At 36.9% G+C, this 123699-nt stretch overlaps 1 protein-coding gene across 8 annotated transcripts; it reads left to right on the forward strand.

Moving 5' to 3' along the window:
- The first annotated feature begins 2217 nt into the window (after positions 1 to 2217).
- On the forward strand, positions 2218 to 118182 carry EML5 (EMAP like 5). Of its 8 annotated transcripts, none has more exons than XM_065063716.1 (42): positions 2222 to 2700; positions 25643 to 25802; positions 29444 to 29542; positions 30118 to 30186; positions 32763 to 32948; positions 40539 to 40674; positions 44626 to 44827; positions 45909 to 46046; positions 46606 to 46862; positions 49507 to 49719; positions 51488 to 51655; positions 53421 to 53527; positions 53917 to 54035; positions 60495 to 60681; positions 62554 to 62659; positions 63835 to 63928; positions 65754 to 65854; positions 68251 to 68453; positions 69541 to 69652; positions 70676 to 70803; positions 71548 to 71689; positions 73614 to 73766; positions 74599 to 74730; positions 75702 to 75790; positions 76613 to 76789; positions 77699 to 77900; positions 79493 to 79619; positions 95129 to 95207; positions 96268 to 96397; positions 97080 to 97178; positions 99254 to 99274; positions 102054 to 102227; positions 103666 to 103874; positions 105762 to 105919; positions 108233 to 108347; positions 108769 to 108957; positions 109143 to 109312; positions 110531 to 110693; positions 111480 to 111583; positions 113262 to 113415; positions 114221 to 114321; positions 114644 to 118182. In XM_065063716.1, exons 1-42 carry the CDS (start codon positions 2504 to 2506, stop codon positions 114678 to 114680), a joined length of 5907 nt encoding a protein of 1968 aa, XP_064919788.1. In that variant the 5' UTR covers positions 2222 to 2503; the 3' UTR covers positions 114681 to 118182. The 8 variants fall into 8 exon arrangements, 5 of the variants coding, with proteins under 5 accessions (XP_064919791.1, XP_064919788.1, XP_064919790.1 ...); XM_065063718.1 differs by having other exon boundaries at positions 68251 to 68369; positions 109140 to 109312; XM_065063715.1 differs by having other exon boundaries at positions 2223 to 2700; positions 109140 to 109312.
- Positions 118183 to 123699: the final 5517 nt, after the last annotated feature.

The following is a 123699-nucleotide window of genomic DNA, read 5'->3' on the forward strand; positions in this document are numbered from 1 at the left end:
CCATAATTACGTGTTTAAATATGCAATAAATGTGCAGTAAAGAGAAAATTAATATATTCTTAACTTATACCACAAAATACTCCCACTTTTGAATAAACTTTTACAACAGCAGAAATCAAATATGTATCAAATTCTTATGTCTGCTGACAATCAATCCAATTAATATTTAAAAGCTTGAAACAAGTTACTTTAGTCATCATGTCCATTCAGTATTTTTGAACCTACTTTCTCCTAAGCTTTGGTTTATGAAGGCAACAGTCTTGCAGTTGTGATATATTATTTCTAGCCTAAATATATTTTTAACTTTATGAAACTGTACAAAATCTTACTAGCAGTTTGATTAAAAGTATATCAACTTTCAAAACATTCTGTGGAAGGGGAAGCAATGCAGGAATGCTTTTTTTTTTGTTGTTTTCTTTTTCAAAAGGAAGGCAGTATTGATTTATTTTCTGTATTATTTCCTGAGTGAGACTAAACATCATTGTTATAGACTTTTTCTGTAACCGCCTTTCCCATGAAAAGAGCTCGGTTAGCAACACAGAACAGCTGTGCAGAGTTAACGTCAGATTAGAACGAACAACACATTCTGTACTTCTAAGACAAGCTAGTTGGGAATTTTCGAGTCTGTTTACCTGGCCAGTCTCCCATCTTGGGAATTCCTGAGAAACTGTGACTACCCAAGTTACAAAGTGCTCTGGCTATTTAGGAAGCAAAGAGAAGGGAAAAAGACTGCTTATGATTTTTGTGGAAGTAATATTTGCTTTACCTGTTGATGGATATATATGACTTTTCCTCCTGATTAGGGATAAAAGCCCCTTTCTTTCTTAATTTATTTTTTTTTTTTCTTTTTTTAATGGAAGGGAAAGTTTCCTTGGCTGTCTATTTGAGTCAAGTGTCAGGCCGAATGAATATCTCTGCAGATTTGTTATGTGCCTTGTGTTGTTTTCAACAAATGCGTGGGACTGAGAGTTGCGTCTGATCCTAGTGTCAAGAAAATCCTCATTGTCAGAGCTTGATAAAAATATCATCTCTCAGTGTTACAAACTGTGAAAATATGTTGTGATAAAGCTAATTGACTAGAATGCTTAAATGCATGTTTTGACCAAAGAATTATTTTTCTAAAACCATGAAAGGAATAATATAGTATTAAGTTACTCAAGAAAGATTTAAGAGGTAAAACACCCACTAATTAAAACAAAAATAGAGTAGCATGGTAAAATGTCTCCAACATTAAGTAAATAGTTAGAAGTTGATGTTTTCTGGAAGATATGTCCAAATGACTAACAAAACCGTAGAAGGGAAATAAAGAAATTAGAGATTTTAAAATAGATCCTAACAAAATACATACTCTTGAAAAGCCAAATCTGTGCTGAAAGTAATAGGAAAATTATTGATTTTTAATTGTCAAACCAGGCTAGTTATCCAGGAGCTTTTAGTACAAGCATTCGAGTTTATAGTACAAATCTGTTTGCATGATCATGTAATGCACATTTATTTAGCCAGTGAGGTACTCTATAGAGTGGCAAAACTGGGAAGGAACGTGTTCTCCTGATCAAAATTTTGGATGTGGAGGGGGCGAAGGGGGGTGTCCCCCTGCAGTGCTGCTTCATGCAGCACAGAGAAGTTGCTTTCCCCTCTGTGAGCCGGGAAAATGGTGACTTTTCCTTGCAAAACGCTTTGAGATCTAAGGATGAACTTGGAGTTGTGCCGTGGGGAAACGAAGGCAGGGATGGGGAAGTGACTTTTGTGTGCTGTGTGTGGCAGGTGGGGGGTGGTGCAGGGTTAAATATCAGTCATTAAAAATTACAGCTGACATTTTCTTCTAGGATGAAACGGAGCTGGCGTGCCGCTGGGTGCCCGGGGGACCGGGGCGGGGGGGTTGCCACAGACCGCTGTGGGGGCTCGAAGCGCCCCAGCGGCTGCCTAGAGCCGGGCGGCTGTGGCTCGACGGAAAGTCAAGGAACCGGTATGTCCCCCGGAGGGGCAGTAAAAATATAAACCTGAATTTGGGAGAGGGGGAGAATACACAGCCTCGCTCAAAAAGAAAACAAAACCAAAGACCTCCCCACATAACTATAAGTAAAAAGCCCCCCCACCCCGAGCGGGTGCCATGGTGCAGCCGGTCACCTGCCCCCTCCCCGCGCCGCCTCGGCCCGCGCCCGCCGACGCGCGCTCCCGCCTGGCCGCCTGGCGGCGCTGCCCTCGGCGCAGGCGCAGAGCGGGGCGCGCGGGGGGGGCAGGAGCGGCGCCGCGCCCTCGCTCCGCGTCCCGGGCGGTGTCTCAGCGCAGCCATGTCTGGCGGCGCGAGGCGGCGGGGTGGGCTCGGGCGGCGGCGCCCTCTGTGAGGCGGCGGACGAGCGGCGGCGGCGGGCATTCATGTCGGCGGCCAGGGATTAGCGCAGCGGGCACTGAGCCGAGCGGAGGGGGCGGCCGACGCGTCGCCCCCTTCCCGCGGGGTCTCCGGCGGGAGGGAGCCGTACCCGGTTGGCGGGGGCGGGGGGACATGGCTGACCGGAGCGCGCCGAGCTGCCACCTGCGGCTGGAGTGGGTCTACGGTTACCGGGGTCACCAGTGCCGCAACAACCTCTACTACACGGCGGCCAAGGAGATCGTCTACTTCGTGGCGGGGGTCGGCGTGGTTTACAGCCCCCGGGAGCACCGGCAGAAATTCTACCTGGGGCACCAGGACGACATCATCAGGTACCGCTGCCGCGGGCTGCCGGGCCGCGTCCCGCCGCCGGCCGCGTCCCACCGCGGGCCTCGGCCCCTTCAGGCGCCCCGGCCCCACAGCCCGGCTCGTCCCCCGGCCCGCTTCTCCCGCCCCCCTGTAGCGGAACGCGGGCATCCCGCCGCCGCCCGCCCCTGGTGCCGTCCCGGGCCGCGCTGGCCTCCCGCAGCCAGTCCGCGCTGTGGGGATCCGGGGAGCGGATCGAAATAGATCAAGGACTGTCAGCGCTCCCTCGCCCCCTCCGCCCCCCGGCCCGGGCTTCGCCGTGGGTAGAAACAGCCGGGAAATGGCTTTTGGCTGTCGGGTTGAAGGGGCTGTGGCGTGTGCGCCCCGCCACCGGTGCGCCGTGCTGAAACTTGTGCGGGCGCTTGTGCGCCCGGCGACGGCCCCAGGGTCGCTGCGAGGTCGCGGCCGCCGCTGAATGTCAGAGAGCCGGCGGGAGAAGGGGTAATCTCGTGTGTGCCCTCAAGTACTTGGGCTGCGGAGGAGGTTAATCTGCAGCAGGTAGACCTTTGGCTCACGTTTAAGAGGGGACGATTACATGCGGAATTAGTGGCATGCCCGTAACTCATGCAACTTTTAGGGTAATTTTAACAGATTGGCCTTTCTTGCAAAATTGAGGCTTCTCCTGTGGCTCAATAGCTCACTTGGCAGTGAATGTTATCAGGTGCTGAACTTCCTAAAAGAAATAATTAAAAGCCGATGTTGCAGAAGAAACATGCTGGTGTTATTTCTTAAATGTATTTTCACTCTAAGGATGCTTTTATAAGCCTAGTGGTGTGAGATCAATGAGAGAATTTGGGTATGAAGGGCAGATGTGAGCCTGAGTCATCAATCCTTCAGTTTCCAGTAGGTGTCATTGCGGATGGATTTTAAATTCTGATTTCTTTTGCTCTTTCTATTGGGGTAAGAGCTAGCAGTAGCCAATTTTGTAGGGAACTTGCAGCACAAAATCTGTTGTTATGATGCTTAGTGCTCCAATGCATACCTTCTGTATGTGTTACTCACATGAGTAACAGGTATTGCCTGTGTAGAGCAGAATAGATGCTGTGTCTTTCATTTAAGCTTTTAGAGACATTTGAAAACTTGGTCGTGATGGCCACTTTTTTCCTTGTTTAAATCTTCTTGAAGAAATTGAAGTAGATTGCAAGTAACGCTGTGAAAATCCCTTAGAAGGATGCACATCTATAGCATATTTCTTCTTGGTGCTAATAATGTGAAGAAAAAAGTAGGCAGACAGTGTACCATTATAGACCATTGTACTAAGGGTGTTGAATCAGAAGTTTGAATCACTGCTGTTTGCATCATTTAATGCTTTAACATTCTCATTTTAATCCAGGAAAAAAGTGTTTCTTAAGAACTACTAGCCGACTGATAACAGGTACTGCAGGAAACCCAGATCAGCAACTTCCCATCATGCTAAGGAAGTGGTGGCTAATTACTAGTTCTAATCTAAGGTCCAAGGTTGCTGTAGTGTAATATTGCATGTTTAATACCATGTACTCATGAGTGCTTTTGAATGACACTGTTTCATTCAGTAGCACTTCTCACAAAGAAAGAATTACGTAGTTTGTGCTACAGCTGGGAAAGGTGTTTATGTTTTTCTGTGGTAACATTTGTTTGCTCCCTCTCTCTCAGTTTGTTACAGAGTGCTACATTTGGCCAAGATGTGACAGAACTCTTTATTCAGAATAGTGCTAAACCAAAAAAATCCATCAAAATCAGCAAACCAGAGAGAAAGAATATAATGGCCTTATCAGATTTGTATGGGGATGTACTTTGATTTGTATGGTACCATGACCCAGCGTACTGGAGTTTATCCTGCTTTCAATTGTACTGATGTTCAGAGAACATAATTTAAATATGTTAAAGCCCTACAATTTTATGAAGTTAGAATTTTACTTGCTTGTTTGATTAAAAAGATATACAGAAATGTTTCTGTGCTTAAGAAGAATGCTTGACTTAAGAGCAGGATAGCTACTTCTAATAGTAAGATTAAGCTTGCAGTGATCAGTGTTTCACGTTCTGCTTTTTCTAAAAACAACACGGTACCATTTAAATGTCATCATCCTTTAGTTTTCCTGACTAAACTTGGGTACCTAGGCATGTTAGTTCTCAATATTTAACATACTCACAGTAGGAAAATCAAGTATTAAAAAAAATGGATTTTTAAAATACCAGAAAACAGGTGCAAAGTGACATTACATAATACAGTTATCATTGCTATTATTTTTTTTTCTCTGAAGGCAGCAAACTCAACTGTCGTATTGCAAGAAATTTGTATGTTTTGTGTTTTAATAGGCTCAGCAATGCTGAGGCATTTGTGATGCTTTTGTGAAAGCAATGGGAGGATTGAGTGTCTTTTTACAAGTATGGAATCTGATTTGTGAAAGCATGTCTGGTGTCTGAAAATCTTTTAAAGAGTCAAACTTCCATGAGTATGGCTCCATAGCAATGAAGACTAAGCAGTATATACTGCATGCTACATGATGGTATTATTAGTAGTCTTCATTATGAGAACTTGTGTATCATTAGTATGCTTGGATGATGTTCTGATTTTCAGCACGAGTCAGGAAAAGGGGAATTGCAATTTTTAAGTCAGAGATCAGTTCTTTATCTTTAATAACAGAAAATTGCATTATATTAATGGACAGCTAGAAAATATTGTCCTTCCGAATATTTCTTTATAGCACTAGCAGCTAGTTTGTCTTCTGCTGTGAAGTTTTACCTCCTTTTATTAAACAAAACTCTATAAACCTAATGTAAGATATTTTATATGATTAGGTGTTTTAACATAATTTATTTCCAGTATAAATGTCTAATCTCAGTTTCAGTCACAGAGTGTTTGTCTGTGTCATCGTCCCCTCTCTCTAAGTTAACTGTGTACTGAAAATGTGAGAGCTCTCTTTCAGTGTTTTGTCCCTCAGGTCTATTGAACAGTCTTTTGGAATAGAAGAGGGTAATTAGGATCACTTGGGGCATCTTTTGTTAGTCTGTTTTTTTAACTGAATAGTCTCAGTCATTCAGCTCCAATCTGTCTCTAAAAGGACTTTTCCTGCTTTCTGGTGAACTTTTGTTTTTATTTTCTATGTCTTCTGAGAATTACTTACCAGAATTAACCCACTATTCTGGAGGATAGAGAATATAATGTTTTTGATCTTATTTCTCTCACATTTCTTATGCATCTGCCCATTTTTACTGTTCAGGTCTGGAGTGTGTGCAGACACTTGCAAAACATTTCACTTAGATGCGAAAGTGCTTCAGAAATTTACATGTTTTGAGAGTGCTGCTAACTGAGTTTTTTTCCTTGTGTTTTGGGGAGTATATATGGAGATAAATCTCATACATGACATCTCAGGTGACTTGCTTTGGTAGTGCTTTCCATTGCCAGCAGCATATCTTGGAGGTCCTCTGTGTTTGCAGAAGATAAGATCCCCTATCCAGCATGGACTGTGTATATGTAGAAGATACTAATTTTAAATGAACGTATGAATTATTCCTGCAAAGTTGCTGATTTAAAATCTGTGTTCTGTAGGATTTAATACATCACCAAATTAGCTTGTGTGGTGTAAATTGGTTTGCTTTACAGCGAAATGAAGAAATAAACTTAACAGCAGAGTCAATTATACTGCTAAGCAGCATTCTTTTATTGACAGTGCTGGGGAGCTCTGGGGATCATCCTCCATAAGTGCTCCAAAGACTGGATGCTCTTGTGTTGCTTCTATTCACATAATTACTACATATGCATTACAATTTTTGAAAATTTTGACATACAATACATCTATACTAGGAAATAATTGATGATGCTAGTTATAGTTGTTTAGTTTCTTACTTACAATACATCTATTAATTATTAGTTAAGTATAAACTAAGCACTTTGCTTCTAAACGATGTATCACTTAATCTTCTGTCTCCTCTCTCCCTCTTGTCATGCAGAAGGATCTGAAACTTGAAAAATATCCCCTCGTTTTGCAGGTGGTCAGAAAGCATTTACGATGTTGATTGGTTAATGATGGGTACATCTTTTGTAACTTAATCACAGTATACACGGATTTGACAGCTTCTCTTCAACAGTAGAGGAGGAAGAAACAGTGACTTGGTGTCTTCACGTTAGATCTTGCTGCTGTTCTCCTTTCATAATTTTAGCGGTTTAGAGGAGCATGGCTTATTTAATGTAGACTGTCCTTCCCTTGTCTGAGAGACCTTAGGGGGATCATATTTAATTCTGATCTGTATAAAGATTTCAGAAGATGCTCCCTTATAGCATTAACTTGTCATACTGGAAACTGATGCTCATGTTGAGGCTCATTATTTGTCTGGGCTGGCTAAAGTGGGTTTTTGTACCTGCTCTGGTGGAAGGTGGGAATATTGGAAAGCCTGAACTCATCTGCCTTTTTAAATGACTGTCAGCTGGCAAAAGCCTTTAATGTTACTGGGACTGTTCTCTGCTGACATACTCCAAGGAGACTTTTATAATAATTTTTCCCTTTATTAATTTTTTTCCCCCTCCTTTTCTTGATGCTAGCCCTGTGACCATCTTTTATTGTGAGCTTCAGAGTATTGGAATATTATTGAGAATTAACTTTTCACCTGGCATCGATGATGCAGCTGAAAAGCAAAAGCAAAATCTAAGATCAAAACAGTGCATCTTTTTGAGATCCTTTAATAGACTTAGGGAAATGCATATTTTACTTTCCATGACATTTGTTCTTCAGTTAAAACTTTAGCACTTGTTTTTGAGTGTCTCCATGGGCACCATTATCTCTATGCTGGTGCAAAACAGCTGCAGAACCATTCAAGTCAAAGAAAGAAGAGGAACTAAGTATCTCTGTCAAAGGGACACAAATTAGGAAGACTTGTTCTCTCTCTCCTGCTTCTGTAATATCCATCATATGAGTTAGTGGGCAAATAATAGTGCTGTTGTATATTCTTTCTAGAACTTTATTACCAGTTAACTGTGACTACTTGATTGAGATGGCTGTGATACATTTGGGTTTTGTTGCTAAAGGTAGTAACTGACACGTCTTTTGATAGAAAAAAACACTTGCTCTTCTTGTGACGATGGTGCCTCTAGCTCTGCTGTAGACCAGCCATAGGCTGTGTCTAATAAGTTTGTTTCCCTTCTTGTCTAGAAATATGTGTATTTTTCCTTGTTTTAGACTGAGGTGGGGAAAAGAAATAATGCATCATCTGCCCCAGAACTCATGTGGAGTTCTGTTTTTAGGACAGGGATAACTTAAAAAATATTCAGAAAACATTAAAACTCTTTACTATTTGGAGTTCTAGTATCAGAAACTAACAAATCCCCCTCTACAAAGACAGAGGGGAAAGAAATTTGTGCTACCTTCAGTTAAAAACAGCTGGTTCTTTCCCCCTTTCTGCCCCTTTGTATCCAAGACTGTGGAGAGGTAAATTGCATGCTTACAGAAAACAAGGGTATATGCAAGACAGGTAGAAAGAATGACAAAGCATTTCTTTGTGTTCTAACAGAGACAGGATTTGGCCATTTTCAGCAAAATAGTTTACTTGTCTGAATCACACCTTTTGTTAAGATGATTTTTCTTATTTGTTTCTGTGAACTCTGTAGGAATCATCTTAGACTTTGTTTCCTGAGGCAGAAAAATAAGCAGCCAAAACTCTTGCCACTCTGAACTGTGGTCTTTCTGGGTACTTTATTTGAGACTGTCATCTTTTTATGTTTCAGAATTTGTCTCGATCTGCTAGACATTGTCCTGCCTGAGATTCTGTGATCTTGCTCCTGTATTCCAAGGCAAAATAAACCGTTTCTGAGGTTCTAGTGAAAATCAAAATAGCCAAAATCGTGTCTGCTCCCTGGTGATAGTGCTGTCCACCAAATATTAGGAGATTTTTCTACCTATTGTTGCATTTTCAGCATTAGTTTAACCGTTGGCATCTAAGAAATTGTTGAGCTCTGTCTGCTGCTTTCTAAGACTGCTACTAGATAATGCTCTCCAGGAGGCAGGTCCAGGCCCCCTCTGTGTGACTGTCACCTGTGGTTTGCAAACAGAAATTCTAGTAGTGCAATGAATAGTCACGTCCTAGGTTTGCATGATGACTCTGGTCTTTTCCTTGTCCTTTCTTTTTGTTAGCTATGCATTGTTATGACTTTGGATGACTAGCTGCTGGACTTCTTCTGTAAAGGTGCTGTGTATTTCTGCCACCTCATTGTATCACTCTGTCTCTCTTTGTTTCCTTTTCATTAGATCTATGCCATGTTCCCCTAGTAGACCAACACCCTAAGATCAATCCTAGTTCTCAAAAACCTCAACTAATAATTGAAGTAATTGAAAGTTAGGGTATCTGCTGTTAGGTTTATTGTCATGTTCTTCTTTGGAGTAAATGGTGTGTGTCTCTGACCTATACTCCAGATGACAGTCAATCACAAATGTTAATCAGTAGATATTGTACATAGGTACAAAATTTTATCAGATGGAATTGTACTAATTTATTTGGCAGCAGATCTATGAATTTTTACCAGGAATTTCACAATGAGCTGTGTATTTCAGATTCTTAGGAATATAACGGAATAAATACCATGGTTCCACATAAGAAAAAGAAATCTTAATTGTCCATTACACGTGCAACCTCTTCCATCTTTTGAATTAGTAATGTGATAGAGGAAAAACAAGATTCAGCAAGTTCTGGTGAGAAATTCTTTGTATTCCCTTAATTTCTATGCAGTTCAGATATTTCTTTCTGGAAGAGAACCCTGTTGTTTATTTATTTGTGGAAATGTAATCTCCCAAATTATTTCAACACTCATACCCTTTGAAAAAGGCTGGTGATCCTCTGTTGGGTCCTCTAATAACTTTGCTGGAGGAAAACAGTGGTAAAATCCATTTTACACTCATGCCTCAAATATGAAATGGGTCATGTATAGAAACACCTCAAAATGCTGCTTGTGTAATACTTGGGAAACTGTGCATACATTCTGGATTATTTGGGGTAGTCCTTGGAAACCAATCTTTGTTCTTGAGTCCCAAAGAAAGTCTCTGGTAGTAATCGTTCCCCTGTACTCAGCACTGGTGAGGCCACACCTGGAGCACTGTGTCCAGTTCTGGGCTCCCCAGGACAAGAGAGACGTGGTGCTACTAGAGAGAGTTCAACGAAGGGCCACAAAGAAGAACTGGAACATGCCTTCTGAGAAAAGGTTGAGAGAGCTGGGACCATTTAGCCTAGAGAAGGCTCAGAGGGGATCTTATCAATGTATATATTAATAAATACCTGAAGAGGAAGTGTAAAGAAGATGGAGACAGGCTCTTTTCGGTTGTGGCCAGTGACAGGTCAAGTGACTTTCCAAAGAAAAGTCAAAATTGCTGAGCAGTGGGGCTTCTGGAGTTGGAAGTTCAGTTTCAAAGCATCAGGATTTTGATTACGAACATTCATTTGTGATATTCTTCCCACATGTAAATTCAAATAAAAATAATGTCATGTAAGTCTATAGTTAAGGAAATTATTTTTGAAATTATTCTTTCTTGAGGAAAATGAGACATTGAGAGTAAACTGTGGGTTTTTTGATATGTAATGGAATGTTTACTGCGTAACTGTCAAGGTTTGATTGCAAAGGGCAACAATAAACTGTGGCAGATGCTTTATAAAGCCCCTCTTCCCCCTAGTCACCCGTTTTCCCACTAGGGAGAGACAATAGGAGGAAAAGAGAGACAGACTAGCAAGTTGGAAAAAAAAAGTTAAAAATGTTTTACTAATTCTACTAATAAAATAGAGAAAATAATACAAAATATACAAAACAATATTTTGAGGGACTGATTATTTGGTTTTTGGTTTTGTTTTTCCCAAAAGAGTTTGGATTTGCAACTTAAAAATCAAGTATTTTCCTTATCTTGTTTTTAGGCTTATATGGTCCCTTGCTGTCCCATCCCAACAGATGGGATGAGAGATGAGTTAACTCTGAACGTGACATGCGCCCTGACTCAACAGATGAGATCAGGTGTGAGTTAGCTCTGGGTATTTTTGTGCAGTGAAGCTAAGTGAATGACAGACAATCACTCTGGTGGTCCAGTTCAATTATGAATTTACTAAAAATACATGGTGCAGTACAAATTACAGCGATTAGTGACTTGGCAAAAGTATGTTATCATATCACAAAACTTAATACATTGACAACTTATGTTCAAGAAAAAGGAAAAGAGAGAGCGAGAAGGAAAACTAAGATAACAGAGAGAGAGAGAAAGATATCACCACTCCACAGGTACATCGGTCCCGTGACAACCTCTGAAGAGGGGGGACGTGTTGAAGATTTACATGCTGTCACCTCATACCACGCGAGTTTGTTTTATAAACCAGTTTATTTACACGCAAGATAGGAGAGGGCGGTTCATCTCCTCCCTCTGTTTGCTCTTCATGCTAATTAGGAAGACTTCTGGAAATGGGTCTGGGATCTTCAAACTGCGGGAAAGTTCACAGTACTGACCAGAAGCGAGTTGATTTGCCCATCAAGGGTAGCTGTTGGTTCATGGTTTCTTCTGGTAGTTGGTTGTCCATCAGATGGCTCATCTCTCTTATCCCAATTAGGCCATGAGACCTTTCACAGCAACACTTAATTTCCTTTATCTTACGAGGTGTCTGCCTCCATGGCCATAAAACCTTGGGAAAGATAAGATGAGGTGTCATCGATCTTTTCCTCGCAAAGTAACAAAACCCAGATGTTTAAGGCATAACATAGCCCTTTGTTCTGCTAAGGATGGGGGGAATGCTTCAAGGTTGTCACACATGCTTGTTTTGTTTATTCTAGAGCTAAATCTGTCTACTCTCACTATGTCATCTCCAGATATTCTTTAAGGGCATAGTCAGTGTATTAACCTCCATTAAAAAACTCATGACTTAATGGGACTTAAATTCTGTTGTAATTGAACTAATCAGTTCTCCTGTGACCCTCTAGCTCAAGTATCTTTTGACTGTCTATCACTCAAAATGGCATTTCTTACAGCAGAAGCAGTTGCTAGGACAAGAAGTACAATAGTTACTGGCCACTGGATTTTATGCCATGGTTCACAAGGACAAGGTCACAGTTAAGCTCTGTCCAGCTTTTCATGTTAAGCAATCTCGCATTGTCAAATGCTTAACAGTCTGGAGGGAAGACGCGTTCCTATCTTAAATCGATCAGAGGGAGAGAGAATGATCTGCTTTTTTTTGAGGAAAACCAAGTATTCTTGGTAGTTCTAGAGCTGTTCTGGAACATATGCTGTACCAGACATGAGGATGTTCTGCGAGGGATTTATTGTCAAATTTTCATTATTGAGAGCTTTGTGTGTTATCTTTTAAAAATATCTTTTGCTTGGATTTGGTTTGATAAGATGAAAATATTTTAGGAATACAGAAGAAAATATTTCCTGGATTCAGTTTTGAAATTTCACTGGAGTGTGCCAGTTGTTTAGTATGCCTGCATACCACTGAAAACTTTATTTTTTCAAATAAGAACTACATGAATAGAAATACCACAAATATCCAACCAGAACTGAACACCTAAGACATACTGGAAGTTGATTAAAGTAGATCGATACAGCAAGGAGCTACAGGCTTATGAGCTTGCCTTCATGCATCAAGCTTTCCATAGCCAGCAGTCACATCACCTTCTGATGTGATTCTGTCAGCACTTGCAGGGTCAGATCAGGTCAATACTTAAATGGGAAAACATCTTGATGCTGTGGGAAATTCTTCTCTTGATCTGGAACTTGGCTCTTTTTCTCAGAAGTAATGTGACAACATGAGGCTGTAGGACTATGTCAGAGGAGAACAGGAAATATAACAAATGGCTTAATAATATTTGATAATTAAAATTTAAAAAATATTTTATATAGAAATTTTGAGGTCTGCCCTAATCGTTTAGCTTTTCCAAGTTGCAATCAATGCAGTTATGTTTCTGATTACCTATCTTTTCAATATTTTAATTTGTTGGTCATTCTTGTCATATAGATAGCAAAGCAGATTATGTTCCTGGCTGATTTTTAACAGCATTATGAAGTGAACTTATTATTCTGTTTACAATGTTATTATTACAGTGATATGCACTGTCTAGCAGTAGCTTAGCATATTTGAATAAAATAATTCTTTTGAAGGATTTGCCTGAAGTCAAATGTGGTGAGGTTTTTTTAAATTTATTTTTATTTTTTTATTAGATGCAAAATTTAAAGTTTCAGTTAAGACATAAAATAAACTTCAGGGGTTTAAAAGTTAATTATTTAAGAGCTGATTTATTTTTTCCCCTTAAGTGTTTTAGATTGAAAAACATAGTATGCAAGTTCTATCTGACATATCAAAAAATGAGTTTAGATTTTACTGTAATTACTAACATGAGCACTGTAGGCTTTTCAAAAAACATACATTGCTTGAAACAAAACCTGAAATAATTATAAAACCTTCCCCAAACAACAAAAATTATAGGAAGTTATTTCTAGTTTTATGTTATCTACAATTTTGAGTTTTTAAAGTTTAAGCCGACATTGACATAAGGCTAAAAAAGCTGGAGAATTTAGTTTTATGTTTTATAGTATCTGAAGGGTTATTTTTTACTTTAAAGTGTAGTTTACAGAGTTTTTCAAAATATTATTATATCACTTACAGAGTTACACTTGTGATTTAGGACAGCAATTCTGTCTAGCATCAAGGAATTTAAAAGAATAATAATTTATTCCTCAAAAGTGGCAGAACTGTTTAATCCGGACTGATAAGGATCAGTCATATGCTCAATTTAAAATTCATTTTTCTTAAGATAGCCTTAAAATTTTAATGCTGTTATAGTATCATCAAGGAAATTGATTTATTCACAAGATATTTGACTTGGAATAGCGTGTTGCTTTTGGTATTTTCACCTGGTAGACAAAGTTAGTGAGCACTTCAAATAACTTGAGAAGAAAAATGAATTTTCTTGAACTTATGTGGCACAGTGTGAAAGTTCCCCTGGCCATCTTAATAATTCAGTGGAATATTTACCCTAGATGCTATTGAATGTTCTCTTCAAAATACATATGGGCAAGATTTTCTGCACAGTGAGGTTCTGGTGTGAGTGCCGTCTGGTGTAGTGTGGACTTTCCCTGATGCATCAATGAAGCACGTTACAGAATGTTATAGATACATAGAAATCACCTGCATTAGGGCACACATTGCTCTGATTACTCACATGGCTACAAAGGACTTTCATTTCTACAAGAAATAACCAATATCATTATTTGTATTGCTGTTGTAGGTAATGTGGTAGTAAAAGACTTTCAAAATGGACTGCTCGATTTGCAGAGAAGAGGTCAGAAACAGCCAAGTTTGCCTTAACTCTTAGTGACAAAAGAGGTGATTGAGTTTTTAAGCCACATTTACAATACCTATCAGTTATATATTGCAAAAGATAGGAACCACGAACAATTCCATTGTGTGTACCATCTGACAACAAATCCCTGGAACGTTTTTGGGATTGACCACCTTTATTTTAGTTTCAGGTTTTTGTCTTTCTGCTTCAATTTTGGTCATGAAAATGACAAAAATGATGTCAGCATTACTAAGAAAGTGGACAAACTTTGTTATTCTATAGTAGCTGGTATCTGAGTTGAATGAAATCGCTCTTGGAGACATCTTCATCAGCCTGTGAACATGAAGATAATCTGTCCTTTGAAGACCTCATCCTGACATATCTATTATTTTGGTGATAGGTGAGATATTCCACTTCTATGCCGCATTAAAAAAAAATATAGTCTTTGTGTGACCATTTCTGTTAGATAAGTAGTTTTTCTTGTTATTTAACCTAGCTGCTAGCGGATACTGATATTATTAAATCTCTAAAGAAATATTAGATCTCTTCTGCAGAATAATTTTCCTTGGCCTAGTTGAAAAAGACTTTCTTTTAGCTGACAATCCTCATTACCACGGATAGGCTTCCTGGTAGACTCCTTTTCCTTTTGAATAGGATTTGTAAGCTGGTGCCTGATACTTATCCCTCTATGAAAGCCCTGGATATTCAGATGTTACTTCGGAAGATACAGTGGACAATCCTTCCAGCTGTTTTCCAGGGTTTTCTAATTTCATATCACTGCTTGATTTTCTAAGCTTTTTCAGAGGAGTTTTCTGTATTGTGCCTATTTGGCCTGCAGACAGGATGGATCAAGATGTGTATCTGTATGCCCAGATCAGTCTGATTCTTTTGCTTTAAAAACATGCATTGCTTCCTCTCATTTTAGCTGCCCTCTCCATCCCCCATATTTTAATTCCCATCCTAACAGTGATGTCCAACTTCTTTTTGCTTAAATATTCATGGGGTCATCCTTGACAAATATTTTTGGGGCCTCACTTCTTGGGAGGTAGCTTGGTATTGTTTGTGGATTAGCATTGTTTTGCATTGGAATGATGTTCCTGTGCTGAAAAGCAGTGGGTTCATACAAGGGGAGTAATAACTCCTCTTGAGCTGTGAACTGAAATGCCTCTTTTCCTGGGTTGAGGTAAAAGCCAGTTTGTTCACAGGAATTTTTTACTTTAGACCATCCAAATACAAACTGGATTACTAGGTTTTAAGATAGGTGTGTGGGAATAAAATAATCTTAAACATATGCTTTAGATTACTTCCAAGAGGTTTCTCTGTGTTCATTTCAGTTTATGAACTGAACTTTTGCAGGGATGTGTATCCAGTCTCAGAACCAGGGCCCCTTTTCAGGAAATATTCACCCTCACATCCTTTTGGAACAACCTGTGCCTAATCAGTGGCTGGTGGGTAGGAATTGTGGCTGGCACAGGAGGACGCCTGGCCAGACCCTGGCATTTTGTTCACATGCAAACTTCTCTCTTCACAAGGATTGCTGTGACTTCAAGTTTCTTGGGAGGTTGAATTCAGAAGTCAAGAGAAATGTGCTGTAACTTTGGAGAGAATAATGACATTTTGAACAAAGTGATCAGCTTTATAGGTACCACAAGTGGTACTTGTGCTAATGGGTTATCCATATCTGTGGCAGAAGACATGGAGGAAAATTTTTCATTTGCCTTTTACATTATGTTGACTGTAGGATGTATTACAATTTACGGTCTGTGGGCTTCATACTATTTAACATAAAATTAGATATTTAACATAAAATTATAAGTAAATCAAATGCTTGATTCAGGTTAAGAATTCAACTGAACAGAGGAGAAACAAAACTGAGGCAAAGGACCGAAAGTAATAACAAAGCAAATGTTTCCAAGCTGAAGATCATGTTTACGAAGTGCTGCTAGTTTAGTAAAATCATTGTATTCTCTCCTCTAGCTCACACTTGTCACTTCTGATTATGTATTGTATTTTTTTTTCTACCAGAACTGGAGAGTGAAATTTATATATATGACATGATTTTATAAAGATGTTCTAAAGACTAGATGGAAAAGGATCACTTCATTGCTTTGCTTCTTTCTGTTTTGGTGGCACATTTCTTCTGACTAAATGTAGTTGGATATAATGTTAAAAATGACAGCAACCCTTCAATTTTCTGAATTATAGGGTAACTTATTTTAATGCTAAAGCTCCTGAAAATGCCAGACTGTGATATAGGTTCATGCAAACATAATACATACATACAATTGGGAAAAAAAAAAAAACAAAACATACTTAAGGGTAAAAGTCACTTAAAAACATTTACACATTTTAGTTGTTTGAGTGGTGGTGAGATGTCTCCATTTTATCGAGACAGCATGTGCTCAGAATGAGTGGATTAATTCTATGTTTTGGTTAGCTGACAACTGTATAAACCCTCTTCTGACTTTTAGAACTGTGTTAATCCTCGTTCCCTGCTTATAATCCCTCTACAAGAGCAAGCAAGGTGAATGATGCTTTATCTTAGATCAAGACAAAGCATTTGACAGCATCTGGAAATTTCCTGAAGGTTTTTTGTGGTGAGTGTGACATTCTAAGCTAAACAGTCTTCCAGAGTACATAGGGAAATAGGAAAATTTGAAGAACTAGTAAATGTTTGGTTTATTAGTTTTTTTTTTAGGTCGAGGTTGCACTTTAGATGATATTTGCATTTTAGTTATAGGTTTCTCTTTTATTTATTGCTTTACCAAGTGCTGTTTTCTCCACCATAGAAATACCATAAAAATGAATAGCCTCTGGAACATTATTCAGTAATAAATTAATTTACAAATAATTGTAATTTTATCTTTCATAGGTTACAGAATATGCTTACATTAATGAGTGTACGTTACCATACCTCATTGGGAATAGTCAACTGGATCACTATTCTTAAGATAAACATAATGTGAGAACAGAAGAGGTGCATTTTCTTCAAAGTGTTGCTCGTGAATGCTCTTTATACATCTTCTCATTTTTAGTGGATTTTAATAACTAAGTTTGTGAGCCCACATGTGCAACAGCTTTCACTGCCTACCAAATACGCATTGACCTTGGGGTCGCTCTGCTATTCTTAACAGTTCCCCATGCTTCTTTCCTGTTTTGTTTGTGCATCTGGTACATGTGGGGTTTTTGTTTTAGCAGACACTCTTTCATGTAAATAGTTATGTTCTGTGGCCTCCATCACATTTTTTTATTAATAGCTTTTCTAAATGATGGTTTAGATATTGTCTGAACTTTAGGTGGTATCCTGGCTCATTTCACCGTTCAGGGCATGAAGTTACATTCCGGGGTGGTGAATCTGAGACAAGTGTTACAGGTGTCCTTGACTTTCCTTTTCTGTAGGAAAACACTTCTGACTAACACCTGCAAAATACCTGTAGGCTTGGTGTTCTCAAGAGCTCAGAAAGAAACCTAGCTTATCTGCAGTCTCCAGGGGTGGCAAGATAGAAGATTGTCTTGGTGCTCTCTTCTGGTCTAAAACTTCTTGGATGGGTAATGAAATACAATCCATTGAAGCACAGAATATTGTGTTTATCTCAGCTTATTTCACTAGCAGCTCTATCACTGCCATCTTCCCACCACTCCTTATTTTAAGCCAACTGCTAAATTTGTCAGGGTGACCTTACTACATAAAAGAAAAACCTTCCAAAAGCTGTTGCTATTCCATGACTCCACTCTTGAACATTTAGATGATAAGTTCTCATGTATTCAGATGAGTTTTTCGTAATATATCCCACAGGAGAGAAAACTCAATTGGTATTCAAACTACTTGTTCAGAAATATTATAGAAAATTGTATAATCTGTGATTATTTTTTTTTTTGCTATGTAATACCAGAAGTTCTAGTATAAATTTCAAAAATAATAGAAGGAAAATTAATCTGTTAGATAAAAACTGTTGTAAATCTTTTATGGAGAAGAAGCAAACAGTAATGACTGGATGGAGAGTTGTTTGAAGGGTTTTACTGTGATAGTGAAAGATTAGAAACAAGAAATTTTGTACCTCAAGCAGGTTTAATTCATGTGTAAGGTCAGAAACATGCCAAATAATTTCTTCTGGAAATAAATTTTTGAAATTTTCCAAGCTAAAAGATTTGGAGTAAATGCTTCTTTGACCTTAAATAATTTCTAATTCAGGAAATGGTGCAATGAGTTTTTGTGAACTGAAAAATGGGAGTGATTAGAACTATGATAATTTTTGTCATGCAGTTATGTTTCCTAGCCTGTATTCTGCTGAAAACTTTGTTTGAAATGAAATCTGTTCTGATTTTGTAGCCATACTTGTCTGTGTCCACACAATTAAGTGGCTACAGCATGATAACCTGTACTTAAGCAAATTAAGTAGTTTCTTAGCTTGTAAACTGGTTAGAATGGGAAATCAGAAATTCCGCTTTAATTTTGGGCTGCCTCCGTTTTTTAAATCTGTGATCATTTTGTAGGTTTGTACACTTTTCACCACTTGCATTCAGGAGTGAAGAACTGGTTTCTATCTTTGTGACTGACAGGTCCAAACCAAATAATTGAACAGTGTTTGCAGATTCGTTAAGAGATCCCTTTCAGGTCATCAGGTGTAGTGACACAAAGGAGCTGGACTGCCTCCTTCTTCAGTTATTGACAGCTGATTGCAGTACCTTTACTTTGTGCAGATCTTTCTCTTCTGTATTATTTTTCTCCTTTTTTCTTTTCCTGTTGTTGTTGTTAAAGAATGAATCTTAAGACCTTGCAGTGTCTCATGAGGAAAGAAGGAAGTGGGATATTCTTTTCGGTGGGATTCCATTCCTTGGTTACCTTCAGGCTTTAGTATGCCTTGTTATTTTACCATTATAATCAGAATTGCTTCTTTTATGTGAATAGCTAGTGAAAGATAACAGGACTTTTTCTTAGCACATTTCTCTCCAAATCATATTGGCGTATATGAAATTTCTGACTTTTCCGTGAGAAGAGTTTTTTGCTAGGAAAATTCAAGTAAATTTGCTGCCTTCTTTTTTTAAGGGACATGTTAGAAAAGAAACTTTCCTCAAACCTGGTGATGAAAATGTCAAGATCATGTAGAATTTGGAAAAATACCATCACCTGCTGCCCTGTCAAACATGAGTTCTCCTATTGGCACTGGAAGAATCATTTGTATTTGAAAAGAAGGGGAATATTTTAATCTCCTCTAGAGATGGTAACTCTTTTATTAGAATGCTTAAGTCAATCCCTTCCTTAGCAGTGCAGGACATGACTAGGCAAGGCAAAAATAGGCATCTACGTAAACTGTCAAATAGTTCCCAGAATCTTTTTCCTCAGTTTTCATATCTGAATGAGTGGGGAACTTTGCATCAGTGTTACTGTACTCACCCTTTCACCCTCTAACTATTTCATTTTCTTTGAAGTCCATCTGGCCTTTTTTTTTTTTTTTTTTTCCCTTCTACTGGGTTTTGGAACAGATAAGAGCCCAAAGGGATTTTCAGAATTCTCCATATTGCTTATAATGTTTTTAGATTAAAAATAAATGCTTAAGATCTGAGAGGAGAGAATATGGAATGATAATAAGATAAGCTGCGTCTTGGAATAATCTATGTACAGTTTTAGTCCACCCTCCCTGTCTCCAGTTCAGACTTTCTTACTTTGAAGCTGAATGATGTATGATTTAAGGAATCTTCAGAAAGCTGTATTTGACATTGTTGATGCCGTGACAGTAACTATGTGGAAGACCCAGTAGTGATGCTCCGTGATGAGTACTGCTTTGTTTTCTCCCCGGGAAGTAAGCATGTTCTGGCTTGTTCTATTTCAATTTTGATGAGAGGTGTTTGCTGATTACAGCTCTTTCTGCTTTAACAACTTAATATGACAGAAATGGTTTGTAGTTTCCCCAGTCATTTTTTCCAGGGAAATATGTATAAATGAAAGCAAATAAGAAAATATCCACAACTATACATAAAAAGTCTGTAAACATACAATAACAATATTCTTCTGTATTTATTAATAGAAAAAAACCAGTTAAAATTAACTCTTAATTAATACATATCTGAGATGCGGTTATTTTACTGCAGTATTCTTTTGTGCATTTTTACTGGTGCCCTAGATTTGTGAAGCTCAGGAGTAGTCACATGAATATATTCTTGGATTTTCATCCAATATTGTTGCTAAGGAAACATCATCTTTAATACTGTATCCTTGTCTGCAGCTTGTCTGTATTAATCAATGCCTGTTAATGCTCAGCATAAACCAAGTAAAGATAGAAAAATCTTCATTTCTTTTCTAAACCAGTAGTTTATTGTAGACTCTTCTCCTTCAGGATCCCCTGCCACTACAAACCTCACACAAATTGGAAGCTCACGTCCATGTCTCTAGTCTCTTCCCAAAGAGACACAGTATGGACAATTTTTATGCTTGCTTTTTTTCTTTTTCTTTTTTTTTTTTAATAGGCTGCCATTAATATTTAATATCCTTAATCTAACATAGGTACTGTACCGTGCATGGATCTTGTCAAAATGGTGGGAATGCTTATGTGCTACTCTACAAGGGAAAAATAACCTTTTCTGTTTTAAGTATAGAAGAGGAGTTTGAATGCACTAAATTGAGAAACATTCTCCTTTTCAGTATACTGTTAAAACTGTAATACTGTATTTCAGCGTGCTTTGAATATCTATCTAGGAAAAGACCTGCCATTCAGACGTAACAGTGGAAATGTCGGTTCTCTACAGGTACAGATATTTGGTTTTGTTGCAATAGTGGCAGGTAGATTTTTTAGAGGCTTTTTTATAGCCAATTTCAAAATTAATTTGACTTAGCAGTGTGTTAGCCCAATTCCTGCTTTGTTTCATGGTCACGTTTGCTGTTTGGACATTTTCTTTCATATCACAGAATCATAGAATGTTTGGGATTGGAAGGTACCTCAAAAGATCATCTAGTCCAATCCCTCTGCTGGAGCAGGAACACTTAGATGAGGCTACACAGGAATGTGTCCAGGCGGGTTTTTGGGGATGACCTATTAGAGAGCAGCGGAGGGAAAAGGAACCTGGGGGTCCTGGTGAACAGCAGGCAGCAGGTTGAGCATGAGCCAGCACTGTGCCCTTGTGGCCAAGGCCAATGCCATCCTTTGGTGTATTAGAAGCGGGGGGGGGGGGAGGGGGGGGTGGTTAGTAGGTCGAGAGAGGTTCTCCTTCCCCTCTACTCTGCCCTGGTGAGACCACACCTGGAATATTGTGTCCAGTTCTGGGCCCCTCAGTTCCAGAAGCACAGGGAACTGCTGGAGAGAGTCCAGCGCAGGGCAACAAAGATGATTAAGGGAGTGGAACATATCCCTTATCTGATTCTTCAGCGACACTATATTAGTTCTAACATCTGTTCTTGAAGAGCCTGGATCAGAAAGGCCAGAGGCAAGCAAGAGGGCCTGAAGAACTTATCTCATTAGTAATATTTGTTTCCTTTTTTGGACAAGCAGTGATATCTCGTTCATCAGCTTAGTCATCCTTCAAGGAAGAAGAAAGCAGTCAGGGCCAAGGTTACAGTCTAGCTGCGTGGGCTAGATGCAAGCACAGTTTCAGCAGTCTAACCTGGATAGGTCATCCCAGCTTTTGTTACCAGGCCAGTAAAAAGAGCATGAGTTCTCTCCTTCTGAGAGCTTCTCTTTCTACTAAGTAATCTCCCAAGGAGAAAAAATGCAAGAAGATCTGTTTTAGGAAGCATGGAAAGAGTCAAGGGACTGCTATTGCTTTTACCATCACTAAGAAAAGGAACTGCCACACTTATTTACATGATTTTCATATGAACTGAGAATGATACCAAGATGCATTTCCTTAATATTAAAGTCTTGGTTATTATTACACCCATAGGGTACCATGCAGAATTCCAGGTCTGAAATTTTGAGTTCTGATTGAAACTCAAGGATTAGACTCCAGTTACAAGCAATCTGGAGACTCTCTTCAGTTTTTGCTTTGGATTATGAGTGATTAAGCAATCTTTACAGGCATAGCAATTAAAAAATATAGTCTCTTGATCTAACCTCTGGAGTAAAAGCACTGATACAATTAATGTTCTCAGGAACTTTCGTTATTAAAACGGTCCTAAGCAATGCATTGTAAATAGCTTCTTAGTGCAGAAAAAAAAATATAACTAGAACGGGTGCCCCGAAATGGATAACCATAAAGATTTGCTATCCAGGGTCTACATTGATCATGGGCATAATGCAGTTAATGGAATCAAACAATGAGTGCCAGCTGTCTTTGGATACCCTGGGTCAGATCTCCAAGACCCCTCTACAGAGGTGTTACTAGTGTTTTGCTATTGGGGTGGTATTCGCAGTAGTTGCACACTGTCCATTCACTTGGGCCCTGAGGACAGGCAGAAAACCCTAAGTGTGCCTCAGCTCTTAAAACAGCTTCCAAATCTGTTGGTGTGGGCTCTGTGGATAAGCACGCTGCCCCCATCTGTTGTGATAGCCAGTGAGATAAAATACTTGCAAGTAGTACCTTAATCTGTCCCTCACTCTTTGGCCTGGAAGAAATGGTGAGGGAAGGTGTTTTCAGGTAAGTATTTCTATAGCCACTGCCAAAATCTCTGCTGTTCAGTTCTCCACAAATCCCTGCATATAGGCATTTTTTAAAAAAGCTTCCTGTTTTAAAGTATTTATTGTCTATTTATTTTCTTCTCTTCTCCTTTCAATGGCTCTCTGGAAAGGTTGTTCACAATTTACTATAGAAACTGAAGTGATAGGGGAAGGGCATTGGGAACTGTACAGTGTTGTATGTTAAAATACACGCTTTGGATCTTAATTTGTGCTTCGTTATCCCATATCAAGGCAGAATTAGAGCTCAGTTGTTAACACAGTATTTTATATCAATATATAGAAAGAACTAATACTATGATATTTCTATTAGTTATTATTTGGCATTTATTAACTAGAAAAAGAGGAAACATTCTATATTAACCTAATACATTTTGAGTGGAATTAGTTGGCATACTTGGTCTGGGACAATGTTCTCCTGGCCCTTGGCAGTGTCTTTACCATTGTCCTTCCACCTCTGATGTGTTGTGTTTGTCTGGTCGTTAGTTAAAAACACGCTAAGCTAATTTTTGGTTGCTTTATTGTCCATGTGATCTTATCTCTCTCTCTCTGTGGTGTCATTGTAAAAATTAGATCCTTTCAAATGCAGCATCTTGTTTCCTCCAGAGGCTTTTTTCCGTTTTCCCCATGTGTACACCATCTGCCTGTGTGTGCTCTGGGAGATGTGCAGGTGTTGGTCAGGATTAGGTGGCAAAACTGAAGTGAAATGTGAGGTTTTGCCTACTGGATCCTTCCTGCATTGCTTTTTAATTATGAAGTTGCTCTGTCAAATAAAGAAGGAAGGGTAGAACCAGAGAAATAACTCTGGAATTGAAGAGGAGGGAAATGTTTGTTGCTTGATCCTGGTACAGAGGATAATGCAGAGTAGTAAAGAAGAGGAATTCCCACATAAAAGTTGAAAGGTCCAGAGGCTCTTAACCTTTTGTAGAAACTTAGAAGTGAAAGGTTCCTCTCAGTGTTGTGCATTTAGAACTTGTCAAGCAACCAACTGAAATGCTTTATTGAAACAGAAAAAAATATAAAAGCGTATCATGTGGTATAGTATGAGTTTATGAAATATTAAGCAACTTGTAGCATGGTTTTCTCTTGCTCTTTTTGTATATAGAAAATGTATACATCTGTTAATTATCTTGGGCATTTCTTCTATGTTTATAGACTTCCCTTGTCTCTGCCCTTGAAAGTTCATGTATCAAAACCTGTGTACAAATGTAAGATCAGCTTACCATTTCAAAGTACTCAACCTTTCTCATTTCCAAGTGATGTTGAGAAGATAAATACATTTAGTATATGTTGTTAGTGGTTTTGTTCACCAGTCTCTCAAGATGATTCCTCTATGATTAGTTAGGGGAGAAAATGTTTTAGTCAGATAGCCAACTTTTGAAATTTTATCTTCCTGACTCACATGTGTTATTTCTCACATAATTTTGGCCTGCTGTACCTACTCTGTGTAGAATGTCATCAAGAAGCTTGGTTGGTTTTGTATTAGAATATATTCTTCTTTTCTATATTATGAATTATGAATCTTCAGACCTCACGTCCACCTTTGCAGCTTGCTTGCATAAACGAAACAAAACAAAAAACTCGCTTGCTGACTAACATGCTTTCTAGCTTGGTCCCAGATTTGACAGAACAGTTGTGATGATCCGCTATGGACTTTAAAGGACTCTGAAATATGAACTATAAGAAAACTCTCTGCAATGTTAACTGCTGCCTGGCAGAAAGGGATCTGGGGGTGTTGATTGACAGCCAACTGAATATGAGCCAGCAGTGTGCCCAGGTGGCCAAAAAGGCCAACAGCATCCTGGCTTGTATCAGGAATAGTGTGGTCTACAGGACAAGAGAAGTGATTGTCCCCCCTGTACTTGGTGCTGGTGAGGCCTCACCTTGAATCCTGTGTTCAGTTTTGGGCCCCTCATCATAAGAAAGACATTGAGGTGCTGGAGAGAGTGCAGAGGAGGGTGACGAAGCTGTTGAGGGATCTGTAGCACAAGTCTGATGAGGAGCGGCTGAGGGAACTGGGGCTGTTCAGCCTGGAGAAAAGGAGGCTGAGGGGAGACCTTATTGCTGTCTATGATTACCTGAAAGAAGGTTGTAGCATGGAGGGTGTTGGTCTCTTCTCCCAAGTAGCAAGTGATAGGACAAGAGGAAATGGCCTCAAGTGGTGCCCGGGAAGGTTTAGATTGCATATTAGGAAAAAATTCTTCACGGAAGGGGTTGTCAGGCATTGGAACAGGCTGCCCAGGGAAGTGGTGGAGTCACCATCCCTGGAGGTGTTCAAAAGGCGTTTAGATGAGGTTCTTAGGGACATGTTTTAGTGCCAGAGTTAGGTTAGGTTATGTTTGGACTCGATGATCCTGAGGGTCTTCTCCAGCTGAAATGATTCTATGATTCAAAATAAAGTATTCCTAATTGTTTTATATTGAACTTAATACATATAAGATAGTCTTCAGTCTCGCTTCAGTTTAGTCATCTGAAGTCTAGTCATAACATGTAGTCTGCAATAGTCATGCTTTGGCTTGCAGTACCATCAGTGGAGAGAGAGCATCAGAAGGCTGTTCAGTCCTCTTGTAAAAAGGACTTCACACAGCACATGGAATGAAATACTTCTGGAGATGCGTATCTCTCTCCGTTGATGATAGATGTGTAGATAGCTAAACACTAACTTTTGTTGTCTGGTCTGTCCTTTTTGTTTTTAAATGTTAAGAAATAGGGAAAACAGGTATTTTTTTTGTGCATGAAAATCTGACCTAATTTAATAAACTCTGCATTTGGGACAGAGGATTAATGACTGTTCTGCAATTAGTTTAATTGGAGAAGGCTTGAAGATTCAAATTCAAGAAACATGGTGGCATATACTGTATCGAGGGAATTTTAACAGCTATTGTGGCATCTGTGATACAGAATTACTTGTTAATATCTACTATCAATGGGAAAATATTGTAAAATAATTTTTAAGGAAAAATATTAATGCAGCCAGCTAGGCAAATGTAAAAGTTTAATGTAAAAATATTTTATCTTTTTCTTTGGCAGCCTTGCTTTGCATCCTGAACGTGTGTTGGTGGCAACAGGTCAAGTTGGAAAAGAACCATACATCTGCGTGTGGGACTCGTACACTGTGCAAACTGTATCTGTTCTGAAAGATGTTCACACACATGGTATAGCTTGCTTGGCTTTTGATTTAGATGGTCAGGTATGTAATGAATATTCTTTTTTCGAACACTTAAATATATTGGTTTTGTGTCAGAAATCTTGTTATGTAGCTTTTTATTTTTTTAAGCAAGTGTATTCACTCTGGTTTTATTTGCTTATTCTCAAGTTGAGGGGAAAAGAGTTGGCATTAGTAGTAAATGACAAATATTCACATTTGGCAGGAAAAGTATAGCTTCAAAGAGTTTTGAGTGAAACTGAGGTGTTGGAGAGATTGTCGTCTGTGGGATACAGTTCAGGGCTACACCAAGGGGCTGGAGATAGTGGACATCCCTTGTGCAGCGATGTGTCTTGTGCACAAAGTGATGGCAATCCTGCTCTGTTACTGATCTTGACCTCCAAATGTCTCCAGGCAGTATCCCCTTCTCTGTCATGCATTTTGCATGTGTTGGTGGCTCTCCACGTTTTGGTTGTTTGTTCAGACTACTGTATCCTGGATTTAAGAGTAAAAAATAAGGTTTTATTAGATTATAATTTTGTTACTTCAAAACATTCTCTGAGTAATAAGTTGGTTCTCAGAGCTCCTACTTAGAAGAGAGATAATTTTTATCAGACGCCTGCTTCTATGAGTAGAGAGGCTTTCTTCATTGATGTATTAGAAATGCAAAATACAAACTAGGTTACAACTGAAGGTATATTAGCCATGGAAGTCCTCTCTGCCGTTATGCTCTCCTGGTCTTATGCAGCACTTCTTCCCCTCCCACTCAGCCTTGCAATGACATATTCAGATTTAGCTATATTCTCAGTTCCTTTTGCTTGCTAAAAAGGTCAGTGTCTGTTGCTTACTATTGCTTTCTCAAGTGAGGATGTACTGTTGTAGACACCAGTTGCTGTCCTTATTAAGACAGTATCAAATGGAGTTTTGTTGAACACAAATAGAGGAAAGCATAGCTGTAACTTGTTTCTATTAAAACATGCTGTAATTGTTGTAGGGAGGGTTTGAGCTTTTTGGAATGATCTGGAGATTTTACCATTTAGGTTTCTCATTGTTTAGGGAGTCAACTTGCAGAGTCAACTTCTTTCTAGAATATAATTTGTACTTGACAGGAATATCTTTTCTCTGTGTTACTCTTGTAATTTCCTCACTTGAACAGCCTTAATAATTTAAGGTCAAAATGTATCTAATCAGAATTGAAATCCCCTATCTCTTTTTTAGAGTGCAGTTATGCATCCCCAGTGTATATTGAACAGTGTAGATCTGTGGTTTGTTCTAGGGGTACCCAATACTGATTCTTATGTTGAAAGCCATTAATGGTCAGAATTTAGGCTGTCCACTTATCTCAGCATTTCCAGATGATCACCTTTTTTGTGGCATTTGTTATAATTTTTTGGTCTCAAAGGAAAGCCGGATACAGGTTTTTCAAGATCTGCGTATCCAAAATTGTCTCCACATGGAAATACAGTAAAACACAAATTCAGTTTGGAAAGATCTGCAGAATAGGTTTGTTTACATCTCGCCTATGCTTTTAAATCCAGATTTGTCAGAGTGTCTGACCAGGTTATTTTAGAAGGTTTAATGTTTTATGTTAAGTGTATTTATTTGATATCATTTCTGTTATGTGGGTTTTTGATTTAGTACAGTGATACAGCAATATATTGAAATTATAACACAACCAGTTGCAATGCAGAGATGAATCACAAGAAAAAAATGTTTCCTATTACCGGTCTCTATATGATCAGTGTCACAGTGCTGGGCTTCTCCAGTCACTGGGAAGGAATATGTGGATTGCAGTGAGGTCAAGCTCCTTGCCCTCCTCAGAGTGGTGGCGTTTTTGTTTGTTTGTTTGTTTTGTTTTGTTTGTTTGTTTGTTTTTTAAAATTTATTTAATGAGTTGTTCAGTTTTTATCCTTCAGATTGGACTGTGCCACATAACACACTCTCCTCCCCATGCCCAACTGGTCTGGCTAGCTCAGGAAGACATTCTTTATTCTTTGTTTATTATTCTTTGTTATTTATGTTAACATAATGATGATTCCCTGGTGCAGCTGTGTTATCCAACCCCAGGGTTACCCTCCAGTCTACCGGTGTTGAGAGGAGTTCAGCTTGCTTTATGGTACATTCTTCCCTGAGTTTGCTGGGTATTTTTGCTCTTCTCTGAGCTCCACTCCACTGTGGGGTGTGCTGGTTGTTAAAAAGATTTTCTAGTTCTTAGGAGAACATAATCTAATTACCATTTTTGAGAAATCAGTGGATTGGTTTACGTCTGGAAAGGCATCAGCCAAATTTTTTGTGATGGATATGCAGTAGTTGCAAATCTGGTTTGCATTTACGCCTCTCATTCTGCAGTAGGACTAGAATTGAACTGCGTGGAAGTCTAGCTGGAATTGAAACTGATGTTCCTTCTGAGAATGTTTTCAAAGATGCAATAAAAGGTTGGACTTTGCAGTATCTGAAAAATTTAAGTTGGCATTAATAAATAGGGAGCATGGATAGCAATTGTATTTAACTTGTTTCTTTTTCTTCTCATAATCTTGGAACTTTTCAGACAGTAAAGAAATGATGTCGTTTGGAATAGGTTTCTGTCTTTGGGAAGAACTTTACTTATGTTTGGACTTTGCTATTGATTTTAAAAACTCACTTTGATAATCTACACAGAAATTGAAACTAAATTTGTCATTAATGTGTGAAGGTATTAACTGCTGAGTAGTGAAAGAACTTTGTCCTAAAGATTTGCCAAGCTTTCATTTAACAAAATTAAGTTGTCACAATTCATACATAAACTGAACAAAAATACTTATTTAAAAAAAAAAAACAACACAGAACTCAAAATTACTCAAGTCACTTTTCATCCAATCTTTAATGTTCTTAGTCTTTCTGTTGAGAATTCCTATAGGAAAAATAGCCTTTAGACTGGGTACCAGATATAGTAAAAGTGGACTGTTGGCTAATATGGTCAATTGTTTCTGTCAAGAAATCTGTGCAAAATATCTTTACAGTTGAAAACAGGCTGCAGAGCTGCAGAGCATAGGAAGATGTCAGACTTATTTTTCTGTATTTTCTTGGAACAATCTTTTTATCCTTCCTGGTATAATAGTTTAACTGGCTTCAGACTCTTTCTGAATATTGAAGATTTCATGGAATGTGTATGTTCAGAGTTCTGTTGGATTCTGGTTTGAGAAAGGCTTTAGAAAAGAATAGTTACTCATACATATTTTGAAGAATGAAGCAAAAGACTCTTAAAACTTTTAACTGTTTTTAATCTTTCATTTCCAAGAAGATTGAAGAAAATATTTTTTCTTTGTACCTCTTGAACTTGCAAGAGAAATACTTAAGTTCTGCAAGCTATATGTAGTTAAAGGTAAATGTATTTTCATTAACTTCAGTGAGATTATTCCTTTTTGCAAACGTCTTCCAAATGCTGCTTGCCTTGTGTGCTATGTATAATTATATATTAAACATTATAAATCAGAAATACTTTGTTATCTGATAATATCTTCTTTATGATAGTGATGTCATAACTGAAGAGATGCATCTATGGAAGCTTTGGCATAAAATGTATCATTCATTTTCTTCTATGTCAAAATCTAACTATTGCTTCTAACTCAAATATGTTATGAATTTGTTATTACTCAAAATTATGACTAACATACTGAGTTACTTTTACTTGATTTGAACTCTTTTAGCGTTTGGTCTCAGTTGGTTTGGATTCGAAAAACACAGTTTGTGTCTGGGACTGGAGAAAAGGAAAATTGTTATCAATGGCTCCTGGTCATACAGACAGAGTAAGTATAACTAAAGAATTGGATTGTCAGTGTAATTTGAGTATGTTAAACCATGTCTGCTCTATGTTAGATCTATGTTTGAACAAAAAACATTTTACATTTTAGAAAATAGATTTTCATAAAGCTTGAATGTATGTTAAGATATAGGAAGATATTTAAGATACATACATTTATTTCTGAAAGAAAATGTGTAGCTTTCGGTTTATTTGTGTATGCTGCTTTGAGACTGTAAGCACGTTGGTGGGATACAAAATTAATGCACTTCCTGGACCCTAATCCCCATATGAGAAAGAAAAATGCAAATAATCTCTTAAATTTTTCTAGTCTGTAAATGAACCTGTATGTTGTTTTATCAAGCGTTGTAATTATTCTAGGAAAAAAACCCAAAATGAACTAATATGAGCTATTCATTGCAATTTTAGTACTGAATGAGGGGATAAAAAAGTCATGCCAATAGTTCCACTTAAAGCGTTTCAGACTGTCTGTTAACTTACTTCAAGTTTTTACTGTTTTAACTGGCCCATGCTGGAAGCACCATCTCTGGTGACTTTATATTTTTTTTTTTTTAAATGCAGATATTTGATATTTCTTGGGATCTGTACCAGCCAAACAAGCTTGTCAGCTGTGGCGTAAAACACATCAAGGTAATGAAATAAATATTAATTCATAAAATATTTAAGCTGCGGTAATTTATGCTCTAGAAAATATATAAAAATAGAATCTAAAAGGAATATATAATTATAATATGAAATGTCCTCTGTAAGAACATTACTACTTCTTAGGAACTGCAGTCGTGGGTCATACCTGACTACACTAGATGTTTTACAATAGATATAGTTTTACAATATATATAGCTCATGTTCTGACAGAAGGAACGCAGAAAGAATGAAACACTTGTAGCATCGTATGTATTGATTGTAATATAATTTAAAGTTTAGGTTGTCTAAAATACGCTGTTTGAAATCCCAAGTAGCATAAGGCAGAGTGCAAGCATTTAAGGTGAGTACCGGTACTCAAGTTTCTGATTCTTTAACAATTAATGAATTGCTGCACTGCAGAGGTGAAATGAGTTGAAAATTTGTTTCTTACAGTTTGAGAGAATATGCGGATATAGTGGAAGGAGAAAGGAGAAAGCTTTTAAAATTATTTTGTTTTCTCTGCTGTTATTCATACCCTTGTTGTTTTGAGCACTGTACCTGTTACAGGATTTGTAATTTGGGCAGTTCATGTCTTTTTCATATTTTGTTTGACCTTAAGTACCAGCTGCCATGCAGAAGCAGCTTATTTTTGAGGTTTAACTCTGTCAGCAGGGTTGTCAATACTTGACTGCCATAAAATATGTTTCTAAAGTCACTGCCTTCTCCCATGTGTTGTCTTCTGTGTTACCACATACCAGCAGCAGATGGCAGCTTGAAAGTTCCATATTACTCTTATGTGTAGGTTCCTATGGTAGGAAAAATATGTTGCTTTCCACACAGTGAACTTTTAGATAAATATGTATTAATGGTTTATTGGGAAAAGTTTTCAGTGTGTTGGCTAGATTGGATACATCTTCAATTTAGTGTAAAGTTTAGCATGTCATTTGCAGGTTTCCATGACCTTGATCAATAATAATCTTTTTTTTGAGCTTCAGGATTTAGAAGGACCTTTATGCCAATAGTGAGCTGATATTTGCCAGCAGTGAGTTAGGGTATTTAAAGTGGCTTTATGATGTCAAAATATATCTATTTAGATAACCAAAAGTGTATTTGCCAACCATTAAAGCTTTACAAAGCTTTTAAAATAATAAAACCATTTAAAAAAATAATTGGCGTTTCCTTTGAGAAAAGATTGACTAAAAATCTGAATCCTAAAAATGTATAGCCTTTTGGATCAGGCAAGAGTTTATGTGTATTTTTCTTAAACCATCCCTTGTTTTTGTTCTTTCAGATATCATTAATTACTTTTATGTTTGTAATTCTATCATATTTTTTCCTTACATGATATTTTTTACAAATTGTAATACTAGTGAACTGACAAAAGGGAATTACTTTCCTTGGATACGGAACTACTTTGCTTAGATATGTTACCTACTTCTGTATTGGAGCTAGGTGTTTGATTTATGCAGTGATTGTGCAGTTACTTCTCAAGTGACAACATAATCTATGACCTGTGTACTTTGGTTAAATAAATACTAGTTAAGATAGACAGTTTTGTCTAGTCAGTATATGGTTATTTCTCAATTACAGTATTGTTGGTACAAAAATCTGTTCATTGTTACTATTTAGATTATCCTGTATTAATTGAAGTATCTGCTCAGAATTTTGCATAGATTATTGGTAACAGAGAGATTTGCTGTGAAATACAGCTTTGTAAACATGTACAGGGAATTTGCTGAGACAATGTAAGAGTAACCTGTCAGCAGTGATGACATTAATGCCTTCACGTTTTGCTCTGGATTACTCCGGCAGTGTGTTGACTTTCCAGTGCACACTTATATTTGGACAGGAGGGCTTGAAGGGAATGTGCAAGTGTTTCTTGTTTGCAGAGATCTCAGAAACTACAGTGTAGCTGGAGGTTTGTTGGCAAGTATTGTGCACTGACAAGCGACTTTGCATGTCTTTAGTGTAGGAGTCATAGTACATGTTGGATGACTTGGGAGGAAATTCGCTCTCATGTGATTGCTGTGATCAAGTGCTAATGGTTTATTAGAAGGTCCTCAAAATGTCCACGTTAGATGACTGCTTTGCATGATCTGTGTTTCTGATGAGAAGTGGCAAGTCTGTAATAAAACTATCTGCTTTCAAACAGAACAAAAGGTAACCTTATCAGAAATCCACATGCTTAGATTACATCTTTAAATTCCTGAAGTAACATAAAGTACAAATGCAGCATTTGCAAAGTAGAAGTCTTACATCAAAGAAAGGTCAAATAATTCTATTATAAGACACTTTTCAAAGATGACTGAAAATACAACTGACTCACAAACTATAATTTGATAGAATTTCAGTTTGATCTAATACTGATACCCTGATACTCCTTCCCAACCAGTCTGCTATGTTCATTATATGGAAAGATGGATAATAACATAAAACGTTTTTACTAACTGGAGAAATAAAGTCAGAAAAAGAATATGAATGATGCTGTCTTCTGGATGTAAGGTATTTCTCTTTCAGATGTACATATTAAATCATAGGATATTAGAGAAATATAATTTTTTCTAAATCCATTTATCTTGCAGTTCTGGAGCTTGTGTGGCAATTCATTGACACCAAAACGTGGTGTTTTTGGCAAAACTGGTGATCTCCAAACTATATTGTGCCTAGCTTGTGCAAGGGATGAAGTGACGTATTCTGGTGCACTGAATGGAGATATATATGTGTGGAAAGGAATTAACCTTGTACGGACAATACAGGGAGCACATGCTGTAAGTATATCTCTTTGAATTAATATAAAATGTTGAATAGATTTCTGGAGAGCTGGAGAGGGCAGTGCAAGATCCACCCGGTCTGTGTTCCTAAACAATTTCAATAATAGAGACTCAGTATGTCTAATTTGAATATACTTTTTTTTTTTTTTTCCTTTCTGTTGCTTAAGGTTGCTGTCATTGTAGAAAGTGAATGCTAGATTGAGAAATACATTTAGGTGTCTATGTGTGTACTGTCTCCCATTATCATTGGTGGGGAACTGAGCAATCAATAGAGCCTGGAATGCGTTTAAGTTTACCCTTAAGTAGACATCTATTACTACATTCAGTTACCCATGTGTGGGTATATATAGTGACATTTTATATACTGGAGTTGAGTATATAGCTACCTCCCCCAAATAATATGGATCTGCTTTATCTGACTTGCTTCTGTCTGGTTAATCCAAAAGCATCTTGGAGCGCTTGGACTCCTGTATTTAGGCAATTGGTGTTGAAACAAAGAAACAGGTCCCTGGAGATGCTGTGGAGTCTCCAGCCACATCTCTGTCCATTTGGAATACTCACAACATGCCTGGACACAGCCCTGAGCAACCTGCTGGTATCTCACCCTGCTTTCATCAGGGCTTTGGACCAGAACGTCTCCAGACTTCTCCCCAAAGTTCAGCTATTCTGTTGTTCCGTGACTGTAGAGTCCATTGATTGTACGAACTGTAATGCAAGCCTAAACACCCAGCTCGTTTGTAGACATATATGTTCATTCATTTCAGCTTGACTCAGTCACTCTTTCTCATCCTATGTTGCTGCCTTTTACGGCATTAATTCAGCTTTTTAGAACAGTATGTAGCTTAGAAAAGTGAAGACATGTAAGTGAAAGTTTATTAAAATTTTTCAGAAGTGCTTGGTAAGATTCTAATTTACTTTTAATCAAGATTTTAAATGCAGCTATGAAGTTATTATATTTTTGCTATGTAAGTTTTCATTGTATTTATGATTATTCTTTCAAAGCATATGGTAAGTCGTATATGGTAATACAATGCAAGTTTTGATTTCTAACTTGTCCAAGTTTCATTTTTAAAACAAAGCAAATAAATTTCTGGTTGTTTTAACCTACAAGGCATGAAACTGGTAAGGTAACTTAAAGAAGCTATTTTATTTGCTGGTTGAAGGTTGATTTTCATTTCGGAAAGCAATGTACTTTCTAGAAAACAATAGATGTTGTTCCCTTATTAACAATTTAAAATAGTGTGAAAATACAACCATATGAGTTCTGAAATCCTAGATGAAAATCAATAACAGTTAATTATTCTTTCTTACAAGAATGTTTGTTTTAACTGGCAGTACTGGACTGGATGGGATGATGTATGTAACTGAAATATTAAAATCAGTCTTTATGATTTGACCAGGTAGAATGGAGGGGACAAAAAATGGTGGTTGATATGTATGTTGGAGAGTTTGCAGTCAGTATCTAGTAAGGAAACTCTTGGTTTACTGGTGATTTAGAAGTGTACTTTCAGGACGGCTGCAGCTTGTTAAATTAACTAATAATTTAAATTTTACATTCTAATAATTTAAAGGATTGAACTGTGTATTCAGAGAGCTACATAGTGACAGTGTATTTGATATGAACAAAAGTAAAGTTGTGAAGCACATAAGTGTGGGAAACATCTTAGACTATATTTTGCATTTGAGCCTCCTGTATGCATCTATAGTAACAGTAAAAATATTCAAGAATGCCCAAATGAGGAACTAAAAAGTATGAGGGCATATTTTAGCCTTCAGTTATTCCCTGATTCTTACTGTGTAACTTCAGATCTAGTTTTAGTGCTTGTATTTAGTGTTCAATAGTGTTCTACTCTATTATATTATACATGTTCATAAGGTGATGTGGACGTTTACTTTTTAATATTGAAGTTAAGTGAAATTTTTAAAATGCTTAGATTGCATATGCAGACCTGGATTCCCAGAGAAAAGGGTGCGCTTTTCTCCTATCCAAAACTGACCAGGAAAACGCTCTCCCATCCTGTCTGGTGCTGCAGGAGACAGCTGATAAACACAGGATGGTGAGATCTGGTTGCTCCGTTACCTTATGTGCTGTGTGAGTTCTTTGTTGGCCACAAGATCAAATTTGAAGTGCTCTGCTCCTTATCTTCAGTAGTGTCAGTGGATGGAGCTCAGGTGACCTTAGAGTAGGTCTCATCTAGCCTTCTATTTTTGGCTCTGTTCTTTAGGCTCAATGGAACTGAAGTACTGCAGTACTGAAAAATAAGTAGAGGCACTAGTCTCTGGCATTGGAATTCATTTTCACAAGATACTAGAGTCACTACAAATCTAAATTAATTTCTGGGGAAAAAAAACCCAACAATAAACACTCTTCTGGAAGTTTACTTTCCAACAAAATGAAAACTTATTTTTCAATAAAATATTACTTCAAAGGATAATGTCGTCAGACTACTATAAACACAAAATGTAGTGGCATGGAATCAGAGTACCTCTGCAGCCATACTAAACTGTTACCATATTTTACAGTTAATTTGTACTTAACTTTAGAAATCATGTCCTCCTCCTTGTCCATTCTTTTAAAAGAAAATGCAAATGTAAATGATAACATTTGTACCATGCATACATTGTTAAAAGCACAGTGTGTGCATAGTAAAGAAATGGTATAAATTTCCATTCAGTGTGCTAGTGCTGGGAATTGTTGTCCCTGCATGCCTGTTTATCCTCCCGCACCATTGCTCCTCAACAGGCTTGAATTAAACTAAAAATTTATTCAAGGAAAACATGTCTCATTATTTGCATACCATGTATTCTTTCCTTGCCACATGAACAGTAGGTATCTGAGATGCAGGAAAAAAAGTTTATAAGCACATTAGTTGTGTGGGGATATAGTCGATCCAGTTGGCAGTGGTTCTCATTAATATAGAAAATGAATTCTTTTCAAAGTTTGATTGTCTTTGTTGCAGTTACCCAGCTGAAAAGACATTTTTTAATTTTAAGAGTAATTAAATGTGAAAAAGATGCTGTCCCAGTATAAGCAACTGAGGAAACAGCAACTTTAACACTAGCAAGCAAAATAAGAATTCACAGCTAAGCCAGATTATCTGTCTTCTGTCACAGCAATACCAAGAACTGTAGACAGAAGGGTAGAAGAGTTTCCAGCAGATTCCTATCTAAATTAGAGTAGAAATGAAGAATTGAAAGCAAATAGGTTGGGATGACTGGAGAATTAGTTGGAAGAGAACTGTAGTAGGAAAAGATGGAAATGGGCAGGGTTTAAGAGTAAAGGCACAGAGTTCATGTGCAGGGAACACTGGATGACAATAGGAAACTCAAATTCTAGTTTTGCTGATCTCTCTTCAATAATAATACTAATAACAGAAGTTTTAAAAGGGAGAAAGAAAACAGAGCAACCTGAAAGCATATGCAAGTTCATTGGCACTGGTAGTACTTCAGGAGGTTATTTGTAAGCAGTGGATCTGATTCTTGAAAGTTAACATATATATGTATATATATATATAAATATATATATATACACCTTCACTAAAATCAATCAGTCTTTTGTTAGATGTCACGTTTGTGCCAGTGCAAAGAACAGATTATAGATTCTTCTAATTTATTTTATCATCTTGCAAATTCTAAATTCAAATTAATCCATGACTATTAAGATATATATATATGTATACATATATATATATATAAGATGTTACTCAATATTAGAACAGTATGCTTATTTAAAAACACTCTATGTTTTAAAGATTCTTGTGTGCTATGCCTTTGTCTTGCATACTAAATGTACATAAGATGCTTTCTCAGCAAATGAATAATTTATTTTGAGATAGTCTTTCAGAGGGACACATTAAAGTTGTGTGGATTCATGTCAGAAACTGAGGTTAAATAACAGGCTTGAGGTTAAATAACAGGCACCCTGTTAAAACTATTGCACGCCTATATCATTTGGCTGAACGCTAATTAAATATAGATGGAAACAATATAATGAACTTAAATGAATGGTTTTAAGCTGGTATCATGTACCAACACATTAAGTCACACAGTAGTTTTCTCCTACTGCTTAGTCTAGTCATGGATTTGAAAGGTAACTGTCCACAGGTAACCACCACAATGAGTGGTGTATAGACAACTGGTTTTAATTTTTTTACCCTAATATGGCTATTTTTAAACAATTTGATGGAAATTTTTAGATAGGAAGATTGAATTTCTCAATTTCTCTACTGTAGACTTAGTGACACCAGCCTTAAATGTTTGCAACCCAGTTCCTTGCTATGCAGTATATATTGGGAGAGGCAATATCTTAGAGTAAGTGCTCAACATATGTGTTGCTTTACATGTTAGCATCTATGTCCTGAATTGTATCTAGGAATAGAAAGGAGGCTTTGGAGTTCTTATTGAACTGGTGTGATGACGCTCTTCTCCATATTACTCAGTAGTAGTCAGTTGCGTCTGAAGTTTCCATATGATGTTTCAACCTTGGGTCTAGTTATAGCTAAATACAGTCATGTATTTTAGGAATTGCATAGTCAGAGTTAGTGTGGTGGGTTTTATGTAAACAAATGCATTGAGGTAAATTAACACTTGATTTTTGTCCATTGGGGGAAACGTAAGTTCAGCAGCAACAGAAAACCTGAGACTGCCTCACTATTGGAACCTTCTTGGATACAAGCAGTGGCAAAATATTCATGCAGTAGAGACCATCTTTTTCAAGTCCTTCTTATACTTCTCTAACTTTCAATTACAATTTCTGGTAGATCTGGGCATTTATTTCTTTGTTTGCTCTCCCTTTTTTTTTTTTTTTTTTTTCAAATTTGAGGCAAAACAGATGTGATTGTGAGGTCCCTTCCAATCCCTAACATTCTGTGATACCAGCTGGTTACACTGGAAAAATACTAAATATCCTACATTCTGAGAAAACTGGTGGTGAATTTGAGATGTTATTTCCAGAATTTTCCTGTTCATTAGAAAGTGCAAGGAAAATTTGTGATAGAAGAATACAGTCGATATGTCGAATTTTGTAACTTTTAAGATGGAAGACTTCGATCTCCACGTTTTATTTTGATTCAGGGGCACAATCTATCTTTGTTGCTTACATTATTCAATTGGATCAAACAAAGTCAATGCAACTGTTTGCCTCTCATTACTGCTAAAAGGCTCTTGGCCATCAAGAACCAAATTACGTTAAAGATATTTTCAGGATGAAGGATTAAGAGAAGCTTGAATACCCTGAAGTTGATTTGCATTAACAATATTGAGAGTTTCTAAAAGGAAGGATTCAGTGGAAAATTATGACTGGCTGGACTACCAGAGTAAAGAATCTGTCTTTTCTCCAGTAAGTGTGGGTGTAACAATTAAATGATGAGTAGCTAAGCTCAGGTTCTTCTGATACTTACAGTTGCCATTAACAAGGGACCTTTTTTCTAGTTTTCATCCAGTTCTCCTAATCCAATGGCACATGGTCTGAAACGAGGATGTCCTATTGCATTTCAAGAGATTGAACAAGCACAACATCTGCCAAATCTCCTTGACAACGAGTATGTCCTTTTCAACATAAGGATATTCTGTGAAATGGAAAACAGATTAGTCCTGGATCCACTTGATCTTCAGAACATTCAGCCAGCTTCCCACATCACCAAATGTCTGTTTCTGTTTTTAATACTGACTAATTAAATCATGGATTTTGGAAGGAGTTAATTAGAGAAAAGAAAATAATTCTATTATCAAGGTTGCATTCCTAAAAGAGCTTTAAGACTTAAACATGCCAGAACTTGGGCAGAATTTGGTGTATGGTACAAAGTGAGCCAAAAATCCTTTAGCCTTTTATTTTCTCAATGATGCTAAAAGGTTAATGCAGTAAAACAGACAGACAGACACACACACAGAAAGAAACACAATTTGGGTTGTGTTTTTAGAAATCTCTAGGCTCTTAAAGAAACATAAAGAGGATTTTCAGGATGTTGGAGATAATGGGAGTTAGCCTTCTAATCTGCTTATGACTTAAAAATTCCACTACAATTCTGTTTAGGCATGTACTACTCCTGAAAATACAGCTTGTCTTAAAAGTCAGTATCCTGAGGATGGAAGTGACATGTCAAAAAATTTGAGTTCTGTCTTTCTAGTCTTTCGGTTTTGATTGTTGTTTGGCATTCTAGTAATAATAAATTGGTTTGTGTGTGTGAAAGCTGGTGGGTTTTTTTTTGGTTGTTTCTCAACTTGAAAAATTACATCCTTGTTACCTGATGCTGGAGAAGTAAACACAGTTCATATTTCATTATGATCAGTCCATTGTGATATTTTCTTTAATTACAATTTAAGAAGAAAAAGCAGTTGGGTAGGAGAGAATTGTCATTAGTACCTGGGAATTTTCACAAGCCACAATACTAGATGTTAGTTTGTTCTATAAGTGTGCAGCTTTATTTTCCCCCAAAAGTCAATCCTTTGCAAATTGCTTTCACTTTAGGGGTTAACATGCTTCATTGCTGTAAAATCCAGACTCCAAATCAAAGAAACTATTGGAACTTTACTTTTGCTTCTTTGCAAAACTGAAATTTCAGAATAATATTATAGAAGATGTACATATGTTATTCATTGTTCTACTTTCTCTTTGGACAGGACTTACAGAGACAGATTCTTTTTTCCATTGTTTTTAATGCTCTCCTGTTTTCTTTTGTCATAGCTGAATATGAAGTGTTTTCAATAAATACAGAACTTTTTTTTTAACTTTCTCATGGGCTCATTAGACAAAGTTGCCCATTTAAGAGAGTTGGTTACTGAAATGCATGAGCTGCTTTCGAAAATAAGATTAGTGAGTTGTGTAGGTACTTTTTAAAAAAAGTGTGTATGCTATTTAGAGAATATATCATGATTACCTCAAATATAGTGGCTATGTGGTTGCAGTATCTATTTTAATAATAGATATATTATCCTTGCCTCTTTGCTATCCTGAAGAAAACTGAAGTGAGTGAAATGTGTTAGGTTTTGTTTTCCTGTATCTGCCTTAAAGAAAGAGCTTATGTTGTGTATTTTTAAATAGTGTAAAGTGATCACTGTTTTCCTTCTATTTTGCTTCTAAACTTAAACTTTAAATCCATCTTCCTTAGCTTAAAATGTAAAAAAAATTCCAGATGTTTTTTGCCTGGTTGCGTAGAAGCTGAGTAATAGCAACAAAGGCCCTGATCCAGGCCTCGAGGAGCTTGATGGAAGTCTTCTTATTGACGTTTGTGAGAGCTGGACCAGGCCCTGAGGCAAGAGGATGGATATGAAACTAATCTCCTTTTAGGGATAAAAAACAGCATCACTACGATCATCATCATCATCATCATCAGGATGAATGCAGTATTGCAACAATTATCTTACTGTTCATCGCTGAATGTGAATTCTGCTCATTTTGAGTTTACTTCCATTTCTGAATCTTCCATATTTAAAGGTTGTATTAGTTGCATATGTTTGTGCTATTTTCAACAGCACAACAGGTAGGAAGGCAGGAGGACAATCAATACCATCACGGACAAGAGTTTCACTTCCCATACTGGCATCTCGGAACTTTGTGTATTGTTAAAAATAACTTTCTTCTCTCTTTAGGCAGGAATTTTCAGCATGAACGCATGTGAAGAGGGGTTTGCCACTGGTGGCAGGGATGGCTGTGTTCGCTTGTGGGACTTAAATTTCAAACCAATTACTGTGATTGATCTCAGGGAAACAGACCAGGGATATAAAGGTAAAAATAAGTTTGTTATGTTTGATATACCAATAACGTAGGAAATTTACCAGTGTTTGGAACAAGAAAAGACTTTGAAAAACCAAAATGTTTGTTTCATGTATGTTACTGTGAACCATTATCTAGATAAGAAATTTGATCGTGTCCCCTAGTTTGAAGGTAACGTAGTCTTTCAAAGTTATAGTGAAACATACTATGAAGTTGTAGACACTGAGATTTTTTTTCTTTTAAATCAATAAAATGCACATCTTTTTGATAGTGCAGCAGTTTTTAACAAGGAACAGTAATTCTGCAAGAGAACTTGGACGAAACAGTGAAATCTACAATGTAAAACAGCAGAGTACAGGAATTGCATTTGCTAGTTTTCCACATTTTCATCAGAACTATTTGGAAATAATATACAGTTTGGTAGTACGCAGAACCCTGCTTACATATACCTCTGAATTCAATTACAGTCCAATTCATGCTAAAATTTTACATCTAGCAATCTATAGCATGTTTTGTCAGTGTTCTAGAGGTTGTTGCTTTAGTGATTCAGAAAAAGATGACATAGACTAAAACACTGACGTTACTTACAATATTGCTTTTGTTGCAATTTATATTTCTTTGCCCTAAGTAACTTTGTTATTTTCTAATATCTTGCCAAGATCATCTGATGGCAGTCAGGTATTCAGGGTCAATAAATAAGTAATTATGAGTTTAATCTTTGAATTCTGCAACTGACTTGGTGTTCCCACTGAGATTGCGAAATACTGCAACAATATGGCATACGTTGCATTTTAAATGTCCTGGGGTACAGTGAGTCTGTGACTTCAGTCTCAGATCAAGAGTCAGGTAGGTGCATATTTATACTTCTCTTGCTTCACAGGAAGATCATTTTTTTTCTATGCAACACATTTTAAAATCCACTCCTTACCTGAATTTTTGATAATTATTTTGGTTTCTGTCATGTCTAACAGACATTTGAAATTATTAAAACGAACAGAATTCATTATTTCTAAATATAATAATTACTGTTATTCTGTTAAAAGTCTTAATTAATGTTTCACAGTAATGTATTTATAATAAAACTTGTCCCTCTGAATTAGAAAGATTGATCTAGCTTATAATACATCTAATACCTTAATACATTTTTCAATAAAAAATATTTTTGTATTCAACCAAACTTTCTGTCTTTCAGTACTTTATTAACCAATCTAGTGTTCTTACAATCTACTTACCAAACATATTTGGAGTGTCTCCTAAATGAATTTGTACATTATCAAATGCATTTTGAAATGAAACTTTTCTGCTGTTGTGTCTCGTGTTCAGAACGCAACTAATATTGGTGCATCTCTCGTACCTACTATCCATAATTTGTATTTCTTTTTTCGAAAAAATTTACTTGTCAGTGCCTTCCCTGTCCTCCTTATAGTGTTGTATTTAACTGTATCCCCTTGAAGTCTGTAACAGAAATAGACTTTTTTTTTCATTTTAGCAACAAGAACAAATACCTAGTGTAGCAGTGACCATTGTTGTAAAATTGTGGAACACTTGTTATGATATTTTCAGTTTCCTCGTGATTTTTTTTTTTTTTCCTAGCATACAAGTGTGTCTGGCTTCAATGTGACTGGTGGTAAACACAGGCACCTTTGCACTGTTAAAATATCCTGTAATTTGAAGAGCATAGTTGATACCAATAACATGATATTTGCCAAGGAAATTACTCCAAAGAGAAAATGGTGATTTGTCATTGCTCTAAAGATCAGTCCTGATTTGGGAAAGATATAATAGGGGCAGGTGGAAGAGAAAGGGAGACATGTTGGCACATAAATTTTGTCACAAGAAATTTTGACTTGTAGATTTACTCAGCTGCTGTTTCTCAGCTCTGTTGCATGTAGTTGAAAGCTGCCTTTCCTTCCCCATTTCATTATTTCAAACTTCTTCTCCACTCAGATTGTCTCCATTGCTTTTGATGGAACAGACTTGTGCATGAACTCTTTTTTGGTTCTTCTTGATCAGTTATGTAAACTCCATCCTCATCTTTTTGACTTGTCAAATGCCCATGACAGAGCTAATAGCTTTTTAAAAATCCTATCTTTAATAAGTGCAGTTTTCTGAATATTTTCTATTGTCTTTTGCTTCAGTGATTTATTTTTTCTTACTGTATCCTTTTGAGAAATACCTTTATGACCTGTCCTTGTGCCAGTTTTATTAATTGTATTTTCTGTTGCTCCTATGCCTTACCTCTTGGTAATTTTATCTGGGAACATGAACTCAAGTTCTGTGTCCCTGTGAATGGCTCACAGAGCAATTAGTTGACTCTAAATATATCTCCAAATAGTCAAATTGTTTTTCAAAATATGTCACTCCACCACAACAAGTTCCAAATTACTAAAACAGATGTCTTAGTCATCCTGCATCAAAGATTCTGGTTGTTTCTTTCTTTATATTTTTGTCACTGTAGATATAGCCATTCAGTGTTTAGTTTATAGGGCTGAATGGTAAAGGTGATTATATTCACCAGGGAAGCACAATAGGAACAAATCTGTAAAGCAAAGCTGTTGGTGCAGGGGGTTAGAGCAGCACAACGTGAGTGCGCGTGGAGGGGTGTTGGAGAGGCGTTCGCTCTGGTCTGGTTCAGTGGGCTGAGCATTGTGTTGCAGTTGGATGCACTGAGCGCACTCCTGGACCACATCTTCCAGTTCTGTTTCAGATGGAGGGAGGCTGATTTGTGCATTTGAAGCTATCTTGGAAGTTTTTTGAAGCTAGCTTGGAAGCTATTTGTGCATTTGTGCTATCTTGGAAGGCAAAGCATGGTGAGCTTTGCTTGGAAAGCTTGCTTTTTCAGAATTGAAACACTGGTGCAGATGCACCAGGCTGCCCTGCTAACCCACTCTTTCACCGTTTCTCAGTGTTTTGTTTTGTTTTTTTTCCAGTGTAAATTTAATAACATAAAGCTCTTCTCTTTACATAGTTCAAATAAACTCATACCATTAAAATATTCCTTTCTCTCATCTGATAGATATAATTTTGTCTCGCATTGTTTTTTCAAAGGTCAGTCTTGAGCTACTCTTCACAAAAGTCAGTGTTTAGGCAAAGTGAATGAAGTTAAGCATTGCTACGATCTGGTTATCTACATCTTCAATTGGCAAAATTGAGTTGCACTATCAGGATATAATAAATACAACCTGTTTTAAAAGGTGCATTTTCCTAAAATAGAGCACCTAAGGCTGAGCTCTCAGTGTACAACTGTCCTAACTTTGATTTTATGGTTCCCAACCTTATCCAGAAACAAGTGTAGCCTGAGAGTGCTTAACACCACTGTAAGCCTGGGAACTAATTCAGTTGTTAGAAATGCATGTTAAATTCCATCATAAACCCTTTTCAGCTCTTTAGATGTTGTTTCAATTTGATTTATTTTCTGTTTAGTGAAAAAAATAGTTCCAGATACTATTAAGATGTTACAAAGATTTGCTTTAGGGGAGCATCTCAGAAACAAGCTGGGGAGAATGAGGCTCTCTGTCTTACATGTAATGAATGTTCCACTGATGCTTCTGTCACTTATATAATTTAGGTTCGTCTAGCTAGTACTGAGGTTCATGGTTTGATCTGAAACTGTAATTTATATTGTCTGCTACCTTTGTTGTAATTTAAAAATATTAAATGCATAATTTCAGATGCAAATGTCAGTTTGTCAGGAATCTTGCAGTACAAGAATTGGCTACATGTCCTTTATTAAAACAAGGCCCCCATTTTATTTTAGGATGTCTATAATACTAAGCTTGAAAAGTTGATGTTCAAAGGGCAGTGTTTGTTATACAGAATAGATAAAAAGAGTAAATTGAGGAATGAGAGGAGGTAAATGGATATTTCCTGACATTTTCTTGCTTTTGTGTTTTGTCATGTGCTACATTACCTTTGTTTCCTAAATTCTCAGGATGTATCTCTCAGTGACAATCTTTTCCACAGGTCTGTCTGTAAGAAGTGTTTGCTGGAGAGGAGACCATATACTTGTCGGGACACAAGATAGTGAAATTTTTGAAATTGTGGTACATGAGCGTAATAAGCCTTTCCTGATAATGCAGGGGCATTGTGAAGGAGAGCTATGGGCTCTGGCTGTCCATCCTACAAAACCGCTCGCAATGACTGGAAGCGATGATCGATCCGTCAGGTTAAATCTTGCTTGTTTGCTTAACTGTGTACGGTTTTATACAAACAGCTCATTTTGTAGATAATCTAATGATAATATGTATGTTTTAAAGGTATTGAGTTGTGGCATTGAAGTACTTCTGAACCAGTTAAGTTATGAATTAAATTACAGCTCTCCAATAATAAAATATAGTGCAAATGTATATTTCACAAAAAAGAAATTTACAAAATACGAACAAATTTCATTTTAACCTAACATTAAGCACTGATACACAAGTTCCGTGTGTTTCCTTTTCAGGCATTATATTAAGTATTCACAGTATACAATTTAAAAAATTGTAATAAAAACTTGTAATTTTTACTCTTAACATAGTCACTTTTTCATATGCTAAGAATTAACTTTTAGTTTGGCAGTTTCATCAAACAATGCGTGCATAGTAAATAGAATCTGTATTCTGTGAAAATGCAGTAAAATTATTCCCTCTTACCAGTTCTTTTTTTTTTTGACAAAAATACCTTTTCTCGTCTTTCATAGGAGTTAAATGTCTTGGTATTTTTGTTAAATATCTTAAGTGTAACATGGTTGAGCAGAACAGTAGTTGAATTATAAATATTAAAATTCTGCTCTAGAATTCCAGATATATCTTCTAAGTGATAGATACTGTAATGTATCTTGTAGTAAAAACTTACATTTTATAATATTATCTCATTATGTGTAAGGAGTTATGAATAATGACTTCCTAATATGAAAGAATATGTTTACAAAGTTTCTTCTTGGCTAAAATGGGTAAGAAAATTGTGGAATTTTCACAGAGTGGTCTGAAAGTATGTATTGCCATATGTTGTCGTTCTTTTTATATTCAGAAAGTCAAACAAAATTGATCTACCCCTGCATTTTCTCATTAGATATTTTCTCACTATTTTAAATATAAGAATATTCTTTACTGTGTGCAAAACTCTTCTGTTTTAGATTTTCCTTGTGTAAAATTATTTTAAAACATGACACTACCATGTCCATTGTTCTGTGGAAATGGCAGACTTCGTGCTATCTATGACACAGCTCCAAAGCACTCTTTACATTTGTAATTGTTACTTGATTTTAGAATTTGGAGTTTAATAGACCATGCTCTGATTGCCCGCTGTAATATGGAGGAACCCATTCGCTGTGCCGCAGTTAGTACTGATGGGATCCATCTCGCTCTCGGAATGAAGGATGGCTCTTTCACTGTGCTTCGAGTCAGGTATGTTACCAAAATTAAGGATATGTTACTAACTATTTCAAGCATGTTATCTAATTGCTTTTATAAATCATATGTATGTTGACACTGTAGTGACCATACATGAGGAGGTCACTTCCATTTCTGTTTTAAGTTACTGATCTTGAGGTTACTCAGGTTTTCCAAATCCGTATGCTATGATGGAAGAGACTTTCCGTAACAACACATTTGAGAAAGTATATTAGTCTATTTGCAAACAAAGGCAGTGTTCTAGGAAGTGTTTGACTTTAGATTTTAGATCTGGTAATCTGCCTGATTAATCGTTTTTGTGAACCCAGCTTGAACAGTTGCTTTTGTTCCCTGTGCCTTAGCACATTGCAGCACTTTCTTAGGTCACTAGTCCCTTCTCTTTTGTTTTTTTTTTTTGGCCATGCAGCTCTCCCCAGTCCTAAAATAGCGGTGTTGGATTTGCACATAAAGTTCACTTCATCATCTCACAATTTTATCCATTTTTTAAACGTGGGAACATGTCAGTATGATAAGGCTCTTCTGTACTTATGATGTGCTTTCTTTCATACTACAGAGATATGACTGAGGTTGTTCATATCAAAGACAGGAAAGAAGCTATTCATGAACTGAAATATTCACCAGATGGGAATTTCCTAGCCGTTGGTTCTAATGACAGCTCTGTGGATATATATGGTGTTGTTCAGCGATACAAGAAAGTTGGGGAATGTATCGGATCTTTAAGTTTCATCACCCATATGGATTGGTCTTCAGACAGTAAATACTTACAGACCAATGATGGCAATGGGAAGAGACTTTTTTACAGGATGCCAAGTAAGATTCTGAATTGCCTTTATGATATTCGTTACTTAATACAGAAAGAATGTGTAGTAGTTTTGGAAAATAGCCAAATATAGATCCTGGTTCAAGACATTGGGTTATAGGAATTTTTTTTCTAAGTTTGTATAAATATTTGCTATATTTGAATAAGTGCAGCATTTTCTTGCAAAGTTACTTCAATGTTTTACCCTTAGATATTGACTCTTCTTTATAATCATCTTTTCGTGGTAGAGATGCTGGCTTATATTTATTTTATTTCTTAAAACTAAATATTTGCTCCCACTTTTTTAGAAAAAGAGGAATATTGCATTCCAGTTCAATTTTGCAATAGCTTAATAGCTTTGTACTTACTGTGCTTGGATATTAAGTGGATTATCATTTGCTTGTGCTGCATGTTTTCTAAAATGTGTGGAAAAATCAATGTATTGCTTGTCAGAGGAGTCTCAGTTTTGAGAACTATGTTTGCAACAGAACTGAGGAATTCAACATAGAAGAGCTTTTACAGTGATAAATTTGTAATAGATAAGAGGCAATCAGAATGCATATGAATTTGGAAGTATAATGGGATTACGTAACTGTAAACAAAATAAAAGTACCTGATACAGGGATGCCAGAATGTTAGTGATTACTCACTGAAAACAAAAGAAATGTTGAAGCAGTGATACAGAAATGATTCAATCATGCAGCCTTCTGGGCAGTCTACTGATAACACCAGTTCAAATGTGCCTTTTTTATGGCAGGGGAGTATTAAAGAAAACTAGTGCATTACATAATATTAAAATATACTTTTCAGATTCAAAGTTTGTGACAACCCTGGTATTGTAAGTATTTTCAAGACAACACTGCGCTGAAAACTAGACTGAACTGTTGCATAATCTTGAAGCAGTTTCCATCAAGATAATTCCTTCTACAGCGGACATATACATATAGTGCATTTGTTTTAAAGCTTCTAATTTAAGTAGTCCTGATTATAGTATGTCAAGGGCAGCGCTTGTCACAATGTTTGACTTGTTTCTGCTGTGTGTACACATTCTTTACATGACAGCATTCCATATTTTTCCCACTTATTGTATTTATGGTATTATCATCACCACTTAGTATATTGTCCCTTCATTTGTTATGCAATATTTATTGTTTGCATTGTACTTGGGGCTTTTTGTGATTCTCTTTGCTGAAGCATCTGATTCATTCTATGTACAAGTTTGATTTTGTGCATTGAATGAGACTGAAGAACTATAAGAAAATAATTTAATTAGACTGTAACAAATACGTACACACAGGAGGAGCAATGTGAGGTTAGTTAGGCAGCTTTCAGCCTGGAGTTTCTTGGTATATTAGAATGTGAGATTGCGAAAGCTTGTTTATTAAAGAAGTTTAGCAGAGTCAGTGAAGTTAGAGGACTCTCCTAAATATTTTAAAAGAATGATCAGAAGCATATAACACTTGAAATTCTACTATAAATTAGTAAGGAACTTACAGTTGCCTAATACAAGATCTGTAGGACTTAGTCATGGATAAAACCATTATTAGTAGTCATCGTTTACATGGATTAGTGATTGAAAGAGATTACAAGGTAAACCTTCTCAAAGGGTGCAGTTACTTTGTCAGAGCTGAAGGATCTTCAAACAGCCTACTTGAGCATTTGAGTTCTTTTCCAGTTTTTGGAAGGGTATATAGCAGTTAAACTTTGCCTATAGTGTGATGTTTTTTAAGTCTTCGTTTGTGATTGATTTTCAGTTTTGCTTTATCTTTTCTCTGTGGCTGTTCTTTACTCTGTTTATTCCAGTGCACCTGAATTCTCCCTTGCCCTGTCCCTCTGTTGAAAACTGACCTTCTTACAGTTCTGGAGGCTGCTCACCCCTACATCTCATCCCCTCCCACTGCTCAGAATCCTGTAACAATAAGAAAAGAGGGAAAAAAAACCCCTAGCCCAGTTACCTTCGTTGTTGTTACCACTGAAGAGTGAGAGGTGAATTGTTGGCAGCGTCCTGCTCAGGTTCTGCAGCTGCGTTCTCTCTGACTCACAACTTTTACATTTGTTTGCATTCTTCTTTGGCTGCTCCCGCGCTGCTTCTGGCCGTTCCTGAAGACACAGTATTTATTAAATGGACCTTTGCTCTGATTCAGTGCTTAAGCTCTTATATGAAACTTTGTGGGACTGGAACAATCTTATTATAGATAAAACTGATGTGAAATAATGTATCAAGGATCTAAGTGTAAAATTGGTATTTTCAGTAACTTACAGGGGCTGGGTCTAAATGAGTTCTTCATTTTTTGCTCTAAATAATCCAGGTTTCTAGAATAGTTAAGCAAGAGAATTTTTCCAAACTTTATCTTAGAATGACTACATGGGGGTCTTTTATAAACATTTAAAAATTAACACAGCCTCGGGCAGATATCAAGAAATAATAAAAACTGTAAAGTACCAAAACCGTGATTTTTGGTTCAGTAGTCTTGAGAAGCCTTGCTACTGATGCTGTTGGTCATAATGGAAGATATCAAATCAGGACAGTTTTAGTATCTCTATTGTTAATTCTGTCTCAGTTGGATTTGATTTCTGGAGAATTTAAAAAAATTAAACATTCTTTAAAATTGCACAAATGAATATTGTAAAATAGCTTTTTATTTTTGTTCTTAGGTGGAAAAGAAGTAACAAACAAGGAAGAATTAAAAGGCATTCAGTGGGCATCATGGACCTGTGTTTCTGGTGTTGAAGTGAATGGAATCTGGCCCAAATATTCAGATATAAATGACATAAATTCCGTGGATGCAAATTTTATTGGGCAGGTTATGGTTACAGCTGATGATTATGGAATAGTAAAGCTCTTTCGATACCCATGTCTAAGAAAAGGTAGTACCTCTAAGTTCCATTATAAACTTATATTTTTGAATTTTGGTTATTAAAGAAAAAGGTTTTAGAGAACTGGGTGTTTGAAAATTATACAAATGGCCAATATGTATTCTTAAAACTTTAGTTTGAGATCAGAGATGGGAAGCCACAATAGGCTGGTATATTGACAACTGCAATAAGTAACAGTATTTTATTTGCATTTTGAATAGAATAGCCAAAAGTTTTACATATATTTTATTTTTTAAAATATTTTTTTTTTCATATAATTTCATGAGGTGATGGAATATCTACCCTTTTCTGAGATACGTATCTTTAAGTATTTCACAGTATTCTTTAAGTAATTTTCTTCTAAAGGAGATTTGGACCAGGAGCTAGAAAAAATAACTTTATTAAATGATTAGAGACTATAACTAAATGAACAGTAAATTGGTCCTGTAGTTGGAGTATGCTACTGTATGTTACTTGAAGATTAAAGACTTTTCCAACACATTTTTCCTCAAAATTTTACTAGCAACAAGTACAAATCTCATGTGAAATTTTCAAAACTGAAGCATAAAGCAAGGTATATAATTTTCAAGTTCACTGTTGAGGACTGAGTGAAGAGGGGAACATCTTTTTAGGTGAGAAAGACTTCATTTTGTCAGAGCTCTTTGAAGAACTCCTTTCTAGACACCATTCAAGGTTAACTGTAACAAACTGTCAACGGCAGAGATCTCTGTCTTCAAGCTGGTAACATGGTGATCAGAGAAAGCTGTGAAATGTGCCCTGGCTTTTAAGAAGAGTCCTCTTAACCTAAAACTTTGTCGGGGGACTAGGTCAAAAATCTTATGTTTTGAAAGGGGAAACAAAAACTTGCACTGTTGCGTCACTGCAGTTTGCAGCGTTGCATGTTTAATGCTGGCTACAACTGCATGATCTTTGTGATGGGACTTAGGATGTCTCTGAGCAATCATGTTCTTAAAGATTTTTTTGACTGACATTTGTCCATAGTTTTCTCAGTTGTTTTTGTAAAAGGTGATATTAATCCCCACGACACTTCAAACTCTCCAGTTTTATTTTTAAAGTGACAAGCCTGTTATTGCTACCTGAGGTAATCCAAAGATATGTTATTGAAAAGTTTTCTGTCCATTTGAAGAAGACTGAATTTATTCCCTTTTTATTGCCTATTTTATACTAGAATCTGTATAATGGAGTGCTGTTAGGAACTTCTTTTTAGTAACTGATCCAGTGATTGTGTTGTAATTATGTAGTAGTCAGTAAAACATGGAACTCGTAGTTATAGTACTGCTACTAATGGTGTGTCTGTGAATTGCTTGAAGTGCTTAGCACTCAAATTACACAAACAGTGGGAACCAGTGCTATAAGAACACATGTGGCGGTGTTTTCACTGAGCTAAATATACATCACTTAACATTTAAATAAGTGCATCTTCTCCATGCAGAAATAATTGGCAAAATCTCGGCTTGTAAAAAGTAAAATTAATACAATAAAATTTTACAACATCTTCTTTTAGTACACCTCACACAGCACTGTCATATGTCTTTCTTTATGTTTGATTTGCTAAAGATATATCCTGGAATCCAAATTTAAAAATATGTCTTAAAGACAGATTAAAATTTGAGAATGCTGCAAAAGTTGCTGCTTTTAATGAAAATGTCACTACTAGTTAGAGTATCTTAATTAAACTGTTACTTTCTCTCTGGTTTCTAAGGTGCCTTTGGAACATTTATTCCACATATATTGAAAGTTACTTTTATTCTTGTTCTAGGAGCAAAGTTTAAAAAATATCTGGGTCATTCTGCTCACGTGACAAATGTCAGATGGTCACATGATCACCAGTGGGTTGTTTCCATTGGGGGAGCTGATCATTCTGTCTTTCAGTGGAAGTTTGTCCCTGATCGGAAGCTGAAGGATTCTCTTCATATAGCACCCCAAGGTAAGTAAATTTGAAAAAAAAACAAAGGGTAGGAGAAGGGGAGGCTGGAAGAGAAGTAAAATTCTTTTGTCCAGGTATAGAAATAAAAATTCAGAATTGTCAATTGTAGTTCTTTAAACTTTGCAGCTGCCTGAAGTACCTGATAACATTGCCTAATACTTGTCTATACCCTGTATGCTTAGTTTAGCAAGTTTGTGGAAAAAAATTCACCACCGCATTCCTTGTGCCAAGGGAAAATTTGAAAGTTTGGATCGTAGATATGAATTAATGAATTCTGTGCATATCATCCTTTACTAAATTGACCACTACTGGATGCCCAGACATCACTGGAAAAAAAAATACGTACTTGTTTGATTAAGATTTTGAAGTATTGAGGCAATAATTTAAGCTTTTTTTGTGTGTGTTTTGTGTTTGTGGTGTTGTTGTTGCTTTTTAAAGCAGACTATAGGTGTTTAATATTTGGAAAAAAAGTAGATCATGTTTCCACCGGTGACTAATACAGCAATTGTTCTCGTGACTGAGTTTCCCAAAATGAAACAATTAACTGAGTACCTCATTTGGAAATTCGTAAAGGAATTTAGAGAGTCCTTTGGGGAAATAAGTAGATAGAGTTACAATGAAATGGACTGTTTCAGCCTCTATTTGCTAAGATCAGGTGAAGATGTGTCAGTGTGGACTGAGCTAATGGAGAAATGCTGATTCATTGCTGGCCTTTGTGTCAAATGCAGAAAGAAGCAATAGGTTCTCGTTATCTTCTTGATGGAGCCTCCAAAAAGCCTTTAACTGGTTTGATCCTTCATTATATGAATTCATTTTCAACTAATTATTTCCTATGACCCAAATTTCTCATTATCTACTGCTTCCCAAGATAAAATTTCCGTATATTAAGTGTAGTTTAGGTTCCTTGTTCCTGGATACATAACCTTAGTTTTGGCTGTCTAACAGTGTGTGCAACATCCTTTCTTTTTTTTTTGTCAGATTCTTGATAATTATCCTGTTACTGGCTTTTCTAACTCTTTGATCTGCCACGTTTGTCAGTAACAATGTTGTTTTTCTATAGATCACTGATAAAAATGTTAAATACTATAACTCCAAGGATGGCTCTTTATTGCATGTTTCTAGAAACATTTCTTACTGAGGGGTGATTCTGTCTTTGCAATTACATTTTGAGATCTTTCAAAATCCATTTGTGTTCTAGCTTGATTTTGTGTCTGGTTTCTTAATCAAAAAATGTGCAACATTCAGTCATAGGTTGCAGAGAGATCCAAATATGCTACCATTTATCAGCCGGGACATTCTTTTCAGTTTCTGTTGGAATTAAACTCTGTGCTACAACATTGTCTGGCTTTCCTGAGATGTAAAACATAAACATTAAATGATCTACCTTACATCAATGGCTTCTCATTGAAACCCTCTACTTCTCTTGTTAGTTTTCTGCAAGTCTTAGTTTCTCCTTTATGCTTGTTCCTTCATTCTCTTCTTTCTTCCTTTTCTCCTAACATTAATGTTGTTTAAATAATTTTAATGAATGAAAAATAACTTGCTCCCAAAACAAACAAAAAAATATAATATTTCCAATTTGGCTTATTTCTACTGTATCATAAGAATTGATCCTGTCAGCCTGTCAATTATTAGCAGTTTATGTTGTAGTTGATCTAAGCATTGCTTATCAAATTAGAAACATCAAGCAGTTATTATAGTTTAAACACTTCCTGCTCTGTGATTTAGGTTGCTTTATTTTCTGTTTCTGTTTCCTTGGTGGCAGAGAGTCTGGTTGATTCTAATAGTGATGAATCAGATTCTGATCAATCTGATGTTCCAGAGCTGGACTCTGAAATTGAGCAAGAGACCCAGATCACCTATCGTCGACAGGTAAAGGTTTTCATTTGGATGGCGGTTGGAATGCTTCCCAGGGTTTTAGTTGATATTTTATGAAGACCTGTTGAAATCTGGCAACTGGGGAAACTGAGAGCTGAGCAGGAACAGACCCAAACCTTTAGAATTGTTTTTACCAATTATCAAAATATTAAGGTACAGTAGAGGAAAAAAAAAAAGTGATTACATGTGTTCCTAGCAGGTTCTGCTAGAGTCCTGGTTGTAATTTAAAAACCAGTTATACTATACAATAACCAGCTACAATTATTTGAGGGTTTTTTTCAGTGATGTCAGTATAACACTTTTGTGTGTGATAACTGTGGCTGAAATCTGAGAAATGTGCTTTTCTTATGAATCTCTGTTTATAAGTGTGCTCTTTCTTAAAGGTTTACAAAGAAGATCTACCTCAACTCAAAGAGCAATGCAAAGAAAAACGAAAAAGTGCAGCTTCTAAGAGACGAGAACGAGCTCCGGGGAACAGTATAAGATTACATTTTGTTCATGGGTATGAAAAGTAGGATTCTTTAAAATATACAAGCAGGCTGTACGAAATCATATTTTGTTTTGTAGATTGGTGTTTATAATTTAATAATCTGATGAAAGACTTCTAGGTCAGTTGCTTTGTGATTTACTGTTTTATTTGGTTCTGTAAAAATAAATTCACACTAAATTAATAGAAAGCTTTGATGCCATGCTGGACTAATTCTGAACATGAATTCTGAAGTGAATTTGCACTGAAAATTCAGCTGATACTTATTATTGGAATATCACCCATATTTTCCAGTATCTGGAAAGTAATAGTTTTCTTTGGTGCGTTATTTTGGAAGCTATGAGAGAAACTTAGCATAGTTGAAGATGACTGGGTTTGCTACTAAGTGGTGTTGCTATCAGTGTTTTGTTTTAAAAAAAAAAGTATAAGCTCTTTGTTTGTACCTAATCTGAAGTAGTTTACACATTCCTCTGTTAGTTCAGGAATTAAATTTAATTCTTAACAGGTCCAGTAAGTGTGTTAAAATGCAGTTTCATTCTTTTTGGTGGTAATTTGAGTAACAATGATTTTCAGATGCATCCTTGAAATCTTATGATTTCGTCTTTAGGATTGATAGTCTCCCATAACTCTTCATAAGTGAAGACATTTTCATCAGGACAAATGTGTGGAGTTTTAAAGAAATCTGGCAGTAGATGTTAGTACGTTAGAATAATTATCAGAAATATAAATTCCCTTGATAAAAAGTAAAACCAAATCCCTTATTAAGTTAACTGTTGGAAATCAGGTAATACTGTGTTTTCCTTTCAAAAGATGCCTCTTTGCAGAAATACAGCTTCTTTTTAGAGACGACTAAATGCACCGATAAGTTGCTTATACTGTCTGTCTTTATAATGACACAAAGAGTTTTAGAAGGCCTCCACTTGGAGTGCATAATTTGGCTAGGAACAGTTAATCATTCAACTCAGCAATTTTGTCTGTAGAAGACATGGAGTCTGATGAATAGCTTTGGAAATAATGGCAGCTGGGAAACTAGCTAGAGAGTTGGGTTTTTTTTATATTTCTATTTTTGGCTCTCCAGAATTTTCAGTTGAAGATTTTTATATCTGTGTAGAAATGCATTAAGGTGGCTAGCTGTATATAGTCTTTAAAATTTGGTCTAAGAATCAAACCAAATGATCCTGAAGAAGATATAGCACAAGCAAGGGCCCTGGATCTTTGGGATTATTGTTATTTCCTTCACAACAGAAGTGAAGCTTGACCAGAATATCCAGGAATGACCAGAAGTAGAATGTCCAGTTGAGTTCTGTCTGGTTACCCAATGGGCATCAAGGAAACTAATGAAGAATCCATGCTGAACAACAGATTTTTCTCAATGTCCAGGCTGTTAACTTTAAAGTGATCCACATCCAAGTGAGTAATAGGCATATTCTCTGATTCAGGAAGTCTGCTTTGCTTCATCTTTCTTTAGCTGCAATGGAAATGTCTTGGATGTTCCTTGGAAGTGTGAAAAGTGGTGCTTTTTTGAACTAGGGGAGTAGGAAGCTCTTTTCCCTTTCTTTGTTTTTGAGCATGTTGGATTTGTGTTTTGAATTTGTCACCTGCCTTGAAAGATGAGCTTCTAAAAATCCTGCAAGAAATCTTTTAAACCTCTGGCTAATTTCTGTTTTGGAAGGGAATAAAAAAATAATGCCGAGTATGTGAGCCAGCCACTGACTAATATGAATGAGAAGGCAACTTGTATTAGCAGGTTGATCTTTAAGTGGATCTTTCTCTGAGATCTGATGCAATCATGGTCAGAAATATATTAAAGTGCTGTGCTAGCTTGGCCTCTTTTTGACTCTTCCTGTATTTTCTTTCTGCCTTGTCTTTGACAGTGGTGGTGGTTCAGAAACGTAAAAAAGAGATATCTTTTGAGATATTCAGAGGAACTGCTTTCTCAGACTCAGTGCTTGTAAGACTTTCTTTTTGCTGGCAGGGAATAAGGGTGCAAATATAATATTTATATCTTGTATTCTCTCAAATCTATGCTGCTGAAATCACAATGATGATATTTTTTAAAATATTAAAAGGATTTAAGCAAAATGTAGTTTGAGATTCAGGATATTCATTGAACCGACCTTATCATAAGATGAAATTTGATTATAGTTTCAAGATGACATAGGATTTCACATGTTCTTAAATGAGAGTCTTGTGACACCTTGCATGGATTCCTACCACAGGGCTACAAATACCATCTGAAGCGAGCAGGCTATGAGTGGACCCTGTTGAGAAAACACTATTGCCATATGGAAATAAAAAAACAAAACAAAACAAAAACAAGACAAAAAAAAAAATCACTGCCTTTGTGCTAAAGACTCTGACCTCAACCATGTTTATTTTGACATGGATTCTTCTGGAGGTTTTTGTAGTAGGGTTGCACTACATTCAGAAATTTCCCATATATACTTTGAAGAGTAACATAAACATTTTGAAACCCTTACAGCATCAAACAAACTATGGACATTGACTCTTTTCCCAGAGAGGACACTGCTTGTGAAGTTACCTCTTAGTTGGCTATGGATGTGTAGCTTGCAACTGTGGGTAGGATCAAGGTTTGGGTTAAAGAATTTACAATTGTGCGCCTAAAAGTAGGTGGTTTTATGTGTGTATCTAAACTTCTGTCACAGTCAGTGGCGATTGAGCCAGTAGTCAGTGGAGCATAAGGAGTGATTTGGCTCAAGTAAAATTCAGTTCTGACTGGCTGCTTGACTGAGTAACCCTGCGGATTCCATTGACTGTCTTGACCAGAACACTGTTGATTAAAATATAGATGTTAATGTATCTGACACACACGTGAACGCCTATGTTTACATGTCTTATTCTCAAAGTAAATCCAGTCTCTGCTCTTCATGACCTTCGTCATGGCAAAATTGTTTTCCTACATAGCATTGAACTAGCTATCTTCTTCAAGTTACTGTCATATTAACTTGAATCAGTCCTGGATAGATGATTTGAATACCTGTTGCTGAAGACCACTTGAAAAAATCAAATACTGCTGAGTGCAGTGTTATGTTTATTGTGCCGCCTTATATATTATCCAGTAACTATGATGCAGAGCTTGCTTGCATTAGCATTCAGTTTCTAGTTGCTAATCAAGATGCCTTGTTTCTTTTTGTGTTTTTTTTTTTTTGTTTTTTTTTTTCTTCTGAGATTAGCTAATAACTTCAGTTCTCAATTGGTTTAATAATATGGGCATGTAAATATTTTGGAACTGTGTAGCATATTCTCAGGGAATGATCTTTTACACTGAAACATGCTTCTCTTCATTTTTGCTTGGACTGTCTAAGCCCATCACTTTATCCTTCTGGTGAAACACACCTATGTAGTCAAGGAGTTAATAAACTGGCACGTGGGAAAGACCAGATGTGTTTAACTGGGTTACAAAATATCTTTGTTTGCACTGCTTGATACTTTGCAAAACAAGTTTTATTTTAATTGTAAAACACTGATTGTACACCCTTTTTTTTTTTTTCCATAACTGGAGGAAGTGAACTAAAATCCAAACTGTGATATATGGCATTAACATATTCAGTTTCACGATGCTTAACCTAGGGTATATAGGTAATTGTTACAAGAACTGGGAAAATCCTCAGTTTCTGGGTTTCAGGTGGAAGGATCTGAGACCTTTTTGTTGTCTTAGTGCTTTTTACAAGTGACTGCTAAGCTTCTAAGAAATTGACCAATGTCCAGTATTTCTACAGCATTATTTCTTTCATCGTATGTATTTTCATAGCCGCTTTTCAAAATATTATCATTTAGAGAGAATATTGAGCGTTTTTATATTATTCTACCCTCACAAAAGAAATCCAGTCATTTTAAAGGAGCATAGTGCCGAGTGAAGCACAGAAGTACGATACCTGTGCCACGATAGTCCAGATATCTTCTTTGGCACCTGTACAGTCCCTGCCCCTCACAGAATGTTGTCGTGCCTTTGAACTGTTGATGTGCCATACTGTGATAGGTTATTTTTGTTTTATTTCTTCATAGTTACCGTAGGTCATTTTATATTATGTCCCTTTTACAACTAGTGGCTGGACATCAAAGAAGGAAGCAGCCAGGCAGGGCAAGCAGGCTGCACCTTGGGTCAGGCAGAAATCGGCTTCAAAACATGCATATGTGTTGCTGCAGGGGGAAGGGTATGGGTGGAGGAAGAGCGAAGCATGGTTGAAGAGTATGGACCTCGGTTGTGAGTGTACATTGTTGGCCACTTTGAGAAGAGCAGGGAGCAGACATATAGCTGAGCCTCAGACCTAATGCAAATAGAGGTATTTTTCTAGAGACCTTGAAGGGACAGTAATTCAGGAGATGCTGAAAAGTTTCTGGACTGGGGTCAAACCTGAATTTAAGAACCTGCCTATGAGTACCAGTCGAAACAGCAGGTAGGAGGGAGACTTGCATGCAAGCCTTTATTTCTGTGCTGTCACACTTTTGCTGTTTACTTTGAAGTTTACTTTGCTTGTTCGTATCTAATGAGACCCAACTTTGGACTTCACAGTATCACGGACAGTACAAAACTGGGAACAGTAGGGTGCACCAGGTGGCTGTACTGCCCTCGAGAGGGACCTGGGCAGGGAGGAATCTCAAAACTTCAGAAAGGGGAAATGCAGCGCTTTGCATCTGGGGAGGGATGGACCTGGACCATCTGATGGTCTGTTTAAAAACTTTTTGAGATGATTTTAGCAATTTTTCTCTAATCACATATGATCTGAAAGAAGTACCTTTGCACATAGTTTAGATGAGCCAACAGAAGCACAGCGTGTTCAAACCTGCTTCAGGTTTGTGCCGTGATATTTACCAGTAATGCATAGGTCTAGTATTTGTGAACATACATCCATGGCTGGAGTTTTCAGAATAGTATCCATTATGGTAAAGTTGATCAGCTGTCTTAAAGATTCATTGCTTGACCAGTGGAAATGGTTGCACTGTGTACATAAGGAAAGCTATATATAATTTTATGAAAAAGTTTTCTACCTGGACTGCATAATTTCTGTGTCATTTAAACCTTTGAAGTGTCTCATATGCAGTAATTGTCTTAATGCTATCCCATTTATTTTGTGTATGACAATTATTGATATTTGTACAGATGCATCTTTGTCTTGGTGATAAAGACCTGCACTGTTGCAAAAAGATCCTGCTTTGGTTTTCTGCTTAAAACTAATATCATTTGTTCTGATGATACATGCTTTTTATTAAGTAAATAAATTAATATCGTAACAGACATTGGAGGTTTCTGTTAGCTTGCAGTTGCTGATGATGAAAGCTTAGTTATTCTGTTTGCCAAGAATGACTGGCTGATCATCTTCAGGGCTTCTTTTCAACTACTTCAATCAGAAGTTGGGTGCAAAAATACTTAAGTAGAGTGTTATGATCCCTAAATAAAGATAACTCATGGCCAATTCAAATGTATTCAAGTGTCATTCCCTTCCTATAAATTTAGCTATATATTTAGAAATATAACCAGACTTTGTCTGCATCTTTGTAAAATAATTACAAAGTTGATGTAATGAAGATCAGTAAGAACAAGGAACAGAAAAGGGTTAGCCAAGGAATTAATACCACATAAACGGGATATATCAGGAGTATATAGAGTGTTGTTTATATCAGAAGAAAGGAAGGAATTAATTTAAGTTAGGCACTTCTAAGTGTTACCTCCATTGACTGCTAAGGATAGCATTATGAAAACACTAATTTAAAACTTGCTTGTTTGTTTAATTTTTTTTAGGTTTCTTGGCCTCTTAAATTATTTCTGAGAGTAGCACCTTGCCTTTTTGAAAATGCCACCGTTGCTTTTTATGGTTTCCTGAATCTTAATCACAGCTGGGAAGAAAGGTGTATGCTGTGATAGTGCAGACAGGCCTCAGCTGGGAATTGACCTACTCATGCCAGTTGCTGTACCAGTACAGAAAGGAGACAGGTTTTCCTTCAAAGAGAAACTGATCTGGAAGAAAACTTGTGCATTTGTTTTCTGTTAGCAAGTTTCCAGAAACTTTCAGTTTTATTACATAATATCTGTGTTGTCCACATTCTTGTGGAAACATTTGCTGCCTGAGTTTTGAGCACTGAGAAATAGAAAATGTCCAAAGTGTTTGTTTTGACTGTTTCATTTAATTACATGTTGCATGCCCAAATTCTCCATGTGATCTGGAAAAATTACTAGCTATTACTTCCTCTTCTAAACTATTTGTGGAGAGTAAACTATTAAATAGCAGCCACTTTCAAACTAATGCTAATAGTACTGATGTTTGAATAGTAAATGAAATTGGTAAATTGGTGTTTCTTTGGGAAAATATGTTAATAATCTTAAACCACCAAAACAGTAGTTGGTAGGTCATCTGAGTTCTTACGTGTGCTACATGTGTCTTGCATAATTTTATCTCAAAGTTTCAGTTCATATCCTTATGACCTTGATGAACAAACTTCGTTTTCTTTAATTAGTTACAGAGGTTACGACTGTCGAAGCAATTTATTTTACACTCAGACGGGTGAAATTGTATACCATGTCGCAGCAGTGGGAGTGGTGTACAATCGACAGCAGAACACACAGCGCTTTTATCTAGGTCATGATGATGACATTCTTTGCCTTGCTATCCATCCCTTAAAGGACTATGTGGCAACAGGCCAGGTAGGTTGTGTGTTTATCTGCAATAAGAATCTGAAGTTGTTACTGCTGAATTTAGAAAAACCTGTTTTGGAGGAAGGAAGTCCAGCCTTTTATTCGGGTGAAGGACTGCATTTCTGTTGCAGATGGAATCTTGTTAAAAACGCCCAATATACATGTTTTTTCCAGTTCTTTATATTAATTCTGATGAGTCTTTAATTGATAGGTTTTTTTGAACCTATTTTTTATTTAAGAATAGATTAATATTTTTTATTCATCATTATGTTGCTTCTTCATAACAAGTAGAGAAAATGCACAATTAAAATGCATTTTTTTAGTATTTTAGTTGTGAAGTTAGATATGTTACTATTACATTAATGTATTAAATGTAACATGGAATTAATTGTTACTACATTCTGGCATTTCAGTTTCATGCATTATGGTTTTGGTTATTGCCTATGGCCAAACTATTTACTGTTTGTACGTGCAACATGGATATGGACCTTGCTGAAATATTTAAAATAGTTCATTTTATCTTTCACCAGACAGAATTTTTAGGTAAATTTTATTTCACTCCTGATTTCTGACAAAAATATTTTTCCATTAATGTTTATATACCAGGACTTGGAAGATTTGAATTGATGTTTCAAGGGTTTAAAATTATTATTTATGTTATTATTATTAATAATGATAAGAATCATCATCATTATTATTGTTGTTATATAATAAAATGGAGAACATGTGAACTGCAATTTCTAACAGAAATAAACTTCTGCTTCTAATGCCCTTAATTTGTGTAAAATTGTTTGAGATTAACATAAATCTGCAGGTCAGTTTAGAGATTAAATATCTAAATTTAGGAATTGATTCTATTTGATTTTGGAGTAGTAAAGGCTATGAATAAAAATGTGTCTGGATTTACCATATTGTAAAATAGCTTATGCTATCAACAGAAAGGTGCACTCCACTATATACTGGTTTATATATACATATATATATATTTATATATATATATATATACACTATGTTTCGATGTATACTGCATTACCTGCAGAAATTAGGTAATGCAGTAATCAAATAGCCCGTTCAACACTGGTTCAGATTATCATAATAGTGGATGATACCAAAAGCAAATGTCACCTTTAAAGTTTATGGGGGAAAAAAAAAAGACATTGATGCTCATTTTCTTCAGTCCTGCCCATGGTCTTAAACACAAGACAATGTTCTTGTGGTTTTGCAGCCTCTTCTTGTATAGTGAGGTGCAAAACCTTTGGAATAGCAAATAATATTGTAAGTATTGGCTAATAATACTTGTACATAGCTAAAAAGAATAAGCTATATTTGATTTCTTACCAAGTTCTAGTTACCTGGATTAGTGCCATTCTAGTGGAGATGACTCCACCGGTGTCAGTGACTTAGAATCTGACATGTGGGCATTTGAAATGACGCCAGAGAGCAACAGAAGCCACCTTGATTTCTCAAACGTTAAAGTAGCTTACATACTAGCAATAAAAATAACATTTTATTTTTAGACAGGGAATGATTGATAGAGAATTGATGAAATAAATTTGCCACAGTGCAATCAATGAAGGTTGTTGTTGTTTTGTTGTGTTGGTTTTCTTTTTTCTTGTTAGAGAACTCTATTGTAGTGTTAGTTAATTGTCATTAATGTCCCTAAGTTCTCTGGGGGGAAGAATGAGCCAGCTGGGGAATGGTATTTGTAAAGCAGGCAAAGGAATAATATGTTGCTAGTCAAACAGGTAATACTAGGAAAATTTTATCACTGTAAATTTTTTCAAATACTTCTTAAAGTGTTTGCCAATATTTTACTTTAAAATAACTGTGTGAAGTAACTGAGACGTGAAGAAAAATGGTTATAAATATGTGTACTTTCAGGTTGGTCGAGATTCCTCAATACACATTTGGGATACAGAAACAATAAAACCACTCTCAGTATTAAAGGGCTATCACCAATACGGTGTTTGCGCTGTTGATTTTTCAGGTAATAAGTATTTATTTGTTTATTTATATACAATTTTGCTTTTATGTATGAAAATACAAGCCAATTTGGAATTCCTTTACACTGAAGATTTTGTATTGAAAATATTCTCCAATGATCAATGTCAAATGAGACTGTCTTAAAGCAATTGTTCACTAAAAAGAGCTGTGGAGTCCTGAACATCAGGAAAGGTGCGAACAGTTTCTGTGCCATTTAGTAGCCGAGCTGATCACTTTGGAATTTCATTTGGTTGTATGAGGCAGGTGAACACATCGTGAGTGGTGTGTCTGCATTTACAACTGTGTTAGCAAATTTTTGAGCAAACTGCTTAGGTGTGTGCTTTTTGGTTTTTGTTTTAAGCAAGCCAGGTGGGTAGCACACTAATACATTCAGAAAGTCCCATTATGGAGTTCTAGGCAGAAAATCAGCCTCTCTCTCCACCTTATACTAAGATAACAGACTGTCAGTTAAATCTTTTTGCATCCCAAGCATTGAATTCTTGTACCAGTTTTACATTTCCTCTTCTCCACTGGCTTCTATTCATTCTTTAATGGTTTGGATTTACTACATAGGATCTCTAACCTCACAGTGAAGATGCATGACCACAAAGATGAGTAGTTTGGGGTCTTTGATGCTTCTTACCTTCTTTTGGTTCTCCTTTTTCAAGACAGGGATCTCAGTTCCCAAATTCTGGCATGGATGCGTAGCAATTTCAAAGGCGGGTACATGTCAGAAAGTTGTTGATCATGAGTGAACACAAATAACTTGGAGGTTACAGTGGGATACATGTCAAAACTCACACTATTACTAAGTTTAAGGGTATCTCATAAACTTCCTCGTATTGCTTAAGTGCTTTCCTGTTTAGAAATGGACAGGGATTTTCAGTGTGAACAGAAAATTCTGAGAATAGAACCAGGGATGGAGGTTTTTGTGCATCTGTGCCAATTCAGCAACTAGCTGAACAAAGGATTTGATACAAATCTAAGTGCAGTTTTCAGATGGAGTGACTTGAAGTCCTAAATTCCATCCACCACTCAAGTTTAAAAGCAAACAGATGACAGATGTCCCTCTAACATTCTAGTCACTTTGCCAGGGTCTGATACTCTTTAATATGGTTTCTTATTATTGTAACATAATATTATCTATCTATTCTCTTAATCATACATTTGTTTTTCTAGCGGATGGGAAACGATTGGCTTCTGTTGGAATAGATGACAGTCACACTATTGTACTCTGGGATTGGAAGAAAGGAGAGAAGCTTTCAGCAGTAAGGTAGGAATTTAACTTTGTTGTGAAATTTGTATCTGGATTTACTCTCAAATGACAGTATGCAAAACATATTCATTAAAGAACAATAGTTCTCTAATAAATAAGTAGTTTCAATCACTTAAGTGATAGAAGCGATAACATTTAGCACAACCTTAAAACTTTCTTTGGAAGAAAATAAATGAAGTTCTAAAAGAATCAACAAGAATTGTTACAGTGACAGCTCAACAGGTGAAGAAAGAAGACACAGAAGTCAAAGTTTATTTACATTTATTTGATGTATTCTGAAATAATTGCTTTAACACTCCCTCCATGCACTTCTGTTGGCCCTCCCAGAGGTGCTGATGCATGCTCTGCTTTTCCAATCTTTTTTCATCAGAGTTCATCTCTTTTTTGGGATGGTAGTTTGCAGTTCTTTTTCACAGTTCTCTTTTCTTTAAGGTTCTTTCCTTTTCCTTTCTGAGTCCTGAGCAGCCTGATCTAACTTTGAATTCATCTCTGCTTTGAACAGGAAGTTGGACTAAATAACCTCCAAAGGTTAAATATTTTGGAAGTTTCTTTGACTCTGCACAGATTATTTCATATATGTTTATTAAATAGAGTTTTAATCTACAAGATAGAATCTCATTTCTGATGTTGAGTAATATTTTGAAACCTTTGATTTTGTTGTTTCTAAGGATCTATTGCTCTAAATAGGACACTAATTTGAGTGGGTTTCTCCCCCACTCTGTCTGGATTCAGTATGTATACTCTAAATATCGTTCTAAATAGTTTTGAAAGGGATTTATTATTCTTTGCAGATAAAATTTTAGAAGTATCAATTTCCTTTTTATCCAGTAAGTTCTTTATTGCTCTTCAATGACATTTACTCTCATGCTCCTTTTAAACGTGCTTTGAGTTTCTTATTCACTGAGGAATGAAAATCCTCTGTAGATCATGTAGGTAAAGAGATGTACTCCGTTCCCAGTTATTTTTCAGAAGCCTGGTTAGCTTGACTTCTCTGAAAATATTGGTTTGTGCCTCTCATTTTTTGACTTCATGTTTGCTTGTTTGTTTTTTCCCCTCCTTTTTGCTACTTGTTCATTTAGTGGTCTGAAAATGACAGAAGGTAAAAGATTATTGCCACTCCCGAACAGGAAGCAAAAATTAGGCATTAGAGGCTCTTCTGCATTTTAAAGAAAAAATACTAGTAAGCATTTCTTTCCTTGCATAGATAGCACATGTAGTTGAAAGCTGTTTTTCAGACTATAGGACTGAAGCAAGGCATTGGTTTTATAGAAGCATAGTAAGCAATCTACAGCACACAACAGGTTTTAATATTTTTAGAAATAAGTAAAATTTCCATTTAAAATTGATGTAGCAGCATATGTTTTATTCTAACAAGAAAAACAGAAAAATCAGTTGCAAGGTGGGTGAGAACGACAGTTTATTGTCAAATGAGAGACTTATTTAAAAAATATACAGCTTCACACCTTTTAAGTTTCATGCTGAGCTGTCAGAGATCTCGATGCTGTATACCCAGACTCAATAGACATCTATGTTCTTTTGTGAAGAAACCTCCACCAGTGGATTTCTGAAGTAACGGAATCAACTGCTTTGGAAACCGAAGAGTGATGAAACTAGAGGAGGGCTCAGGATGTTAGTTCTTTGGCTTTCTTTCTCCTCATAATAAATTCTTGTTAATGATTTGTAATAAGTTATTGTTAATGAATTGGAAGTAAATGTTAGCAAGGTAGAGAAGGTATATGTTAGCAAAAAAACCCAACCCAAAATTCATTTAAAAATATGAATAGTTATATTTTTATTTAAAATATTTTGCTTTACATTTCAGGGGAAGCAAAGATAAGATTTTTGTTGTTAAAATTAATCCTTATATACCTGATAAGCTGATCACAGTTGGAATTAAACACATGAAATTCTGGCGTAGAGCAGGTAAGGAAACTTTTCAGAATTACAGCATTTTCTGTTACTTAAAGTACAAATACTGTATCTTACTGTGTCAGTTTCATGCATCAAAGGCAAATGTTTCTCTATCTAAGTTAGCTTTGCCTTGGTAGAAATAACATTACTTGGCATTATGACAGTAGTGGGAATTCTATTAGAGTTTGCCATGGAGCTGGAGCTACTCAAGTAAAAAGGACCCTGGATTTCCTACTGTCAGTTTTTATATCTTATAATCATATAGCACAGCTGAAAATGTTACAGAGCTGCTCTAAAATCGTAGAAGAGTTTTTGGAAGAAAGACCTTTACAACATGTATGTTATGAAGAGACACGTGCCAGTTCACAGAATCACAGAATGTTAGGGATTGGAAGGAACTTCAAAAGATCATCTAGTCCAACCTCCCTGGCGGAGCAGGAACACCCAGATGAGGTTACACAGTTATGTGTCCAGGCGGGTTTTGAATGTCTCCAGAGTAGGAGACTCCACAACCCCCCTGGGCAGCCTGTTCCAGTGTTCTGATACCCTTACTGAGAAGAAGTTTCTTCTCAAATTTAAGTGGAACCTCTTGTGTTCCAATTTGAACCCATTGCCCCTTTGTCCTATCATTGGTTGTCACCAAGAAGAGCCTGGCTCCATCCTCATGACACTCACCCTTTACATATTTGTAAACGTTAATGAGGTCACCCCTCAGTCTCCTCCAAGCTAAAGAGCCCCAGCTCCCTCAGCCTTTCCTCGTAAGGGAGATGCTCCACTCCCGTAATCATCTTTGTTGCCCTGCACTGGACTCTCTCCAGCAGTTCCCAGTCCTTCTTGAACTGAGGGGCCCAGAACTGGACACAATATTCCAGGTGTGGTCTCACCAGGGCAGAGTAGAGGGGAAGGAGAACCTCTCTCGACCTACTAACCACCCCCCTTCTAATACATCCAGTTGAGACCTGTTTATTTAGATACCTCTGAAGTTGACAATTAAAACCCAAGATAAGCATCTTGCTTTATCTGAAAAATTTTTGAAGAGTGAAAAATACATTTCCTGATATTAGTGTAAACTTCAATGTTTCAGCCCTCAAAATGTATATAAAAACATACGTGTTAAGGAAGACTAGCTTATCTGCTAAGAATGATCTAATTATTCATGCAGAATTTATTCCATCAACTCAGATGAGTCCCTCATGAAAGACTATGAAAAGTCTGTGACCAAAAAACGATGCTAGTTTTCTCAGTTCTGACTCCAATAGAAATTAATCAAGATTGTCTGAGAGCAAGCTGTTGGATCATATATAAATTATTAATTTTAACAATTGTGCTTGCTGTCTATAGAAAGAACAAAGTGTGTCACAATACTTACTGAATAAACTACTATAGTTTTTTTAGAAAGAAGATGGTGATTTTGAATACAGAAAGGAAATTGTTTAAAATGCTTCTTTTCCCTGTGGCATTGCTTAGTCAGCATGAGTGAGATTTCTCTGATGTTACAACCCATATGTGTGAACCTGCCCTGGCGCCCTGGCCAGGCAGCCGCAGTGTCAGTGTGAGGAGCAGAGTGTCTGTGCACCTGAACAAATGCCAGGGCTCTGAAATCTGCACCGGAGCAGGTGCACTTGATGTGAGAAGTGACACCAAAGTATGTGCTTGGGACCAAATTTTCATCTGTGCCAAGCGATGGCAGGCAGGTTCAGAGGCCTTGCCTCTGTAAGTACAAGAACAGGATGCTGTGTTGGATCTTCAGGGGCTTCTGTGTTATATCACGTGAAGTTTCTCTTGAGGATTGTGAAAATAAGAATATTTCTTTCTAGTAAGAAGTTACTATGTGTTATACCTGTCAAATTATTTTAGATACGGTATATTGAAGAATTCTTAAGTGTATATAGCTGTAATATTTCTATTATACAGAGGCCAATATAGCAAAACTGTAAAATAAAATTACCACCACTGTCACTAGAAACATATGAAAATGATGGGATGTCAAGAATTAAACAAGTTAATTTCAGTAAGATTTTCTACGAACTATGTGGTAGATGTTAAGTTTCTTGTTTAGATGCAAGTTTACAAATGCACTTTCTCTTTGTTTTATGTCCATGTGGGTATATGTACATATTCAAATCCAGGTTCAAGTAGTAAGTTATAAGTAAGGAGTTTTGTTTTTGTTTTTGTTTTTTTTTTGGGGGGGGGGGTGGGTTTTTTTGTTTGTTTTTGTTTTTTTTTTTTTTCTTGAAAGATGCCAAATAGTACAAACATTTTATTTTGTGAGAACTCTTCTCAGGCTCAGTTTTTTGGGGAGTGTGGGTAAACCAGAAGAAAAGAACTTGTTCCTCTGAGTAAGGTTATATAGGTTTTGGAAAATAATTCTAAGCAAGCATCTGTTGACTTGTTTTTGGTTGAAACAGGTGGAGGACTAATTGGGAGAAAGGGCTGCATAGGTGCATTGGGAAGAACCGATACAATGATGTGTGCAGTGTATGGCTGGACTGAAGAGATGGCGTTCTCTGGGACTTCCACGGGGGATGTGTGTATTTGGAGAGATGTGTTTCTCATAAAAACTGTCAAAGCACATGATGGTCCTGTGTTCAGCATGCACGCATTGGAAAAAGTAAATAAACTGCACATTGTTTTTTGATGACTGGACAAAAAAGTCTTTGAAGTCAGACCTTTCCCAAACTCAGGAATTCGTGATGTTATTTCTGTTATAGAAAAGCCTTTTGAGGTCCAGATTGAAAATAGTGTTTTGTGCATGTCTCTATTTCTTGTTATGTAGCATGCTGTTTCTCAAAACCTTGTGGTCCAATGGCATCTTATGCAGTAATTTTCATGACCTCTTACTAAAGAAGCAATAGTAATTCATGATAAGTAAAAGTACATTTTGATTTAAGCATCCATAACTTTAATGGATTATGTGAGCTTGTGAGAGAGGAAAGATGATGATACTCTCACTCTTTTGTGCTGTATTTGCCATCTACTTGTAGGAGCATTCACTCTGTAGATCTCCAAATACTCTGTCCGGATTCTCAACTTCTTTTGACTCAGGAAGGCCTTTAAAGCATGTGCTTAAATGGGAAAGGATGTTCCAGTTAGATATTTGAAGTTATGTATATGTTTGTGTTTTGCTGGGTCAGACCAAGTTACTCCACCTGAGTTTCAGTATAGTAGCTTTGGACAAAGCATGTGTGATTCACGTTGCACAAAGCAACTTTTCCAAAGGAAACTACTAATGATTTCAATAATAAGTATACTTGTTGCTTCATTAAATAGCTGTAAGTAATTTTTAGAAGACAGAATGGCACAAATATGCCTACATTTGAACAATTTAAGCAGTAACCAAATTATTGTGAGTGGTACTAAGTTTGGCTTGGAGTAATGGGGTGAAATGCCAAAGGGATATTGAGGCTAAATATCAGGAAAAAATATTTCAGTATGTCAGTTAAATTATCTTTCTAATATTGTAGAAGCATATAGGTTAGAACTTTTAAATCCAGCCTGTGTACATGGACTGTGCTGCCTTTGTCAGGAGGAGAATTCAGTCACTTTATTGCTCCTGATCTTTTCATCTCTAACATCTGTAGTTCTGTGCATTACAGTGTTGTATACAATCCATTTTTCAGTATTGCCAGAAATCACTGAAAAATTAAGGAAGTATAATAATGGATTATGACTTTTTGTTTGTTTGTTTGCTTTTCAAGGGATTTGTCACTGGAGGAAAGGATGGGGTAGTAGCTCTCTGGGACGATACCTTTGAACGTTGTCTCAAAACCTACGCTATCAAAAGGGCTGCTTTGGCCCCTGGGTCTAAAGGTAATGCAGACTTTGTCCTATTTTTTAATTTTGTTTAAAATACTTTCTTTAGAAAACTTTTCCTGTGGAATTGCTTTACCCAATAGGAGGAGGTCCACATCAGACATAACCAATAGGAATAATGACTTTTTTTTAAGCTTTATTGATTCTAAATAAGTCATTTTTCCATCAGGAGGGGAATGGTATGTTGTAGTGTCTGTTAGCACATTTGGTGGGTGCAGATCATATTTACCCTTTTATCTGCCTGAATTAATTTATTTAACCTTGAGTCTCTTACCACCGAGATGTTATGTTGTTGTTTGATTTGTGGTTTGTTTTTTTGTTTTTTGGTTTTTGGTTTGTTGGTTTCTTTGTTTGTTGAGTGTCAACTAAAGGATGGCAGGGATCCATCATCTGTGACAGTTACTTGACAAATGCCATCAACTCGGAACATCCCCCACTTCCTTCTTCTTCCTCCAAAATATATATTGAGTGTGATGTCATATTGTATGGAATATCCCTTTGGGCAGTGTGGCTCAGCTGTCCTGGCTGTGCGTCCCCCAGCTTCTGGTGAACGTGGCACAGCATAAGAAGCTGAAAAGTCATTTACTACTTAGCAGCAACTAAAACATCAGTGTTTTACCAACATTTTTCTCATACTAATTCCAAAACACAGCACTACACCAACGACCAGGAAGAAAATTAACTCTATGCCAGCCAAAAGCAGGACAACCATAAATGCCAGCAATATAGTAGTATATTTGATACTTCCCATGCACATTTTTTCACCAAGATTGACAATGACTCAGGCTAGTTAAACTTCAAAGATACTTGGTTGAGAAGAAAGATTAGTGTCAGCTGGGTAATTGCTAAATACTCCCAAATGAATCCAAACATGTAAGTTCTTCCATGCAGGAATATGTTTCTATTTGTTTACTACTGAGTATCTTTTCCTACAGTGAGAATGTAGTGTGCATATGTATGAAAAATCCTCTCTAAGGCATCTTTGAGAATCTTCTTTCTTCTAACATTTTAACGTTCTAGGTCTTCTCTTAGAAGATAATCCTTCTATACGTGCCATATCTTTAGGACATGGTCATATTTTAGTGGGCACCAAGAATGGTGAAATACTGGAGGTGGATAAAAGTGGACCAATAACTCTGCTGGTTCAGGTACATCTTTAAAAACTGTCAGATATTCCATACCACAAACACTATTTTATTCTTCAAGTAAAGACTGTTGTGAAATAACAGTCGCTTTAATGACTAGTGAAGAAATTACTCTCATATCATAGATTTTTAATGCTACAGTAGACCATTATGACTCTTGAGAAAAACATATCACAGATTTTGATGTACTAATTTGTTCAGCAAGTTCATCTTTTCAAACAGACAGAGATCTCGCTTCCGTTTAGGAAAATAAAAGGGTGTGAAACAGTGGATCCTCCACCAAATTCCTGATTAACTTTTTTGGGGTATTAATTACTCTTTTTATGAAACAGACTCCGTTTCTTAAGCTTGACCACAAAACAGGTTTTTTACATCATATCATCTTATGTTTTTCTTTTATATAACACTTAAATAAAATCTGTGGATCTTTAATTCACACTTCAGAGTGGCCAGTGCAATGTGTAAAGAACTAGATGTTTTTAAAGAACATTTTAGAACGTAAGGTAAAGGAACAGATCTAGATGTGCATGAGGATTATTTCTCAGGGAAAATATTTCTCTGGTACTAACTACTGTAAATTGCACTTATACTGTAAGTCTCAGGGTGAGGTTTTCTCCTGATGGTCTACATTTCAATTAATATATTTCTTTACATGCATGTTCTCAGGTTTTTTTTAACTTTCTTAAATGTATTATTTTATATTTCAGTTTAAAATACAAAGTCATCTGATTTGTTGTGTTTTTTCAGGGTCACATGGAGGGGGAAGTTTGGGGTCTAGCTACTCATCCTCATTTGCCTATTTGTGCCACTGTAAGTGATGACAAAACCTTAAGAATATGGGATTTATCTCCCAGCCATTGTATGTTAGCTGTTCGCAAATTGAAGAAGGGTAAGATGCTTAGTATAACAAAAAGATTTAACCGAATTCAGTTGACATTTACTAACACTATGAATCTTTCAAAATCAAGACTGGATGAATTCCATTGTTTGTACAAATTATTTATTGATGCTATGTTCATGAGTTACGTAGCCCTTAAAGTAATGACCCTGTATGAAAGATTTCTATGTAACACTGTTCTTAAGGTTATATGCAGTTGTAACATATTTAAGCCAGTGAATTTAAAATAAAATTTGAGCCAATTCCCATGTTGCTTATAGCATTGCAAACTTTTTTGAACAGCAGAGGACTTCAAATCTAGAAATTTTTGGAAGAAATCTTAGACGTAATTATGAATTCATCCTCTTTGTGAACGTTAGAAGAAGAATCTGAAATGTCAAGGAAAGAACAGTAATCAAATTCTTACTCATTCTGTACTATACAAATAAATTCTATTTTGACAGATGGAAGAACTGTTATGACATCATATGAGGAGATTTTTTTTTTAAGGTTAAACCAGAATGGCCTTAACAAGCTTTTAGTGATATATTTGCTTTGCTGGACAGAGGAGTGCAATAGGCTTCATCTGTTTGGCGTTCAGCAAGGCATTTTGATCCAAACCTCATAGGAAGTTTAGCTGAATCACACAGAATCACAGAATGTTAGCGATTGGAAGGGACCTCAAAAGATCATCTAGTCCAATCCCCCTGCCAGAGCAGGAACACCTAGATGAGGTTACACAGGAAGGTGTCCAGGCGGGTTTTGAATGTCTCCAGAGTAGGAGACTAGACAACCCCCATGCAGGAAGACTCATGAGCTGGCACTAGCAGGGATTAAACAAAGTTTCAAGTTGATGAAATCCTCTCAAGTCTTAAAGCTGATATTTCTTAATATTTGTAAGAGTAGTTTTGGCAGTAAAATAAGGTCGGTGATGACTTAATTTGCTGATGAGACACATTTGGAGATGCTTTGGTGATCTTAAAAATCAGCTGTGTACTGTACAGAAAGAGCTGGGTACTTCTACAGACTGCAGTAATGGAAATGAGATAATACTTGGTAATTAAAAAAGGCAAGACTTGATGACCATAAGAAAAATGTCTGTGTAGCCTGAGGAGCATAAGGCTCAGCATGTTCTGTTTGATTGCACAATGAGAATCAGGTGCGATAGTGAAGTATTTTTTCCCAGGACATATTGAAATATTCATGTAATTTACAAGAGACTAATGAGAATATTTGTGGTGTACACTTCTTATCTGTGTTCAGCTGAACAAAATGAAACTGAAAGTTGAGTGTGGAGAAAGAGGAGCTACAGGACAATGAATAAGAAGCTTTGTGATGGAGTCAGCTAAATAAAGGATTACTCTCCACAAGTTGATCAGAAGAAGAAATAGTAGGGAAAATATTTACACTAATGGAAAAATCTGCCATGGAAACAAATCTATATAAGCTGACCATAAATAAATTTAGATTAGATATTTAACTGGTTTTCAAATGAAACTTGACATGTTCATTAAAGGGATTATATGACATAGTGACCATGATAGCAAACAACTGAATACATTGAGTCCAGAAGGTCTTTTACAGCCATGTTCTCCTTACCAGACCAAATGGTAACAAACAGTTGGCACCAGATACTAAGCAGGAGAGCAGATTTAAAATTTATAAACAATAGCGATTAATCTAAGTTACTAATTTAGGACAAATGTCAATTAATATGCAACTAAATGCAGTCTAAGATTCTGGGATTGTGTACTTGTTGATTTGCCAGTAGCTTCTCTGTGCTATCACAGGTTTTGGAAATTATCTTGGTAGCATCTAAAAAATTTCATGAGACTATAAACTATAAGAACAGCTTTCCTTTACTACTGAAAACATAAATAAAAGAGAGATTATACACTGTAAATGTACCTGAATGCCGTTTTTGTATTCCTCATAGGAGGTAGATGTTGCTGCTTTTCTCCTGATGGAAAAGCATTAGCAGTTGGTCTGAACGATGGAAGTTTTTTGATAGTTAATGCAGATACCCTGGAGGATCTAGTCTCTTTCCAGCACAGGAAAGACGTTATTTCAGAGATCCGATTTTCTCCTGGTAAGTGATTTAAAATGAAGATTTTCATATCAAGGGTTTTGAAGCCAGCTATATAACCTTTAAAAGAGAAAAGAAGTAAAGATTTGTAGTACTCTTTCATGTGTAACGAATAAGTCAGCAAGATTCATATTAACATTTTGAAAGACACTGGGTGTGAAGCCCTACGTTGCTCATTTAAGGATGAGATTATTGGAATAGGTTTGTTCACAGTAACCTCATGAATGCAAAATTTGAAATCATGAACATCCAGCAGCCTCCCAGGGTCCCTCAGGTTCCACTTTGTGAGCTGCATAAGTTTGGCTCCTCTCTGAGGTTACTGTGAGCTGATAAGAATGCTTGAAACTGATGTGTCAGAAAGTTCTGCTGTTGTCTTTTTTTTTCTTTTCCCCTCTATGGTTCTTAGCACTCCTAGTGAGGCTGGTTTATTTCAAACAATACAGCTCTTATTTAGGAACTCAGATGTGTGGCCTAAACTAAGAATACTACTTCAGTGAAAATACTCTTCTATAGGAGAAATTTCGTGCAAATAACTGATACCAGGTCTCATCCAACATTACCTAAGCCTTACCACTCTCTGAGTGCAATAAATGTTTAAAGTTTCATCAAATAGTTTTTATTGTTTGAGAATGTAACGATGTAATGGTTGTGTATTTCATACTGATTCTGATTGTACGATAGGAACATTAGTCTGTTGGGGACTATGTATAAATTAGCAAGCTCATTTCAAAGAAATCTGAGTTGCCTATAGCTAAATTCCAGAATGTACTTATGTTTTATACACAGAGCAGTACAGATTTTGAAAATGTCTTGTGTTTCTACTAATGTGGTTTAGGGGCTGGAAAATACTTAGCTGTGGCATCCTGTGACAACTTTGTAGATATTTACAATGTAATGAGCAGTAAACGAGTAGGAATCTGCAAGGGAGCCTCCAGCTATATCACACATATGGACTGGGATGTAAGAGGTAAGTAGCATTCATCCTAGAATTCTACTGGAAGACTGATTACATTATAGACTAAATACAGTACATCTACAGTATGAATTTGTAGTATTACTGACAGATTTGTTTCTTCGGCTTATGAATATGGTCACATCATCTGAATAAATACAAACCCATGATTTTTACTGCTATTTATGTATTTAGAAGTTGTGCAATTTGAAGTAAAGTAGGTTGTCTCTATAGATTAGTTTGTTTGGGGTATTTTGTACATCTTCTGTGTTTATTCTTTGACTTCTACTTCTTGAATAATGTACTGAATAATGCAGTTGCATCTGCAGCTCAGGAATATATATCCTTGTTGTCAAAAATAGCAGAAAGACTGGATTTCCTGGGTCTTAGTAAGTGATCAGTTTGAATACAAACTTTAGTCTGGTTTCATACAAAAGCAAGACAGTGCATGTGTGCAATCCGTCAGATTCTGCTCTTATTCCTCTATATAATCTCTTTTGAAACTGTCCGATTTAACATTAATTTGCAGGAGTGTTGTAAGTTGGTTTCCTTAAAGAATTCTGAAAACAGGGAAAAGCCAGAAGCATGCATGAGGATTTCCCTCACAAAAGAAGTACGGGCAAGCGGAAGTCAGCTGCTTGGAAGCAGCTGTTGACCAGGCAGCCTATGGGCTTCTCTGTCCCAAGAGCAGGTGCATACTGGTCAGCCAGTTGTCACAAGCAGGCTCTGAGTTAGAGCCAGTATGCAATGCATTATGACAGTTTTTGAAGAGAGGAGGAAGGACTGTGGATATAAGGGGTCAAAGGCCTCAGATTTCAGAAGGCCATACTTCCAGATCCACTGGTTATATAGGCTTCTTTCTCCAATGGAAACAAATAATTTGCGTAAGAAAACTTTAATTTTTTTTTTTTTTTTTTTTTTTTTTTTTTTTGTAAAGTGGAATATTCTGTTTAATGTTAATATACAATATGTAATGTGTTTTATAGGGAAGCTCTTGCAAGTCAACACTGGTGCTAAAGAACAGTTGTTTTTTGAAGCTCCTCGTGGGAAAAAACAAACAATTCCTACTTTGGAGGTGAGGCAATAATGTGCCTTCTGAACTTGTTTGCAAATTAGAGTTATGATACAACCCTCTATACCACATAAGAGGGAATTATATATAAGGTTATAATTTTAACTGGTCTATTGAAGAAGCTTCTGTTTGGCCATTTGCTGTCCTTCATATTTTTTGCAGCCTGTTCAATTAGGTAATGTGATCAGAATGAGAAAATATGGAAGAGATACTGCATTTGTCTCTTTTGTTAAGAAATGGACATTGAGCTGACTTAAGCACTCATAAAAATCTCACTGGGCTTCTGTATGCCCCTTCTGGTACCTAAACACTTTGAAAACCTATTGCAAATTACTTAGCCCTAACCTTGCTGTGGAAGATGTCATGTCTATCTTTAGATACCAATACAATACAGTATACATAGGCAAGTGTAGTATATTCCAGCTATGATATTGTTTTGTTCTCTCCAGTTGTAGAGCATTGTCATAGGGCAGAGGAGGAAAATGGATACTTTAAAAATCATATTTTCAGTGAGATTGAAAGGCAGTGTTGAAAAATGAAATTTATTTTCTGTAGCCTGAAAGGGCAGGTAAGATCAAAATTTTTTAAATATTTCCAGAGATTTTAGAACTGGAAGCTAATAGAGATAAAATTAAGGGTCTTGAATGAAATCCTGAATAGTCAGAAAAAAAGTGGTTAATATGTTAAAATGTTGGTTAATATGTTAAAATACTTTCTTTTAGATGTGGTGTGTCTTTCAGTACAAGGTGTTTTTCTTGAAATCAGATATGGGACAAAACTGACTGGGAAGAAGCATGCTCTGTCTCAAACAGGTTGTTTTTGTAGGTAGAGAAAATTGGCTGGGCATCATGGACAAGTGTTTTGGGCTCTTGCTGCGAAGGAATCTGGCCAATAATTGGTGAAGTCACAGATGTAACCGCTTCTTGCCTCACTAGTGATAGTAAAGTATTAGCCACAGGAGATGATTTTGGATTTGTGAAGCTATTTCGATACCCTGCCAAAGTAAGTAATTTTCAGCTGTTCATTTAGATGATTGGTTAATAAATCTGCCTTTTCAAAACTAAAAGTTAAGTATTCAGAAGAAAATAGTGCTTTTATACTTTTGTCCTCATGATCAAAGAAGGCATTCAATATTACACTGCAATTTGCAATGCATTAAACTTTCAGTTAATAAGAGTGATCATCCCAGGTCAGACTAAAGTGCCATCTCAGGTACTGTTCTATCACTGACTGTGGAAAATGCTTGGGAATGGGACAGGCACTGTCTAATAATACCTTAGGCATTAATACCTTCAGTGTGGTTTTAATCAATGTTGTTTTTAGCTACTTAAGCTCTTGTTTTGGAAGACAGTGAACATTTCTTCCTCAACTCATTTAATTCATGATTTTATAGACCTTCAATGTCTCCAACCTCAGTCATTTTTCTCTAAGACAAAGAACTTTAATGTTATTTAATCATGCATCACAGAAAAGCCATTCGAAAAGCACTTTATATTTTTACTGCTCTTCTAGAACATTTGTAGTTTTCCTGCGTGTTTATCAGTAAATATTTTGAATATTTTACCATGCTAGGGATAGTAACAATGCAGAAGTATTGATTCAAAATATTGTATGTGCATTTGATTCTTAATCTGTTAGATTATTTTCTCTTTTAGGAAAAATGATTCTGTGTTTGTTGCTGCAATCTGTTCATAAGGAAATTCTTGCATGCTTGGTGTGGAAATATGGTTAACATTTCATGAAGTTGCTATAGGAGAGGAACTTGGCAAATCATGTGATGCAGAGAAATGCAAAACAGCTAAAGTGTAAACTGTAAAAAAGTTAAGAACATGTTGTTGTGCACTGGCAACTTATTTCACTTTTATCTAGTTGCCTGGTTAAATTTGATCTGTGTCTTTTCTCCTCTCTTAGGGAAAGTTTGGAAAATTTAAGAGGTATGTTGCTCACAGTACCCATGTAACAAATGTCCGTTGGACCTATGATGACAGTCTGTTGGTCACTGTTGGAGGAGCAGACACCTCTTTAATGCTGTGGACTTATGAGATGGAAGGACATCGGGACAGCAGGCAGTGCGACAGTGAAGAGTCTGATCTAGATTCTGAAGAAGATGGAGGTCAGTAATAATTTATAAAACTAGATGTATTGTGCCATCTCAAGAAGACTTTATTAACGGAAAGCTGATAATTTAGAAATAATCAGGTTTTAGATATGATTGTTTTAGTAAAATTTCTTTTTGCAGAAGGGACCGATAAACTGTTGTGAAGGAAATGATCATGAAGTGTTTGACTTGCTGCTTTGAGTCAGAGTGTATAAAAACACTCTTGACATCTTTTAAGTGAAAAAAATTAAGTGGCAATTATAGGTAACTTTCAAAAATCTATATAGAAAAATACATTCTTCACAATTTACATTTGGGCACTAATTCTAATGGAATTATGTCAAAATCTGTATAGTGTGAGATCATAGTTATCTTGATGTTACAGCATCTGTTTCCATAACATGCAAGCATAGTAGACTGAAGCAGACTGATATTCATATATGGAACAATCTCTTGCAAGATCATAATATCAGTAGTTATAAAGTGTTAATTACATTTCATAGAATTAATTTCTGTTGGTTTTACCATACTTAATATTTTCCTTTTCATGTTATAATTCCAAAGGCCCCCAAACTTGCTGTCTCTGCTCTCAAGTGCAATTTTTCCTCCATGTTAATTAATTTTTCAACTGTCACTGCTACTCTTTAAATAGTTCTTTGTAATAAATTAACTTTAGTTTTCACTAAAATCTGCTAAATGACCAAAGAGATGCTTTAGATTTTAGAGGCATATTAAATATTCATTGGAGAAGAAGTTTTATGCACTTACTGCTGAAAAGTATTGAAGATTGCATCTGCTAAGTAATTTAATTGCCTGCAGGAGGACTTGGTCAACTTTAGCTTTTGGAATCAAAAATAGCAATCTTCAGACATGTTGGCACATCTTTGCCCAATAACCTTCCTTAGGCTCTGGTGCTTTACACAGGACCCTCTTAAGCTATGTGTTCAAAAATTCTCTGAAAGAAAGAGATGTCTGTTAAGCTTTAGAAGAAAAGACATTGACATATTTTTCCACAGAAGTTTCTCTTCATCAATCCTATTAATTTCATCTAGAGTTAAGAACTATTTATAAAGTTGGCATGAGTAGTCTCAGTCTTTGAAAAAAGGTTGAAGGTAGGTAACAACCCTGCCACTATTTAGCCTTTTTGGCATGTTGACTATAGTAAACGTCATCTTGATGTGTCTGACTGTTCCTAAGCATTGTGTAGGAAGCCTGTGCAGACCTATGGATTCCATCCTAATTGATGGATCCTGAAATTGAGAACAACCTGGTGCTACATCTTCCAGAACTCAACAGCAGGCCCTTTGTTAGTGACCCTGAGTTAAGGCCAGCCAGGCAGAAATGGGGTAGCTTTGAATGTCCCTTGAATCTTTGTTAATAATTTTTTCCACAGAGTTCCTGCAGAGAATTTTTTTCTTAAAATGTCTTTTATTAAGAGTGTTCATTATTCCCAGTTGCTTTCTTTCTGTTTTCTATTGATGTTACTAATAATACATGGTATAATTGCTCTTGTACTCCAGTACAGTGTTGAAAGCTGCACAAATTATGATTTAACTTTTTTTCTGCTATCTTTCTTTTTTTTTGGTACTGTTTACTCATTTTGTTAGGTTATGACAGTGATGTGACAAGGGAAAATGAAATTAATTACACCATCAAAGCCTTATCAACAAACATTAGACCAATGTTTGGAATTAAGCCTCATCTGCAACAAAAGGAGCCAACTTTAGATGAAAGGTAATTGCTAAATTACAGTCCTAGCCAAGAAAGCAATCTGAAAAGATGATTAATAGTAAGACATAATTATATTGGAATGTATGTGTAAAAAGAGTGGCAATATTTATTCGGGAAAAACAAGCAAACAAACCTAAGTCTTACCTAAGGACTAGGCTTTACCTCTTTTTCAGAGACCACAAAAACTCTGAATGACTTATGTATGTGAGTATGTTTGGGGAACTTCTTGATGTAATTGAGTTCCTTGCTGTTGTTTGATAATATATTCTTTTTGAAACTTAAATACTGAGTCATGTCTAGTTGTGTCATTATAGGCATGAACGTGTACAATTGTTTTGTTGGAAGACAGCTCTCAATTATTTGCTTCTGCTAACAAGCTAATCTGACTAATTCATCTGTAAATGCTCCTTGCATTGTTTCTGCCTCCAGATAACTTATACCTTTCTTTGAAAAAATCTGTCCACAGTGGTTTTGCAGTTTCTATTAATGAGTGTTAGAAAATGAGGTTGATTGCTTTGCAGTGTTAGTTGTATTGCTTGGTTCACTGTCATATGCTTTCAAAGAGAAGAGGATGGGGAATAAAGTAGAATAAGACCAGCTGGTAAAGTAGATGTGAAATAAGAAAAAGAATTTATAACCACTAGAACATAATCTGTTGCAGAATCTGCAACTGAGCACGGGATCCTGGAAGTTGTTGTTTGTTGTCAGCAAAATCCATGTGGACAGTGTAGGTGAGAGAAAAGGGAAGAGGGATTCCTAACACAATCCGTGGCAGTTGTAGAACACTGGTACTAAAGAGCAGGAAGACAGGAAAACACAACATAGTATAGTCAGGAGTAAGGATATAGAGAAATAGCAGATTGGAAACTTCCTGCAGAGATGTGAGTAATTCTGTTACAATGCACATGCCTCTTTCTGCAGCCAAGCTGGCAAATCTGTGATGCCCTTATTCAGAAGTGCAGCCTGACCTTTGTGGTAGTTTTGGTGTTGTCTTTTGGTTTTAGGCTGTGGTGCTGAAGGAGAGAATGGATGCCTGCAGATAAAGCTATGGCTCCTTATCTTGCATTTAAATGAGAAATGGTCTTTCTACTTAATAATTAAATGTATTAAATGGAAATCAAAGATAAATTATATGCATGGTATCAACAGTTTGGATTTATATTTACTCTTGTTAATGAAAACTGTGATTAAAGATTTTTTTTAATTCAATTCTAAACCTCTTTTATTTCTTTCAGTATTTTTTTCTGAATCAGAGTGATTTGTTTTTCAATTTCAAATAAAATATTCAAGTAAGGTAACTAGATTCTGATTCAAAATACATAAAATTCAGGAAAATATTTCATTGCCTGCATTGTTTAGAGGTTTGGGGCCTTAAAACTTTCAAGAAAACCTTTTATGAAGAATGAGAACAGAAAATGGTATGCATTTTAGCTTCTGTTCTGCCCAAGTTAATATTGTATAAGTTTGGTAAATGTTTTAGTAGTTCTACTTTAATAGATACTAATTTTTATTTTAATTTTATTTCCCTTTTGCTTCATATGAAGGCAGGGGGTAGTGAGGTAAGTTCATTTACACCACATCCAGATCAAACACATTTTAATAACTTAAGCTGCTTGGGAAGGTAGTTGTATTTTGAAATAGGAGTGAAATCTTTAAGTCTTTTCTATTAAATAGTAGTTTGTTAATGGGTACAAAAGGGATAAACGACAAAGAGTAAGCCCTGTTCTCAGTCTCAGTAGACATGAGTGAGTCCTAAATAGAGTATTTGGGAGGAGGTGATAAAATCTCATCCTCTTTTCCTCAATAATTTGAAATGGCTAAGGAACAGCTTGACTTAAGTAGCTATAGTCATAGAGCTTGCCTAACTTCTTGTGAACTTCTTTAAGACTATATCTGAGTGTTGGCATAGAGGTTCAACATGGAATGAAAAGTGCAGAGGGGCCATTGCAGAGATGCCTGAAGTGGCTATACGAGCAGTACCACCACGTCTGTGCCACTGTGCTTGAGCTAATGAAGTTTCAGGAACAAGAGGACCGTAATCGACTTGACAGCAGCATTTTACCAACACACCTGTACTACTTAAGGAGCTGAGCTGCGAGGTCCGCAGAGCATTGATATGACATGCAGAGTAGCTAGCTCAGGTGCCTGCATTAGATTTTGCACATACTCTATTTAGAATATATGCCATACTCAACACCATGCTCTTACGTTTGTGGCACAGCACATCCTCAGGCTGCAGGCCACCCTTTAGACTTGTAGACTGAGCTACCAGGTCACTTGGACCTACACTGGTTAAGAAAGAGAACTTCTCTTCCACCTACCTGGACCCTGTTTCCGTTGTGATGGCAGGTGGTAGAATTGTGTTATCTCCTTGTATCCTCATGCAGACAACTTGACGTAATCAAGAAAGCCACATCTTCATCTAACTTTTAGGTCATACCACTAGCAACCTTTATAAAATTAATTCTGGTTCTGGGCTTTTAAAAAAATGTGTATCTGTAAAGTCAGTGTTTGTGTATAAGTTATATAGAGCATGTATAACTTATACAGACTTTTCTTCTGTGTTTGTTCATTTACAGGTGTTTGGTTGTACTGCTCAAAGTGTGGGTAGTACATCTGTGTCATTCTGTGTTATGCATAGGCTTGTTATAGTGACTGACAAACATTAGAAGAGATACATTTCTTGTATTAATAGGAACTTTATTGGAGTTCGTGTATTCTCAGGATCACGGGTACACACCAGGGTAGAATGTGGTTCTGAGAATGTCTTTCAATTTTGACTTTGTTTATCAAGGATATTCCTTACCAGAAAGTATCTGAACATCTTTTACTGTTGAACGTAGGAAGTTTAATTCTCTGTGGGAGAAGATGGAGATATTAATAAAAGCTACCACATAACTGAACTCTAAGGCTATGTATAAAGGCCTTAAAGACCACATCTAAAACATAGTTGTTACTAAGGATTGTTGTACCTGGCAGTTGAAGTGGAATTCATAAACCCTAGCTGACTAGTGAGGTTCCCTCTATATAGAAGGAATATGATTTTTTGGTATCCAGAGTATTACATAGGATAAGCAATAGAACACTAAAGGAAGAAGCATATCTGAAATCTCATCTGTTTTGTACTTCTGTCTCACAGAAGCTCCTCTATGAGGCCAGGAGTTGTATTCTGAGACTGTGGCCTGGATATAAAGTCAGAAATTACTCAACTACATACCAGAAATTGATTCACTAGAATTATTTTGATTCTAATATTATCAGAAAGGTTAAGTTGATCTCACCTTTTATGTTTTAAATATTAAGATGTTGTAGGAAATAATAGTTTTTAGCCACTTAATATATCAAAAATTCAAATACACATCAAATACACGGGTGGGTCAAAACAAGCACCACTCTTTTCTACTAAAGCAGAAAGGAATGAAAGGATCCATAGCGTCAGAAAGGGAGAATAAACAAAAGAAGGTGCAAAACACTGCAATCTGGTGGCTTCTTTGTGAAGTATGGAACATGAAATTCTGCTTTTGGTGTAGCATAATAATTTCCTTCCAGTGACCCTTAATTCAGAATGTAAATGCAATTCCCAGAACAAGAATCTGAACAAAGGACTATTATTGCTCTCTGACAGAGGTAGTGTCCTCCTCTCAGTTTTCTGGTTTTGCTCATAAATTACTTTTTTTCCTTGCAACAGCAGAACTTAAAGAAAAAAAAGGTTCTCCCCTTCACAATAGCACAGTTTTACTAGGAGCAGTGGACATTTCTGTGCCTTAATAATTTTCATGTCTAACACATTAACTTGAGATGTGAGTTGCATCAATTCATATTTGTAGGCAGCACTGCCTTTATTTTTTTCCTTCAGGATAAACATCATTTTCCCTACTTTTTCTATGACCTTTTTAAAAAATTATTATTTCTGTAACAATCTCAGTAATTCAGTATTCAAAAGAAAATAATACGGTAAACATTTTTTAAACCTGAAATATTTAGGTCTGTTTTATCTACTGCTTGAGTCAGTTGAAGAAGAGAACAATACATGTTGTAAAACAAGGATTTAGAAATGGATGGAAGAAATAGTTTGCTGCACACCAAACCCCAACTTCCAGGCATAACCATTTGCAGTTTTATTGCATGGTTCCTATAATGAAAAAGCAACTGGATTAGTGTGCTCTAGTACTAGAGAGCATACCTGACCAGATGATGCAAGCTATAAAAGGATACAGCTGGCAGTAAGCTCATTCTAATATGGCCCATTGATGCTGCAAATGAAGAAAAATGTTAGCATTGCAGTGGTAGTTGTTCAGTCTTTGTTTTAGGGCAGAAAGGAAAAATGGAGATGGAAGACCTACAAGACTGCATTAGCTTCAAAGCTGTTTCAGCTTGCTTTTGATTGTATATTGAAAACAATTATTTTTATTTGCTCTTGTAGGTTCCTGTACAAGAATTTTTGCTTTATTAGAAGTTTTAAAATTAAGAGAGATGGCTTTAGAGACTTTATTTTTAAGTCTTAAATCAGCATTACTTCAACTTATTATATCATGTAATGAAAGAATCAGCAGGCAGTTGATTAGAGTTAATAAGTCTGAATGTTACTTCTAGCTTTCTTTTAGAAGTTAGTGAGATGGGAATTTTTTGAAAATAAGACATACTAGTGCTGTAAAAGTCGATATGCTGAACAAAAATATGTTGAAGCCTTAAATTTCAGGCATGATTTTTTGAAAAACTTATGGATACTAGAACTCAAGATTTTGTTCAGATTCAGTTGTTTTAAGGTGTCCTTGCAGTGTAGTTTAAGGCCACCTCTACTAATGATACACCATTCTCTAGTAGTAAAATTACCATAACATATCTTTGTTATTGGAATACTTACTTCCATTTGTATTGAAAACACAAAATGACATTGTCTGAGGCAGCACTTAGTCTATAATTTGAAGTATTTATAATTTCTGAATAGTGATATTAAAAGACAATATTTTTATGTGAAAAAATGTCTACTCTGTGTCTGATGTGAGTGCGTAATAGCTTTATGGATATTCAGCAGCAAATGATAAATTGGAAAACTGTTTTATCCTTTACTGAAAGTTCTTTCCTAGTATGTTTTTGTGCTAGGTAAATTGCTCGGAAGAAAAATCCATCATGGATTTTGAAAACAGTTCTGGCTCAGCTACTCTCTGAACTGCAAATCACTAGAGGTTGGGAGAAGAATCTGGAGAATATCACTCCATTCTTATTCTGTTCTTACACTCCCTGAAGAGCTCACTGTTTGTCACTGTCAAAGGGAGGATGCTGTGATTAACGTACTTTAGATAAGAACAACTGTACCAAGAGATCTCATAACTAAACAGCTAGGAATTCTGGTTTAATTTTTCACCATAAATTTGCCATACTAAAGATTTGCAAGCAACTAAGAACTCTGAAAGAGTCTGTCTCGGACTCATCACTATCCTCTTTATATATACCATTACTCAGTCTACATGCTGAGATCTCTTGTATGACTTCCCAGTGTTGTATATCTTTTGAAAATTCTTTAGATGCTCAGCATGCACTCCCAGATGCAATTCAAAACCAGGCATCATGGAAAAATTACTTCAAATATATATATATATGTGTGTGTGTGTGTATATGTATATATGTATTTTGTCTTGAGGATTTCTTTGTGTGTGTGTAAGGACATACGCAAAAGTGCATAACCTGCTTTAGATTCTTGTGTATTCATAATGGGAAGGGAACTAACAGACTATTTACAAACTAGTGCTTTACTGATCCAGAAGTGAAGAATTTTTTCTACTTGATACAGACAGTAAATAAATGTAAATTGTACTTCCAGGGGGGTCAGGGAGGCAGGAAGCTGCTGGAATGAGCTTTCCTTTTTCTGAACCTCGCACTAATCACCTTGTCATTGGCACTGAAATGTAGAGATTTTATACAAATATCCTACATATGTTTTGCATAAATGGATGGAATGCAATTAGATTTTTCTCCTTGCCAGTGTCATGACTTGTGATGTGAACGTGTAAATAGCAGAAATTCCAAAGTTGTTTTAGTAGAAGATCAGCTTTATCTTCTCCTTTCACTCTGTCAACTTGTGTGATTTGGGAGAGGGGAGAAGCCAGGAATCAAACTGAAAAATTACAGCAAGAGAGTTTCTGTTAGCAGCTCCTTCTCTCTGTTCATGCTGTTTGCAGAATAAATCAGGTTACAGGAAAGTTTAAATTTTAAGTTAACTATTTTTTAAACAGTTTTAGAAAGAAAGCAGGGCTTTTTGAAGTTAACCTTTCTGTGAATCAGTTTCTGCACATGGGAATGTACATCAGTGCAGGATATTAACCTTGAGATTGAAATCCCCCAAAAGTTCTGGAGATTTCATTCTTCACAAGCAAGAATTTAGTTATCGTCATTTACGTGTATTACTGTCTCTGAGCCCCAGTGATTGACTAGAACAACATTATGGAAAGGAATGGTCTCCCTTTACCAGTTTAAGGTAATTATTTTTTCCTCCCATAGCTGACCTGACTCATGTCTTTGAGGAAATCAAAAAGCCAGTTACCGAACTATCAAGGTTTACCAAATAATCTCTAGTTTTGAATGCAAGGAAAAAACCTGTTCATTTTGCAACTAAAATAATCAGATGTGGTCAGGAAACAAATATCTAGAGGAGCAATTGCATGGCCCAGGGATGCAGGTTGGAAGATTTGTATTTGGGTTATGATCTGTGTAGAATGACTTCATCAACGGAAGGTAAGAAGTTATATGAACCGTATGCATTTATCAAAGGCCCCCAAGAAAAGGATAACTGAAACACAGGCATATTGCGAGATAGGTTGAATATAGAATCATAGAATCATTTAGGTTGGAAAAGACTTCTAAGGTCATTGAGTCCAAGCATTAACCTAACACTACCAAGTTCACCTCTAAACCATGTCCCTAAGAACCTCATCTACACATCTTGTAGACACCTCCAGGGGTGGTGACTCCACCACTTCCCTGGGCAGCCTGTTCCAATGCTTGACAAACCGTTCCATGCAGAAATTTTCCCTAATATCCAATCTAAACCTCCCCTGGTGCAACTCGAGGCCGTTTCCTCTTGTCCCTTTGCTTGTGACTTGGGAGAAGAGACCAACACCCTCCATGCTACAACCTCCTTTCAGGTAGTTGTAGGCAGTGATAAGGTCTTCCCTCAGCCTCCTGTTCTCCAGGCTAAACAACCCCAGTTCCAAATAAGTCTTGTATACCTCAGTGATGAAGTTGACACAAAAGCCTTTAATGCAGTCTGCCTTGTACAAATTGTGCGTCCTATCATATCTCCATATCTGTAAATATTTACTGGCTAAAAATTAGCTATGTCACATGTCACCCATGTGGAAAATCTTGTTCCATACTAAAGTCATGAGATTGAAAAGTAGACTTGGAGATTAAAGAATTGAAACTGCCGAATAAAAGCTAAAAACTTTCCTCTGACTATATGAACATTTGGTTCAGTGTACTCCGGAAAATTATAAGGGAAATCTGTGCTCCATTCCTGGAGAAACTCTTGTCTTTCCTGCATAGTGCCTATTCTGAAAAGTATCTGAAGATATTTGAATTCTGTGGTACTTGAAGAATTGCATGTTATTGACTGTAAACCTTTTCAAGATGCATTTGAATTTTATTGGAAGAAAAGGCATAGTTGTTTCCTGTATGAAGAAACAGTGCATCAGTCATGCATTGCAGAATAAAGTTGGAACTAATTAGAAGAGGTTCCGTAAAACAGATTCTTTTCAATAGAGGAAAAAAAATCCATTTTTAAGTTAGCAACACTATTTTCTTAATTTTTTGGAAAGTTTTCCCTAACAGATGAGAGAAAAATTATTTTTGCTTCACCTATAAGACTGATAACTGGTGTCTATGCTGCAGTGGAATTGCTTGCTAGTTCTTAAAAGAAAAGCAAATTTTAAAAAAAGACAGTGTACCTGCTAATTAGCTTAAGTGCCCATGCATAGTACAAGTATTAGGAAATAATGCAAGTGCCCATGTTTTCCAATGGATAATAATGATTTTTTGCTAGTCAAAGTATAGGAGTATGCATCACATCTGACTGAGAAAACCCATCCAGTGCAACACATTTGTGAAACAGATGCCCAAATATCATCAGTCAACATAAATTGAATTAAATAATAATGAAAAACCAGTATATATCAGCAGTGCTCAGTACCCTGCACATTTTGACTGGCCAAGATAATTTATTTTAGTATAACTGAATGTAGTTATGAGTCAACATCTGTCTTTAATAGTGAGTTGACTGTTATACTCATCAGCTCATTTCAGGCACTTAAACCTGCACAACATTTCTTTGAGTAGTTCAGGTGTTGTGTTTGCCAACTCTTTAAACATTTTACATACTTCAGAGGTTTTTGGTCTGATTCCGCTTTCTTTCTCTCTTTACAGTAGGAGTCGTTCCTAAGAATTAGATTCTCATGCCAATGCAGGTTCATTGTTCCTGTTAAATGAATAGGAGTTTTCTGTACATAGACAATAGATTTACATAATATGTGAAGTTGTGAGTAATCCCTTTGTTGTAAAAAGAAGTAAGCCAATCAAAAAGTCAATAATAATTCTATCTATTAAAAATTTACTGACACCTAGCTTTCAGCAAAACTTGTATAAGTAATCCTTTTCTCTTTCCCACCTGCTGCTGAAAAGAGGTTCCAGGTAATGCTTTTTTTTTGCTATCTAGTCCATGTTTTACTGTCATCTCCCATTTTTCTTAAGAAGCCATCTGTCATGTTGGGTGCTATACCGTGCACCTATTACTCTTCAGACTATTGCTGTATTACAAATTTTAAATTTATATGTATTCATTGTAGTTCCATTCTATACAATAAGCTAGATATTTATTTACCTACCAATAGAAAGTTAGCTACATGGACCATTAAACTTCCCTATGTTTTACAAATAATATTTTTCAATAATATGTATTAAAGTATAGAGATGAGCGTTCTCTTCAGTCCCTACTGGACAGCTATCCACCTCAAAGGTGTATTGTTTAACATTTGATGGGACAGTCTTGCCTGAGATGTCAAGGTGTACATGTTACTAAATTATTTAAGTATTAGATTACCTATGACCTAGATTACACACATTGGTGTGTACAAAATGGCACTTACTGCTCATAGGACATATGAAAATAATTATGACTAATCATTCTCAAGAAGCAGTATTTAAAAACTGCCAGGTTTCATTATCTTCTAATGGAAATCAGACCTCTACAGTTTCACAAGTGACTTTGAAAATCTTACAAAGAGTGAATGGAGAGAACTCCTGCTTACTTTTTTATTGAATTCTCTACTTCATGCTTGACAGCGCCTTATGGGGAGGGCATTGAAAGTCACTTCATGCTGAAAGCTGGTACAAAATCATCTGCTGCGTTCTCTGTAAGCCACCCAAAGTTTGGGTTGCAGCTGTAGGGACCCTCACAGGAAGGGACTTTTGTACCAACAGCTATAATTTGCTTTGTGAAATCATGCCCGAAATAACACTTGGGTTTTTAAAACAGAATAAATATTGTCATTTACATTGTTATGAGTTACCATGGAACTAAAAGAATTGATCAATAATAAAAATAGAGAGTTAAATACAACAGCATCATACAAGACAACGTGGGTAACAGTATCAATAATATTGAAACTATGTCTAAAAGCATAAACACAAACTGCTTCAAAATGTTCGAATTCTATTTGCATGTTGAAAATAAAGTGCCAATAGTAAGGTATTTATTTCCCCTATGATAGATGGCTGGAACTCTCCTTCCACATGTTCAAACTGACCCCATCCATTTGTGTATTCATCCCAAAATGTTATTCATACTCTTTTTCCCATCTTTTTCACACAGTGGTTTTTATGCATGCAGGTATATGACCACTGGGTGTTGTATATGCCATTAGTCACTTTTCTGCACTTTAAATAGCAAATGGAAAATATATTCAGCTTTAAAAAAAACCACTTGGAAAATGTATTCTGATGTACATCAACATTCCTGCTTTTAAATGCACAAGTTGTCATTTGAAACTTACTTAAGGAAAAATACATACATGCTTGTAATTTGTATTTCAGTTCCACTGCTCTGAATCAATATAGAGTTAGTCTTTCATAGGTGGGTACTTGTATAAATTATTTAGGTGACCTGTGAGATAATAACAGCTGAGTATAAATTGTCAAGTCAGGTTTTATTGACCAATGTACATTCACTTTGTTCTTTCTCATGGCAATGTACAAATGTAAATGTACTGTGATGATTGGCTAAGGATGAATATGAACCTGTATTTGTGTTTGTTTATCTGTGCAACCATTAGGTATAATGGTCTTTTCAAGTGGTTGTGTAATATGAGATTGTTTTACCTCTTCTCCCATTCTATCACAAGGGATCAGCAGGCAGCAAATATTATAAAAATGCCACATTCTAGGTCCAAGCAGCAGAGGAATCTTCACTTCCAGTCAGTTCAGCTCCAGGAACATAAACCTGTGCCAGAACCATGTCCTTTCAGTTTTTACTGCTTTTGTTCAACTTTTGATAGGCTTTTCTATTTAATTTTTGTGCTTTTTTTTTTTTTTTTTAACTCACTTTTTCCTCTCTCATTCCTGTACATAAATGAAATAAGAGGTGGAGGGGAAAGGGAGAGAAACAAGCTTGAGTGCTCTGTGTCACATGTGACGGTGACAAGTGGAAGAAGGGCTCCTTATGCTGTGTTCTTTCCATTTCTAGAGCAACAATAATGAGCCTGTTGCTAGATTGTCCATGACAATTGAGGAATTAAAAATATAACATATCTGGTAACAAGTAATTACGGGGATTTCCTCTTCTGTTTTAGATGTATCCTTTTTATTTCCTTGAATCTGCCTTGACCTACGCAGTCCTTCCTCTGTCTCTGTTTTTAATAAATCTTTTGCAACAGCAGTCAAACAGCACTACTCTCTGACAACTGATAAACATACAAAATAACGCTTCTGAGAATGCCTTTTTTCTTCTGAGAAGCATGAAAATATTTTTATGGATAGATTGTTAGGAATTGTCTTTAGAATTGGACTTGGTTCCCTACAGTTTGGACTTTATGCTTCATGCTTCATGGGGTGTTTTTGATGGTAATCAATAGTAGTCTTCTGTCTTTGATCCAAAATTTTCATTTGCTCTCGTGCTACTTTTCATAAGCTTTTTTTTTTTTTTTAAGAGTAGCCTTAGTTACTCATATGCTTGTTAGTCTGCTGTTCAGAGTAACAGAAATTTATGCCAGCTTACTAGATCTGGAACCTGACGTTCTTGTTCCTTGTGCTCGCTGCAATGTAATCTAAAGGAAGCAACATTTAAAGATTTCTTGCTGTCTGTAAAGCATCAGAAATTACGCCTCTCAGCTAGGAAGTCTCTCTGGAACTGTGTATCTTTTTCTACTCTCCTTTTTTCAAGGAGGTTTGGATTTTTCTCTGCTGGTGTGTGTGAAGGCTGGCAATCATATCTTGGGTGTTGATGCTTCACAATTGAGTAAGGTGGCATTGTGATTTTTCTTTGTAGCTGTCAAGATGTCATTGACAGCTGGATTTCTTTTTCTCCAGAAGCCTTTTTGAGTTCTACAACATGCCAGTAGAAGCAGCATGTGAAACAACCAGCATGCCAGTCTCACATTTCTGCAATACTCCCTTGCTGTTTGATTTTACAGCTGCTGCATGGGATGAGAGAAGAGGTAACACAACAGTGGAAAACTAGTGAATGTTGATACTATTTTTTCTAGGTTCTTCATTTTTTTCCCCACTTTCTGATTTTTGGGGAGATTAATGGTTGGGACAAACAGAACCAGCAGTTATACACTCTTGTAATTTTCAGGATTTCAGCATTATTCCTGATTTCCATTTTTAAAAAGAGAAAGGTACATGTTGTGTTTGCTTAATTTAAAAAAGGATTTAAAGTCAACATTTTGTAAGTGGTTTTCAGGGAACCGCTTTTGTCTAAGTGTTTTTTAAGGACCTTCTTGCGTTCGTAAGTGTGCTTCTAATTACCTTATAGATGAGCAGTAATTATGGAGGTGTCAAAGTAATTAAGGAACTACAATTATAATTCAGAGTAATAAGCTGTAGGTAGGAAAAAAAATTGGTTAGCAACTCTTAATATCATTAACATGTTACACAAATCAGGTGTTAGATATATTTCAATAACTGTAATTCTTTGCCATAAAATGATAGGGTATGTATTATCACGGATATGTTCAATTCATTTAACTTGTTAACCCTGTTCATTCTTCAAAGACTTGATTGCACAGGCAGATAAGTGGTTATTATTTTTCCATTTAACTCCAGAGATTGGAAGCACTAGGATTTGTTCAGTTTTAAACACTACTTATATGCAGAAAAAACAAACACTGCTTCAAAACCCAAACAAAACTTTGTTTGCTAATGTTTTGAAAGGTCAGTGTGACCATTCCAAAAATTATATTGGAAAAAAAAGTTGTTTTTACCAGAGAAGAGGGAATCTCAATGTTAATTTACCACAGATGCTTGTTGAAGCTGATTCCATGCTTGCCTCCCCAGCAAATTTTAATTGAACCTGGGCTGTGTTCGTTTCTCTCTTTCTCTGTCTCTTCATTTACTTGAATGAGTAAAGGAGGCTTTTTATTCTCTGTGTCACTTGAAGTACTTTTAGAAAGCAAATTCCTGATACCAAATCTGTGCCTTTCAATTTTTGTTCGTGCATTTCTGTAGTTTTACTTGATTGGATTTAATCAATTTGAGTAGCACACAGTGGTAGAAAGGATTCTATAGCACTGAGAGAAATCTGTTACCTCTTGAACAGTGAATTTGTAACTGAAATTGTTCATCTGCTGTGAAGGTGGGGGAAGATATGGTGAAAGACTTTCTTCCTCTGCAAAACTTTAGATGGCCTCTCTCCATATATACTTAATATGATAAACATTGTGACCTATTGGGAGTGTTTTGTGTTGAGAATTCAGAAACTTCTAAATAAGAGTGTAGTTTCTTTATTTCTTAAAATTAAAACCCGAGCATTTTAATCATACTTGGCAATACCATTGTAATATGATGGGGTAGATGAGGAGATGCTAGGAGTCAGTGGTGGCAGGACAGAAGAGAAGACCTGGAAAATAGCTGGGCAGGCTAGGAATTTTGCAGCAAGTAGGAGACCTGGAAGGTTGGTTGAGAGACATTAGTGGTTCAAGAATGGTCATGAAATGGGATGCTGGGATTGCTGATGGAAATCAGATATATTCCTTGCTTCCTATGCTGGTCAACATGCTTCCATAGGCGATGCGGGCAGCCCAGACCATGCTCGGTTTGTTTTTCCTTCTCTTTTTTCCAAAAGTCAGGAGAACACTGTTTCATGCTCACAGACTAAGGGAGAGGATGCTGTGGCTGTGAGCTCGGTCCAAGCTGTAACTGAAAAAACACCCCAAAATGTTAAAATGCCTTGCTTTTCTGTCTTGAGGTGTATGTGAATTCCTTCTAAGCAGAGACCTCAGAGAGAAAAAAGAGACCTGTAACTGAGGACCTTTGAGAATTAAGTCTGGGGATACATTCCCACCAGACCAATTTCAAGCAGGACTGAAAGAGTGTATTTAAATGTTGCGATCTTTCAATATTTGTTTCTAAGCAAGGAGACTTTTAGTGCATGCCTACACTGGACTCCTTTTCTGACCTGGATTGCTATGTACGATAGGTGTCCCCAGATTTTTCTTGTACTTCCAGTCTATTAGAAGTCTGTTTTCCAATAGCAAGAATTTTGTAGTAGCAAAAAAAGTGTTAGACTACAGTTCTTTGTGAAATGTAAACATCTTTCTCCATACTTCAGTTAGTGTTCTCTGTTTTAATTTGCAGTTATTTATGAATTATTATTAAATATGAGCCTTAGTTATTTTCCTTCGTGCCTTGAATTTTCTTTTGAACTTTAAATTATTATTTCATACTTTGATCTGGTAAGAATTTGTTTAATACAGCTCATATTGCCTCCCTGTGAAAAGACTAATTGTGTTACCTGATGTAAAGTAGCAATATTTCTTCTTAGATCTGGATTTGGATTTTCTAGTGTAAAGATTTTACATTTCATAAAATCTAGATTTCTGATGCTGAATTAAATATTTCAAGTACCTTCCTCTGGCCCTGTCTAACACAGTAGTCAGCTTTAATAAACGTGATCGTGTTTGGGTGATCCAGGCATTCGACAGGCTTCTTTACCAGGTAGAAATTTTTCATCATCTGTTTTTCTTTTGTATTTTTTTTCTGTAGGTACTTTAGAGGCTTCTAAGCATAGGGAAGGCAACAGGGGTATCTCAGAACACAGTTCAGAGTTTGCATAATAATACATACAAATCTTTTGACTGGAGATATGACATGAACCTATAAATTGTACTAAAAACAGGCAGGGAAAACAGACGAATAAAGCTCAGAAAGGTATTTTATTAGAATAACTGAAAAAAACCTTTTCAAATGTAGTTCAAAATATACACTGTGCAGACAAATCATAGTCTATTGTTCTTAGAAAAGAGACAGTGATTATTTTCCATCAAAGTCATTATTCAAGATATGGAATTAAAGTACTTTGTACTAGAAAGGGAACATGAAAGAGAACTGACCTGTTGCTCTATGTGTCATATTAGTTTGTTACACTGCCTGCTGCATAAAATCAGGTAGGCTTTATTGAATCTACACATGGAATTTATTTTTAAATTAAGTGTTCCTCTTGAGGGTCAAACTTAAGGGTTTCTTTTCGTGGCCACATATGCTGTATATATAGAATCAATAACTAATGCTCCTGAAGGTTACTAGAAATAATTGCACAGTTTTGATAAATAATATGTATTTGTTTGTATGCTTCTTTGTATATGAACAGTTGAACATCATCTGGAAGATATGTTACAGATATTTATCAAACTTATCTAGTTGAGATTTCTTAATTAAATCTGGACTATTCAGATCAGTGGAACATAACTTATGGCTGATTTTCATGCATTTGCATGGTGATGGGTTTACTTCCAACAAGGTGTTGATCGATAACGTGCTTCTGTTGATGTGAATGTGTGGGTGTACCTGGAGTTCCTTACAAACCATTACAAAAGTAAGAAAAGTTAGGGCCTCCTGAAGGCATGTGGGAACAGGAATTATTATCTCAAGTGTTTAGATTAATCAGGTAAGCCTTTAAAGTTTATCCAATAAAAATTGCTGCAAGGAAGGTGGAGTTACCTTAACAATAAAGCATGAAAGAGCTAAGAATATTCTGTTAGTGGTCATTCATTTTAGAACAAGCTTTTGCATGAACCTCATGGATTGTTGAAGAATTGTCAGAAAACCTAGCATGCTAAACAAAGGTGTGTTGGGTTTTTTTTTTTTTCTTCCTTTGACAGAGGTATTTCTTTTAAAGATGAAAACAAATATCAGTTAAACAGGATGGGGCTATAAGTTTTCCATATGCAGTAGCAGGTTGGAAGGTACTGTGTTAGTATGGAATGGGTGACGGACAGCCTTCTCTTATTCACAGTTCTTTATTTCAGACCATCAGTTAGTAGGGCATTGCCACAGCCTGAGAAACTTCAGACGAATAACGTTGGGAAAAAAAAGAGACCTATAGAGGTAAGAAAAAAACCTGATCATCTCTTCCTTTCCTTTTAGGATGGGTTTGGTTTTGTTTTGCCGTAAATTGACACATTTGCGGACATACTAAACATAAATGTATCAAAGATGGGAATATTGAATAGTGACTAAATAGCAAAAAAGTGAGCGTTGTTTTTTTTTTTTTTGTAAATCCAAAAAAGCCTGATATTACTTTTTCCTGCAGAGGAAATGGAGCACAACTTTGTTCTTAGTAACAATGAAACCTTTTAAATGTGGTGTTTAGAAAGCAATATGTCCCTTTTAGATAACTGGATTGTTAACACGTGTATTATCACTATATAACTAAGCATCTTTTACTGCAAATTTAAAAAAATAAATTTTAAGACTTTGTTTAAAATTCATTATTGTGAACAGTTTTAAAAAATATTTTTGTAGAATTTATTAATGATATGTTTAGTGGCCACCTGTTTTGTTTTTGTTTTTGCTGGCCAAAGCAAATAAATATACTCACTTTTGCCTAATCCAAAGTGGAAATTTCATCTAACCTCGAAAAATGCATATACTTCATATCAGCTGAAGTATCTTCTATGATATGAAACAAAGTGTTTGGTGTAGCATAATAAACAGCCCTTTGTCATCAGTGTTCTAGAAGTTTTAGGTTGCAATTCAGCTTTCTTAATTGCCAGCTGAAATAAAATTATGAATCAATGGTTGTCATCCTTTGCTTTTTAGTATCTTCTTCATCAAGAAAGAGCTGTGTTCTTCTTGGCTCACTGTGATATATTTGTTTAGATGCATGTGTCTATTGTTTTCCATGTATAGATACATGTGTGTAAATATTCTCCAGCATCCACCAAACAGAGGTGAAGGGTGACATGACTGTGTATGGCAAGACTGAGCAGCAATGGCAGCTGGCAGGGAAGGCAGGATCTCAGCTTCTGTTGCTTTGGGACATCATTAAACTCTTTTCCTTTACTGCATAAGGAGATATTTGAAAAAAAAAATCCTGGAAAAGACTGTGAAGTTCATAATTGCTTTAAGGCTTTGAGTATCTAATAGGTGTAAATGTCTTTTTTAGGACTTAATTTTGGAGCTGGTATTTGGATACCGAGGCAAGGACTGCAGAAACAATGTGCACTATTTGAATGACGGTGCTGATGTAATATATCATACTGCGTCTATTGGGATCTTGTATAATGTGGCAACAGGTAGGAGAAAACCCACTTGAGGAGAAATGTTTCTTTACACACATGGAGTTACACTTTATGAAGTACCTGGTATGATTTAAATCTTACAAAAGTATGTGGGAAAATTATTAGCTGAAAATTCAGTCTGTAGAGGTGATTTGTAATAGCTGCATAAGCAAACTAAATATATCGAAATGTTTCTGGTCATTGAATTTTGAAGGAAGTAAAAATTTGATTGCTTTTCTATTAGCTTTCTGAAATTTGCTTGTTAAAATGATCAGAAACTGTTAAAACATCTGAACAGTGGGGTCATTATAGTTCTTTAATGTTTTTTCTAAGACTAAGTTTTGGGGTTTTTTTTATTTGGTTTTCTTTTCAGTCCACCATATCACATACATTCATTCCCAACAACCAATTTAGTTTAGATTACTTAGACCTTTTAAGGAGCTACACAATGCCATTTGTTTCTATGATGTTTACGGAACTTGACATAGAAAACTTGACAGAGTAGTTTGGAGTTATTCAGTGCTCTGTGTTAAAATCAAGGTAAAAAATTAGGACTTTCTGTTTTCTGGTTTTGAGCTCCAAACTGCAACATCATCATAACACTGTTTTCTAACAAATATTATAAAATTTTCAAACATTAACCATGTCTGTATCTGTATAAATGTTTTAATTGAAGTTGGACTTTTGGTTTTTTTAGGCTCTCAGTCTTTTTACCAGGAACACAATGATGATATTTTGTGCCTCACTGTAAATCAGCACCCCAAGTTTACCAACATAGTGGCAACTGGCCAAGTAGGTATGTTTGTATTTTTGTAAAAAGAAATTAACATAAGAGCATGCAATTAGGGCCTTGTGAGTTCACGATAAATCACAAAAATATTTGATTATGCTATCTCCGTTTGTATGAGTGTTACTCAGTTACCTGTCCTCTTTATTTGTTTCTTTGAGTGTAATTTAATAAAGTTGAAAAAAAACCATTAAGGCATGAAAGATGTTTAAGCTTATCTTTTGTTTGGAGTGTTATCAAAAGTATTTTTGTAGAAATCTTAAGCCCCATGAAATTAGTCTGGTTTTATTTAACTATTAGCTTGTGTTAGGCCTTCCAAAGAAGCTTAATTGAGCTGTTCTTCGCTTCTATATGGACTGACCTCAGAATTCTTAAAATAGATGTCAATTTATGTAGGTTTTATCATTAGACAGATGCGTAGTATCTGCTTGGTGCTTTGATAATAAATAGTCATAATATTCTAGGCAGAACTAAAACTCTAATTGTGTTTTCCTACAGATAAATTTAGATTTAGGGGGGAAATATATAGGTTTCATAGTAATATTAAAATTGATCTATGAATTAATGAGGTTTTAAAAAAAAGACAATAAAATTTAAAAGATCCACTGTACATCTGCATAGCTGAACTAATACTGCTGTTCCTAAATTTTGCAGAACAGTGTAATTTTCGTACTCCTATAACCCAATTGCACTTTTCATACCTTCAGCAGGTTCAAATCCCCATTTTTTCCTTAAAGTATAGAATACCAAAAAACTTTGTATACTTTAGCCAGAATAGACTGTTTTTTTTCCCCACTGTAGGTTTGGTTTGGATGTTTCATTTAAATACGGTCAGTTTTTCAGAGTTTATTATCTGCTCCCCTGTGTCTTTTGGATATTTAGATACATGTCTTATAAACATTGACTCATTGATAGTAGTAACCGTTTAGCTAAAATAGCATTATTTCTTGGTGAATTTCTTGTCTCACAACAATTTAAAGAAATCATTGATGGAAATTATTTAAATTGAAAAAATTATCAGCAGATTTTTGCCTATAGTGTGATTGAAAAGAACATTTGCAGGAATTACAGACCTTTCATTGTCTTTAGGAAATTGCTTTTTCAGTGTATTTCTTAATACGCTGTTAAGCCTGTTTGCCTTTCCATATGATAGAATATATAGGAGGAATGTAGGCATAATGTGAAAAATTGTTCTTTGCGTGGATTTTCTTCAGTGTTCATCTTACCTGAGAAGAAATACACGACCCTTAATGCTTTTTAATTTTATAGTCATTTCTACATCAACTAGCAGTAGAACAATTGTAAGTGTTTTGTAACACGTATTAAGGCATACAAATCAGGAGCAGATGACACTTAAACTGCAAAACATAGTTTTAAGGAGAGAATTAAATCTGAAAAATGAGCCGTAAACAAAGTATCTTCAAACTACACTTATTTTTAGATTCTGAACAGATGTTAAGGAGTACATTCTCCATAAAGAACATACTTAACTGCTGCTACTTTTCCTACTGATATGACTGGCACAAACATGGCTTCACCATTGTGATTTAAATCTTCAAGAGATTTACAGAAACGTTATTTCAAGTATTTTTAAACTGTAATGCTGTTGTGCAGAGTCCCGGTACCTGAAACTTTATAATCCTGGTTTCTCAATGCTCCTATAGAAGAACATTGGTTTTATTTGCCATTTGTCAAGATCAGACCCAAGCATTCTCCTTCTTAGGAGAACAACAATGAGCATTTTTTTTTTTCAGTTCGTTTGTTAAAATATCAGTAGCAGGTAAAATGTGGGTTTTATTTAGTTTGGCAGAGAGAGACCTAACATACACCAAAACTAGACTTTTGTGTTGTAACTCAAAATGGAAATCAAAATAAATTCATTCTGTGAATTTTTATTTCTGGTGTGACCACCTTTTATCAGTAATTGTTCATCTTTAACACTAAAAGCAGTATTGGTGGTGCTGCAATGCAGAGAGATGACATCAAGGTGTATGTTAAGGAATTACACTAAATGTGCCGTATATTTTCTTTAGCACTTATCTTACTTCTGGTCTAATTATTTTTCTGCTGCTTTTCCATTACAGGAGACTCAGCAGATATGTCAGGTAAGGGAAATAAAATTTTAACATCTTCAGGTGTAGTTAGCTTATCTAGTAGCTGTCTACAGCTTTATAGGACGTAAATTCATTTTTAGTTTATTAAAACCCTGTATCAGTGATATTACCGTCAGCACTGAATATAAACCACAGCAGCTCAGCAAATTGTAAATATAGAAACAATTAAAATGTTAGAACACACTTAAAAACTACTTTCATTGTAACATATTCCCTTCTTGTTGCCCAGTGATTAGTGAGTTCTAATCCATACTGCTACTGTAGATTCCTATGTGCTCTTGCAGGTTTTATAGACATGTTGGGGCTGACAATTAACATTTCTTTTAGACACTCAATTGAATATAATTTTTAATATGCATTTCTAAAGTAAATTTCATTGAGGAGGCCTAGGTGACTGAGTGAAAAAAACAATCACCTTTCACGTTTATGTATGATTGTCATGCAGTTATTACCACTGATTCAAAATGCTTGGTATGACATCAATTTAATTTTTTCTGCATCATTCTGGGTCTTTGACAGTTTGACAGTCTTGACTGAACTATTTCTTATTAATATGTTGTTTTTTCAACTGTAGTCTTAAAAATTCATCACCATCATGTATGAGTGAGTTCATTGTTGAGTAGTCATAATTGTCCTGTGACACATCTTCAGAGATGCATAAATGTGTGTTCATTTGTACCTAGAAAGTATAATAATCTTCATGAGGATCTAAAGCTTGTTCTGTGAAGAACAAATGTACTATGGCATTTTTAATGTGTGTCGACTTCTTTTAAATTTGCCAAATTGTGCTTGCTCTAAGGATGGGAGGAAGAATATAGGTACATTTTCCCACAATTTTAAACCGTATGAAAGAAGGAATGATGATATGGTTGTTTATATCAAAGAAGATCTCTAGTCCTGCATATAATGCCTGGAGACTTTCCCTCTCTCACTTGCCTTCTTCCTACTGCAACTTCAGTTTGAGCTTGTGTATATTACTAAATTCTGTTGCCACTGCCTGAAACCAGCACTTTAGTTTTTTCTTCTTCTTTATGGAACCAAGAGTCTGGAATCCAAGCTGCTGCCTGCCTTCATTAGAAAGTTGCGTAGTTTCAGTTAAAATTTATCTGTGGCTATTTGGCACCTTTCTTACTGACAACTTTTGCTTTTCTAGTTTCAGTTTTCTGTTGCCTACAGTGATGTAGGGGGTTCTTGAAACAGTAATGTTTGTAACAGGCTGGAAGGGCAAATTAAGTTTGATAATGACTTGGTTTAGACTTTCTTCACATTACTGAAGCTATTTTTTGTCTGGCTAGCCTATGTTAGCTTTATCTAACTTCTCCCAGAAGGAGATGACATCTTAAAAAATCCCTCATGTGAGAGTGGATGTTGAGCAGCTGGAATACTTCACAGGAAGACTTTTAGAGGGAAACCATCAAGTAGGAGGACTCGAGAGTCCACATTCTCCATCCTGCAAATCTGAAAGATTTTGTCAGTTCTTATTCATGGAATCTAGATGACAGTTTCTGTTTGCCATCCAAAATAAAAATTTTGGCCCAGGTTATAGAGGAGGTGCACAGGAAAAACCTGTTCAGAGCCATAATAAAGCTTTCTCTTTCCTCAACTTTCCATAAGGACAGCAAGGTGTTTACTTAGAATCTTGAGACATGCCAGTTGTTGCCAACCTCTCCCCTCTCCCCTCTCCTCATTTTAATGGCAGGTCTAATGGTGCCATGAGAGGAAATTCCAATGAGAAACAGAAGAAATTAGGAAGATTGTTCTAAAGACTGTTTTGGAACAGTTCTGAAATTGTGCACAAAAACTTAGTTTAATGTGTCTAAAATTTTACCTAGGTCCCTGTGCCTACTTTTTCCAGTCATGTGTGCCTTTGAGGGACTGGATTGATCTGATTAGTAACACAAAGCATGGACCTGAAGTAGATTTTAGTTTATGTGAATCTGGGTCTATGACAGTAACCAGTAATTGCCAGAGTTTACATTCAGATTTACTAGAGATCAGAAGTAAAGAAACTTGAGAGAGAATCTTAATGTCCTGGAAATGGCCCAGGTGCTATTCAGAGATTGCAAAGTGGACATGGATGCCATATCTTTGGAGAAGGCATTGCATTTGGAAAAAAAAAAAAAAAGCTGTCATCATAACAGAAATAATCACGTGTATTAGTAGCATGGAAAGACGGTTCTTACTGAACAAACTTGCAGTCTAGACAATGCAAACTAAATTAAATACCTTAGTTCCTCTGCATCAGTAAGCAAGCTGATTATTCAGCTGATGTTCTAAGAGAGCATGCATTTCAGACAGATGGCCATTTTGTAAAAAAGGAGATTTTGGTCTTGCACTGTAAACTAATTTCTCTGTTGCTGTCAGTTGTCCAAGAGCCTCTGTAGAAATTACTTTCTTGATGATCTACTCAATATCTATGAAGGTTTTTGAGTTAGCATGCTGAGCTGAGTTTTACTAGGAGAAAAACAGGAGAAGACAACTTGCTTTCAGAGCTTCTGCTATGCTTCAGAAACCCGCTAACAGGTTAAGCAAAGTTTTCATCTTCAGTAGTGTAATGACGCTAACTTCTTAGTCCTGCTCAGTGATCCCGTTTGCTGTAAATTGGTTTCCAAAGGGAGGCCAAAATCTCCTTTCTTTTTTATTTTTCTTTTTTTTTTCTGTCTGACCAGAACACTTTTTTGTCTTACTAAAAAATATTAACTGCTTCAATAAGCAAACCATTAGACATTTTCAAAGCATATGCTAATTACATGTTTTTGTATTTGTGTAGCTACAGCTCCTTCTATTCATGTGTGGGATGCAATGAACAAACAGACGCTGTCGGTGCTGCGGTGCTACCACTCCAAGGGCGTTTGCTCAGTTAGTTTCAGTGCCACTGGCAAACTGCTACTCTCCGTCGGGCTGGACCCCGAACACACCATTACCATTTGGAAGTGGCAGGAAGGTAGGAAAGCGATTGGTTTTGAAGGATGTGTTTATATTGTATAGAGTTATGTTGGCTTGAGTCAAGAGCAATTGTAACATAAAAATATCAGAAGATCAAAAATGATTACAATAAATGCTGAGCACTATGCACTATACAAAAGGAGGTAAACTAAATGTGCTTACCCGTTCTAGTAACTACTAAATATACCTCCTTTGGAACTGTTGTGTGAAGATCAAGATAGTTCACTGATTTCCAGTTAGAATAATTAAAGAATATTGTAGTCTTCATCCTTTGTTTTTTTCAGTCATTTCTTTGCTTCTTGGTAAAACTTTTTATAAGAACTTTTTTGCTCCCATAAGAAATGTTCTGTTCTTCTCTGTTCTTATTCTTCTTTAAAGTCTCATTACTGACTAGGTGGTTGCACTTCTAAAATTATCCCCCCAAAATTGCAAATTGTAGAAATGTGATGAGTACAGTTCCTCTATGCAGCTATGTAATTGGTGTCCTAAGCTGTACTACATGTTTTCAGATTGGCTTTGATCTGAGTTCAGGATTTAGGCTAAAGCGACTCAGTCTGCTCCCTTCCTCACCTCCTTTCCATTTGGCAAAGCCATGCCCAGGTTATGAAACTGATTCTCTAGCCTTAAGGGTTTATTTCCTCTCCCTTTGGAGTTTTCCATTGATCAACTAGTATAAGTCGGAAGTTTAAAGATCAGCTATAAGGTTAATAAAAAGTTGATCCTTCACAGCTTGTCTGCTAGATCCTGTGGAGCTGGATGTGATGTCAACGGTGCATTTGTACAGTCTTGGGCAGGATGAAGGGTGTGTGGGAAGAGCCCAGGCAGCAATTCACTGCTGTGTCAGGCAGAACGTGCCTGTGCTCGTTCCTAAGAGTTGATACAGATTCAATACGGCAGCCACAGGTCCAGATCAAGGAATCTTCATATGGGTCAAAATGTCTGATTTTAACACCTCTGAAGCGACTGGAAAAGCATTACCTGTGAATCTAAGACCGTATGTAGCAAAGTCAGTTTCTGCATTTTCTGCAGAAAAAATTAAGTTTTCTAACTGGAGAAAATTTGCAGAGAAGTCATTCATTAGTCTCTTGTAATTTGTCCAGAGTTTGGGATTTTCAGAGGAGTCATAGGAATTTAAGAGGAAATGGAAATTTACTTGGATCTGAGATCCTAACTCTTTTATACTTCTGAGGAAGTTGGAAATTATAAGTAGATGGCACCTTCATTAGGTACTACACTTTGCTACTGGGTCTTATTAAATGATCTGTTTTTTTGAATGTCATCTTAGTTTAGTTTTAATTTAGGAGCAGTCTGTGCTTTTCTTCTTGATCTGTGTGGTCTTGGATCACTCGTCGTTCTCCATAATTTTCATTTATTTTTTTAACCATAAATGTCTGTTTTTCTCAGTGAATTCAAAATGTCCGTTTTTTTTCTGCCAGGTGCCAAAATTGCCAGCCGAGCTGGTCATAACCAGCGTATATTTGTAGCAGAATTCAGACCAGATTCAGATACCCAGTTTGTTTCTGTGGGAGTAAAACACGTGAGGTTCTGGACACTGGCTGGAAGGGCTCTTCTCAGTAAAAAAGGGCTGCTGAGCTCCATAGAAGATGCTCGAATGCAAACGATGCTGTCTGTAGCTTTTGGAGCGGTATGTACCTTAATAAACTATTTTAAAATGCATACAAACAAAATTGTTCTTACTCTTCTGCCTTTGTTCAGTTCAGTCAGACTTTTCCAACATGCTAATGAGTATGCCAGGTTTTTTATTAAACTCAGTTTAGCATTTCTGATATATGCCTGCTAGTTAGAACTAGTAGCAGCTTTCTTTAGAACAAAAAATTAAAAATAATATGGATTTGTATGCTTTAAAAAGAAACAAACGTAGGTGCTTTGGAGTGATAATACGCTGCTTGGTATTTAATATAGGTAAAACAAAGCTGACTCCAGACCGCAGGAACCAGACAGTAGAAATGAGTCTAATCTTACACCCACCTGGGAGTGATTTTATTATAATTGGTATGCATTACTTCTGAGTGATCTGAAAGCAGCGTTGTCCTGGGGCATTCATGAACATCTATGACTTAGACGACCACAGTAGGGTTTTGTTTTGCATTGGGTTTTGTTTGACAGATGCAGACTTTGTTGCTAAGTTCCACGGCTTTGCCATTTCGGGAGTTGCTCTGTATGAGCAGCTAGCCACAGATTTCTCTGACGAAGTGGTGTCTCTTTCCTATTGCGTGCATCACTGTCCTGCTTGCTGATCTGCCTGTTGAGTTCAGACTGAACTTACACTATTGATTTTGATTTTTGAAACTGTAACTGGCCTGGGGTATCATTTTTCATTAGACCATCTCTTTTCAAGAGTGGTGTCTCTCTCTCAGGTGCATCTGATTTAAGAGGAAGTCCTACAAAGCAACAAGATACCTTACCCGATGCTGACTGTCAGAGATGCACAGCCCAGGCATGAGCCTGGTTTGAGAAACCTCTGTGAACTTTCTTGTGGATAGACAGATTCTTAGCGCGAGAGTGAGAGTGTAGGCTGAATGTCCTGGAGGATGGAATGGGGTTGTTTGAGGATGCAGAGCTTGCAGAGGTTTTGGAAAAAGCTGTGTAAACTGGATAAAGATGAACCTGACGTGTTCCCTGTACTTCTTGTAGGGAGCATTTCTGGGAGTGCTTTTCTTCCTTTATTTTGACTCAGAAGAAGCCAGTTGAGATGCTCCTAAACAAGAATTACAAACAGCCCAACAGCTGTGATCTGCTCCCAAGTTCCAGTCCTCTTTTATTTACTCATTTATTAGGCCATCCTCTTCACACACCCCTTTAAAAAAAGGATGTAGAACATCAACCCACCTCAATCAAGGAGAGTGTTCTTGCCAAATCTATGCATGAGTACTGGTACTCTAAAATGCTACAGATGATTCTGAATTTTAGGATTGTTCACAGAAGTTACTAAACCAGTTTTGCTCAATAACCAGTTCCTGCTGCTTTTAAGTATATCCTAATAAATTGCCCTTAAATTTCAGAGGTAATTTAATTTATTTTTATTACCTTTCAAAAACAAGCAGAAGTAAAGAACAACAGGCGGCTCTTAGTTTCTTCATGAACTTAGTTTTCTTCATGAACTAATAGTGTAGTCAAGTGAGTATGTTCAGCTAGCAACAAAATGGCTGCGGGCATGATGTACATAGCAAGAGAGTGCGAATTGTCTGTTTATGTGAAATGGCTGAAACCATAGATAAACTTATGGCTGAAACCATAGATAAACTTATGGCTGAAGCTTACGTCATTGCATTTGTTTTTGGCATGCAAAGCCTATTAGCTACAAGAACGCACATTTCAGACTTCCAGAGACAATAGTAGCTCATTGTTCTGTCCCTACAGGTTCTTATTATCGCTTCCACAATTTCCTCTTCTACAACAGCAAATAAAAGCAATCTAGCCTAAATGCAAATGGTGATGATCTTTATTTCTGAATGTTTTTCTGCCTGCCTCACTCGGAATCAGATGATGAGCTTATTTTTCCCCTTTTCAGAATAACTTGACATTTACAGGTACTATCAGTGGAGATGTTTGTGTTTGGAAAGATCACGTGTTGGTACGAATTGTTGCCAAAGCTCACAACGGACCTGTTTTCACAATGTATACCACATTGAGAGATGGTTTGATCGTTACAGGAGGCAAAGAAAGACCGTGAGTCTTCTTTTTTCCTTTTTCTGCATGCACATGTTTTCATTAAAAATGGTTTGGATTCATGCCATCTAACACCTAGGCCGTTGAGACATCAAAGCCAGAAGAGCAGTTGTTATTGGATCCCTAAGTAGGTGGTAGGAAAAAAAGTAGACACCACCTCCAAAGTGCAGGTAAGCCCCCATGAGCTTCAAGTACCTATTTTTTTTCCATTGATTGATTGTAAGAGAAAACCTACAGTTGCTTGAATCCTGGCCTGTGTGCCTTGCTTAAGTACCTAAAGTCAAGGGAGATGAATCAGAATCTAAATGCTGTACAAGTAGTTCTTCATAATTATAACTTCTAGACTACAGTCATCGTTCTAAATCACACGTGCAAGCTTCTTCAGGCATTTTATGGTGACTTTATATTATTTTGGTTAAAAATAATAGACAAGTCTAAAGTAATTTATGTGAATGGATTATCAATTAAATTGCGTTATAAGTTATGCAGCATATTACATCATACAGGTAATGTTCTTCAGGTACAAATACACAGTTATCCAAGAGCTGATACAGTTCTCTCTCCTTAATCTGAAAAGGGCTGAAGTGTTGTAGTCAAAAGTAGTTTGAACTCACATTATTGTGTTACTAAATGGTTCAGTGGTATTTATCACTACAGTAATATTTTGAGAGAAGGCAAAAACATTTAGTTTGAAATATAACTAAGCATTAAAAAGTTACCTCATCCGGATTACTTCCTTTTCTGAAGTTGAACTGAGGTTGCTAATGTAAGTAATTTGCACAATTGTGACTAGATAAATGGATGATAAGTAACATAACAGCAGAATGCACAGCTTCTTTTAAAGTAAGGATCTGTTTAGTTATGATGGCAGAGGCAAACTGTCTTCTCTCAAATCTAAGGTGTAGCAAAATCCTCTGTTTCTGGGCTTGTAAACAAAATATCTCTTCAAGCATTTTAATTTTTTTCTTACAGCCTTGCTAATGATAAAAAAAAAAAATCATGCTTCAGCTGCAATCTGAATCTGCAATCTATCTGTTGGCATGATAGTGCCCCATTTTGCAGGACACAGGCCACTTACCTCCTTTTCCTTAAACAGTCCTTAAAGATCCTGGTTGATATAAAGATCCAGCTGAAAACTTATGAATTCCTGTGCTTGAAAAATTTTCTTCTACTATTTATAAAACATCACGGTGATTTTATTGGCAGAAAGTTCTCCATACCATTTAGCTTCAGAGCCTCTTAACAATTAGTGTTTGACATGAAAGGCATAGTAGTGAGTAACAGTAAGAAACAAGAATTCATCTTTTGTGGGAAAATGGCAGTATTGAAAGTATACAAAATGAGTTCTCCATTTAGGAAAATTGCATGTTTGCTTCTGTTTGGCATTCTTAATTGCAGTTCAATGCCTCTTTTGATAAAATGTTTTTGCTGAGTATGAAGACCAATCATATGTCAAACAGTGCTATTGGGAAGCAAAGAATAGTGCATTGGAAGGACTGGAAATTTATAATTCATTACAGTTCTTTTAGTAATAATAGTACAAAAGCAGTAATTGTGTTTAAACTTTATGGAGTTCGTTGTCAGGGTTTGTTCAGTAATCAAAGTTGTAACACTGGCAGGTCAGTATTGTGGGATGTGATATTCTATTTTGGGGGAGATTCTTTTCTCTTTTAAGACAGTAAAAACACGTCCCAGCTCAACTAGAAATACCAGTTTTATTTATAACTGTTTCATTAAACATTATCTCCTTTTTAGAAACTTCTTTCATTTCAATGTGCTCTTTACTGAAGTACCAGCTCTCTTGAAAGTGGGAAAAGGGAAACATTTAGTGCTTTCATGATTATTACTTATTAGTTGGGTATTTTGTGCAATTAGCATTGTGTGATTTTTTTCCTGTATCTTTGTCATTTATTTCACAGTAGTAAAATACATCTTTCCTGTTTCCCTCAACTATATTTTGATAATCTCTGCCTGTTTTTATAGTCAGATGGCAGTTTGTTCACACACTTAAGTGTTCCTTTGACTAGACAAATTGCCTAAGAGCTCCTAATTCAGAATAAGCTTAGCAGTGACCCTCTTTCAACTGGTTCTGTAAAGCAGTACAATGAGGACTTTGAATCAGTATTTCTTGCTTAGTTTGGAGACTCAGCATATTAACATCACCTGTTCAGTAAAAACAAATTGAAACTAATGATTTAAAATATACTATAGTATCTCCTTTACATTACATTAAATAATATAGTCCTTTCATACATTAATTGTCTTTTTTTGTGCCAGCCATTATACTCATGGTTTTTCCTGATTTCTTCATAGTTCAAAGGAAGGAGGAGCAGTTAAACTTTGGGATCAAGAGCTGAAACGATGTCGTGCCTTCAGACTAGAGACAGGACAAATGACGGACTGTGTTCGCTCTGTTTGTAGAGGCAAGGTAAAGCAATCATGTCTTTAAAATAAATCTTATAATTTGTGGGTTGATCTATAGCATTAAATATATGACAAATTGCTTCCTCTTTCTCTTATACAGCAGAAAAAAAATCTACTTTGTGAGATCGTTATCTTACTTAAGACAATATCTATGTATTTTTTTGTTAAAGACTAAGGATTTCTATTTTCACACTTCAAATATCTGACTTACAAGCAATAACTCAACTAGCATAATGATTTATATCCAGCTTTGTACTTCAATAAATCATAGAGGAGTTTAAAAATAAATTATCTTGGATTATTTGACTACTTGAGCTCAGCAAACCTTCTTCACAGAACTATAGCTTTGGATTATATCTTCATTGCTGTTCATCACAAGTAGTTAATGTATTATATCAGAGATAATTCTTTCACTGTTGTTCAAGGGGAAAATTCTCGTTGGGACAAGAAATGCCGAAATAATTGAAGTTGGAGAGAAAAATGCTGCATGTAACATTCTAATTAATGGTCATATGGATGGACCAATCTGGGGCCTCGCAACACATCCTTCCAGAGACTTTTTCCTTTCTGCTGCAGAGGATGGCACAGTGAGACTCTGGGATATTGCTGAAAAGGTAAGTGTTGGAGAAAAGTTGTTGTTTAGGAATAGGATGGAGTGGTGTTGAGGACTTGAAAATTGTTTTTTAATGTGTTTGGAGACTAATGCATCAGATGGTGGCAAACTGTTAGCATAAGGTAGTTTTGAAATACAGACAAATAGAAACATTTACTCTTCTGGGTTTTTATTTCTTCACAGAAGATGCTGAACAAAGTCAGCTTAGGCCACGCAGCTCGTACTGTTTGTTACAGCCCAGAAGGTGACATGGTAGCTATTGGCATGAGAAATGGAGAATTTATTATCTTGCTCGTGACGTCTTTAAAAATTTGGGGGAAAAAAAGGGACAGAAGATCAGCGATTCAAGATATCAGGTCAGAAAATACAATACCTTTGTCTCTTATAGTATTCTTTTGATGTTTAAAAATACAATTTTATGTTCTGAGGAGCATTGCAATGGTATTTTAGGGAGCTGGAATCAATGAGTGAATTCCCACTCTGATAGTAGGAATAAAAAGGAAGGAGGTACATGAAGATGAGCGACAGCAATCAGTCAAAAAACAGGCGGTACCATAGGGGGAGCATCAGATGCTATTGCCAGGGATTTGTTAAAAATGCAGGGTGAGTGGAGAAATAAATGGACAATAGGGAGAGACCATCGGGATCAGGGGGACAATGAGAAGGTGTGAAAAGGAGCAGGGTGAGATGCTGTGTAGGAGGTAAAATGAGATCAGAACTTTATAGGTGAAGACCAGATTGTGAGAGATGGTGGAAATGTCTGACTGACAGTTTGCCCTTTGTTGGGTTTTGCTAGAAAGGAGTTAGCAGAAGTAAAATTTTGTTTCTTCTCAGTGGAGGACAAGACTGTTCCTTCCAAGAGATAGATCGATGGTGATGGGCCAAGGGAAGCTTCAGGAAAGCAAAGTGGAATGAGTGGGAGGAATATGAGCAGACAGGGACCTTGCTGCAGGAAGGCAGGAGAGCCCTGCTAGCAGTTGGAGGGTTGCTGGAATCAGAAAGCTGTTGCACAATATGTCTCAGAGATAACTGAAATAAAGAGACTTTTCTAGTAACACAAAAAGGGCTGCGAGGAATCTGTTCAGCTCAGGAAGCTACTAACCAGAAAGGAGAACTGGAGGAAAGAAACCACTGTGCAAAGATACATTGGGCAGATGAAGGCTTTGATTTAACATCTTTTTATTGATTACATTTCATCTAGAAGGTCTGGCTTTTCTTCATTTACAGCATTTTATTTTTCTAGTTTGTAGCCTTGTAAGTACACTGTAAGAGAGTCGAAGTTGTTGGGCTGTTGAGGTGATAATGAGATCAGATAATGAACAGAGTTATTCCAGAGACGTTCCCAGTTCACTTATATGTGACAGCTGTACCAAAATTATTGCCGCCTTCTACTATATATCCATTCCCTGAAATTTTTGTTTCAAAAGGTATTTTCCATAGCAGACAAAGTACTATGCCTCCTTCTTTAGTTCTGGATAGCAGATAACTTGAAATTCAAATTTATCTGTGCTCCTCAAATATTAGAATCTATTGTAATTGCCAGCATGTATTCATAAACACTTTTACCTGTTCAGGTTTAGCCCAGATTCTCGTTACTTAGCAGTCGGCTCCAGTGAGAATGCAGTGGATTTTTATGATCTGACGTTGGGTCCCACACTGAATCGAGTCAGCTATTGCAAAGATATCCCAAGTTTTGTGATCCAGATGGACTTCTCTGCAGATAGCTCTTATCTCCAGGTATCAGTCATTAATTGTTCAAGATTCGGAATGGAAGATGCACTCGTGACAGATACTCTGCACGTACTCTCCTTTGGCAACTGATAAATTTTGTAAGGAAATGTTGCAGTAGTACGTTACTGTCACTAGACCGTGACTTTGTTGTAGTGAGAAGTGGTTGATGAAAATGGTTATTCTGGGTACTAAACACAATAAATAAGCATAGAAATGAGAAACAGTTTTCAAAATCACTGTAATGTGTCTCCCTGCGTTTTAACCTCTGTGATGCTGATGGGCCATGTTAAAGAGTGCAGACTGTCATTCTGTTGGCCCCAGGGACCTGTGAGTTCTTCACATCCCTGACCAGAAGGGCAGCATCACACCTCGTTTCGGTGACAGCCTTTGTGGAGCAGCACCAAAATCGTGGTGTTACACCTCCCGGCCACAGGTCTCAAGACATTTCTTAAAATCAAAATAGAGTAGGCATACTTCTATTTCTATATTTTGTTCACATCTGAGAGGAGGAGTAAGCTTCTTTCACTGTCAAATCAACATCTACAGGCTGAGATAAATACATTTGTTTCATCTTTTTAAAATATAAGATTTCTTACTCTATCTCACTGTTGCTTTATGTTTCTATGTATTTTTGAGAATTTTCAACTCATTGAGCAAGTTTTATTAATAGTTAAGTTACTTGTAGACTAGAAGATAAGGATCAAGAAAGTGCTTTTCAAAGCACTTTAGAATTGTATTTTCACCTTTTCAAACAAGTTCATGTATTTTAAATTCTCTGTGGTCACCTTGAAGGTCTCTACTGGGTCTTACAAAAGGCAAGTCTATGAAGTGCCTTCAGGAAAACAGCTTGTGGACCAGGCTGTGATCGACAGAATAACATGGGCTACTTGGACAAGGTAAATGATTCACACATTTACACCTGTTAAAACACTTGTAACTTCCAGGAGAAGCACCTACTGTGTAAAAGCATATTTCTTCCCTTCATTCAGACAGATATGTTTGCTTTTAACATACTCACCTGCTCTGGCAACAGATCAGGTAAGTACGGTACAGCAAAAGAAAGCGCATAGCAGATTCCCTCAGTGGAACATGAGCTGGTTGACCGGTGAGGACATCTGATAAAAACTGATGTCTCTGATGTGTGCCTTTCTATCCATCATGGATCTCTGGTTTCATATCTCTTACAACCTCTGTTGTTTTCATTGTGCTGCACAATTTACCTGGAATACTGCACTGTTTACTTCAAAATAGCAATTTGGGGATAAGAGTACATGGAAAATTAACACATAGCAAAATAGTAAAATACAACACAAGAGTGTGGTAATACAAATTTTATTTACAGTATTAGGCTAATGGTATCTGTGTATTAAAGTTGTTATTAACATTTGCATATTAAAAGGTATACAAAAGTACTTTTAAATACCTTAAAGTTATTATTATGTTTCATTCAAAACAGTCTTAGAAATTACATGAAGAATGATACCATATTTTATTTTTATTTCATGTTTAAATAATGTATTTTATATTCTATGCAAATCTTATTTTCTGTGCCTTATTTCGGGCCACTTTGCCTGCTTTCAATTTTTGTCCTCTGAATAGCACCCTTGGACAAAAAATGAGAATAAATACATGAAAATTTTCCACATATGAACCACTTTAACCAGTAATAATTGTGACTGTTTGCTGCAGGACACACTAAAACTAGAAACTTTTCAGAGCGCTCTGAAAAACGTGTTTTGCTAGCATTCTGTTTTCTGTTTGGGTAATGCATTTTTTTCACCTCTTTGATATGAAAACAAGAAACTTGTGTTTTCTGACCCCATTCAGTATATCTGAAACAAATCATTCCTTTTTGAATGTAGTGTACTGTGCTCTGATTTGGGGGGAAAGAATCACATAAAAATTCCCAAATAATTCACCTACTAACAAATGAGAAAGTGCTTGTTTCTGTGCATTCTTGGAAGTATGCATTTACATTTTAAGCAGAGCTGAATAAAAAGCAACTTTTCACAAAGATTTCCAAAGGAATTTTCTTATAAATGTTTTGTTTGAAATCTTAGGATAATTATTTTCTCTGTTTAGGACAATTTCTCTCTATCTGATTATAGTGAAGAATCTTCACCGGGCTCAAGGAAACTTTTAATCTAACTGATATGAAAATGTTACAGGATCAACAAAACATAGTTATAATAAGAATGTACATGTTTTAATTTTCCAAAAGCTGGGATGTACTCATGTAATGCTTATGCTATGATATTCAGTTTTTTATTGTCCTTTCTTTATTCAATTTTTGGCAAGTGCCTTACTGGACAATATAAGGACTATTGATTTCACCTCTGCTTCTTAGTGTTGTCCTGGGCCAAGTTATTGTGGGAATTACGTCACTGAATCAGTGTCAGAGGCACTTATGGAATGATACAAAACTTGAATACAGAATAAAACCTATATGAGATGCATATGTGCAAGAATAAAATGTAAAAATTACGTTTCTATAAAACTGGTTACAATATGAGGGCTGCAGAGTATTGCCTTACTCTATTGTTTTTTCAAGAGTCTCTCGCTGTTCTGTTTCAGTGTTCTAGGGGACGAAGTTATTGGAATCTGGTCCAGGCATGCTGAAAAAGCTGACGTGAACTGTGCCTGTGTCTCTCACTCGGGAATCAATCTTGTAACAGGCGATGATTTTGGAATGGTCAAACTGTTTGACTTTCCGTGTCCTGAAAAATTTGTAAGAACTCGTTTTTGCATCGTTACAAGTAGTGTTGATATTATGTTCTTGAATTCTATTTCTAGAAGACATAGGATGAAAATATTTCCTTCTCTATATTTGTAGCTTTTAATGAGTCTGTGTAACTTTAGCTCTGTAGTCTGATAAGTGTGCGTCGCCTCAGAGTTTTCCTACCTTTTTGTGCAATAGCTCCCACTGTATGGTTCTGTAGATAATACTGTCTGCCAGTATGAATTTGCATAGTGCCTTCATACTGAAAATCTCAAAGCCCTTAGTTTTATTTGTCCACATCTCCAATCTCCATTTGACAGGTGAGGAACACAGCTGGCAATTTTAGTCCCATCTGTGTGTTTCCATGGATGAAGAGTTTACAGATTTTTCACTAACACTAGCACTGTTAATTTTCAAGATTTGAGACTGCTTACAGACTTGTAATGACAATAATTTTTGCAGTGTTAGGAAATCTACACAACATGCAGGAGTTATTCATGTGGCAAGACATATTTCATTTTATTGCGTTAGCTTGAGTATTGTTCCAAATTTGCAGGTGCCGTCTCATTTGGTGACAATTTATTCTGCATTGCAGCTTAATAGTAGTTCCCCTTCAGGAGATCTTGCATGTTTGAAAAACCTGTCTAATATTCTGAATGATATAAATAAGTGATGCAATAAAAAGGTAGATAAAGACACGCATGCCCTGTTTGATTTACGAGGACACAGAGTATTTCGACTCTCATTTTATTGTTGTTTTGGCTTTGTTTTGTTTCATTTTTGCTTTGTTTAATTTTTTGTTTATTTTTTTCAGGCAAAACACAAACGATTTTTAGGTCACTCTGCCCACTTAACTAACATTCGATTTACAAGTGGAGATAGATACGTGGTCAGTGCTGGAGGGGATGACTGCAGGTATGTATCCTTTCCATTACTGTCAAAAAGTACACAGCAGCGGACAGTCCATAACAGTATAAATATAAAGCCCAGGTTCAGAGTCTTCAACTTCTGTGTGCTTGCTTTTCTGTTTGTATAGAAAGAAATGGATATCTGCAATAAAATAAATAGCCCAGATATTAACATGAGCAGTTAAGGTTTAAAAAATTAGAATATGTTTACATCTGTATTCAGAGCATCTTATTTGTAACTGATTTTTTCTTTTGACTGTATTAGCCATTTCTTTTAACAACATTGTAGTCTTTCATATCTCACATTTAATATCTTTCTGAAAACACAGCTTATTTGTTTGGAAATGTGTGCATATGCCTCATTGAGAGAGACATGGAGATTTGCGAAGGGGACACTGCATGAAGTACCAGGCATGGAATACCCAGGACTGCAACGTGACATTCTGCTGTGCCCTGCATGCGTAAGGAATGGTGCTGATCCCAGAGACAGAGCAACCTGTCTCTGAACGACAAGTACCTGGAGCCTGTCTGGAGGATGGACTGCAACAAATACAATGAGGCCGTTAGGGTTGCCTCAGTATCGGATAATCCGGGTTTGTATTTCACTCACTGCCAGATGTTGAAAATGAAATACGCAGATAAAAGAAAGAAGTGAATTGTTAATCAGTGTACAGTTTCACGGTAAGATCCTAGGGTTTTAATCAAAAGATGCTATTTCTGACTTAGTGCTGTACATTGATCTATTTTCAGCATGAATGTTTCTCCTTTAAGTTTTGGGGTCTCAGTATCACTGAAAAAAAAAAAAAAGAGTATTCCATATTTTACTACTGAAAGAAATCATATATATTAACACTTAAATATATAGTATTTTAATAAATCTTTAATTATTCTAATGGAAATTTCTATGGTCAAAAGGAACCATCATCTGGTGAAGCAGAAGATAAGAGAGCTGATTCCTTAGGACTTCGATATTTCTGTATTTAGAGGCCTGGGTCACAGTCATGTCTGGTGAAAGCTGTTTGATATGCATGATCTTCATGGCTAATTTAGTGTTTTTGTTGCACTTAAACATTAAATTAGTTCTGTGAGCAAAAATAGATTTGCTCTCTTTGCGAGTGCCTTGCCCACAACCTAGAAGTCTAACTCCAATTTTTGCCTTGTGAATAAAAGTATTCTCAGTGGAAGAGAGATCATTGCTGTGCTACTTGACTGGGCGGTTAGCCTCTGTGCTGGAAATGTGGACTAGGGTGAGGACTTTTTGGTCTTCATAATCGATAAAGCTTGGGATGCCACCAGTTGCAAAAATAGAATTTCATAGCAATATGAGTTGATTTTATTTTCTCAGCATCACAGGGGGGATTCAGAGAGAATATAAACTTTCCAAACATTATATTTTGTACATTTGAACTTTTTAACAGAGTTAGGACTAGCTGGGAGAGGTCTCTATTCAGTTTTATGTCACTATTGTAAAAAAACAGCCAACCATATGCTTCTTTAAATGGACCTGCTGTCACCTCTAGTGTAAGTGCATTTATTCTATCCTGCAACATAACTGAGGCTCTAAGTTGAAAAATCATTTCAGTGATAATGAAAACCTGAACAAAGCTGTGTTTGGGGTACAAGTGAGGAAGATTTCATCAGCTGTTTGTCTAAATCGTGTAATAGGGATGCATTGCAGACTGAACCTGGTTTTTAATCAGTGCCGTTAATTTTCATGCAACATAGAAGGGAACAGAAGTCACTAATTATCAGCATTACTCTCATAATGACATTCTGCTGTGAATGTTAAGATTGTTTTCTCCATGCAAGCCAGCACTGCTTTAACAATTGCATTTGTTTAGGCCCCTCAGTAGGCTTTGATATTATTCTACCCTTGCATTCTCTTATGCTAGATAAAACTAAAACAGAAATAAATCTCATCTCTTCTTGTAAGCATCTTGTGTACATGCTGGTTATAGAGGGAATGGAAGGGCTTCTGTGTAGAAAAGGGGTAGAAAAGTTAATGAGCCAGACTGCCGTGCTCTCTAGGTGCAAAAATGCTTGCTATATGCTATACAGAGCTAGTTACCCAATGGTCTTAGATAATATATTTTATATATAAAGGTCTAACAAATGTTTATTTTAAAGAAGCTGACGAACTAAAAGATTATGATGTTTCTCAGGGTGATGGTTCTTAGCAAAGTCTTGCCAGTCACGCAGCTGCTGTTTGACAGGGGCACAGGCTCCGTGGATTTGCTCATGAGCGTATGGGGAGATCTTGCTGGTAACATTTTTTACTTTAGGGGAATTGCAGTTGAGAATTGAGACTAGACCTGATCTGTCTCATAACCTTGTTGCCTGCCTACCTGTTTTATATGAAAATTAGTATCTGCCATTTAAATCTCATCTATGCCAGCAGAATCAGTTGCCGAACACTATTCCATAGCTGTGGTTCTATCCCTTATTAAACACATCTGTGCAGAACTTCTTGACTTGAAGTAATACTTGTCCTGCCTCTATTTTAAAGTTGCCTTTTGTTGGTGTAAGTTGGGTGGCTTTTAAGAGCTCCCTCATAGTCCTTCCTACTCAGATTGCCAGGTCAAAGTCCAAGTTTTTCTGCCTCTTTGAGTTTTCCCCTCAAAATCCCAGTCTTGGCGTCTCCCAGCCTGATAACCTCCTGTAGACCTTCCCCCAGTGAAAGAGCTGTGTGGACTATTATGAGGTTTGTTCCTCGGATCCCTGTCTCTGGCCATGTCCTCCTCTCCTGCCATCCCTTCGTTAACGCTGTGCCTCTCCATGGATAATTAGTCCATTGGTGCTTTTGCCCCGAGGAGCCCGAAGTCCGCGCCAGCGGGGCCGTCCCAGCGGGAGCTGCGGTGGGGCTGCCGGGGGGCGCGGGGCTGGTGGCAGCAGCAGGACACTCTGAGCATCCAGCTGCTCCCCCAACCCCTCCCCTGCTGTGAGGTGTGGGGATGGCAGCTGGAAGCTGAGGAGCTCTTGCAGAACAGAACTACCAGCCTTGTTCCTCCTACAGCAGCCAGCACTCGTAGCGTTTTCCCTGGCAAACTGCTCGGTGGTTTGCCAGGTAAATGGGGTCAGCCAGCTGGGAATGGTCATGGATGCTGGGCAGTGAGTGGAGCCTCAGGTGCCGCTTGCTTCCTGAGGACAGTTTGTAGCACATTTTGTAGGACAAGCTGCACTTCTGTCCTGAAGAGAACAGCTGGCTGTAAGCATGGTTAACAACGGCAGCTTTTTGGTCTTTTGGTCTTTATGCATGCGATGGTGCTTGGTACTGTGCCTCATTTGCTGTTTACACAAAATGCTACTGTAGTCATTTCCTAATTGTTGCCACCCGTGCTTGAAGCACGTGTAGATGGAACAGGCTGCCGGTTTCTGTAGGCGGTGGGAGCTGGTGGCTGGTTGCTCAGCAGAGAAGTCAGGATGACAACCCTGTAGGACAGGTCAGGGAAGAAGCTGGAATGTGGAGGGACTGGTGACAGCCTTTTGTTTGGAAGAATCAGAGAGAAGAAAGGTGGGCAGGAGGACTCTGAAGCTGGAGAAAGCCTTTTCTGTGGTTATATAGGCCCAAGGAAGGGGAAGCAAAAGTTCTTTGTATAATTTCATCACTCATAGTGAATGATTTCATTCTCTAGCTTTATTTTCTCTCTAACTATTCCTGGCTAGCAACAAACATACATTTAAGCTTTTTAAAGTCAGCGACATTTTTTGTAATAAAAGAAATAAACCAGAGAACCAGTTCAATAAAAGCAAAATGACATTTTGCCTGAAAAAAAAAAAAAAGCCCCCTTGAAAGCTGTTTATGTCTGCTTAGAAAAAAGAGAATGAGAGAAGGAAAATCCAGCTCCTAGGAGTGAACAAATATTAAAAATGAACACATTTAGAACTGAAAATTGCCATAGTGTAGGAACTGAGGAACACAGTTGAGATTAGGACAGACAGAACAAATTAGCCAAACATATTGAATCATCGAGACTTGAAGTCTTAGTTTTTCTCATTCTTAAGGAGGCAGTCGTTATAAATGACTTTCTGATCTTGATAGGGAAGGCAAGAGATGGTGTAAAACTAAAGATTAGGAAAGCATTTTAGAAAATTAAGGCTACTTCATCACTTCTGTTGACAGCTGAAGGAAAGCACACATTCCAAGTAATTTCTGACTTTGCTCAGTATCAGCATTTCAATATTAGCAAGATTTATTTCAGAATAACTCTCGACTTCGTACAGGTCAGGTTGATGCTGACCTGGAATTGTACCATCAGAAAGCAGACATATTGCAGACAACATTGCAGATTTGGGAACTAGATCGAAATAAAGGACGTGAGTGCCCAGAGCGGGACTGTGGTGGTGTTGGGGAGCGGTCGGGTTTAAGCCCGTGGCGCACGGCTCTCAGCTGCTGCCCGGGCCGCTGTGGGACCTGCGGGACTGCGGGGCAGACGGTGCCGTCCCTGCCGCAGCCCCTGGGGCTGGAGGCTGCACCTGCCCCGCGCTGCAGCCCCGCACCGGCCCTGCTGTGTGACCAGCGGGGGATCTCTTCAAATACAATCCCTACTCATTTCCTTCTTTCATTAGCAGTGTCACAGATGTGACAAGCCTTAATCTTTAAAGGTTTTGTCTTTAAATTCTATTAGCGTAAGCTATAGACAAATGTCAGTGTTTTGGACAAAGGGAATCATCCTGTAGACTCTGCAGACAGGGAAATAAGATGGCAAGTCACAAAATAAATTGCCACATCAGTGATTTTAACATCATTAGCTGCATTGCAATTGCGTACTCTTTTGTTCTCACAGTTTTCTTATGCCTCCTTGCCACCTTCTCTGTTTTCCCCACGTTCATAGCACCATTCAGTTTTTGCTCCTGTGGACAGATCCGCGATCTTGCTGAAGTCTGCTGTGCTTTCTTCACACCAGTCCCTGGGGTGTGTGACACCAAGCCTGTCCCCTTGGTTGTCTCCAGCTTCTGCTCTTCAGTTAGCTTTGATTTCAGACTCTGCATATCTCATTTCAGAAAAAAAGAAATAGTTGTAGGTGTATAATATGCATAAAAGCCACAATAGGTTTCTTTGCCAAAATAATTAATAAGTAACTAAAAATTAGTAGGTGGGTAGAACAGGTGATCACTTAACCATCCCCTTCTGAGATCAGCAACAGCACACAGTCATAACCTTCATCTGGTCTTTTGGTAACAGATAAACCAGCAATCCACTTTTTCTTTGGGACAAAGAAAAAACAAAAGGCATGGAACAAGTGTTCTCTTTTCCCCGCTGGTGTAAAACAAAACAGCAGAAACTGTGAGGTCTGAGCACGGTGAAATAGGCAACTCTCATAAGTTCCACTTCTTTTTGAAAGGATGGAACACAGGATGGAGGAAACAGTAACAGGAAACCTGTAAATATAACTTGGAGAAAAGGAGGAAGAAAGGAGAACAGAGGAAAAGAGAGGAAGGAAAGCTCCTCACTGGGCAAAGGCAGGACCAGAAACCAGCGGGGTGCTGGGTGGGGGGTCCATACTGGCAGACACTGTGTTCCCATGGGCCATGCTCGAGGAGAGGTTGAGGAGAGGAGAGGAGAGGAGAGGAGAGGAGAGGAGAGGAGAGGAGAGGAGAGGAGAGGAGAGGTTGAGGGGAGGAGAGGAGAGGTTGAGGGGAGGAGAGGAGAGGTTGAGGAGAGGAGAGGGAGAGGAGAGGAGAGGAGAGGAGAGGTTGAGGAGAGGAGAGGTTGAGGAGAGGAGAGGTTGAGGAGAGGAGAGGAGAGGAGAGGAGAGGTTGAGGAGAGGAGAGGAGAGGTTGAGGAGAGGAGAGGTTGAGGAGAGGAGAGGTTGAGGAGAGGAGAGGTTGAGGAGAGGAGAGGTTGAGGAGAGGAGAGGAGAGGTTGAGGAGAGGAGAGGAGAGGTTGAGGAGAGGAGAGGAGAGGTTGAGGAGAGGAGAGGTTGAGGAGAGGAGAGGCTGAGGAGAGGAGAGGAGAGGTTGAGGAGAGGAGAGGTTGAGGAGAGGAGAGGTTGAGGAGAGGAGAGGTTGAGGAGAGGTTGAGGAGAGGAGAGGAGAGGTTGAGAGGAGAGGAGAGGTTGAGAGGAGAGGTAGAGGAGAGGTTGAGAGGAGAGGAGAGGTTGAGAGGAGAGGAGAGGTTGAGGAGAGGAGAGGTTGAGGAGAGGAGAGGTTGAGGAGAGGTTGAGGAGAGGAGAGGAGAGGTTGAGGAGAGGAGAGGTTGAGAGGAGAGGAGAGGTTGAGAGGAGAGGTAGAGGAGAGGTTGAGAGGAGAGGAGAGGTTGAGAGGAGAGGAGAGGTTGAGAGGAGAGGAGAGGTTGAGAGGAGAGGAGAGGTTGAGAGGAGAGGAGAGGTTGAGAGGAGAGGAGAGGTTGAGAGGAGAGGAGAGGTTGAGAGGAGAGGAGAGGTTGAGAAGAGGAGAGGTTGAGGAGAGGAGAGGAGAGGTTGAGAAGAGGAGAGGTTGAGGCTTGCTCTGGGAAGGTGCAGCTGCTCCTGTTGGGTGTTCCTCCCAGTCCGGTACCCACCAGACAGCAGGTAACACCGAGATCCGCTGCTGCAGCACATGCGTGTCGGTAACAAGGGAAACACTGTAAATATAAAAATGCTATGTGGTACTGAGAGGTCAGGTAAAGTTTAAGGATGTATTTTAAAATGCTACTCATCTTTCCCACATAAGCCAAACATGGATTTTTTTTTTAATAAGCCTCTTCTGATTTATCCATATTTCAGCTTCCTGTGCAACTGGGCCTAAATGTGTTCTTTAAACAAAAAATATTAAACCAAAGAAATACTCTACTTCAGGAAACTCTGCATAACCAAGCAGTATCAATTACTGCCTCTTGCATTTCTTTCCTTCTGAAACATTATTCACCAGTTCTTCCCAAATGTGCTCAGCATTTAAAATGACAGACGTTAAAGCTTTGGCCTGTATTTGTTCCGTTTAACTGGAGGTGTGATGGACACAGGTATCTGCAGAGGGAATTCAGATAAGACGTGAGAAGGATTTTCCTTCCTTGCTTCCTTCCCTTAGGCCTCCAAATGTGGGTGTAGTAAAGTCAGGGATGGTGGATGTAACGTAAGCCTATGACTTTGTATGAGTAGAAATAAATTAGTGAAGTTCTTGATTTTATCCCCTAATAAACAAGTACAAAATAAGGAAATAATTGACTTAACGTAAACTTTACGTTAAAAAATTCCCAGCTCATTACAGATGCTGCTCAGACCACTGAACCAGGCTTTTATCTGTAGTAATTCTTGGTAAGAAACAAAATCTGTGCAGAAATAGCTGGACTGATGCTTCTCCACCTGCCAGAGGACAGCAGAGTTTGGGACATGAGGGACTGTGTGTTCCTGTCACTCGATGTGTTTGGATTTCTCTTCTAAAAGCCAGAATATGAGTTTCCTGAGTTTCTGTTGCTTGTTGTGGGACAACCACAAGACCCTACAAAGTGATTTTGCCCTTACTAGTATGTCTTGCTCACCTTGAGCACAGATGTCATTTGAGAGCTCATTTAAAAACAAACAAATAAAAATCCCAAACCAACCAAGCTCAAACTTTTTTTGTTCATTTAAAGATATCCCCAGAATTATTGCCATATTTGTTCCAGTGACGTACAGTTGTGTCTGACCCACACCACTCTGCATCTTTCAAAGCAAGCCGGTTGTACCTGTTTAACTGTTAGTGGTCACCCCCAGAACAGGTGTTTTAAACTACAGGATTAACGTTATTTGCGCTTTACCCATGTTTCGCAAGAGGAATTCTGCTTTCACAGGGGACAACCGCTGCTGTCCCAGCCCTGCAGGAGCTGCGGCTTTCGGAGAGCCGGTGCCATCCTTGGCTGGGCTCAGCGGGGCCGGGCCAGGAGGCGAGTGCTTCAGGGAAAAAAATGTGGATTATTGAAGCAAGGGTTGTGTTGGTGGGTTCTCAGAAGGAGAGGTGGTAGGTCTGGTTTAGTTTCAGTCCTCTGCAGGTGTATAAGCCTTTGAGGGGGGTGGAAATCATGTAATACCCTCCAGTTATTCATTCGTTAGCTTGTACCATTACTCTTTTCTTCCCACAGAAGCCCTTAACCCAACTCCCCCCCTCCAAAATAAGTATCTTTTCAAATGTAGTAGCTGTGGGAGCTCAGCCAACTTCAACCACAGCCTCACTGTCACTACAGTGACTTCAATACGAAACCAAAACGTTGCTGAAAATGGATTTCCTACTAACTTAGTTGCAGACTCTTGAGACTGGGGAAGGGGAGGGATCTGTCCATGCCCAGCAGGTAAAAGTCGGGTGTTTATTCTTCCCAAGCAGCAAAGCAGTTAAATACCTTTTTCCAGCACTTAAAATCCGAGTATATGCGATGTTCAGCTCTGGAGCTGTAAAAGGCTCTTCCACAACTCCATGAATATTCTTTGGGAATTTAATGAATATACTTTCAAACAAAACTCCAAGCATGAACACAGGCACAAATTGCATGGAAAATTGTTTTCTGTACTTTTGTGAAATATAGGTGCTATTGGCGAGTACTTTCCACATTGCTGGTCTATTTTTCCTTTACTTGCAACTATTTATCATTGTGTTGTGCTTTTAGGTGCAAAATAGCTTTTTTTTTGGTTTTGTCTTAGAGCAGTATCTGGTAACTATAAGCTTGTTTATGCTTTTTAGTTCAGGTGTGCATATACAGCATATTACGTTCAGTAATGGAAAAGCTGCATTACCAATTTGTGAGGAAAGATAATGCATTTTTAATGTAAAATTTCACATCATACACTCAAGACCACAATGATCACTTAAAATAATGTAACAATCTAAGTAATGCATTAGAACCATTCCCTTTAAAACACATGCACTTTTAGCTTCGTGGCTTGGTTTATTCACTTTTTTCTTTAGCGGAGAAAAAGCAGCAGCTTGCCTTGTGCTCAGCATTGTACAGCAGGCTCTAGAACATCAAAGCTGTTGGAATTCAGGAATGGAGGTGGTAGCGGTAGTTTTCTGCCGCCCTTACGGATTATTCTCATCTCACACTGACAGGGAAAACGGCTTCGTGGTGGCAGCTGTTTCTGCAAGGGACGGCTAATGGGAAACTCTATACAAAACATAATGTAATTTGCAGTCTTTCATCTGGAAATGCGTTTCAGCGTCGCTCCGCACAGCGCGAGCGCCCGCCCGCTCCTCCCTCCCTGTCAGGGCTCCTTAGGAAAATATGACACTGTAGTTCTTTAAGCTTAAAATCCAGTTGTCTGTTCAGGTTTGTTGTGTTTCATTATGGAGTGTGTCAGATAATCCCTCTCGCTTTAACCAGAAACGAAAAATAAAAGAGTATTTTAAACTAGTCCAAAGGTCTGGTCATGTGCTACTGTTCTAAGGGTCCTGGTTTCTGTGTGTTCCATCTTGGTTTCCACCATGAACATCTAATACCTGT

Source organism: Columba livia, chromosome 5 (genome assembly GCF_036013475.1).
Source record: "Columba livia isolate bColLiv1 breed racing homer chromosome 5, bColLiv1.pat.W.v2, whole genome shotgun sequence".
NCBI classification, from domain to species: Eukaryota; Metazoa; Chordata; class Aves; order Columbiformes; family Columbidae; genus Columba; species Columba livia.

What these genes read in the sequence shown, in the direction of transcription:
- EML5 (XM_065063715.1), top strand. Translation starts at nt 2,504, where the DNA reads ATGGCTGACCGGAGCGCGCCGAGCTGCCACCTGCGGCTGGAGTGGGTC. An exon ending in AAACAATTCCTACTTTGGAG is followed by an intron (nt 75,791 to 76,612) that starts GTGAGGCAATAA and finishes TTGTTTTTGTAG; the next exon opens with GTAGAGAAAATTGGCTGGGC. An exon ending in AGTGGCAACTGGCCAAGTAG is followed by an intron (nt 97,179 to 99,253) that starts GTATGTTTGTAT and finishes TTTCCATTACAG; the next exon opens with GAGACTCAGCAGATATGTCA.